Consider the following 141,538-nt stretch of genomic DNA (forward strand, 5'->3'; position numbering starts at 1 on the left):
GTATAGATACTCAAAAGAACTACATGCAGTCCCTGAGAGTTTAATTGATGTGTGTGTGTGTGTGTGTGTATGGGTAGACAACAACTCTACACTATACTTCTGTCAATAGAAGCAATTTCTGCTAATGGAATGGAAGAAGGTGGATTCACTTTCCTTATCCATAAGGCCCAGCTGCATTTTTAAAAGCCTTTGGAACTTAAAAAGTTCTAAGTTCCAAAGTGGATTTTGAGGTCAGACAAAAGTCAGAGGTCAACTAAAAGAGTGAGAGTAAAAAGTACCATTATGGTAGTATATTTAAGGGTTTTTTATTCAATGTAGAAAAGGAAAAGTGCAGCACAATTACTATCTAAAGCAAATGATGAACAAATTTACAAACGAGATACTGTTATGATAGCTCCACTAGTAATGGTTAGTGGTAGAAGTAATTATTCAAACAGTGCTGTTAAAAAAGAAATAAAATATTTAGAATGGCAAAGAATTGTAAAATGTATTCCAATGGCAGATAAAATTCCAATTATATATAATAAACTAGAAAAATGCTATGCAATTTTGAGGGATGTGTAAATCAGTTTTATGGATTAACCAAATCTATGGTTAGTGGGTTTTTTTTTAATGTTATCTGAAAACTGAAAAAATAAGTTTCCCAAACTGCAAGAAAAAATACCTTAGTTAAGTACAAATTTCAAATATTAATGCTTAATGAGCTGTGAGAGGACAATGGCCTTAAAGAATAATGCAGACTTTGTATAAGTAAGCTGTTTAAATTGTTTGTGTTCTGTTTCCACAATAATTATAACTGGTTAAGAAACCAGACTAGAAATCTGGAGACCGTGAGTTCTGCTCCCACCACAGGCATGAAAGCCTGGGTGACTTTGGGCCAGTCACTTTCAGTCCAACTCTTCTTGGGGGGTGATTGTTGTGGGGAAAATGGGAGGAAGAGGGAGGAGTATTGGGTATGATCACCACCTTGTTTGTGTATAGATACCCGGTACCAAGAAATATCAGACTCATCATATTGGTAGTATGGAGTATAACCGATAATTAAGTACATGCCCTTCATATGTAAAAGTCTGATGCTGTCCCATAGCAGCCAATTCCAGATGTCCTCAGTATACAATCACAGCCTTATTAGATCAATCTCAAACCATCCTATAAATTCTACAATAAATCTACAACACAGTCAAGCCACTATTTAAAAAACTGATCAAAACAAGCTGCTAGTAACAAATGACATTGCCTTGCCTGGGTTCACATAATTATGTGCTATAAATTTATAAAACTCATTATTTATAAAATTCATTATTGTATCTGAAATCAGTCTTGGAAATGTAACATACAACTGATTAATCAAAAGCGCAGTTAAGTTTTATAACAATATGAATATAGGCATGGTTTCTAATTAACATGAGGCCATTATGTCAATATGAATGGAGAACAAGACTAAATTATAGCCAATTATTTCATTATTCTGTCATGTGTATCAATATCAAATCTTGAGATGTATAGTTTTAGGCTAATAATTAAATAAATTTAATTAAATAATTAAACAATTTAATTATTGTTACTGAACAAGTTGTTGGATTCATTTTTGAAGGTATCAGTCATTATAATGCCTTGTTATCATAATGGGGGCACGGCCGACTACAAATTCAAAATTCCACAAGTTGCAAGCAAGGCTAGCATCCACTACACTAAATTGGTTACCCACATGACCAACCTGATCTTATCTTTTTTGCAGCTGTCATTAAGAAAATGTTGCGGTTGCTAAGTCAACCAAAGGTTTGCTATGGACTGGTTTTGCTGAAAACTGGAAGTAAATGTCAGTTTTCAGCAAAACTGTTGTAAAACACAATCATGTGACCACAAGATTCTGCAAAGTGCATAAACATAGTTTGGTTCCCATAAAGAAACCAAAATATGCTTATGGACTTCACTCAATAAATAAGGAGCAGGTTCTCCAACTATACTTGCGAATAGTTCATGGGGAACTTTTCAAATTTTTCCCTCAGCATACTTTTATATTGCCAGTTGTATGAAAATACTGTAACCGTCTTCCTTACTCATTTGTATTGAAAAGGCCAGAGATTGGAATAACAATCAATAGATGAGACAGCCAGTTGTCCCAATTTCTTTCAAGATTGAATCAAACACTGCCCGTTCAAGTCTCAACATCCTTGGCCAAACACATTAAAGCTGCACCCATGCAAGTCAATTTGTGAAAAATGCCTTACTTTGATTTTCTATCTGCAATAATGGCCACTACCAAAATCTTCTGACTTAAGCTATTTGCTCTATGATGCATACACCAGCAATTATCTCAGTGTGGATTCAGTCAACTTTCGATGGCCTATACTTTGTGTGCCCACAGTTTTATGAAGGGTTGAATTAAGCCAAACCTTATTAGGGTGCAATTATAACTATGCTGTCTGAAATAATGATTCAAATTCATTTGTTGCTGCTATGAATGTCTTGTTGCTGCTATGACCCAGCAAAATAACTTGGTTTCCCCTTGGCTAAGTTTAATTTAAAACTGCAGACTTTTCATGAAATATCTGGTTTCAGTTGGCTACAAAAAAAATTCAGATTAAAAAAAAACAATTTTTGATCCAGACTTGAAAAAGGATGTAGGCTTTATTAAAAATATCCTGTAACTCAGACATACTAGGGAGACTGTTTTCTGTGATTAAATGCCTTATTGTTTTACAACCAGCACACAAATGAATCTTTACAGTGAGATTCAGGATCTTACTTTCAATTCTTTGATGAGGAAGATTCAATGGCACATCACCTACAGTAACTCCATATCCTTTGCAGGAAAGAACACACAACTTTCTTAATTGCTCCCTTTATTCAAATTTGCATAAAAACTTAATAACCAATCATAGCAGAGCAGCTGCCAATCTTATCTTCCACTACCCATCTTTGAGACACTTCAGTAATGACTTTGAGGAAGTGGCCATTCTGTTCAATCACCAGTGCTATTTGTCAAGAGTAGTTTTGTTTTATCTACAGAATTTCAGGAGACAATTTGAAAACAGCTGTCATCTAACAAGATTAAGTTACAATAATTGATATTTGTATTATATTTATTCATTTATGTAATATATTTATTACACTTCCATTTAATTAAAAATTAAATATTCCAGTATTTGATAATTTAATAGTTCAAGTAATGTGGAAAGTAGCTGTATATTTTAGAGATATTTTAAACTTTTTTGAAAAAATAATCTCTTTATTTTTATTTGCTAATGGGTCCTGCTGTACTTCATTATCCAAATTATTAATTTATCTTTAATTAATTTTGGTCATCTTTTGTCAAACAAAAAAAGGAAAGGAATTGGTGGTGCATGTGAACATTTGGAATCATAGTTCAATTTACATTTTTGTGATGCATTGGTTATTTCATTAATCAGAGAAATGACTGGTTGGAGGAAATGGAAACTGAACTCTAAGCACCTGGAGGGCTGGCATAAGGTTGCCTATTGCTGTATTAGATTTTATCTTAAGAGGAGCACTGTAAAAATCTTAGAAGATTGATGTCATGCTATGGATGTGATAACAAGAAAAGAATGAACAACATACACATGATCCTTGTGTGATCCATTATTAAATTATATGCTTTCTCTGATCTGTGACTTGCACACTTCCATCCAACAAATTCTTGGGATAGCAAGCTTCAGGGCTCTTTTCTCCCCTGTACCACTCTGTAAACATAGCAGAATTATGTAATTTTTTTAAAAAATGACATTTCATACATTACCTAATATTATGCAAGATATTATCACAGGGCATAAAATATATATTGTAGTCTGTATTTTCCTAGAACTGTGATGGCGAACCTATGGCATGTGTGCCACAGGTGGCACGTGGAGCCATTTCTGCGGGCATGCAAGCTGTTGCCCTAGGTTAGTTCCACTGTGCATGTGCGCGCCTCCCACCGGCCAGCTGATTTTCGGGTCTCTGCCGCGCATGCGGGAGACGCGTGCGCATGCGGGAGACGCGTGCGCATGCCCATGCCACCCCTCCCCTCCCAGGAGTCTCCACGCGGCCTGTTTTGGATGCCAGGTAAGTAGAGGGCTCGCATGGAACGCTCTGGGATGGCAAAAAACGGGCCTACTGGAAGTCCGGAAATGGGCTGTTTCCAGACTCCGGAGGGCCTGGGGAGGCCATTTTTGCCCTCCTGGAGACTCCAGAAAAACCTCCGGAGCCTGTGGAGGGCATCCGGAAACAGGCCGTTTCTGGACCCCAGAGGCTTCAGGGAGGTCTACTAGGCCCAAAATGGGGCACGGGTGGGTGGGTGGGTGGGTGTCGTGTGCGCATGTGTGGTGGTAGGGGAGCATGGGGGGTCACATGCATCTGTGCAGGGGGGCATGGCAGCGCAGGGGGATTGTGCACACATGTGCAGGGGGTGGGCCATGCTGTCCAAAACATTGAAAATAGTGAAAATTTTCTTAATTGCAATTCTTTTAAATTGTAATAAATCACTAAAATTTCATCTAGAGAGCAGCAATTGTTCACCTTACCTTCAAGAGTTTTCTTGCAGTGTTCGAATGTGAAATGAAGTGCCCAGGGCTTGTCTTGATCACTGACAGGCATGCCAAAGTATGTTTTTTAGACATCTTAATTGATGCTTTCAGAGTACTTTTCGTTCTTTGTCTTGATAATTGTCGACACACATAGCAAAACACACCTGCTGGATGCAAGCAACTTCTTGATGCCATCTCAATCAAATATTGCTATTCATTATTCTCTTACTCAGCAATTAGACAAACTAAAATGTTGGCTTAAGGCAGTGGCCTCCAACCTTTTGGGCCCCAGGGACATGTTCAATGGAAAGACACTTTTCTGTGAACCAGAGGGGGTGTGGTTTCATCTGCTACCTGCATCCCACGGATGGGGCTTCAGTTCTTTGCGTGGCCGTTTCTGGCATTCTGCGGCCGGGGCTGGTCCATGGACTGGGGATTGCGGACCCCTGGTGTAAGGCACTTGTACTTTTATACTTCTATGGATATTATTGGAGTCCAGAAAGTGCTAGAAAGTTCTAAGATTCCAGAAAATTCTAGAAACTTCTGACCAATTCTAGAAACTTCCGGAGAGTTCTCAGAGTTCCAGAATATTCTGGAAGTCTGCTCAGCATTGAATGTTAATAAAGGATGTCCTTGAAAACAGATAAATTTCAAAATATTATCATCTTGACGACAGAATCAAAGTTTTGTGGAACAATAGCTATTTTCTATTTATTTTAGGCATAAGGGATTAGGAAAACACACTTTATAGCCAGGAATAAAAACTAAATTGAAATTTGTTACGTGTCGTTATAGGTCATCTTAGATGTCTCTATTTAAAAAACATGGGCACCTATGAGTCGCTCATGCCTTGACAATTAACAGAATAGAGATTTACATATTTGTGGCATTACAACTGTCAAGGCATGAGCGACCCATAGGTGCCCATGTTTTTTAAATAGAGACATCTAAGATGATCTATAACAACACGTAACAACTTTAGCTTAATTACCATATTTATACAAGCAGTCCTCAACTTACAACGAGTCCAAACTTTGTTGCTAAGCGAAAGTTGTTAAATGAGTTTTGCCCCATTTTACGAACTTTCTTGCCAGTTGTTAAGTGAATCACTGCGGTTGTTAAATTAGCAACCATGCTTGTTAAGTCAATCTGGCTTCCAAGCCATTGCGGGGCTGACATGATCCCAGGACACAGCAACGGTCATAAATATGAGTCAGTTGCTAAGCCTCTGAATTTGATCACATGACCATGGGCAATGATGCAAAAGTCGTTAAGCGTGAAAAACGGTCGTAAATCACTTAATTCTCAGTGCTGTTAACTTTGAACGGCCACTAAGCTAACTGTTGCAAGTCGAAAACTACCTGTAAATATCACCCTCGACACACTAGATCGCCTTATCCTCTCTTCTAAAAGAAACCTATCACAGTACGGCTTTTGCCGCGCAGTCCGTTCGTTGGCTCCTTTAAGAACCACACAGAGGTAACAAAATACCCACGCCTCACACACGCGCTCTCCCGCCTTCCTGTCAAGGCCCACTACTCAAGAGTCGGCCGCCGGAGCCGCTCCAACGTCTACTTCCCTCACGCGCCCCTCCCAAATGCCCTATGGAGGCAAAACCGTCGACGAAAGCGATTGGTTCTCCCTGAGAGCCACACGTGGGCGGGGCCTCTCGTGTCACGTGCAACACTCCTGAACCAATCGGCCGATCGCGTGATACGAACCCAGGCCGCCGCCGCCGCTGCTGGCGCCGCCGCCAGAGCAAGCGGGGTTGTTGTTCTTTCCCACCCCCCTCCCTTCCTTCCTCCCTCCCTCCCTCCCTCTTCTCCCCAAGATGGCGGCACCGGCGGGCGACTGAGGGGAGCTGTTGGCCGAAAGCTGGAAAAGACAATTCTGGCTGCCGCCGGGAAAGAAAAAGACGACGTTCCCGCCTCGGTTGTTTGTTTCTCTTGCCGCTTCGCCCTCTTCCCCTTCGGCCCTCTAGGAGGATGGTAAAATGACACAAGTGGGGAAGAAAAAGAAAAGGGCCGCCAACCGCAGCATCTTGCTGGCTAAAAAGATCATCATTAAGGACGGCGGCACGGTGAGGAAACGGCTCGTGTGGCGGTGGGGGGGGGGAGGAGGAAGAGAGAGGTTGGCGAGCTCGAAGCCCGTGTGGAGAAAGGGAGGCTGCTGGCGGGCCGAGCGGACGGGGCCGCCGGGCTTGCTTTGTGAGGCCTGCGTTACGGGGCAGGCGGGCGGGTGAGTGGCAGCGGACCTGTCAGCGTGGACCATCCCGGTGCCGCCTCGGTTTCCCCCGCGTCGACCACTCGTATCGTATATCCTGATGGTAACGGGTTCACGCCAGAGGGAGGAGGGAAGAGAGAGAGTCTCCCCCACCCCAATATACTTGGTGAGATTGAGAGCGCTTTAAACTCGGGCATGAGGAACATGTGCCCTTTAAAAAGGCGAATCGTCCAACTTTCTTTCTTTTTTTTTTTTTGGACTTTGTTTTCTATCCCCGTTTTATCGATATTCTTATTTGGCTTTATTTGGCTTCATTGAGGGGAGATTCAGAGGTTTCGAAACTACGAAAATGAGAATAGGGCATGCTTTCTCTTTGCCCTCTTCCTCTCTCTCAGCTTTTACTCTGTATATGTGTGTGTGTGTACACATATATATACATATATATATACATACACACACACACACACATACTGGGTCCTAACTTTTGAGCATTATGTTAATCTATGGAATCCTTCAGTGGTTGAGAATCGCTGGTTTTCATTAATTTGATATTTTTATAAATGGTCAGTCACTTGGTCTCCTGCTTTTAAAAACTGATTGGAATAGCAGCATCAAAATGTTTAACCTCTAACTGTTTTTTCTTAAGCACTTCGTTGGGTAATTTTGTTGAAGTAAACTGTTCAGATGGGATCATTTGTTACAAAATAATGTGAAGTACAGGTAGGTAGTCCTCGACTTATGACCACAATTGAGCCCAAAATTTATGTTGTTGAGTGAGAATTTGTTAAGTGAGTTTTGTCCCATTTTACGACATTTCTTGCCACAATTGATAAGTTAGTAACCTGATTGTTAAATGAATCTGGCTTCCTCTATTGATTTTGCTTATCAGAAGGTCGGAAAAGGGGATCTATAATGGTCATAAGTATGAACCAGTTGCCAAGCATCTGAATTTTGATCATATAATTATGGAGATGCTGCAAAGGATGTAACTGTGAAAAACATCATAAGTCAGTTTTTTCAATGCCATTGTTACTTTATAAACGGTTACTAAATGAACTGTTGTAAATTGAGGACTACCTGTATACAAGTTTCAGTTATGTAAACTTTACCTGAGGATATCTTATGGAAAAGGTCTTTAGTTGGGGAACTTGCCCATTATTTCTTTGTTTTATCTGTTTTGTAATAATCATGTTGTGGTCACATGTAGACATAATTGAACTGAAGAATAAAACATTTGATGTGATTTTTAGTGATGTGTAGAAACACTAATTATCAAATCTGTAGGTATTCCTATGTATTGTAAGGTGTGTCTCGCCAATGTAGTGCTAGGAACTTCATACTTTTGTGTTTCAAACCAGACCATATACTATAGTTTCCCCTTTTGAAATAGGAAGAAGATGTGGGTTTTTTCCTGGCGAGTATTTTTCGGTCATGGTAGTAGCACAGATAGCGAACCTATCTTACAGATCATCCTAAAGACACCTTTAGTAGAGTACACATAGGAAAGTTGCTGTAGTGGCAAGCTAATCTAGAGAGCCACATGCCTAAGAGACATTGAAGTGATTGCTCTGGGCAACTATCAGAGCAGTAAGGGAAGTTTGGCTCAGTTGCCATATAGCACTGCTTTATTCTGTTGAATGGTAAAAGTAGTTCTGCTTTTGTAGTGATCTGAAACCAGTTGTACCTGATTGTTATGTGTTTAAATATTTGAATAAAGTTGATGTCTGTGACATAAGATCTATTGGGTTTAATTTGAGACATGGTTGTATAAAAAGTGCTTTACATTTTTAACATATGCTGTGATGGTACCAGTCCATGGTTAACATGCCAGACATGAACAATATATATCAACTGTATGCTTAGGGGTACTGTAAACAGGCAACTGCAGTCAATTAAAGTGCCCTAAGGTGTGTGTCCCTGAGTCTTTAGGGACGGATCACCTATTTACACTTTGCTATCTGAACTCTGAGCAGCTATTATGTTTGCAGTCTGATCCTCAGCTGATTCTGCTGTTGCCTTTTGCAGGTGTATTTCCATTTCAGCAAAAAATAATAATAATTATGCCCTTGAAAATCCTGTGTGCAAATTAGTAACATATCAAAGTTCTGAATTTTTAAGTTTAACAGTCAAAGCCAGGTGATACCAAATTATGCCGTGCAGTATGATCCTTGTTATTTAAGGATGTGAATGTTTCTCTATGCAGTAACAAATGATGTAACATTAATAAGGCCTCTACTATATTATTATTCTTTAAAAGGGAAATAATAGCCACACAAAACATAAGCTTGCTGAGAAAATGTGACAAATCTGTATAATGCCATGACTTTGAATGAGCTGTAAAGTTTGCTGTGCTATAATGGTAATTTTAATACTGTTAATTGGGGAAAGCTTTGTTGATAATAGTTCTTTAAAATATGTAGGACCTTTGTCTATGGAGATTCTCAGTCATCCAGGTCATGGTTGTTCCAAAAGTGCTTTTTCAAGAGGCAGCTGGACTTTCTGGTACCAGAAAGTCCAGCTGCCTCTTGGAAAAAGCACCTTTGAAACATGTAGGACCGTCATTGTGATCCCATTAACTTGTAAACTCTTGAACATATTTCTGTTAAAAGAATCCTCTCCAAAGTATATTATTTTGGTATTAAAGAAACAACCTTGTGGTATTTGAAACGATGTTCGGTTACTTCTGTTAAGTTGGGTTGTATGCTACCATCTAGGGATATGTGAAATGTTACACAAAAAATTTGGTGCATGGAACAATTGGTCTCTTGAGAGAAACTCCTGGAAGGAAGGCTCTGGGAAGATTGGCATGTGAACTGACATACAGACAATGTAGGGTTGCCCTGTAACACCCCTCTGAATTTTATTTTGGTCATTACCTAAAACAACTAGGAGGCTCTGTGTGTTAGTTTAAGACAAATCACAACCTTCCCAGAACAGTTTGACTAGATTCCTGAGCAACAGTGTGTTTGTTTCATACATGAACAATACATTTTCCATTTTATGAGCACTCCTATTTATTACCCAATACTAGTAATACTTTGAAAGCTTATTTTTGCTATGTTTTAGAGTATGCTTCATCTTTTAAGGTGCCTCTTTTTTAGTTCATGTGAAACAGTACTTAATGATACCTCTAATGCACAGGTTCTTCAGAACTGTATGCTGTTCTTTAAAGTAGTACAAAATGCTCTTTTCATTTCTGATGAATATAATATCGAGAAAAGAGCTACAGACAAGCATTTTATACTTAATATTCATACTGTACGGAAATATTCTGTCCTCCTGCCACCTATTATTATTTTGCTAAAGAACGAAGCTGACTTGATAAATTCAAGTACATGAATTCAGAACAATAAAACTGGCACTTTGAAGGGTCCTGCATTTTCAAAAACATTTCACATCTTGTTATTGTATAAAATAGTGTAGAGAACGAATATACTGTAGATTTAAGAATCAATTTTAAGGTCGTCTTTTGTATTTCCATACTTCCCATTTATTCTTTTTTGAATTGGTGAAAGTGATCTTATTTTTTTAAAGAAACTCTTATTCCATTTTCAGTGTTATTCATTCATATTGTAGCTTCTGAAAAGTCATATTTTAGATTTTAGAGACACCACATTCAACTTTTGGGATCCAAAGTCTTATTTGTAGGAATTAAGCGAGACGTCAAATGTAGAACATCAAAACTACTAGAATTCCTTGATTTTTTTTCAATAATTAATTATTGAATTTTTGAAATTTTAACGGTCACATATCCTGATTCTTGATGACTTGTAGGCGCTGCTTTAAAAATATCTTTGAACTTTTATTCTAGTACTGCCAGTGTCAATTGTGGCCTAGTACTGTTGTGCAGCTGGATAAATGGAGAATGAATATATTGTTGATAATTAAGCTACCTCTCCCATCCTTGAAGAAAATAGAGAGTTGCAGTACTCCCTCTTACATTTCATAATCTCTTATGCTTCTTAAGTGTATGGTACTGTACAAGACAAGGTTATTATAGCTGCTCATGCAATGATTCAGTGATACAGTTGGTCCTTGACTTAACCATTCATTCAGCAACTGTTCGAAGTTATACCCATGCTGAACAAAGGGACTTAGCACTGGTCTCTAAGTTATGGCTATGTAGCAACCCATAGTCACATGATCAAAATTTCAGAGTGTGACAGATTGCCTTTCTGATTGCAGTGTTTCAGCTTTCCCGCCTGCCATTCTCACTTCATCTATGCCCGTTGGGCCCCTGGACTCTGCTGCCAAAGCCATTCTAGCTTATTCTTATTTTCTTACCCCCACTGCTGACCAAACATATCTGGCCAGCCCATATGCAAAGCAATTATTGGTTGCACAACACTTTCTTCCCAAGGTCGCCCATGGTGATTTCCTTGTGAGAGCTGGGAAAGATGTGGCCAAGCAGCTATTTTGCTCCAACATAAGGGGTATGCTACAGACCAGTGGTGGGTTGCTACCGGTTTGCTCCAGATCGGGCGAACCGGCGGTGGTGGGAGGCTCCGCCCACCTGGACATCTCTGTGCATACGCAAAAGCTGTGCATGTGCAGAAGTGTCATGCGCGTGAGCGCGTGCGCATCCACGAGCAAACCAGTAGCGACGGAATTTGAAACCCACTACTGCTACAGACCCAGTCAAGGAATTTCAGGTGATGGGGCCTAGGAGAAGAACCTTTTCTGCTATAGCCCCGCTCTTTGAAACATCTTGCTGCTGGAGTGAGATCCTCCCCCACTTTCTTGGGGCAACCCCAAAACCTGGCTCTGCTGATTGGTTAAGGTCCTGATGGGGGCACTTGATGCTAGAGGTAGTTGGTGGAATAAGAGAGAAGATCTCATTTTCATTCCGCTAATTTACAGGTAGCCCTCAACTTACAACCACAGTTGAGTCAGAATTTGTTGCTAAGTGAGAAATTCATTAAGTGACTTTTGCCCCATTTTACGACTTTTCTTTTCACATTTGTTAAGTGAATCACTGCAGTTGTTAAATTAGTAACAGGGTTGTTAAGCAAATCTGGCTTTCCTGTTGACTTTGCTTGTCAGAAGGTCACAAAAGCTGATCACATGATCCTGGGACACTGGCAACCGTCATAAATATGAACCAGTTGTCAAGCATTTCTTTGTAAGTCACGTGACCATGGGGATGGTGCAAAGGTTGTAAGTGTAAAAAATGGTCATGTCACCTTTTTCACATTGCTAAATGAACTATTGTAAGTCAACCACTACCTGTACTTGGGTCCTAGTTTTGTCTAATTCTTGTTAATTTTAATCTTTTTATACATGTGCTTTTATTGTACTGTACGACATGGACACATTTATTAAATAGTATGGAGCCTCAACCACTTATATTTTCTTTTCTAATAATGCCTTTGGAGTCAGTATGAAATCCATGGGCATTTTGAGAAATAAGGTTGAGATTGGCATTTTGTGTTGCAGTATGCCATCTTTATTTTGATCTCATTTCTTTGAAACCATGAAAGATTGGTTTCATTTCTTTAACTAAAGGTTATATGTTAGCATTCTGAAAGAATCCTGCTAAAGAAAGAGGAAATGACCATTTATCATTTATAGCAGTATTGGCAAACCTTTTCAGCACCGAGTGCTGAAATGAGAGCGTGCGTGCATGCCGGAAACCGGAAGAGCAGATGCCCAGAGCACATGTGCGCCCTGGGCGGCTGCTCTTCTGGTTTCTGGTGTATGCATGCATTCCCATTTCAGCACTTGGTGCCAAAATGTGCATGCACACAGGGCAGCTGCTCTTCCGGTTTCCGGCACATGCATGCGCACCAGCCAGCTGGTCTTTGCGCATGCATGCACACCAGAAGCCGGAAGAACAGCCGCCGGTGCTCATGCACCTTTTTGGCACTTTGTGCTGCAATGGGAGTGCATGTGCGTGTGTGTGCACCAGAAATCAGAAGAGCAGCTGCCTGGTGCACATGCACGCACCAGGCAGCTGCTCTTCTGGCTTCTGGCATGCATACGTGTGCAAAGACCAGCTGGCTGGTGCGCCAGAACCCGGAAGAGCAACAGATGATGGCTCGCATGCATGGAGAGATGGCTCTGCGTGCTACTTCCAGCACACATGCCATAGGTTTATCATCACGGATTTATAGTGTTCAACATATTGCATGAATCCCTAAGTTCTTCGTTCACAATGTTATTTAAGGAACTATGCTATTTGGTGTGACAGGATGCAATGTGGCTTTAGATTGTATTCTAATGCTCTAGAAGTCAGAGTAGTGGAAGAAAATCATTAGACAAAATTGTTTCTGTTTTAGTGTTTGCGTAGTGTTTACTACTAGTGTCCTTGTATAGAATCCCTTACAACTGCCTTGGATTAGCTACTAATTCTCTTTCCCCCTCCCCCACTCTTTTTTCAGCATTGTAAGAGAAGGAAGTAAGTACTGAGGGAAGCAGCAACTGTAGTGATTCACTGTATTTGCTTAGCAAAAGAAGGGTATTGGTACACAAGGCTACAGTACTAACCATATACTGGTGTTGTGTACAGGAGCTGCTTTATTTATATATGAGAAAAGAGGAAGTGGGATGTAACAGTCATTGTTGCATACTTATTTATTAATCTATCAAATCGCACATAAAATATTTTGATTAGATGTTATGTATACTCAAACAAATTATGGGGAGTTTTGTATAGCCACCCATCTCACCAAAAGCAACTCTGGGCAACACACAACAATCAGATAAAAACCATATATATATATATATAAAGTCTACATTAACAAATAGGTGAAGAAAGATTAGAAATAACCACCTCAACAATGGTGCCATCTAAACATATCTCTAGTTCCCTGGGAGTCCCAGGCCTAATAACATAACCAGGTCTTGAGGGCCTTTTGGAATGTCAAAAGGGATGTAGCTAATTTAATTCTGGTGAGAAAAATGTTCCGCCAGGTGGATACCACAGCAAAGGAGGCACGTCTCCTGAGAGCCACCAAATGTAGATCTCTAGTTGATGGTTACCTGCAGCGTGCTTTCTTTGCCAGATCTAATATGCGTACAGTACATAGGTTTCAACAAATTCTCAGTGGCCATAGTAACAAGCCCATAAATACATTTTCTAAGGCCTCCCATGAGGCAGGTTGTTGTCTCTAATCTTATGCTGCAGCTTTAAAATTAATCAGGATCTCGGGAATAAATGCAAGTCTCTCACTATTCCTTTCTGCCTAGCAAAAGGCAGCAAAAGAATCTGAGCTATTGGACCATCTATTGGACGGTTGAAGCTCCAGTTGTTTGTTACGAACCAAAACAAGGGATTGGGCAAGATTATTCCCTTTCCTCTGTTGCTCCAATGTTGTAGGGAAGGCAAAGACTCCATTCATTTTAAAAACTAGGTCTCCCACCACCACACTATTGTTAAACACTGTTGGTATTTATTGTCAGACAAAAATCGTTTTGCAATTACAGATAAAAGTAGTGCTAAGATTCCTTCAGCAAAAGTTTTCAATGCTGACAGCTGGATCTTTATATTTCCCACTATGGGGAAAAAGAGTTTATGGAACAGTGAAGGAGCTGTTCTTTACTGCTTTTTGGAACCCTGATGCAGAATACAGTTGAGACTGATGATGATGATGATGATATCCATTCAATTGTTTACGACTTGGTGATTCTATGGGCAGTCTCTCCACATCTTCCAACCTTGCACAACTTCTTTGAGTTGTTCTATGCTCTGGCTGATGTCAGCTTTGATGGCATCCAGCCACCGCATTCTTTGGTGGCCTGGTTTCCTTTTACCGCTAACTCTTCCAAACATAATTGCTTTCTCCATTGAATTCTCCCGCATGACATGGCCAAAATAAGTGAGACGTACTTTTGTGATTTTATCTTCCAGTGACATGCCTGGTATTATGTGCTCCAGTACTTGCTTGTGAGTACTTCCCTGTTTCCCCCAAAATCAGACATCCCCTGATAATAAGCCCAATTGGGCTTTTGAGCGCCTGGCAATAAGGCCAAGCGCTTATTTCAGGGTTCAAAAAAATATAAGACAGGGTCTTATTTTCGGGGAAACACGGTTGTTAGTTACTTGTTAGTACAGTTCAAACTATGGCCTTGATTATTCAATCTGATTTCCCATGGGGAGGGAGGGGTGTTCCACCAAAATATTTCTTTTGCTAGGGCACACAAAATGTAAAAGATTGTATGAAATATGTAATAAAGTTATGTGTTCATAATTCTTGTTCTATTGTATAAGAAATTGGAGTCCCATTGCAGTTAATTTTTATAGTAGAACTACATGCTGAATATTTTTACTCCAAAAGCATTTTATTAAAATAAATTTAATAAAAATAAAAAAAAATCTGATCTAAATTTTAAAAATCCTTTTTTTTTTTTAAACCATTGTTTTTTATCCACCCTGTTGGAGAGACAACCACCCCCTTTTGGCTTTTGTCCTCCACACCTTATTTAAATTATAGCATTTTCAGTGGCTGAAAAATTATTTATTTGTTTGTCAAACATGTACAAGATAACAAGTATAGGTACCCAAGAAATAATTCGTCACATTTATCTGCAGAGAAAAACAATGCATTGTTGGAATGTCTCAAGGGGAAGAAAGAACAAATGGAATCTATTTTTTGCTTATATAGACATAAACATTAAATTATAGTTTTGCATGTACCTTTGGCTGTGTCATTCATTTTCTGATATTTTTTCCATAGCTACTGTTTTTATTATTATAAGTCAAGTAACAATCCTATTTTTTTCCTCTTAGCCTCAAGGGATAGGTTCTCCTAGTGTCTACCATGCTGTCATTGTTATATTTTTGGAATTTTTTGCTTGGGGACTTCTAACAGCACCTACATTAGTGGTAAGTGATAACATTTTTTAAAATCCAGTATTCAAGTTTAGATATGGTTTTCTGATTTAATTAAAAGTTGAATTTGAGTTGTTCAGATCTACTGTTTCTATCTTTTGAAAATAATTTTTCTTCTTAATTTTAATTTTAAGATTTAGGTTGATAAATGTCAAGTATAATTTGTTATTTTGGCAGCAAAATACAGTTAAATCAGAATGTAAATTCTGTTCAAGAAAGATGAAATTGGATTTCCATATTCCTAGTTACTATGCTACAGTTACATGTCCAAATTAGAGTTTTTGCAGTTTTGCTGTAAAATAATTTGAAAGGATGCTTCATTTACCAATTCCTTTTTGTTTTAAAGCAGTGTTTCTTAAACTTTGTTCCTTCAGGATTCTCTTTCACTTTTAAAAATTATGGAGACCCCAAAATGCTTTTCTTTGTATAGGTTATATTTATTGATATTTACTGTATTTACTGTATTGAAATGGATGCTTTTTCTGCCATTTCATCATCTCACGTAATATTGTATTATTTTTCAACATATGGTAGCACATAATTTTGATTTTGTGGGCCTCTGCGGTAGCTTTGGGGGGATCCCAGAGTTCCTATGATCACACTTTAAGAAACACTGCTTTGGGCAACAAATTTTGTTGAAATTATTTATTCAGTTAAATCTAGACATGATTTAGGAGAGGAGTGCAACTGAAAGAGTTGTGATTTTTTTTACATAAAATTGTACAGAATAAAAAGAACAATATATGAACATCTATTCATTTGTTTTTCGAATTCTTGTGGTGTAGTGCACTCCCTGTAAACAGCAGAATGTTTTATTAAAGCCAGTGTGTAACAGATTAAAGTGGGCTGAAGTATTTGCAAAGAGTTATAGATTATTTGTTCTCAAATAAACATTCTGTTCCAAATTAAAAATTAATATCGAAAGCTGGTTTGACTGGTATTGATAATGAGTGAGGGAACAATACTTTCCTGATTATAGTTGAATTGTTTATAGAGGATGGGAGACATTTCAAAAAAAATCCATTAGAAACTAGTTTTTATTAATAGGGTGAATTGCTGCTCAAGGAGTTGCAGAATGTATAATAAATACAATTACATTTGAATACAGTTATTGTAGATAAAATAACAGCTCTGCCTGCTGTTTTTCCTGCATGCCTGTTTCACAATTGAATAATGTTTATCACTTTTGAGTAGAGCCCAAGTGGATGGCAGCATCTTGGAAAATATTAAGCAAGGTTGGTCCTGGTAATGCTAGGATGGGAGACCACTAGAAAATATCAGAACTATCTATTAGCCTGGGAAATCAGAAGAAAATAAATACATTATTGAAGAAGGCATGGCAAACCACTTCTGTATTGTTATTTTAAAAAGTATATGGATCTACCCATTAGATCTTTAGCAGTTAACCTCAGGTCAAAGAGAGTTAACTTGATTTTTAAAATAGCTTTCAAATCAATATAAAAGAATTGTGTAAATCTCAAGCATTTATGCATTGAGATGTAAATCTCAGGCAATAAAATGTATAGAAACATGCTAATGTTTTGGTATTTCAGTATCCTAAATACACAAAAGAGTCCAAAGTGATTTCTAATCCCTCAGAACAGGGTGGATTTGATTTAAATCGAGTTGATTTAAATCACAATTTAAATCATGATTTAAATCACTAGTAAAAAGGCTAGATTTAAATCAACTCAATTTAAATCATAATTTTTAAAGAGCAACTGTCATCTCTGCTACTCCTTTGACCCACTGTTGACTCACTGATAATCCCAGTGTTGCAGAATATACAGCCTCATGCTACATAACTAAGCTCCATTTCATGCTGAATAAACTAAATTATTTATGTATCTTAAATAGAAAACTATCTTACGATAGATTTTTACCCCAAAAGTTTTTTATTAAAATAAATTCGATAAAAATAAAAAAAATCCGATTTAAATAAAAAAATCCGATTTAAATTAAAAAAATCTGATTTTTTGATTTTTTTAAAAAAAATCATTGATTTTTATCCACCCTGCCTCAGAACACAAGATAAAAAAGACATTTATGCTTACATTTTCTTTTCTTATTCAACTCTCCTCTGAGGAGGAGGAAGAGTCAGTCCTTTGCATTTATTTCTTGAAATCTTAACGACCACACAATCACAACTTTTATAATAAATAATCTGAAGTTTCATGTAATTAGGCAAAGTTTATGCATAAGGGAGATTTATTTCCTTTGATCTTTATTTGGACATTTTAACAATGTCCTTGCATCAGTCTCTTCATTCTTGTCATGTGCATAATTATTTTACAGGTTTTGCATGAAACCTTCCCAAAGCATACGTTTTTAATGAATGGCTTGATCCAAGGAGTAAAGGTAAGATCTGATTGACTACTGAATACCTCATGTTGGTATGGTTAGAATCATACATTTTAAAGATGCTTTAAGACAATCCAGTCTCTAAACTTAGCTCATAAAAAAAATAAAAGCATGTTCAAGAAGATCATGTGGTAGGACTAGTGATTGGTGCCTAAAAATACCTGTCTTTTCCCATTCCTGCTGTGCTACTCTTCCATACATATCCAGGAACAAGCTATCTTCAACCACACCTAAGCTTTCCCACGCTAGTAAGAATGCTTTTCATCTATCATTGTTTATGCTCCTAATGTCTGGTACAAGCCAAAAAAGCTTTCTTGCCAGATTTGTCTGCTTGATCATTCTTCTTTCATAATCCTTTTTTGTGGAAAAGTCCCCCCCCCAGCAGTCACATTCTACTTTCTGCTCCAAAAACATGTCTTTGATGCTGTGTGGTATATTTAAAGGAAATAATATGAAGGCATGCACATACATTAAATTGAATTAATGTTTATGTTCTTACTGCAATAACCTTGTAAAGTAATGACCATGTGGTTCAATTACAAGTACCTTTCAGGATTTCAAAGGAATCTCATATATACACTATAGATTACATATGGCAGCCCTGGAGTGTTTGGCAATATACCACCTTCCACTTCTAACTCCCAATAAATTGATCGATTGATTTTTTTTCCTGCATTTTTTTTGGCCAACTCAAGGCATCTTACATTCCTAATGCTCCTGCTTCCTCTTTTCTCCACAGCAGCAACCTTATGAGGTGGGTTGGTTTGAAAGGGAGAGACTGTGCTTAAGGAAAGACCAGAGCTCACAGTCTCCTGGTTTCAAGCGATAGCCATTACATTAAACTGGAAATAGGTCTCACTTTCCCCTTGTTCTGCCTAAATGTATTGAAATGTACCATGCAGTAGATAAAGGAAAGTGCACTGTAGAGCTCCATAAAGCCATTAGCCCATGTATTATATACAATTTGTACTCTAGACTAAAATAAAATTTCTTTCCTGGTCATTTGGTGGGTATTCATGCTTATGATAATGCATATATATTTTAGTGAAAGAACTGCTTATTGGCCTGCTTTATAGTACTGGGGAAGGCTGTCACAACACTGGACTGAAAAGCTGGAAGCAGTTTGGTAGAATTTGTTTTTTTAATGGGAAACTCAATGTCCATTTCACTCCTCTTGTGCCATTTCTTTGTGTGTGACAAATTTGTGTTTAATTCACAGGGTTTATTGTCTTTTCTGAGTGCTCCTCTGATTGGAGCTCTGTCTGATGTTTGGGGCCGAAAATCATTCCTGCTGCTAACAGTATTTTTTACCTGTGCTCCGATTCCATTAATGAAGATCAGTCCATGGTTAGTGTCTAAAGTTTTCTTTTATATGTTGGTCAAGTAAATCCCGTAGAATGAGCTTCATCATTTGTCTATTTTAATATACAGTAAATCCTGTATACATATATACAACAATCTAGCAGACTTTGAATTTAGTGGACAAAAATCTTGTCAATATTTTGTCTGTTTTTGCACAAGCAAAATCCCATTCTTCATTTTGTGCATACATTAAATACGTACACAAAATTTCATTTGGATTTAACAGATATTCTGCTTTAGTGGGCACCATTTCTCCCATTAGTGTATTAAATGGAGAGATTAGTACAGACACTCCGCATTTAATCCTAATTGAGACTGAAATTTCCATCACTAAGCAAAACCTCACATGACCACATCATTTAGCAATGGCAGCTCCAATAGCAGTTTCTAAGAGTGTTTTGTCATTAGATTAGGTCCTCATGCTTCTCCTACCCTGTCATACTCACTTCCACTTCATCTCCTCCCCTCCCCAGCTTCTTCTCCTCTCCCTTCTGCTTGATCTTGATCAAGCCTTCCTCCCTGCAAAGTGTGGCCCTGGAGAACTAGTCTGTTAAATTTGTAGGAGGAAAGCTAGGCAAGCAGAGGACATGCGGGTAGGCTCTGTCAGCACTGGGCTTGCCTCCAGGTCTTGCTGAAGCCTGCAGGCCTGGTCTCCTGTAGTGCTTCCACAGTGAGTTACAGAGTACATGCTGCACCTTCGGGAAGCCCTTGTCCCTCAGCCTCTGCTGCCACTTTGAACAGGTGCCCTCCAGCACAGTCTCCACCTTCCCCTGGGCAACCAATCCCTGCCTCTCCTACCTCCTTAGCAACAGAGAGCACCACACCTTGCCACCCGCTTTCTCCTCCCTAGCTAGGCCTGGCAAGCACCCTTTAGCAGATGAGACTCTGCAGCCCTGCCACATTCACCATATGCAACCCAGGGCTGCACTCTCATCCAGTGCCTGGATCCCAGGCGAACAGCAGGAAGAAGAAGACAGCGAAGGTCAGCTGGAAGTGGGGGTGGAAAAGGGAAAGCAGGGCTTTGCAGTGGAGTGTAGATGGCCAAAAGAGAAGAAATGGGAGAAGATAGATGAATAGGGGATAGCTAAAGTGCCCCTAAGGTCAGGTATGGGTCAGCTGCTCAGCACCCAAATTTTGATCATTTGATCATGGGGGCACTACAAGGGCTGGAACTTCGAGAACTGGTCCTAACCTACCATTCATTTAGCACTGCCATAATTTGAACAGTCACTGAATTAGTGGTTGTTAAACAAGGATTACCCATATTTAACCTCATTCAAACTAATTTGAGATTTCTTTGTGCGACTATTGATTGAATCTTTTGGCAGAGTGCCAGATCACTTACCAATGAATGCATTTTCTATGGTGCAAAAATTTGGTTTTTCTATTTCTTTTGCTCTTGGACAATAGTAAATGGTCACAGAATGACATGGCTATTTTTGGCATCCTTCAGACATTCTTATAATCGCTAGACTTGAAGATAATTTCTGCCTTTTTTGGGGGGGGGACAAGATTGATCTCAATATAGGTTTATCAAAGGGGCAGCTTTGGATAGGAAGTAACTACGCCTTCTGTCATTTTCCCTTTCAGATAGCTAGCTTGGTGTTATTTATTTGTTTCTTTGCTAAAAGAAATTTTCTTTTAAAAATTCTAAGGAGTAAAGCATGCTGAAACTTTGTGAACATTATCAAAGATAAATGTATTACCAGTGGTTAGATTTGTGGTAGCTGCTCAGAATCTTAGATTTGAATAACAATTATAAAGTTCTTATTTATTTAAAGGGAAAGCGTTTCATATTCAACTTCTGTGGATGCTATCTACCATATTTAGAAATCTATGTTAATGTATTATAATAATAGTGACAATATTGTGCATGCCTATTGGACAAGCAGACTTACAGAGTTATTTATTAAGATGTTTTTAACAGTTTCTTCTTCTTTCTAATCTTATGGTATCCTTTATTTTAGGTGGTACTTTGCAGTTATTTCTGTCTCTGGAGTCTTTGCAGTGACTTTTTCAGTGGTATTTGCTTACGTAGCTGATATAACCCAAGAACATGAAAGAAGCATGGCCTATGGCTTGGTATATGCAGTATTTCTATATATTCAGATATTGTGCATGTTGATCCTCAGATCTCTTTTCCATATTTATGCAATTGGAAGACCATCCCCACCCCACCAAGAAGGAATAAGAGAAAAAACAGTTATAAAAGCAGACAAAGCACCTGTGCTTCACCCTGCTTCCCTATTCTCACAACCTAGATTTGCTACTGATCCCAGAATTCTGTCCATATACTTACTGTCTATAGTTGCTTCTCTGGGATGGGAAGGGAAAGGGAAAGGGAGAATAACTGGATAAACTGGAAGGGTGACCAATCAGCAGCCAAGGGAACAAAAGGAAGAGGAAAGAAGGTCTACTTAGGTAAAAGAATTAAATTGTGCAAACATGCATACATACAGCTAGGAACAAGCTAATCTTCAAGCAGTCATCACGAAATTCTGCTGTAATTTGTACTTTCTGTTCGTTTGTTTTCATCAGCATCTAATTTTATCCACAAATGCCATTTATAACCCCCTCAATTCACAGGTATGGGGGAAGGGGAGAAGAGAGAGAAATCTCATCTTGCTATAAATAATGGTAATATGATTAAAGTAATCGTCAGAGGATATGCAGCTTATTTTAGTTCTCTTCCACTAGCATTTTGAAATACAACTTTTCCATTTGTTAGAACAAATCCATTTTTACCTTTGCTGAATTGCCACATATATTTTTAGGAACTCTGTAGCCAGCTATTATTACCACTATTATGGTTATCTTACATGTCTTATCCCCTGAGATGTGTTGAAAGCTGAAAGATAATGTAAATGTATTTTTGATGCATGCCTCTTCTTGTCAAGAAATTAAGAATGAAAATATTTAGGATTCTCAGTAAGTGGTGTGGTTACCTACTAAACTCCATCTCACTAATTATTATCATTCACAGGTTTCAGCAACATTTGCTGCCAGTTTAGTTACCAGTCCTGCCATTGGTGCCTATCTTGGTCGAGTGTACGGGGATAGTCTGGTGGTCGTCTTAGCTACAGCGATTGCATTGTTGGACATTTGTTTTATTCTTGTTGCTGTCCCTGAATCACTTCCCGAAAAAATGAGACCTGCATCATGGGGAGCACCTATTTCTTGGGAACAAGCTGACCCTTTTGCGGTAATATATTTAACCCTTTCAGATGGGGGATACTAAGGGGTCGCTTAAAATGGGATTTGCATTATTCAGATTTTTTTTAAAAAAATTGAACATATATCCATCCTGTGGGTATGTATGGGAGATCTCTTACATACATCTGGTTGGGTTTCAAATCTGCAGAGAAATCTACAAGAGAGAGTTGAGGGGAATCCAAGGCAAAAGAAGATAGGCATCTAGATTTTGCCTATATAGACTGGGAAGGCCTGTGGAATAAGGATAGAATGTCTAGTTCTGGGTTTCTTTATTCTTAAATTCCAAAATGGAGGTTAAATCACTTATATTCTATTCTGTCATTCAAGTGCTCACACGACAATAAATTCCAACCTAGAGCAAGATGACCCTTGTGATAGTTAGCATTTTATATTGTGATAAACAGGCTGTTGGAGAGAGAACTAGTCAAGGGGAGTTTACTTAAGAAAAGAATCAGTCTATTATTATCATTACTATATTGCCCATTTCAGTTTCTGTTGATATTTCTTGGAGAGTTAGTAGTATTGGATTGTTAGTCTGTTTTTTGTATTTAATTTTAATTTTCACAGATATAATGATCTGAAAGGAAAAGAGTTTAGCAGTTGATTTTTAGTTCATTTTTAAATAGGCATCAAAGGACATAGTCTTAGTTTCCTCCTTCAAGAAAATAGGAAATAAGGGTTATATTAAAAAAGGCTAAATTTGAGCTATATAAGGTTTGAAATGTTTCTTTTTTAACATTGAATTAAGTAAAATAGAATAAAATAGCAAGCTCCTATAAACATGTTAAGGTAGTTTTGTATGTATAATTTTATTCACACAGTAGAACCTCTGGTGACGACCATAATTCATTCCATAACGTTGGTCACAACCTGATTTGGTCGTGACCCAAACCTAATTTTGGAAATTTGGCGCTTACAAAAAAAAGGGAAATCGGCCGCAAAAAAAATTGTGAATTTTTTGGTCGGAACCCAATTTGGTCATGGTCAGAAGCATTCGTGACCAGAGGTTCTACTGTACTTTGGTTTTCTACAATATTAAAAGTAAAAAAATATTTCCGTTATCCATGTGTTTCCCCTCTTCCAAAGTAAATGTGTGACTGCTGAGTTGAGCTCTAGGGTTAGATGGGTAGTTTCCATAACTGGCTAGAGTAGTCTAGCAGTGTATGTACCAGTAGAAGAGAATACCCTGTGGGGTCCTTGGTGCTCTCTGAGCTTGGTTGTTTTCTTGCTATTACTGATGACTAGTTGATGATTACTAGTTGGGTAATGAAATGTCTACAAGAAAACAACCAAGGTCAGAGAGCACTAAGGGCCTCACAGTATTGTATGTAAAAGTCTTATAGTGCTGATTGCCCTAGGTTTTGGAGAAAATTGGTCATCGGGGCCTTACAGTGTGCTGGGAAGATGCTATCATTATCTCACCCCATTTTTCTTAAAAAAGTACTGTCTGTAGTTCGACTGATTTCCAAAAGCTTACCGTGTCCCAGTTGAGAAAAAGTAATTGCATCTCATAGGCTGTAAAGGGTTCCAGCAGGCCAGCTCTCTTTCCATGACTATTTCTAAACCATATTCGATGGAATTTACATGTATTCCATAGATTCTGGAAATCAGATAGTAGTTAATGTATCTTTGGACTATTTTTGTTTTTACAATGTATTGATTTATTTTCTATATGTGGAGAATTCACCAATTGGCAGCTTTCTTTGTTTCTTTCGCCAGCTGTTCTCTACCCATGATTGATAAAAAAAAATTAGGAAACCCAGATCCTTGACAGTCTTACTAATAAAGTTAATTGGTTTACGTTTCTCTTCATTTCTAGTCATTGAAGAAAGTTGGTCAGGATTCTATAGTGCTGCTAATCTGCATCACGGTCTTTCTCTCCTATCTCCCTGAGGCAGGCCAGTATTCCAGCTTCTTCTTGTACCTCAGACAGGTAAGCATTTGCCTAATTCTTTTAATTGCACACATTTGATTTGCAAAAATGAAAGTGAATATAGCCATGTCTTACTAATAGATTTAAGTCTTAATTTTTGGTATGTGTTTCAATAGAATAAAATGTTTCCATTTTAATGCAATTTGGAATTGCTATCCTTAAGAGCAGATTTCTTTCATTAGAAAGGGACTACTGTTCAGCCTCTTATTCCCATAGAATAAGCTCTATACTGTAACATTGTTGTTCTTAAATAGGGGAATGGGTTATCTTGATTTCTTAAACATTTTATGAAACAATTTTTTTTAATCTGCATTTGCGTGTGAGTTATTCATAATTCATAATCCTCTACCATGGAATTTCTCCTTTTAAAAAAATTAGATAATGAGATTTTCATCAGAAAGTGTCGCAGCATTTATCGCCGTCCTTGGGATTCTCTCCATTGTGGCACAGGTAATTATAACTGAGAAAATACACTTGCTGAGTTTCTGCCAGTACTGTTTGTTCAAATCGGTTGATAGCCCAGGTTTGTGGAATGGATTCATTTTGATAACTTTCTGGAATGATACGGTACCTAGGAGGTTGCCAGGTCTTGGGAACATGGAAGAGGGAAATAAAGAAACATTGTCACCAAATGCCTCTGCCCCAACCTCACATACATGGGCAGCCCTTAGCTTCCCTGATGTGGACAAGCATGCAAGACCAGCCGGTTCCACCTGAAGGAGGGAGGTGAAGGTCAAGCTTTGCATTGATGTAGTGATCAAATCTCTGAAAAGTCTTGAATTTTTTCTTTGTGGCCTTTTTCTTTCCTCAGACGATAGTTCTGAGTTTACTTATGAGATCGATTGGCAACAAAAACACCATCTTACTTGGTCTTGGATTTCAAATATTGCAGCTTGCATGGTACGGTTTTGGCTCCGAACCTTGGTAAGCAATTTTTCATTATGTTGCTGTTTTATTATTGCTACACCTATGGTACAGTCTTTTGTTAATTTAGCAGAGGTTTTTAAAAACATCCATCGATAGTAGGCCTCTCATTAATGTTTTAATGCAAGCTACAGGTAGTTCTTGACTTACAACAGTTCATTTAGTGACCATTGAAAGTTACAATGGCACTGAAAAAAGTGCCTTATGACCATTTTTCATACTTATGACCATTGCAATACCCCCATGGTCACATGATTTACATTTGGATGCTTGACAGCTGGTTCACATTTATGACGATTGCAGTGTCCTGGGGTCACGTGATCCCCTTTTGCATCCTTCTCACAAGCAACGTCAATGGGGAAGCCAGATTCATTTAACAACTGGGTTACTAATTTAACAACTGCAGTGATTCACTTGACAAATGTGGCAAGAAAGGTTATAAAATGGGGCAAAATTCACTTTAAACTTTTCTCCCTTAGCAACAGAAAGTTTGGGCTCAATTGTGGTTGTAAGTCAAGGACTACCTGCATTAACTTTGTTTTGGAGTTGTATGTTTTTCTTAGTATCTGACTTACTTAATTGATTTTAAAATTTGTTGAAATCATTGTGAATACACGCCTGATTCATTTATCAGTCTCTATATCCTCTTTCTAGGATGATGTGGGCAGCAGGGGCTGTTGCAGCCATGTCAAGCATCACATTTCCAGCAGTGAGTGCCCTTGTTTCACGAACTGCCGATGCTGATCAACAGGGTAAGTGCTTCTTAAGATTAACACGAGATAGAAACTCCTTAATAATGGAAATATTGCCTTACTGAAAACGGACAAATCCTCCTTTTCAAACAATGCCACCATATTATTTTGATTAATAGTCACAAATGGTATTGTGCACATATCCTAACTACTTGTAAAAAACAATCAGAACATTTGTTTATACTGCAAATTGTATTTCTGTGCAAAGCATATAAATATTGTTGAACATGCATATTTTTATCTAATAATAACTAATAGTAATTAATATATTTTTATCAATTGCTTATAGATGTTTATTTGAATATGCATTATTTTATAGGAGTTGTCCAAGGAATGATTACAGGAATTAGAGGACTCTGTAATGGTTTGGGACCAGCACTTTATGGTTTTATATTCTACATCTTCCATGTAGAATTGAATGAAAATCCAATGACTGAAAATGAAGTCAATGTGGCCCCCCAACACCATTCACAGCAAGTAAGTATGTTTAAGGCACAGCAAGTATTTTTTTTAATGTATAAGTTGTGATAAGAAAAAAAGGAACCATAGTTTTAAATGTATCACTGTAACTCCAATATCTTCATCAGCCACCAGCCCCAAAGAAAAGAGGGGAACCACTGTAAAACAGAGCTTCCTATCCCCCAATTCCTGAAACTAGTTCCACTAGATACTGTGGATGACAATATCAAAAGCCACCAAGAGTTCAAGGGGCACAATTCACTGCCATCCCTCTACTAAACCCTGGCCTGAGGCCTGACTGAAATGCATCTGTTTCCTCCAGGGTCCTGTGGACCTGAAGCCTCACTATACCTTTCTCCATTACTATCTTCTGGGACAGTAATTATCTAAGACTGTTGGATCCAGTGATGTCTTCTTGAGGAGAGGGTGCACCACAGCCTTTTCACTCAAAGACCTGGCACCACAGCTTAATTAATGATTAATCTTCCCTCACTCCCAGAGTGGTAATTTGTTCCTGATCAAATCACAGAGATTTGTTGCTTGCAAAAGGAAAAAAAGTGACTAACATAGAATTATTATTTGGATATTTTTTAATTTTTTTTAAGCAACAGATTGCTTCTGAACATCACTCTTTTGGAATAGGAAACATTCCTTGTTGACACAAGAACATTTTATTTTGCTTAGCCTTAAGTTACTCTCATTCATGTGCTAGGCTGGTTGATACATGTATTGGCCTGGTTCACAAAAGGTAGTATCTGGAAATGGTATCAATTTCTCTATATATACAATTGTGGGTACAGATTCTATAAGCTAAGAGTTATTGAGCAAACAAATAAAAGCAACTGAATTCCTGTAGGAATCTTTTACAGTTTGCCTACCATGTAAAGTTGGGAGTATAGCTGCCCTTTTGTTGTAATTTATGTGTAGGAGATAACCAGGCTAAGCCCCAGGGTGGGGTCAAATACTAAGTCCATCCCCCTTGAAGTCTCTTGACTCTTTATCTGGTGCCTAAATCTTGATTGTTGGTAGTTCAGATTCTTGTGTATAGATAATGTGAAAGAAACTTGTACTTTTGAATTTTATCTTGGTTCCTGACTTCATGCACTTGACACAATAACAAAAAAACAAGAGTTAGAAGGGACCTTGGAGGTCTTCTAGTCCAACCTCCTGCTCAGGCAGGAAGCCCTATACCATTTCAGACAAATGGTTATCCAATCTCTTCTTAAAAACTTCTGGTGGTGGAGCATGCACAACTTCTGGAGGCAAGTCATTCCACTGATTAATTGTTCTGTCAAGAAATTTCTCCTTAATTCTAGGTTGCTTCTCTCCTTGATTAGTTTCCATCCATTGCTTCCTGTCCTGCCTTCAGGTGCTTTGGAGAATATGTTGTCCCCCTCTTCTTTGTGACAACCCCCTTAGATATTGGAACACTGCTATCATGTCAGCCCAGTCCTATTTTCATTAAATTAGATATACCTAATTAAACCTAAATTCAGGCCAGGATAGAGTAACAGCTTTGGTTTTCAATTCAACATGCTGTTTATTGCCTAAAGCCCAATGTGCATAGGACTAGGGCAGAGATGGGTAACCTTTTTGCCGTCGCGTGCCAAAGGCGGGGGGAGTGCGGGGGGGGTCATGAATGCATGTGCCCACACCCATAATTCAATGTGCCCCCCGCACGCATGCATGCGTGACACCCCCCCCCCCACGACTCCTGCTTTTGGCACACAATGGCCCGGTGGGCCCGGTAGGCCCGTTTTTCACCCTCCCCAGGCTCCAGAGGCATTCTTGGAGCCTGGGGAGGGTAAAAACGGCCTTCCCCACCCCCCTTCCGGAGGCCAGAAACAGCCCATTTCCTGACTTCCGGTGTGGGAGCGGAAAGCCAGTTTTCTGCCCTGCCCAGGCTCCAGAGGTTCTTTCCCCCCCCTCCCCGCTGAGGCCCTTCAGAGGCAGGAAATGACCCGTTTCCTGACTTCTGGTGGGCCCGGAAGCTGAGCTAGGGAAATGCTTATGCGCCCACAGATATGGCTCCGTGTGCCACCTGTGGCACACATGCCATAGGTTCGCCATCATGGGACTAGGGTATTTATTTATTCAAATTTGAGGCCTCGGACATTTCAAAAATTCTAGGTGGCTTACAAATTCTTATAATTGTTTAATTGTTGGTATTTTAACATGTATAAAAAATACAGGTTATTTGAGGGCCTGCCTTTCCCTAATGGTGTTCCTGTATTCCAGACATTGGGTGAAAACACTTCCTTGAAATAGTGCCATCTAATGGAATTTAGGTGGCACACCAAATTAACCATGCAACCTGAAGACAAGCAGCTTACCTATAGAAAAGAAATAATAGAGGATCATTATATAATTGTACAAACTCTATGCATGAAATGAACAGCGATACAACTCATCTTTGCAAAATATATGCAGCTTTGGATTTAGATGGTGCTCTCTAAACATAAAGTGTTTAGGAGATGTAAAAAACTTAAGACATACAGCCAAAGGAGAGTTGAGCAGGATTATTATCTAATTTTACCAGATCACAGTTCAGTGCTTTGAAATCTCTGAAGTAATGAGGGGAGCAGTGAGAGAGAAACAGCTAGTTCATGATACTGAGGCGCAAAATCAGATTGTTCACACTCCACTCTTGCGTACGATAATCTAACCATAACTTCACTAAATAAACTAAAGTGCTGACTTTTAACTCTTCCTCTGCTTGTTTTTCTTTCAGAATTCCATCATTCCTGGGCCCCCGTTCTTATTTGGTGCATGTTCAGTGCTGCTGGCTCTACTTGTTGCCTTGTTTATTCCTGAACATACCAATTTAAATGTTCGCTCTAGCAGCTGGAAAAAACACTGTGGTGGACATGGACATCCACACAGTCCACAGGCCCCTGGAGAGGCCAAAGAACCTTTATTACAGGACACAAATGTATGATGACAAAACCCAAGGACTCATAGAGCAAGTTTTATTTTTTCACCTGCAGTTCTGGATACACATTCCATTTCCATTGAAATTGTCATTTCTTAAGGTGTTCTTAAGAAATGGATCTCTTGCATGAAAACTGTTAAGAACCACAAACAGGAAGTGGAAAATCATCCAAAGAAGTTACAACTTAAATTACTTTGGTTTTTAAAAAGAAGTTAGGATTTTTGTCAAAGTCCTAAATATATTAAATCTCTTTAATTTTGAACAAAAATTATATATATACCTCGTGTATATATATACACACAAGGTATCAGCATGTGTTCCTGCATCAGTTTCTTGAAGGTGTTAAGCTTCGTTCTCTTCATGCTGGTCTCAGTGAGACATACAAGCAGGATTTGGGTATCTTTTCTCTGTAAAATCGTTGGTCAGATGGATTCAAAGCCTTAACATAGATGCACTTGGCCAGGAAGGTGAATTTGGTTGATATTGGACTTTCAAATCAGTGTCTGACAGGTTTTTTTCCCCTTTTTTTACTAACACAAATCATGTGTTGAATACACATCCTGAACAGTACACTTTAAGTGCATTATTCTAATTCTGTGTAGTGTGAGCCTAGATTTTACTATTGGCTCCAACACTCTACCTTCATAAATACAATTTGATACCACTATGCTTTGGATGTTTTGCATAAGGACCTCAACACTTGAACGTACAAACTCAACTCTTAAACTGATAGCCTTGATGATGTCAATGTGCTCTATACATGATTGTCACTTCTATTACTTGACAGGATGAATAGCTGTTCAGTTTCGAACCAAGGACAGATGAGTTAATCAGCTTTTCCTACTATTTTATTTGTAAATTACATATGTAGGGGGCATGACAGGCTAGTGAATGCTCTTGTCTAGTAATTCAAGTGGCAATTCTTGCTCTATAGTGGCCTTTTAGGATTGTCACAAATAACACTTCAGAGCCAAGGGGTTAGTCCTGCATTTTCAGGACCACAGTACAAGGAGAGAGCTTTATACAATTACTGATGTGAATTTCTCTAAAAGTGTATATTTTTGTGTCCAGTTGTATTATTTAAGTGTTCCTTTGTATAAAATGTGTATAAAGTATTGTATAGTTCAAAATGTTTTCATCTTGTGCTGTGGTTATTGCTTAAGTTTTTTTAAAACTTTCACCACGGTTGAATAGAAGCTGAAAAATTGTAAATACTGTTAATAAAAGTTGAATATTTTAGTGATTTTTTAAAAATTGATATACTTGGTATAATATACTGTCAATATAGTTGATTGTACATCTTTCATATCACATATTTTATATCTGTTCTAGATATACATATATTTTCTATCATAAGAATTTATGTACCTAGAAAAATGTTTCTGAAATTTAGCACTTGTAAAGGAGCAAAAAGTGCCAGATGAAAGGTGGAAAGCAGTAATTGTGTGATTACTGAATGATTTTTTTTAGACAGTACATATATTTATTCCAATTGCATAGTGCTAGCATAGTTTCTCTGGGTAACGTTACAGCAAAGATATCTCACTTTTGAGTAATAAGAAAACAAAGTACTGTAGTTTACTCTGTAGGGAGGCATCTTTCTCCAGTGTTAAATAACTGATTCTTTAGATGATTCTCATTAATCCCATTTCACTGTGATTTTATTGCATTAACAAAGATACTATGGCTGCTTATATTAGATCCAAATTTATTAAACTTCATTTTTGTATTGATGTAGAAACATAAGGGGACGGTGGATTGTCTTAATTTTGTTTTCTTTCTACTCTCCTGAGAGCTTTAAAAAAGGCTGGATTGATATATATGACAAATGAACTCATAGCAAATGTATAAACTAAATTATTGTTAATAGAAATATGGGGCATAGGTGGAAAAAGATTTGCATGAGCTAGTATTAGCATATTAAGGTCTTGATGTTAATTCTTAGTCACTATAATTCAGGTAATACTGGGTAAGGTAGTACTTATTATATGGTCTGCTCTGGACTTTTATTTTAATCTTCACTTACACTTGAGAAATCTGGTTAAAATATCTTGCCAGTTACTTTGCAGCTTTGTAGAAAAGCACTACTATTATTTCTTTACCAACAAAAACGTTAACATGTACCCTACTTGGATCTATTAAATTTTAAGAGTGTTCTTTGATAGAAAATTAATCATTAAATTGGAGCATTCATTCATTTAGTGAGTACCCAGTCTTCTAGAAGTGTTTGGACAAGGCTTTTAAATTAGGATTTTATGTGGGCAAAGTTAACCTCTCCATTTATTGAGGACAGAGTTTTCTCTGCGTGTGCACACAATGGGATTTTTCTGGTCAATCAGAAATGAATAAAAAAACTTGGTATGTGTTGAACACAACTCATTTGATGCTAGACTATTCTCTTGGTCATGCTTTAAATGCTTGATAGCCTCTGGAAACAAGACAGTAGTAGGAAACGACATTTTAAGGTCAGATCTATAATTTGAGCAGCTGGGTATTTAGGTTTATTAAATCATGACGTCTACCACAAATTACAGGCCTATTTCTGCTTAAGTTGGATCTGGTAACAATTATATATTGCTTAGTCACATTCCACTTAACTGGTGGTGTGCTTTTTATGAAACTGACGTTCTTAAATTGAAAAATATTGTCTATAGAAAATTACTGATATGAATCAGGTGCAGTACTTGTTTAAACCAATCCACTGACTTAATTTTTGCCTATGCCAATAAAGTGCTGGTTATAAATTAGCCCTATGTGGCTTGGTATTAGATGTTTGAAACACTATTCTAACAGGACACCTGAACTAAAATTTTGAATTATTTTGTGCTTGCCATCATTACTGGCAATTTGAGGAAAACATGTTAAATAGCTCTCAAAAATGCCAAAGGTAGCTTGCTGGGTCATTTACATTGTAAGTGGTACTAAAGCTTATCCACCAGCCAGATACCTATTATAAAGAACAAAAATAGGTATCTGGATGGTGGATAAGCTTTAGTACCACTTACAATGTAAATGACCCAGCAAGCTACCTGGTAAAGTGATGTTCCAAAAACCTAGTAACAAGTAAGTACTATAAATAAGTATACTTCGTTGTTACTAGGTTTTTGGAACATCACTTTATGATAGGGGAAGGAAAATGATTCTATAATTCTGATTGATGAACATAAAAATTCTAATTTGCCTGCATATGACTATGTCACTGGAGGCACTTTTTGGAAAAACAGGTCCTTCAATTCTAACTACATGAATATTTATATATCCCCTTTTATATGCTATTTCACATCCAAAAACAAGTGCTTTAAGTGGTGCCTCCAACACAAATGGGAACCAAGAAAGGAACATTACTTCCTAATATGAAAGTCGTAAGCATACAAGACCTGTCCATTTTTCTGTAATAACAAAAAAAGTAAGAGCTTTAATCTAGAAATTAGGACTAAGTTCTAATAGCTATCATGGTGATTCCTCTCAAACTTTTATATGAAACAAAAGAACTTAAGGGAGTGAAATAAAGACTGTCCTCGTCTTCACTTTCTAAAACCTTAATTGTACCATAACATGTTTATACTCTGGACAGAAACTAAACCTTTGTGTAAAAGTTTTATTAAAATGAACAGATTTATATATATATATATATGAACACTACATTGATTATAGACAAATATACACATTTTACACTGCAGAGAACGATTGTGCAATAACACATTTAAATGATTTATTTTTCACTCAATATACAGAATTACAAATATATGTATATACCAAAAAGCCACTAAATCCAAACCACAATCCTTAAAATATCTTGAATCTTTTAAACCCAAGCAATAGAAGGGATTTCAGTTCACATTTTAAGTTACCAAGTTTACGTGTTAGATTTATCTAAATGTATATTTGACAAAAATTACAAGATACGCAGAGCAGTTCTGTTTGAAAAAAAGTATGTAATAAAATCCCATTAAAGGAGATTATATGGGACTATCTTTAGATATTTTCCAGCTACAATTATGATGAGGTTCTTAAAGCATGCTAAAACTTTTCTCCTGCATTTCATAAAACTTAAAATTGGCTGGACTATGCCAATTTTTGCTGATTTGATTCAATTAGAGGCCCCGTTGTCCTATTGTGAAATGAAATGGCTCCTCTGGCTAGAAAGATTTGTGATTTTTATCTTTCCATGCAGCACTAGTATATTACATCTTTTTCACGGGAACCCCTATGGTCAAAAACAGCAAGAAGTTGTGAACCTTATCACCCTTTACAGTAAATAAAACTGGGCAGCAGAGGTCTATATATAAGACACTGTACAGACATTGTTCCCCACATTCAATAGACTGATATGTAACATTGAAACAATTTCCAGGCAAATAGAAAACCAAATATTTTACAATTGTGAGCAGACCATCTAGAATTGAAAACATTTGAATAGAATAAGTTCAAAACATTTTACATTCAAAACAGTTCTCAAGTAACTGTTTTAAAGCAAAATGGTTTGCACGTTTCTATTGAACAGCAGCAAAAATAACATCCTGTTAATTTTTCTGATATTAGATCACAGCTTAATGTATTAGGTGCCAGTATGTGAATATGATGCAACAGACCAGTTCCAGACATAACATTTCAATTTAAATATACGTTGCAAAATCAAATGCTTAAAAAAAGGCATTCATTATGTTCAGACAGCAAACTAAACTCAGTGACAAAAGTATGTTACAATGGAGGGAAAAATTGCCAAAAATATACCAACATCCAGCAATGGTTTTAAGTACTGTTTTCTAAACCCTGGAGAAAATGTGCCAATATTGTTAACTAACAGCACAGGAATTCTAAATTTCTGTAAACCCAAAACCAAATGTTTATTATAGATTTGTGGGCACTAGTACTGCATTCCTAATTTACATTTAATACTGGTAGATCCATTAAAATTACTAAAATCAATTTGCAAAGCTGGGTTCAAATGCATTCCAAAGGTAATATAAAGAACTTGACTGAGCCAGTTTATATTTTTCTACCAGCATGGTTAGAAACCATTGTGTTTAAAAATGGTTTCATTACTTCAGACATGGTCATATAATAATTTTTATTTATGGCCAAGACACCCCTATGATTTGCTATTCAAGCTGGAAATGTGTAGTTTGGCCATGTAGAAGCATCATTACATAATCTTTACATCTATAAATAATTGGAAAAAAATCCACTTAGACACAATTTTAACATCTGTACATTCTTTTTGATATAATAATCAAAAACTGCTAAATGAAAGATAGCATGAAAGTTTATGCTGACATACATAGTAGATTCAGGAGTCTCGCACCTTATCCCATCTGCCATAACCCTCCCTGAGATTGCAGTATTATATAGTTAGAACAATAAGGAAGATTTATTTGCATTACATTGAATTTAAGCAGAACTCAAAAAAATTAAGCTCCAAAATTCTGCAGACAATTCTGTTTGTGTCAGGTAAATTCCTCCTTAAGCCTTCCACAATTTCTTCATTTTTGAGCCCCACATTCCATAAACTTCTGGCATAGAAACAACAAATCATTCTTATCAGGTAGTGCATTTTTGATACCTGAAACTGAAATATGCAAAAATACAAACGAACTATTAGGGAACAACCAAATATAATCTAGACATCTATCCATTAGATAAAGAAATACCCATTTTATTTTGTAGAAAAACATAAGTTTAAGCATCCTAGAACTGGTTCACTTTAGTACCCAGAAATCTATTTAGTAAAAATGTAATGTTGATACTTCAAAAAGGAAACAAATGCATGTAACTGATAAATCATTTAAAAAATCAAAATTGTTGTAAACCTTTCATTACAACATGCTATCCAGGAAAGTAGGCAGAGGTTTTAGAAGGTGCTGCAGGCTTGCATGGAATCTGCACTTTTTTTGGTGCAGAGGCCTTCATATATCCTGCAATGATAAAAATCGATCTTGAAATATCTTACATTTTCAGAGATTATGAACAAATTTTTATTTTAATTAAATATATGTATATATTTATATATATATATATATATACATGTTTACCTGTGTTTTGAGTTGTGTTTTGATTGAGTCCTCTTAAAGGTATGCTATCATCCCTTTTCTTTAAATACTTTGTTTCCAATCCCAAGTTTTCACCACTAAGTCAAAAGAAAATAGAACTGCTGTAAGCACTCATCTATTTAGGAGTTTCCTAAGGAAAATCTGTAAGAATTCCAAATACAATTCCAGATCTCCTATGAATTACTGTGTTTAAAAGACAGCAAGCCCATGAATGCTGATCTCAAAATCATATCCTGAGGACAGAAATTCCTACATTCAAGGCTTAATTCCTTAAATTTAAAATGGTTATATTAATTCCTCAAAAGTGTTTGTCTCTGGAAACCTGCTTTTTCTGCTAACAGACTATCTCACCTTCGTAAAGCCTATATCATACCTAAGCAATATCTTTTTCGAGCATCATACAAAGTAGGTAGAGAGTGGGACATGACTTGTCAGATTGATCACAGCACTGATATACAGTGCACTGACAAAATTTAAGAGAGCCAGTCAGGCAGATGAAAGTTCTTAGGCATACCTTATAATTGTTCCTATGGCATTTTTGTTATTAGGAGCTATGTTCCTTGAAGTGATGACATTCTGCTTAGACTCTGGGGAAATGAAAACGGATCTAGTCCCTGGAAAAATTCAGTTTTTTGCTTTTAGATGCTTCTCCATTGATCTATTTTCCTCTAAAATTTATTACTGTGGGTACTATATAACCTGAATCACTGTTAAAATTCACCAAGATATATTCTGTTTGCCTGAAGGCATCCTAATATCCACCCCACTCCACCTCAGCTATAAAAGAAAAAAAAAGACTAAGTTTTTTTTTCTATACTATGGGAGGGGGGAATATCTTCTCAATTTAAAGTTAATTTTCTTTCAGATATACAGGATATAACTTCATAGTTCACTCCTTATTAGAGGAGTAACTAAATACTTAAAAATTATGTCTGGAGGGGGATGGTGGAAAGAACATATGTTAAAGCAATGTTCCTTCCAAAAGGTAATGAGAAAACCTATTTTTGCACAAGTCATAGGAGGAAGTAACTGTTTTCTTGCATTTAGAACACTGATTACTTCTAGAAGTGACACTGGTTGCTTTCACTTTGCACATTTCTTCAACCCTTTGGTCTCTACCCTAGATGGTTCTGTTTCCTCCCAATTCCCAAGTTTGCCTTCCTATTCAAGTCCAATGTTTCCCATTTTCTCCTCAGATCCACTCGTCTCCTGCTCAACCACTTACTTTTCTTTATTTGCTGAATGACTTATCAGCCCAGGAATCCCTGGCTGGGCATCTAAACATCTGTTCGTTTCTGAGAGCTGCACATTGAAGTGAACCTGCTGGAAAAATAATTTTTTCAATATTATATTTTTGCCATTTTATGTATCAAAGCCTTAGTCATACAATATTACATGTAAGAAAAATTATACATGTTGTTACAGAAATGTTTAATGATTGAACAGTATAGATTGTCAATATATTTATTTAAAGCAGAATTAAATTAGCTTTCTCAAAGAGTAGTAATAAATTGTCTGCCATTACCACTGACATCTAATTTACAATAAATCACAGCCATAATACTATCCGTATGGTTCACTCATAGAACTTGCCTGTCTTTTGCATGACAATATTAGCTGTTACAAAAATGGATGGCTTTGTTTTAGCATCTATGTACTTGCACAATCACTTTGTCAATAATGTTTTAAGGAGTTGGAATAATATTCTACATTAAATACAGATGGCCCCATTCTTCCTACTTTTTCTAAAGTCTTAAGCTCTTGGCTTTTTCTTCAAGCACTTGGTAGAATTTGTTTTATCTATTTTATTGTTGACTTTTGTAGGTTCCTTTTTTCTGTATGCTGGCCTGAATTATTTTGAGAGGTTGGCTATATGCATATCGACTGGGGGATTATTCTGGCCATTCAGGTCTATACATAAGGAACTGGATGACAAACATATGGAGTATTTAGGATTTCTTTTCATCTCTCATCCCTTATGCTTTTCCCCACAGATGGTAGTCACCCAGAGTACCAGAAGAGAAGGATTTTGTTTTGGGCATATATCAATAAAATGGAAATGACATGACTTGATACAACGTAATAGAACTTTATTAAAAATAAACATCTTAAATTCCTTGCCTTTGTTCCTGATATTTGTTGGTTGGTATTTTTTACAGCAGTTGCTTCTGGGAAGCTTTGGAAAGCTAGCAAGGGGGAGATGGGATAGTTCAGTCCTGAGTTTAAAGACGTAATCCTATTATCAGCCTGTTAAAAAACAAAAAACAAAAACAAATTGATTCATACTTGTCTTTGTTTAAAGCAAACATAGTCAAAGTTCATACATATTACTATTTATATCCCACTTCATATTTTGCCTAGGTCTAAACTTAATTTGCTTGAAGCTAAGATCTCTGCTTTTGCCAAGACTTGGTTTGAATCCCAGTCTGAAACATTTGCTCTCCTCTCTGACCCTACATAGAAGTTTACCATCCTACCATTGATAGGATAGCAAAAGAAGCAAATGGAGGGAAATATGCTAATCTCAAGTCTCCTATTTTTATCAGGAGGAAGGGAAATTGCTCAATTCCAACTAGGCCCCACGAGCCATCCATTTTTGAAGAATTTATGCGAAGTATGCACTCCCACTAAATTTCGTTTTTTTAAAAATTAAACTATGAAAGATAGCAATGTGGTATCAAAGATGAATACACAAGATTTTTACTATTACCATACTATGAGGAGAGCTGCCAGTTCTTGAAACAGTGTTGCTAGAAGTAGATGTTCCTAGCATTTCTTGCTTCCTTGTCAGCTGAATTTCATTTAATTGTTTATTCAGCCATGTGATGACTGCAAAGAAACAACACATTTCACTTTTCATTCCAATTATTTTTAATTTTAAAACAAAATCATAATTAAATTATGAATGTGTCTGGATAGACTACGATTTCAAAGTTAAATTTATATTCAGAATAGAGTTAAAGGAGTTCTCTTCCAAGCAAAGATTTACAGAATTGCAGTCTTAGTTTTAATATGATTAGGAACAGATAAATCCTATGTGACAAGATGGAACTTCTATGTATCATTGTAAGTTATTCATTGCAAGGGAAACAAAATAAATGCATGGGTTGCATTAATTCAGAAAAAGGAAATGAATATTAAATGCCAGGAGGGAAAATAAAATGGCATTCCTCAGAATCATTCTTCAATATCCCTACCCTCAAAAAACCTCCAAATATTTAAAAAAGAATGTCACCTTTATCTTAAATCCAACATTCACAATTATTGCCTAGCCCCGTGATGGCGAACCTATGGCACGCGGAGCCATATTGGTGGGCACGCGAGCGTTGCCCTAGCTCAGCTCCAGCACACATGCATGCGCTGGCCAGTTCATTTTCGGGCCTTCTGGGCCCACTGGAAGTCAGCAAATGGGCTGTTTCTGGCCTCCAGAGGGCCTCCGGGGGGTGGGGAAGACTGTTTTCACCCTCCCCAAGCTCCTAGAAAACCTCTGGAGCAGGGGAGGGCGAAAAACAGGCCTGCTGGGTCCACCATGCCATCACATGCCAAAAGCGGGGGGAGCATGGGGGGTCGCGGGCATAGAATTATCGGTATGGGCACGCAAGCACGTGACCATCCCACACTCACCCACTTTTGGCACGTGATGGCGAAAAGGTTAGCCATCACTGGCCTAGCCCAAACCTAAGATAATATCTCCTAATAAATTCTATATATTAAAATATATTAAAATATACACTGTTGAAAGAATTAGATAGTAGTTAATGCAAGAAAATCACATACCATTTTCATTTGTTTTGAGAAGATGTTTGCTTTCTTCCAGCTTTTGTACTGTAGCTTCTAATTGTTCCTGCAATTTGCATATCTGAAATATTTTCATATTATTAGTTATCTGCAATATTTTTATCGATATCAACAAAACAATATTTCAAAATTAATGTCAAAAGAAACTTTTCCTAAATAATAAACATCATTGTATAAGTCGTTCTTGAAATTTAAATAAATAAATAAATAGGTAAATATATAGGCAAGTTTGTTTTAAAGGCCATAAAACAAAAATACCTCAGAGTATTTCAAAGCAGCTAGAAGCTTCTAATTAACATTATCTGACCCTTAAAAAAGGAAAACAAGGTTCAAGTCTTGTTTATTCTTGGATATCACTAGAAAAATCCAGGACAGTAAATAAGGTTGGAAAATAGGAAAAAAGAATTCCTTAATAATAGTAAATCATTTTGCTAAGAAACCATTTTTCTCAAAGAAACTTACAAGGACGTAATGTGACCAAGAAATGAGTTAAAACTGAGGAAATATTTACTTCATTCCAGAGAAGAGTGGATTTATAGGAAAAAAGAAAATATTTCTGATGAATGGAAACCTTGTTTAAGCATTTATTATATAGAAGCAAGACTCTTCAGTTACCTCTTGTTCTTTCTCTCGAAGAGAACTTTCCACTTCCTGTAATTCCTTTTGTTCTTTCTGTAGTTTTTCTTCCTTTTCAGCCAAGAGCTTTTCTTGCTGAACTGTTACTGTGTTTTTCAATTTCAACTTATTCATTAACGTTTTTACATCTCCTTGCAGTTTCTTTATTATCTCATTGGCCTGGAAACAATATTACAATATACTAAATGATGATCAGTTGAAATCAAACCATAAACATAAACAAGAATACTATGCTTAAGCAAACCTTAAGGAACTCAGTTGACAGAGCTTTCAGTGAGGTTTCCAGTTTTCCTATCTGAAGTTGTTTCTTTTCTGCATTTTCTTCCAGGTTTGCCTTTTAAAGAATATATAATGTTAGGAAGATTATGTAACAAATAAAAAAGTGAAAATCTGCATGGATTGGTTTCCAAATATACAAGGAACTGGTAGTTCTGCAAATCCTATAATGTGGTCTGTAAAACCAGCAGCACTTTGAAAGTTTAATGTGTTATTAAACAGCAATATGTTCTACAATCTATAATTTGGGGGTGGGGGAGGAAGATGGTGTATGCAATGTGTTTGAACTTCTAAACACTGCCAAGTTCTAGTGAAGAATATTACTAGGTTGGCAAAGCAGTTTCAGATTGTCAAAAATTATGTTCTATGTTAACAATAAAATAAGCTACTTTCAATTAAAAAAAATAAATAACAGACTACGATGCCACAAAGGTTCTACTTTTCATATAATGTAAACCTTATAGGTAATACACAGACATGCTCTATATTCCAAAGCTGAAATCAAAAAGATGCCTCCTTAAATAAGCTATGTTTTTCCCTTGGCTTGCAAGGTAGCCATACAACCTCAGGAAAATAAGTTTGAGTTGAGGAGGCAGAGTATGATAAACTGCTTTAAAATGGCTATGACTACTCAGTTTCCTCCTCCTGGAATCATGAAGCTATCTAGCTTTTTAAAACAGGTACTGACAGGTATAACTTAAGTGTTCATGTCTCCGCCAATGGAGCTTTTTATTGTCAGATCAGACAGCACATGCCTAGTCACATGCACTTAGCCAAACACATAATGTATCATTTTAGATCATAATGAACTTTAATGACTACATTTGTTATAATAGTACAATAGAAAAAATTCTAGGAACCTTTTGCTCTTGTGTGGCTTCTAATACTTCTTTTGTTCTGGCAACAAGCTGGTCCTTATCTTTGATCTCTTGTTCCAAAACAGCAACTCTCATTTGCAGTTGATTAACTTGCTTCTCCTTTTCATGGCATTCAGCATCTAAGGTAGTATTCTCCCGACGTAAGGATAGAACTTCTTGCTTTATTCTTTGGCATTCCTTATCAAATGGAAAAATAAAGCATTCTAAAGTATTTTAAAGATTTGAACTTGATTTAAAAAGTAGGTATACACTGCAACAATTGTTTAGATCACACACCTATTATAATGTGGAATATTTGCTGTATTTTCAGTTGCTTCTAAACTATACAATTAGAAATTGTAAGTCATGAAAATCAGATCTTTAAATAGACACAAACTGGCAAATGTTACATACATCTTCTGCACTTGATAATTTTGCTTTAAGTTCCCTGACAGTTGAATCGCCTTTGTATCTCCTTTCCATTAAGTCTTTGTTAGCAAGTTCCAGCTCCTTCAGCCTGTTCTGTAGTTGCTGGACAGTTTTCTGATGCAGGTTTTCCAATTCTCTTTTCTGTTGATCATTCTGTTGCTGATAATGTGCTTGTGCCTATGAAAAATAGAAAATGTTTTAATATTTCCTAATTTTAAATTTTTAAAAGGAAGCATTTGTTTTATACACTGTATTATTTACATACCTGCAGAGTTTTTTCTTTCTCGTTTGACAATTCCTGAGTATGTTTACTATTCAGTGATGCTATCTTGGAGGCCCATTCGCTTCTTAAATTATCTAGTTCTCTGCTCTTTTCAGACAAGGTCTAAGAGAAAAAAGCATAATCACTAGGCTTTCATATAATGCTAGAATTTAACTCTAAGTGTTTTATTAAAGGATGACACTCATAATGTCTTATTTGTCTATTTTAAAAATATAGCAATATAAACATTGTATGCCTTCACAATTCTATATTAATCTAAATTGTTTTCTTTTTTAAACAGGGTTGTAGCACATTAAGACATATGTTTCCTCTAATGAATTAGGCTTTCACCTACTTAGGCTTATGATACAGCTAATTTGTTATTCTTCAAGGTATAGTAACACTTTGCTAACTTTGCTACAAATGTGCTATTCTGATAAAATTTTCTTTATTTCTATATATTTCAATAATACATGTTCCATTAGCTTTATAGTTAGATATTCTTGATAAAACATAGTTAAAATAGCTACATATATTTATTTTGGTTTTCTGTAAATTGGGGCATACTGAAGCTTTCTCTTACCTGCTGTGTATAATTCAGTTGTCTTGTAAGGTCCTCCTCTGTTCTGCTAAGTTTCTGTTCCAGAAATAACTTTTCTTCCTATAAACAATTGAAAGTTTCTCAGTCAATATATTTTCAGTCTACAAAATGATTAGTTGCAATTAGTAGTAGATATACTCTCCTGGACATTGGAGGACTTTTTCATCAGTCAATGTACATTGGCTTATACTATAAGACTGCCTTATTTAGCACATCATTTACAAGCATATTTATACTACAGGAGTTACACAGACTGTTTTTCTAAATATTTTAGAATATTCATTCTAAACTAGATAAGGGTGAAATCTCAATTTAGACTTCAGTAACAAAGGACCTTGGATTCAATGGATCATTTGCCTCTCACATGATCTATTAAACTAAGATTTCATTGCATTGCTATCAATCAATTCTAAAAATATAAAGAATGTTAAAGCTAGGATATTAGTGAGTCTTAAATTTAATACCATGTACCATTTAACTTCATCTTTTACTTCTCTTAATGACCAAAAATAATTGCCAAAAAAGGCAACACTTAACTGTATGTACCCTGTTTCCCCCAAAATAAGACATCCCCTGATAATAAGCCCAATTGGGCTTTTGAGTGCATGGCAATAAGGCCAAGCACTTATTTCAGGGTTCAAAAAGATATAAGACAGGATCTTATTTTCGGGGAAACACAGTATGTATGTACGTACATATGTATGTACGTAACTGAAACTATCATTTTACCTTAGTAGATTTGAGGCAGGATGCCAAAAATTTCTTGATTTCAGCATCATTTCCTGGTAAGAATTTTAGTGATAAATGGGTAAGATGTTTAAATGGATTTGTCTCAACCACATTTAGAAATGAAGGCGTGTGATCTAAACTAGATCCTGAAGAAACCAGCTGTAGCAAAAACCTAAAAAGAAGAAAATATCACATATAACAAAATACAAGTTACCCTCTCAAAACCCTGCCTTCTCAAAAAAGGCAAAGCTACTTATAATCCCTAAGTAACAATGGGAAATCTTTGCTGATGGAACATTTTAGTAGTCTAAAATCCCTTTCAGTGCACTGCTAAAACTCAACACTGTGTTTTTTTGTGATTTTTAGAATACAACAGCTATCCCCAGGCCTCTTCAACCAGCTCCACCATTACCAATTAATGTCACCTCAAGCCCCATGCCATGACCACCTGTCCCAGCATCATACCACAAACCCCCAGCTGCTGTTGCCCCAACATCACAAGCTGAAGCTGCCCTTTGGCACAAACCCTCAGCTATCATTTTTGGCTGCCCTGCATAGTGGCATTCCTCAGAGTCAATAGCAGTGACACCTGGGCTAAGGTAGAGGCTTGGGACCTTCAGCAGACTTGCCCTGCCTCTGCTGCCCTACTTCAGTCCTAGAGCAATTGGCAAAGCTCCTGCCACCAAGGAATACTGCCTCAATCTCCATACTATGGCCAGCCAACCCAACACTGTGGTGCAAAGCCTCAGCCACTGCCACAAAGTTCCATCTACCTAGCTACAGCCGCCCCAGCTCTGCAGTGTGAAGCCCCAGTGATAACCACCTCCTCTGCCCTGTGCTCTGCTGTACCCAGCTGACCTTCACTGCCTTCTTCCTATCAACAAGGTGTGCCAGCCTGGCCCTTTATGAGGCAGCTGCAGCCTTGGGGATGCCTCGCAAGACCTCAGAAAGGAGGCATGCAGCTTCAGGAAGAAGTCCACATGCAGCCAGCAGCTGCCTTGTGAAGAACCAGGCCACGTGCAACTTATCCACAGTGGGAGGAAGATGTCGAAAGTGGATGACGGGGCAGCGGAGTGTCGGGAAGAGTGCAGGGCAGTAAAGCACAGGACAGCCAAAGGGCAGAGTGGGGGGAGATAGGCAGGTGGGGGTAAGTTGAAACACACCCTGTAATAGTAAATGCCAAGTGCCTGAATTCAGACCATGTGATTACAGGAGGCTACAAATAGTTGTAACTTTGAGGACCAGGCATAAGTATGATATGATATGCCATCATAACTTTGAACAGTTGCTGAACAAACTGTTAAGTGAGGACTACCTGTAAAATAGAGATATTACTTCTGTTTGTGTTTTCTGCCTGAACTACCCCATAGCGCTAATACCCAGCCCCTAAAGAAATAACAAATAAGGGCAGCTCTGAGCCATCAAAAGGTTTTAGAAGCAAACAAATGAAAATGATCCTATTATCTCTCCTTTTTAAATTTTAGTCTTATTTTCTTGAATTGATATTCTAAATAAATAATAGATTGATTTACAAATGCTATTTATATTCTTTGATTTGAAAATGATATAAAGTACAGTTTATGTATTTCTAACCTTGGGATTTCTTTATCTTGTTCTTGGATACAGTGCTGAAGAAGATCTATAAATCTCTGAGGAAAAGCAGAAAAATCTACCAGAAGACTTTGCTGAAGTTTCAAACTACAAATAAAAAAATTAAAAAAAAAATTACACTTATCAATGTAATGTGTGCTAAGGGCAGATAATTTTCAAGACATTTCTTTCAAAAGCTAAGAATTATAAAGTGTTCGCCTCAAAAAAAAATACAAAACAATTTTCTTACAACCTTTTGGAATGCTACCACAATTTACCTGTCACTTCAATTAATCACTTATTACTGCAGTAATCCTCATTTCCCTTTCTAAAAAAAATATTTATTTTTTAGCCCAGTAGTTTTCATGTAACTAGTAGAATATGATCCTGAAATAAGGGTGCCTCTCTCCTCAAAATGTTGAAAGTCTAAATCAGTGTTTGTCAGTGAAACTTGGCAATATTTAAAATGCATGGACTTCAATTCCCAGAATTCCCCAGTCACTATGATGGGAAAATTCTGGGAATTGAAATCCACACATTTTAAAGTTACTGAGTTTGAAAAATATTGGCCCAAATAGACCCATGGTCTAAGATTAGCATTCAGAATTCATGCAAAAAAAAAGAACAAAACTAAATATATCAAACATCAGTGATAATGTTTCCATATAAGTACTGAGTTATATACTTTACATAATCCTAACAATATAGAGATTAATTTGGTTATTTTTGTAGCAAGACTATTACACCAATATCTTTTATTATTAATGCTGGATAGTGTACTTACAAGTAAATCTATAAAAATCAGAACATTCATGAAAACCTACCTCTGAAAATCTTCCTCAGAAATAACAAGATTATACAGGAAAAAGGGATCTGAATCCTCAGTTAGCCGAACAACTAAATCCTGAAGGAAGAGTGTGAATTTCAAAAATTAAATGAATTTCTCTAGAATAATTATTTCAATTGTACCAAATTGTACTAAATCATATGATTCATAAAATGCTGAAAGCTTCTATTCAACATACAAATCTTGAGCATCACAAAACAATAGCAGAAGTATGAAGTCTAAGAGCAAATCATCACTCCTAAATATTTCAAAAGAGAAGTCTGACTGCAGGATTTATCCAAATCTGTCTTTAAAGTGATGGAAGCCTCCTATCTGATCCATCAACTTTTTTCCCAAGGCCCAGCCCATTTTTCTTGGCCTTTTCCGTTCTACAACTGAAAACAGGCTTATCAATACTATAACTTTGATTCTTAGTCAGCAAATAACATGCTATGTTTACAAGTTCCAATTTTATGGATCTTTTAATTGAATTGTTTTAATAAAGTTTATGGTAGGATACTGGTGTAGAATGAGGTTTCGGAGTTTTTGATCCAGATTCCACTCTTTTACCAACTACGGTATTTAAAAAAGCCATTTTTGAGATATCATGCTTTGGGAATGGAAGCTACATCAGTGTGTTATTGTGAAAGTCAAGTGAAAAGTGGTATGGCCTAGGACTGAAGGGCAACCAACAACATTGATGAACTTCAGGGTGCTATTTGAAGGAGAAGGGCTCCACAAGATCCTGGCAAAGAGCAGTGAAGAAACTATAAATGCCAAGAAACAATTTGCCATCAGCATCCTTGAAGAGGAATAGCATTAGAGGGAGATGGTTAAATGGTGTTAGTAGCCTTGAGAGCCACACCAGTAGTGGGGGCCTGGAGAAGCCTAGCTGCAACATCAGTCCAACAACTATATTCACCTTATTGAGACTGGAAGTTCCCGCAGCATAGCTGTAGCTAGTTTCAATAAAGAAGAATATTTGTAGCTCAGGGTTGAAATGAGGGATCCTTGGTGTTCTCTGAGCTTGATTGTTTTGTTGCATCTGATGATATTACCTAGTTTGGGTAATGAAACGTCTGCAAGAAAACAACCAAGTTCAGTGTAGCTAGTTTTCCAGTGAAAGATCCAGCAAGGGTCAAAAACAGTAGTGCTCTAAGGACATCACAGAGTCTAGGTTAAAACATTTGCTGTTTGAAAAGGAGGAGGGAGAGTTGGCAGAGAAAGATAATATTTTATGTGTGCCTTTGAATCAATGTTCACTCCTGGCAACTGCCTAGACAACTCCCTGCAATTTTCTTGGCAAGATTTCGGAAGTAGTTTGCAGGAAACAAGAGATATATAGCAGAACAAATAAGGTGTTCAAACAGAAATAAAACACAGATGTAATTATAAGAAATAAAGCATAGATACAGAAACATAGGAATAAGGTATCTAGAAATCTAAGCATAACAATAAAAATAAGTACAACACACACCCCCAGTAGCAAATATTTTTGTGTACTAAATCCTCCTCTGTAATAAAGGAAAATAAAATTCACCTCTACTTTGTGATCTGCACCATTCCTCAAAACAACCTATGGTTGTGGAACTGCTATCAATAAATACTTATTCCAATTAGCTAAAGAACCCATAGAGGAAACTTACGTGGTAGTTAACATAAATTCTTTGAAGTCCTCTCTTATTATGCTGCTTATCACTTTTTCTATTGTACATTTACCCCATTTATGCCTCGCCTATTTTCTAAGAGTTCATGGATGAATAAATGGGGATTTAATTTTATAACCAGAACTAGCATTTGAATGACTGGCCTATATTAACCAGTAAATCCTTGGTGGAGTGGAAACTTAAACCTATATCTCACAAAAGCCCAAGCCTTAGCTACTATATTCTGCTAGCTATCAGCTTGTTATGTATCCACAAAAAATCACAATGAAGTGTAAAAACTGTCACTGGAAACAGAACATTCTGGAAAAGTCTGGAACATTGCTTCCCTCAGGACCAAGAGGACTTCTTTCCAGACTGTTATTCTCATGGAGGCTCAGCAATTTCTGAAAGTAAATCCTACAAATTAGAATGTCAGGGTTTTGGCAATTGCCTCAAAGTATTTATTTCAAGCAAGTTTCCCTTTTAACAAGGGTTATTAAAATGAGTTTAAAGAATTTCAGCAATTGAACTATTTTCCTTTTAGAACCACTTCACTCTATCATTACTTTATAGTAAAGTACTCCACTACTTTATAGTGGAGACTTTCTCTGTTTCTTTCTGATGATCTTTCTGTGAGCCAGTGAGATTTATTTTTTTTCCTAATAATAGAGAAACTGTAGCTGGCTGCTTAAAGACTGAAACTTTATCAGTCTGTGAAACAAATTACACAAAAGCAATCTGAGGTGTTCCAAAGGGGAGGGTGTAACCCCCAAAACAGGCTTTGTTCATCCAGGGTACCGTAACTTGAACATCTTGAATTGTTTCTTAGAATAGCATGATCCAGATGATTTCAGCAATAATAGGGACTGGAGGCTAAAACATATGAAGAGTGGTTGCAGGAATTGGGTATGTCTAGTTTAATGAAAAGAAGGATTAGGTATGACGATAGCAGTGTTCTAATATCTCTGTAGGCGGCCACAAAGAAAAAGGGTCAACCTATTGTCCAAAGCACCTGAAGACAGGACAAGAAGCAATGAATGAAAACTAACCAAGGAGAGAACTAACCTAGAACTGAGGAGAAATTTCCTAACAGTTAGAACAATTAATCAGTGGAATGACTTGCCTTCAAAAGTTGTAGGTGCTTCAATACTGGAGGTTTTTAAGAAGAGATTCAACAATTTGTTTGAAATGGTATACAGTTTCCTGTTTGATCAGGGACTAAAAGACCTCCAAGTTCCCTTCCAGCTCCATTATTCTGTTATAATATTCCAGAGTTTTCTGGAGTGTTCTGTTCACAGTTCAACATATTTTGTATATTTTTATTAGATAAGAAAAGAAATATAACATTTCCCCCAAAATAAGATATCCCCTGATAATAAGCCCAATCGAACTTTTGAGCGCATAGCAATAAGGCCAAGTGCTTATTTCAGGGTTCAAAAAAATATGAGACAGGGTCTTATTTTCGGGGAAATATGGTAGCTTTCTCAGCAGACAATTACAAAGTACAAAACTACTAAATAAATGGGAAGGGAAGATATATGAAAATTAGTCATAATGATGTACAGGCTAAGTGAAAGGATGGAGGATAAAGTAACATGGAAATCTGTACAAGAGTATTGAATGAAGGGTAGAAAAGAGACTGAATGAATACAATGATATTTGAAAATATATTATTTGATTAGGTTGTCCTCACTTTGGTCTCAACTTTGCCAATATACAGTTATCATGGAATATTACTTCTAGGTTTATAAGTTCCTTGCTCTGTTCTGTAGTGATGAAATATTATTATTCTTCACAATATTTATTCTGATAAATAATCAGTAAAGTCTATTGTTCACGAAGGCATATGCTTGGCTACAGTTAGCAAATAAAATTTTAAGCAGGATAATTTATTGTAACAACTGAAAACAAAAAGCACAATGAAGGAAATACAACCTTTCTATGAATGGGATTTGTTGTTGATTGCATTTCAACACTCACTCGGACCTTTATTCGTCTGCAAAATACATGAAAGTGCATTCAATATATTGATGTAAATAACAGCAATTTATTCTTCAATTGATAAATGTTGTATTTTAATTCAAGTAAAGGTGATCCATTAAGAGAGTCTGCACAGAATTATATCTATCATAAAAGTCAATATACCATAATTGTCATAAAGTCAATCTTTCCTGCTAGCTTTCCGGAAAGCCCTGAAAATGTGGCTCTACAAGATGCCTGCATTGTTTAGATCAGTTGTCACCAACTTGTGGTCCGTGGACCATTGGTGGTCTGTGAGAAAATTTTGGTGGTCCGCAAAAAAATTATTTGCATTTGTTGTATTGCACTAAATCAGGGGTCCTCAAACTACAGCCCTTGGGACAGATACATGCAATGAACGTTTGTGTTGCTGCAGAGTCTCCCCCTTCGGGGTCTTTTTGTGTGGGTTGGAGGGGGACAGAAATTTCAACTTGGGGTCTGCTTCAGCCTCCTGGTGCAGGGCTTTGGGCGAAGGCTGGAGGGAAGTGCCGCTGGTGTTGAAGAGCCGGAGGACCTTGTTCCAGTGGGACTGCATCATGGCCTGGAACTGGCTGACCATCTCAGCCTGCTGAGCCTCCATGCACCAGGACATGGCTTTGCACTCCCACAGGTCTTCCCTCTGCTTGGAAAGCCTATGCTTGTGGTCCTCAGTGAGGTACTTCTACCAAGCCTCCTTCTCGGTCAGATCCAATTTGAACTGAGCTGCCAACTCTTTCTCGTGGTAGCTGCTTAGCTCCAACAACTGCTTCCTGTTGGGGCCCTAAGGAGCCCGGGCAGAGAGGCGAGGAGTTGCTGGGAGGGGAGGGGTGAGTAGAGGCTGGTGAGGCGCTTCTCGACGTGAGTGACATCAAGTTGGCCACGCCCATCCAGTCATATGACCACCTAGCCATGCTCACCTAGCTGGTCATTAGGCAGATCATATTAGTGGTCCACAGGATTTAAAATTATGAATTTAGTGGTTCCTGAGGTCCGAAAGGTTGCGGCCCCTGGTTTAGATGATTGTAATCACCTGCAGTTTTCTTTTCTATGTTTATTTCTATTTTTTTTATTATTATTATTCTATCATAGTTTTATTGTTATATTATTTCAATTGCTGTTGGTTCAACATATTTTGTATATTTTTACTAGAAAGGAAAAAGATTCACCTAGAATCACGTTCAATAAGATGGATAATTACATAATTCACTAAATAATCAGTTATGATTCTAAATATCACTATATTAATCACCACTCATACCAGTCATTTTTATTAATGCAGCTTAATAACTAGACATTACTTTGCATGAATAACAATATTCAGACAAATATTATGACATGAAAATAGTACCATTCATGTACAAGAAGACAAAGAACCAACAGGTTTGCAAGAAGTGGGGAAATAATTTTTCCTCAGAGAAAAAAATCAAAAGCCTAAAGAGAGTTGAGAATGGAGAATTGGGGTCAGAATATTCCAAGCAACAATCTTGCACTTTTTACCATGGTTTCCGTGGGGTTGTAGTTAGTTCTGAATAGAATATATAAGAAGACTGCACAGTCCTACACAATCTGAGATTACAATTTATAATAATAAATTCCTCCCAAATTCAAGATGGGGATGCCTGGATTTGCCATTTTTAATTGCCATTAATTTTATGAAAAGGTAGGAAAAATTTATTCATGATAAATAATCAGAGCCCTTCAAAGATGAGTATATAGCACATAGCATCAGGTGAGAAATACACTTTCCAAACTATTTTTGGACATTTTAAGATGGTTGCAGGATTCTACTCTCTCTTCTTTCCTTTTTAACCACTGAGTGAGGTCATCTGCCAGTTTGGGATACAGCATCCTCTGTATGCTGATAATACTCAATTATAATATTTTGACTCCAGGGCAACCTAGTAAGACTGTCAAGGTTCTGTCCCAATGCCTGAAGGCAATATAGGTCTGGATGGAGAGGAACTGCTTCTGACTTAAGAATATGAAGATTGAGTAGCTGTGGATATTTGTTTGTCCAGATCTAGGGATATTCCACCCTTGACCTTGAAAAGGTAGCCTTCCCACTTCAATGGTGATAAATAATCTGGGGTTTTGCTGGACTTGCAGCTCCTGCTTCAAGAGCAGGTGTCTGCTACATCCAGCTGGTACCTATTAAACTCTTTCCTATATCGGGGCCTACACTTCCGACAGTCACTCATACCTTAGTTACCTCGCAGCTTGACTACTAAATACTCTACATGGGGCTGCCCTTGAAGACCACCCAGAATCTTCAACTAGTCCAGAATATATCAGTATGCCTATGTAAAACCTGTTTGACAAGCTGCACTAGTTGCCAGTTTGCTTCTAGGTGTGATTCAAGGGGCTACCCTTGTTACCTATGAAGTCCTACATAGTATAATGCCTAATTACCTCAGGGATCACCTGTCTCCCATAACATTTGCCCAGCTAACTCAATCCTTCAGGGTTGGCACTCTCTGGTTTCCTTTATTTATTTATTTATTTATTAAATGTATTTATATGCCGCCATTCTCCCAAAGGACTCAGGGCGGCGAACACAAGTTAAGAAACAAGTACAATAAAATCATAATTTAATCCAAATAATTAATTAGTAGTAAATAATAAAGCCCGGAATCAGTCTTAGCCTATTTGTTTGAAAAGCCAAGTCTTCAAGTCCCGACGGAAGGAGCGGAGATCAGGAGCCGTCCGGAGCTCAGTAGGTAACTTTAATTGAACAATGTCATATCTCAGGATCACTTACGGGGTCCTGAGAGATGAGATTGTTCAAAGAAACCCAGAGTGTACCAACCATGCAGGATTGTTGTCCTCCCCAACAGTCAGATGGTTCTGGTTCTTCATCCAAGTTTTCAGCAAAAGACATTGAGACCCTTCTTTTCATTGTGCCTGCTATCTTTTTAAAATTTTGTGTGTTTTACTATAATTCAGGGTTGAAATCCAGCTGGTTCTGACAGGTTCTAGACAACTGGTAGCAGAAATTTTGAGCAGTTCAGAGAACCGGTAACAGAAATTTTGAGTAGTTCAGAGAACTGGCAAATGCCACCTCTGGCTGGCCCCAGAGCGGGGTGGGAATGGAGATTTTGCAGTATCCTTCCCCTGGAGTGGGGTGGGAATGGAGATTTTGCAGTATCCTTCCCCTGCCATGCCCACCAAGTCACGCCCACAGAACTGGTAATAAAAAAAAATGGATTTCACCACTGCTATAATTTCTTTCTTTGATTTTTGAGAGCTGCACACTTTTGAGGCTTAGACAGCATATAGGTTTAATAAATTATTATTAATTGCTAATATCTCTGATTCCAAAAGTTATTCTCATAACCGCATTAAAATGTGGGAAAGTACCACTTATTATTCTTTAAACATTATAAGGAAAACTTGCTAAATTAAAGCTACTAGAATCTGGGCTGCAAATAACCATACAACCGCAGATGACAGCAATATAAACTACTGGTTGTCCGGATTTTTGCAATTCAGATCTAGTGGTAAACAATCCACACTACGAAATCCGGAGCAGATGTTAAAAGAGTGTTTCCTCCCCCCCACCCCCTTTTTTTTTCTTCCTTACATCCTTCCAAAAGCTTAACAACCAACCAAGGGACAGATATTGACCGATGACAATTGACTCTAAGAGTCCCTCTGCTCAATATCTGGCTGTCACATTCAACTGTTAAAAGCTTGGAAGAAAAATGGGGGGGAGGGAGTCTAAGATACGTTTAAAATACCTGAACTTATCTAGCTGCTGCTGCTGCTGCATAGAGACAGACACATAGGTAGCCGTTTATCATCTATAATACCGTGCATTATAAAACATTAGCATTAATCCTAGGCAAGTGGAGCCTGTGTTAGAAAAGCAGCAGCCACGGTATCCATCAACGTAACACAGTTGAAGAGAACAATTGTGTACACTTCAAGAATCGCCTCCTCAAAGCCTATTGAATCCGGCAAAAACCACGCTATACACACCCTCCTCAAGCTTGCAACAGTTGTTTAAAAAGCCTGACTAGGGTCATCGATCCCTCCCAGCGGCCGCAGCCTGAGAGGAAAAAAAATCTGCGAGGCTTTTTTTCATTCATGAACGTTGTTGTTGGCTCTTGTTTTTTTTCCCCCTTTCTTTCTTTTCAAAATTGTGAGGGGTTTATAGAAACGCACCTGGTTCCAAAATCCTATAGCTTTCTGTCGCTTTTATTTTGAAAGGTTTGGGGCAAAAATAAAAAAAAAAAAAAAAAAGTGGGGCCCGGGTGTGGGGTGTGAAATGAAAGAGACGGAGGCCACTCCCGATGTTGAAGTTCCGCCCCGCTTTCTTTCACCGGGCTGGTCGGGGAAAAGCCAACGGTCCGAGTCCCGTCCTGAAGTAAGGACGAGGGTTGGGGGGGGGCACTCCAAGGCAGGAAAAAAAGAAAAAGGACTCTTCCCTCACCCCCCGCCACCCCCCCTCAGTCTTTAGCCGACTGCGAAGACCGCAGACCCCAGTTTCACCCGAGGGAAGAAAAGCCGCGCCGGCGCCTCACCTCTCCTCGCAGCCTTGGCATTTCACCTGCACGGGCACCAACTGACTGAAGAGGCTCTCCGACGCCATCTTGCGCTTTGAGTTTGGCGCCCTGCTCCCGCGGGGGGGTGGGGTGGGGAGGAGCCAGGATAGAGCGAGGCAGGATGGGCGGGGAACGAGCCACGCGCCGCCCGGGAGAGGCGGGGCGGGGCGGGGCAAGGGTGGGAGGGAGGGAGGAGGAGGAGGAGGAACCGGAGGAGAAAGGGGGAGGAGCCACGACACCTGTAGGCAAGATGGCGGGGGCTGCTGCCGCCGAGGTGGCATCTCTTCCTCAGCCAGGGCGATGCGCCTATTTCGTGGAGCGGAAGAAGCGCTTTTGCAAGATGGTCCCGGCCCAAGGCAGGCGCTTCTGTGGCGAGCACAGCGCTGAAGAGGTAGTAGGGGAGAGCTAGGCAAGCCCGCTGGACCGAACGAGCCGTTTTGTTTGTAAAATAAGGCTCCGCTGGGTTTTGTTTCAAGGAGCCTCCAGTTTTATCTTTTATGACACAGGCGGAGGGAGGGAGGGAGGAAGCGCACCTTGATAAGGTCGTTGGCATTTCATATATGTAGAGTGTACGCACACACAGACAAACGCGGGCACACGCGCACACACACGTCGGGAGAAGATGTCATTTATTTATTTATTTATTGGTTCGATTTATATGCCGCCCTTTTCCGGAGACTCAGAGAGGCTTACAATGTGTTAAGCAACAGCCTTCATACTTTTGTATATACCTGCTTAGTAGGACTTTCGGGCCCCCCCTAAGCGGTGTTCTTTTTTTATACAAAGTCAGCTTATTGCCCCCACAATCCGGGTCCTCATTTTACCTACCTGGAAAGGATGGAAGGCTGAGTCAACCTTGAGCCTGGTGAGATTTGAACTTGCAGTAATTGCAGGCAGCTGGTGTTACTTAATGCTTTAGTCTGCTGCGCCACCAAGGCTCTTCATTAGATTTTCTGGTTCATCCCATTTCATCTCATACTTCCCATCCGGGTGTAAAAGTTGTCAGGATTGTGAATGTCATTACAGGTAGTCCTCCACTTACGACCATGATTGGGCCCCCAAATTTAGGTTGCCGAGTGAGAAAATTCGTTAAGTGACTCTTGCCCCATTTTACAACTTTTCTTGCTGCATCTGTTGAGTGAATCACTGCAGTCGTTAAATTAGTAACACGGGTTGTTAAGTGAGTCGGGCTTCCCCATTGGCTTTGCTGGTCAGAAGGTCGCAAAAGGTGATCAGGTGAGCCTTGGACACTGCGACTGTCATAAAAATATGAACCAGTTGTCGAGCGTCCGAATGTAAATCATGTGACCACGGGGATGCTGCAATGCACATAAGTGTGAAAAATGGTCATAAGTCACTTTTTTCAGTGCCCTTGTAACTTCAGTCACTTAATCACTAAATGAACTGTTATAAGTCGAAGACTACCTGTACATATCAGGGCAAGTTATGCTGGGTTGGGGGAGGCTGGCTTAATTTCCCTAGAGCAGGGATGGGAAACTATGGCCCTTTCATGACATATGGACTTCAACTCCCAGAATTCCTGAAACCAGCTATGCTGGCTGAGGAATTCTGGGAGTTGTAGTCCATATGTCATAAAAGGGCCATAGTTTCCCTATCTCTGCCCTAGAGCATATCGTGCGTAGGGAAAATGTTGTGATCAACCTAGGAAACAAATACAAGTGGAAATGGGCAGTGGCAGAATACAAACAGTTTTTAAAAAACAAGCGCCTCATAATTTTTTCAAGGAAGGTTTCTCTTTCACACCACCCTTGGATAAGGCACCTTTGAGGCAATGTATTGTTAATTCCAATGTAAATCAATTCCATTATATTTGGGGTTTTTTCCTATTCCATTATGTTCTATTCCATTATCTATGTTATTTGGGACTCACTTTTATTTTTGTGTGGAGCTGAAAAGGAGTATGATTTTAAGTTTTAATAAATTGTTTATTTTTTTTAACTAGGAAGAACATAAAAGGAAAAGAATCCCTTGTCCTTTGGATCCAAAACAGTAAGCAAAGCAAGAGTAGTGTGTGTGTGTGGTGTTTCTTAAAAAAGAACAATGAATAGCATTGCTAGTTTGTTCATTTTTAATTTTAGCACTGTGTATGAAGACCAGCTACAAAAACATTTGAAAAAGTGTAATTCAAGAGAGAAGCCAAAGCCTGTAAGTGTCACTGAAACTGCTTGAAGTAAAATTAAGGGGGACTTTCTAGGGGTATACTAGCAGAACTGCCTCGTGCAGTGATGCTTCTTTTCATTAATATCCTGATGAAAGTAAGGATATTTCCAATGGAAGCATCACAGAACCACCAATAAATATATTGTAGTGTTTGTGCTTTATTGTATCAGTATTCTACTTTCTCATACTTAACTGATTTTCAGAGATAAGAAAGCCTGGAAAGTTTGTAAAGAAACATGAGAAGGTTGCAAATAGAAGGCAGTTTATCTGAATCCTTCCTTTATAGAATTCAGTGGATTTAGCCAGACAATTGCATAATGGAAACATGATCTGGAAGCACCCAGAATCTGTGTGCAACGTAAATGGGTCTTGGATATTATAGCAGAACAAAAATTGTTTACAGTGGCCTGCCTTAAAGCCAAGAATCTCAAAAGGCAAATCCTTTCAGTAGGTAGCAGTAAAAGTAATTTGTTAAGATTTTACAAGGATGTGGTTGAAGAAGAATGAAACAAGAAATAAAGTAGAAAATATTTTTGACTAAAATTTTGTTTTATTTACTCAAAACGTATATAAAATAAAAATCATTCATAGGTTTATTACATGTCTTACTGTGCCAATAGAAAAAATAGCCCTTGGTTCACCTATCTGTTACACTTGTCTAAATATTACTAAATTATAACTTTGATTGTTTTGTGTTATAGATACAATCAAACTCCAGAGTGATTTTGTTTTTTCTTAAACTGTTTAAATATTAATGTGTGTAAATACTGGAAAAGAGCTATAATTAGTTTAACATTTTTTCATATTTCATTTAAGGTCTACTTTGCTAAAGATATTAATGCAGGGCTGAAAAATGAAACAGAACTGCCTGAAGAACAGGTGAATAAATGTCTTAAATATATTTTGAACTGCTACAAGGGGGAAACTCTGCTTTTTAGAAATCAAAATATTTATTATGTTTATTTGTTTGTTTATTAAATTTATATGCTATCTCTATAGCCTGCTTGATACTGTGATTAAGGCGTTAGCCTAGAAACCGGGAGACTGTGAGTTCTAGTCCTCTCTTAGGCATGAAAACTGGCTGGGCCACTCTCTTTTAGCCCAACCCACCTCACAGAATGGTGTGAAAATTTGAAGCAGGAATATTAGGTATGTTTGCTTCATTGGCCCAAAGGTGCTTTCTCAAGAGTCAAGTGGACTTTTGAGGTTGGAAGGGGGTGTTTTGACACTGGCGAGGGCTGCAGATACCTTCATCCTTAATTGTTCTGCTTCTGGTTCTGCCAGTTTATTGTTCCTGTTGGCTGACTCTGTGGCTGTGAGGAGATTTACAACTGGTAGCTGTTCTGGTGTTACTGCAAAATTCAGTCCTTTGGCCAAAACATTATTTTCTGTTTAGGTAAGCTCTCTGTCAGACAGATTTCTCACCATCCCATCGGTCAGTTTTCTGAGACATGTCACTGTCCATCTGTGTTGGTTTTTCTGTTTTATGTGTTTTTTCCTGTCTATGCTGTAGGGTAGAAAATTTTGCCGTTCTTTGCTCTTGTTGTGTTGTGTTAGTTGTGCCTTCTTTATAAATTCTGTGACCTGTTCCAATACATCTGTTGGTCCAGTTGCCTCTTGAAAAAGCACCTTTGGGACAACCATGACCTGGATGACTGAGAATCTCCATAGACAATTGCTGAATTGGGTTGACCAAAAAGATGTGTAGACAGAGAGACAGATGGGATTAAAATATATTATTGTTATTGTTACTATTGTTATTATATACTAATATATTACCCCACAGCTGGATTAACACCTGTCTGGAAAACTTTGGAATCAGCAAAAATATTTGAACATTTTTTTAAAGCAAATATGCAAAAATGGAAAACAGTTCTAACAGCAAATGGGGAGAACATTGGCGAATGAGGAATTTTCCAAGGGGACTCACTTTTGCCACTACTGTTCAACATCGCATTAATTCTACTGACAATAATCCTACAAAACACAAAACTGGGCTACCAAATCTCAAGCCAACATGGCAAGATAAACCATCTACTATACATGGATGACTTAAAACTGTATGTGAAAAGCCCCACTGAACTTGAATCAATACTCAATGTAGTTCAACTATTCAGCAGCGACATCAGAATGAACTTTGGACTTGAAAAATGTGCTATATTATCCATGCAGCAAGGAAAAATGGAAAAAATAGAAGGAATAGAACTGGAAAATGGAAGCATCGTGAAAGCATTAGCAAAAGAGGATGGTTACAAATACCTGGGCATATTGGAAGTAGATAACATTTTTTTAAAAAAATTGATTTATATGCCGCCCTTCTCCGGAGACTCAGGGCGGCTTACAATGTGTTAAGCAATAGCCTTCATACTTTTGTATATTTATACAAAGTCAGCTTATTGCCTCCACAAACTGGGTCCTCAATTTACCTACCTTAGAAAGGATGGAAGGCTGAGTCAACCTTGAGCCTGGGGAGATTCGAACTAGCAGTGATTGCAGGCAGCTGAATGATAATAACAGGCTATTAGTCTGCTGCGCCACCAGGCTCTTGAATAGAAAAGTCATCTTGAATAGAAAAGTCAAAGAGTCAACACAAAAGGAATCAGGAGGGTCCGCAAAATATTAAAATCAGAACTGAATGCTGGAAACATAATTAAAGCCATTAATACATGGGCAGTTCCAGGGATACACTACCCAGCTGGAATCATCAACTGGACTGTGACTGAACTGGAAAACCTGGACCGGAAAATGAATAAACTTTTGAATATGTACCATGCTTTACATCCATGAAGTAACACCGACAGGTTGTACCTGCCAAGAACAATAGGGGGCACAGGACTATTGCAAATCCATCAAACTATAGAAGAAGAAAAACGAAGTTTGAATGATTATGTGAACCAAAGCACAGAAAGATTGCTGCAGGCTGTGAAAATGGAGAACATTATAAAAACAACAGAAACAAAGGCAGAATATAAGGAAAAACAGTTGAATGACAGAATAAATGGAAAACCAAAGCTCTACATGGACAGCACTTGAAAAACATTGAAGGAAAGTGTTATAACAACTTGACATGGGCATAAACGGAAGGTATAATAATTGCTGCTCAAGAACAAGCACTACAAACTAATGCCATGAAAGTAAAGATACAAAAATCCACTGACAATCCAAACTGCCGACTTTGCAATGACAGAGTTGAAACTGAATAGTTCTTGAATACAAATGTTGTGTAGCATGCTAAAATACTCAAAATTCGAAAATGGTATCAAGAGTTCTAAAAAAAGAGAACAGTATATAGGATACAAACATCCATCCCCCAATAACCTGAAGGTTTGATATGGTTACCCTTATTGGCACCGAGTGATTGAAAACAAAACAAAAAGAGAAGCTATTCCTGTAAATTGTACTACTCTGTTTCCCCCAAAATAAGACATCCCCTGATAATAAACCCAATCGGGCTTTTGAGCACATGGCAATAAGGCCAAGCGCTTATTTCAGGGTTCAAAAAAATATAAGACGGTCTTATTTTCAGGGAAACACAGTATTTATTTATTACTATTCTGGCCCTTCATCTAAATATATTTTCTACTCAAGGTGAATTGGATATTGTTTAGATCAGAACAGATGAAGTACATTTTTTTGGCCTTATTTTTGCTTTGTATTGATGGTTTTCTATAAACAAAGTAAGAAATATTCTTGTTCATTCCAGCAGGCACCAATTTCTGCACTTTCTAAACAAGAACTAGAGAATTTAATTAAGAAGCTTAAAAAAGCAAGTAACAGTAAGTGTTTTATTTTTATGTGGGTAATCACAATATAAATGATGAAATAATTTGAAATAACTTGTAATTTTACGGTTTTTGATGTGTATGAGAATTACATTGTAAAGTTTTTTTTACAATGTAAATATTGTAAACATTACATTGTAAGTTGTTTATATTTAATTTTTTTGCAGAGTTGGATGTTAGTTTTCTCATACAATAGCAACTAGACATTTGAGAGAAAATTTACATTGTCAATTCAATTCAAACTCAAACACGAAATTTTACATTCTATTCTCAGCTATAAATTATAAAGTTAAGGACCAAATTCTTTCTCATCAAGCCTTACAAGAAGCCCTAAATGATCCTCAAAATGGAGATGCAGCTTTTAAACATTTGAAGCAACAGGTACCTGTTTTGCAAAAAACATAATATATTTAGTACAAGTTCTTGTTCTAAATAAATTGCTTCCTAGTCGGGGAACAACTTATTGTTCCCTTTAAAACACTGATAATTTTATACATGATCTTTAATCTCGGTTTAATCCACAACCCTTTAGATTTCCCTAAAATTTCATAAGAATATTGATGAATCTGATTTTTTTATGTATACTGTAAAGTCATTCAAGGTTTTTGTTGTTGTTCTAGGCTTTGCATAAAGAAATTGATTTTTGTAGTAAATATTAAAAATAAATGTCAGCATGAAATAATTAGTTTTCTAAATCTACTGAAAATAATATAATTTGGATTTAGAGTAATAAGTCATTCAAACCTTAAGGAAGATAGTATAGGACTAAATCACAAAGCCCATGCATATTGAAAGAATTACAATTAATAATACAATAGACTTACAAATACCTGTTGCCGATTTTAGGATTAATTAATGCTTAATTCAAATAGTACAATGAATATCTTTGCTGGTTCATAAATAAACTTGATGTCTATAGGCTTCTATATTAGGTAACATGAAAAGATTGCATTTGCTTGGACAAGGGAACTGTTTTGTGGAATTTGGAGCCGGACGGGGAAAACTGTCCCACTGGTTGGATATAGCTTTACAGGACGCCCAAGATGTTCATTTTCTTCTTGTTGAAAGGGCATCTACTAGGTTCAAGGTAAGGCAATTATTGCTATAATTAATATTAACATTTTATAATGCTGTATGTCCAAAAAAAATGTTTAAACAAAGGTTTAAAATTATTGGATTTGGAATCTTGCCAGCGCTAAACATTTTTGTCTGGATTGTAAAATACAACCAGTGTATATACACCCAACATGTCATAATAATTAGTTTTGACCCTGCAGGTGGATGGCAAACACAGAAAACGTTACTTTGAGAGGCTTCAAGTTGATATCCAGCATTTATGTTTAAGTAAGTTGCTTAAAGGTCTCTCTATGAACTTTCTGAAAAACAGTGCAAATGATCATGGTTGGGTTTTTTAAAAAAAATAATACTGCAGGTAGTGTTCACTGTAGTTATGGTAGAAATGCAGTTGCTGCAGAGTTGGTTTTGGATGCCAAGATTCTTGCTCAAATATAAGGTCTGTTGGATTACGTTAAAAATAAAAGCATTATGGTATCTCAATAGCCCCGCCCCCTCTCCAATTTTTCCTGCATTTTTCTTCCCTCTGTTCCTAGCTGTCACTAGTGATGTCCTAGAATGGCCCCCAGCTCCTCCAGTCTCCTAATGGCTGTTTTTTTTTAAACAGCCCTCTTCTTAGTGACTGCTGTCTTGTTTTTTTCTGCTATTTACCCCTCTCTAAACCCCTTCTACTTAGGATAACTGTATTATTGTTATTGTATGGGCTTTCCGTATTCTGCTAGAAAAGCACTTGTGGAAACACCATGCTGATACACACACACACACACACAGAGAGAGAGAGAGAGAGATTAGATGAGATGAGATGAGATTAGATTAGATTAGACTAATATACATTACATTTAATACTGCTTCCCTTCTGTGACTTGTTATTACAACAAGTCGATCAAAACAAATCCACATTAGTATTAATATCCTGTAATTAACCTTTAAATTAAATCTGTGTTTTCCTTTGTTAGTTTATTACATATTAATGTAGCAGCATGCCTTACTTTAAATCCCCCAAATGTTTTGACTTACGTGTCCCATCAGCACTAACAGAGATAATGTTCAGGGATCATGAGCGTTATTGGCCAAGAATTAAGTTGAGGAAGGATGAAGTGTATTGTTCATAAACATGATAGTAGAATGTCATAATCGTTTGGATTTTTTTTTTGACAGGTAAAGTTCCTCTTCTTGTGGAAGAGAACCTATCTCTAATAGGAATTGGAAAACATCTGTGTGGTGCTGCAACAGGTAAAATTGTATAGCTTGCTCATGTATTGAAAATAGTGTAATAGAGTCATTTAAAAGATATTGAAGAAAGCTTGTCAACAACTTTTATTCATGTACACATGCTTGCTAACATACATTGATTACCGTTGACTCTTATTCAAGGCTTATTGAAGTCAATAAACATGCTTATTTAAACAGTAATACTAAAGAGCTAGCTTAAAATGAATGCTTCATAATACATTTGTGGCAAAAGTAAAAAAGTGATTTAAACTGCTTGATAATATGGTCCAAGTATAAGTTATATAGAATTTTCACAGTTACATTAATGTGTGTACGTGTATGCTGATGCTGCATGTAGCAATTAAATATAAAAATAATCTATTCACAGATCTTGCTCTGAGGTGCTTAGTTGACACCTATGTGAATTCACGTGCTGAAGAAAAGGAAGGCCCAGTCACTAAACGCCTCAAGACTGATTGTCCTGGCCAAATACATAGCAAGTGTGCAGCTGAAAACTGGAGCCCTGTAGCTGGAATTGTTATTGCACTTTGTTGTCATCACAGATGTGAGTGGAGGCATTATGTTGGCCAAGATTTCTTTACAAGAGTAGGACTTGGCCCCATAGAATTTAATTTTTTCAAAAGAATGACCAGCTGGGCTACCTGTGGCATGAGAGAAAGAAGAACAGAGACCAGCAGAAGTGGCATACAAAATAAAGGACAAAGAAACGTAGATGAACATGATCAGGATAATATAAATACTGACTGCAGTTTGGATAGTCTTCAAGGGTATGTGGTCACTTTGAGTACAATTATCAGCCCCACTGCATAAACCAGACTAGGAAATTAACTCCACAGGAAGACTAAAACTATTTTTATTGAGATTTACTGTAATAATACAATATTTCAAGGCTGATTGTACTATACCTCCTCCTTCTGATATTCCAGTGAATTAGGTAGCATCTGCCTGAGTCACTATCAAATATTATCTCATTGTTCTGGACATAAAAATGTTTTTGCTTCTTTTGCCCAAGTGACTGTTCTTGCATACTTCCAGCAAGGTGATCATCCTTATACTCTAACAACAATAGTTTTCAGAAAAAATACGTTGTTTTAAATATTTTCACTGCCAAAATGTATTTTGTCATTTCTGCAGCTAGAAAGTCTAAAATTGAAGTAGTGTCTATTCAGTTAACATTTATGTCACAACAGATTAGTAGGATACTAATCAATGAGTCCTTGATTTAAATTGGAGGGGGAAAAAACAAGTTTGCAATGAATTGCTTGAAATGGAGCATCCAAAAGTTAGTCACTTTAGTTTCTAAAGGTTTCCCCCCCCCCCTTTTTTTTTTTTTTTTTGTTCTAGGTTGCTGACCGCTGATGAACGAAAACAGATAGGGCACCTTTGCAAACTGTTGATTGATCATGGTCGGATCGAGTACTTACAGCAGAGAGGATATGAAGCTGTGTTGCAGCGCTATACAGACTCAAGTGTGTCATTAGAAAATGTTCTTCTGACAGCTGTTCCATCTCAGTCTTCATTATCTTCCACAACTACTTAAAAGCTTCAAGAGGTCTTTCAGGAGTTTCACTGCTTCCGTGATTTTTGCAAGTTTGTAACATCCAGGATTGTGTTTAACAAACTAGGGATAGTTTACAACATCCTTTAGATCAGAAAAAAAATACTAATAAGTAGACAGCTCAAAATATTTGTTACAACAGATCTGTTGCTCCAAAAAATTATAATACCATATCATCTTAAGTGTTATTTTTCGTCTTCAGTCAGTGGTGTCAGCAGCATCTGGAATATCACTTTCCATATTTTCTGAAAGAAAAATGTAATGTTTGCCAAGAAATGTACATTTTTCAGAAATATACCAATTTTTTAAAAGTGTTTTTCCCCAGTATATCTGTATGAGGTTTTCAAAAGTATTTTAATCTATATTTTTACAACAGATTAAGGTATCTATCTAAACTGTCCTATGAACCCACTGTGGGCCAGCATGTTGTTTTTCACAGTACTTAATGGTTATGCACCAGCAAGTGGAATTTCCTGTGCTCTTTTTGCAGTGTTCACTCTGCCCCTGCAGTTCTCTTGAAGAGAGGTTTTTCTCTAGTTCCATAGCACAACAGGAAAGGATTAATCCCTCGAGAATTCTGTGATCTCATATAAACCAGGATGTTTCAAAGATCTGTTCATTGGACCATTGCAGCGTGGTTCATATAACATTAAAATCATGCATTTTAGTGCTAAAGCGAGCAGTATTAGGGCTCTGCTTCATGTATCAGAATTATTTAATGTTCAAGGTAGGATTGGGTACATTTAATATTTTGGATCTCAACTTTTAAACACTATAAAATGCCACAATATGTCAAGGAAATTCTAGTATCACAAATTTTTCCTTTAACAATGCTTAAATACATTGTAGGCCACATTTGTCTGATTCAATCCTTTTAAAAGAGATAATGTTTGTTGTTATTGTTTACTATGAAGCTATTTTGGCTTCATGCTTTCTATCCTCAAGGCCACTATTGCTTGTCTAACAAACCGTCATTAAAACTGGTTTAATGTTATGTGCAAACTCAGCTCTTGAAAAATAGGGCACTCTCCTCACTGAGTATATTTATTTTTAATCATAAACAAATGGTACCTTCACCATTGAGCAACTTCTGAATATATAAATGCATAAATTGAATTCCATAGAGTTCTTGTTCCTCCTCTTCTTCGGGATTCTGGCAAGGAGGAAGTGTAACTTGCAGCTTTAATGGATTATCTCTGAAGTTGACAAATCTATTATATATGATATAATGGAGTTAATGACCTGGTATTCCATAAACTGGAAACACTTTCAAATTTAATAATTTGTTTTTTAGGTAAAAATATTGGTAATACAATCGTTATGAATCCTCAGTGAAGGCAGTGTTAATATGTCGTGTTCTTTGGAATCTTAAGTCTCATTTCACATGGAATACTGAATAATGGTTTAGTATTTAGATCTGCATTCAACTAACACCCCCCCCCTTCTCATTCTACAGAGAAATGTGAGAATCTGATTTATGTTAGCCATGTTGACTTTTAAACCTCATTGGATTTTTTTAAATAAGCATTCGTTTTAAATTAAAATTTAGATAAAAATTGTATGGTAGAGGTGTAGACTCCAGATTGTCACAGCTTGTTTTAACAAAAATGACCACAATATATCAAATTCAAGTGAGATTGTAAACTCTGAATACACTAAACAAAACCATCTGATCTCATGGTTATACCTATGAGGAGAAAATGTGGTTCAGTCATGATCATTATTTTCACGTTAACTAAAATTCTGTACCATATGAAATTCGAATAATTGTATCTTTAGCCCAAACACCAGTTTGATATAGGGGTTAAGGCAGCAGGCTAGAAACCGGGAGACCATGAGTTCCTATCCTGTCTTAAGCACAAAGCCAACTTGTTAACCTTGAGCCAGTCACTTTCTCTCAGCCCTAGGAAAAGGAGGCAGTAGCAAATCACTTCTGAAAAACTTTGCCAAGAAAGGCACAAGGTAATTTAAAATGTCATATGCTATTACAGTTCTAGATTTCTTTCATCTCAGCTATTCTCTAATAGATGCTGATGAATCTGTATATTGTCATTGCTCCCTAGGACAGGACAGTATGTCAGTTCTCAGATATTGTGGAGAGAATAGAGCTGAGATTAATGATGCATTCAGCATGGCGCAGTTACCATTATGGGGGACGAATCTGACTACTGTTTTGAAAAGACAACTAAAAATATCAGCCGTGGGCAATAAAGCTGGTTACATTTATCTAGAGCACTTAATTTTCCAACTGCAGCTAAGAGGGGTTTTTTCCCCCTTACCTTAGATTTAGCATGTCCTTCAGACAAACAGGAATATCTTGCAGTTTGTTGCTGGTGAGAACAAGGGTAGTCATATTCTTAAGATTAGAAATGGATTCAGGCAAACAGGTTATTTCATTCCTTTGGAGCCACAAAGTATGTAAGTTTTCTGCTCTGTAAAGTCAAACAGGTCTATTAATTAGTCAGAAAAACAACTGAAGATTATATACATTAGTTTGTCTTACTGTGGAAATTTCTCATTTTGGCAGTAAACCTGGAGTGAAAAAGTAAAATGTGATAACCTTAAGCAATTTGGAGTCTTAAAAGTCCTACTCCCTGCTAGAGAATCATACTTTTCTGCTTGCTATTTATATTGGGTGAAGTTGACAATACTTCATAACCATTCCAACTCAATAAAAAATATTAATACATCTGATATACTGCAGATTTCCATGGGAAAAAATATGAACAGCAGTCTTCAGCAATTATTGTTTATCTGTTTATCCTTCTCCAAATGCATTTTCTGTAATTTCAACAGCAATGAATCATATATTATTAAAATTGTAAATGCTATCAAATAAAGATCTGAACTTAGAATGGCTGATTTTAAATTGACCACTGTCTAAATTTTGGTAACCATTATATTTTTCAATCTAACTTTCCCCATCTGCAAAACAAATAACTATTTACCTGATTTTTTTTTTTTTGACAAAAAATGCTCAAAACTATGATATAAATTAAAATGCTATGGAAATTATTCAAATCAGTCAATTTCCATGATAATTTTTGTATATGTTTGAAATCAGTTAAAACAATGGGATCCAAATGGTCTACATTTCAGTTTATCTACTTAGATTTTTAGATCATGTTTTTAAAAGCCTTTATATCTTATGACTGTTACAGGATACATATAATTCAACTGCTTGCCTGAATTCTATTGTATTTGTTTCATTAGGTAAGTAACAACCCTAACCTTTTGCTTTTGTCTATGAAATTAAAACTACAAGATCTTTGATAATTAAATCACAATGACATGAATCACTGCATTTACTTGTCAATATTGCCAGGGATTTCTTTCAGCCGGTTGCTCGCCATATCTAGCCACTCCAAGTTAGGCATATCTAGGATAACTAGTGGCAAAGTAGTGAAGCGATTCATGCTCAGGTCTAGGTGAGAAAGCTTCTTCAAGTTGCTCAGCTAAAAAAAGAAATAAAGAATCTTAGCGATTATTCATTTTGATAAACCACATTTCCTTATGTTTTAAATTTTTGGGGTTTTAAAATTAAGCCAAATTTATTTAATATTTTTAAATTATTTTAAATTGATGTCTATTCTGTTTTTAAATAGGCTGTACACCACCCTGAGTCCTTCGGGAGAAGGGCGGTATAGAAATAAAATTATTATTACTATTATTACTATTACTATTATTATTATTATTATTATTATTATTATTATTATTATTATCATCAAATTATAGGTATAGTGGAACAGTGGGAAATTCTGTGTTCTGTCTTCTGGCAAAATGTCTATCATGCTTTGCTCAGGGATTGAGGGAAGCGAACAAGAAAAAAAAAATTAAAAAGGCCTTTTAATCACGCTCAACCAAGGTCTGGGTGAAAAAATTCAAAACACCAGCAGGGTGGGAGCCATTAAATTTAATTTATTGTATGAAACTTCAGCGAGACACTTGATTTGAGTACACAAGTGATGTCATTTATCAGCACTGACATCTCCCATTGTGTGGCTATACATGCAGCTGCTATAAATTACAGGGAAGAAAAATCACCATTTGATGCCTCCATGTCAGTGATATATTTTGCATGATTGATGAGGCAAACTAGTATGTTCACACAGGGGAACAAAAACATGAATGTTCATTAGCTGGTCATTTATTGATTTATTACAAGTCATTTTAAACATTTAAACAACATCTTGTTATTATGAACATAGAGAGAAGACTATGTTATTTCCTAACCTGATGGGGAAGATCACAGATGTCTCTATTTACTGCCAGTTCCAATCTTTCTAAGCCAGCGCAGTTGCCTAATTCTTTAGGAACCAATTTAATTTTATTATAACTGAGGATCAACTCCTGAAGATTTGACAATTGACCTATAGGAGTAAGACAGATTAAAGAAAGCCTTGGTTTAATATTCACTTGCAAAAAGCTTCCCTTTAAACAAAAAGCAAGCTGTTAAAATTGGAGGGAAAGGAAAAACATCAAGAATATTAGTGTTAAGAGAAAGCTACTACAGATTTTTTAAGTCTCATTTTAGCAGTCTAACATTACTTTACAACCACTCATAGAAATGTCAGATTGCCAAAGAACCACTATTAGAAACTAATTTCACTTCTTAGTTACATAATGATTGATCCAGCCCACGACAAATATTCAATAATCTGTATAATTTACTGGGAGCTCAACATTTTCTTCAGATACCCATCCCATCAGAAGTTTTCATTTTCTCAACTCTGGTGTCCCTTAAATAAGTCTTAAAGACCTGTTCTTCCTCCATTCTTGGATGGGGCTTATCTTCACTGGATGTTTTGCATAATTAGGTTTTGTTCTTTTGGTTTCCATTATTTTTATCCTTTTTTTTAAAAAAAATTGGTTTTACTCTAAGCCACTCTTAAGTTGATGAAGTTGGTGGGTCTATAAATTTTATACAATAAGTAACTCAGCTGTCCTCAATTGGTGTCCTTCAGATGCATCAGAGTTACAGCACAGAATTTCCAAACTCAGACCATGAGATAAGAAATTCTGCAAGCTGTAGTCTCATTACACATAAGGAAGGTTACTTAGGACAGTGGTCCCCAAGCTTGGCAGCTTGGCAGCCTGGCTGAGGGGAGGGGGGAACAAAGAGAACTGGGCCGTGCAAATGGCAAGCTGGTGCATGTATACGTGCACAGCTCAACTTGCTTGAGTGTAAGCACATGCCGCACAGTTCGTCTTACGCACCTTGAGTTGCATGTGCATGCATGCTGGCCTGCTGCTTGCACAGGTTGAGCTGTGCATGCACGCATGTGCCAGCCTGCTGCTCACACAGCCTGGTTACGAATGGTTCAGTAGAGGGCCGCAGCCCAGGGGTTGGGACCCCTGACTTAGGACACTGAAGAAATCAGGAGTCTAGAACAATATAAAAATTTAAGGGAAAAAATACTCCTTTGTTACAGAAGCAACTGCTTCTTTCAGATTGCCAAATGCCAGAAATCTTTATCCTATGTTGAACAAACCCATCAATTCACCCCAATGTCTCTTCTTTAAAGCATCTGAACACAACACACTTCTTGAAAGATAAAACTGAAAGTCAATTGAGGACAAGGGAAGTTAAAAAAAACAAAACAGGAAATTCTGCTCAATAAAAGATGGACCAGAAAATAGCTCCTATGCTAGCAACCCTCATGCTCCAGAACATGCTCCTGTGGAGGTACTTTCACTACGATTTTCTTAACATTGCAAAAGACTCAGACAATTCTGTTTTAACATCCTTTTGAGGTTTAATGATAGTTGCAGTCATGTATATGATATTATATACTTTTATGTGTCATTTATTCAGAGTAGTCTTTTGTTCTCCTTTCTTGACTCATTGATATGCACCACCAAGAGAATAATGGTTGCTAATTGCTAATAAATAATGCAGCTATTGCTAATAAATAATCTTGTCAATATCTGATGAAAGTGGACTGTTACAAAAAGCACGTCAAAATAAATTTATAATATTTATAATGTTTCAAGATTCACTGTTTTACTGTTGCATTAATTTTATAAGATAATCATGGGAACCTTCTGGAATAGAGTGAAAACATCTCTTAATGCTATAAAGCACAATATACATTTTGAAGGAACCCAAAAAGCAAAGTTAAACAACAAAATAGCGAAGGAATTTTTCAAATTGTTTCCAAAATATGATTTTTTAAAATTAAGTACTTCCATAATTTTAAGGAACTCTCTAATTCAGAACCCAACCTGAAGAGGCAATTGCCTCTGAAGGAGGAATGTTGACATGACACTCACCAATCTCCCTAGGAATTTCTGCAATGGAATTTCGAGATAGATCTAGCACAATGAGGTTTTGAAAGCGACCAATGTAGTGAGGGATTTTGATCAAATTAGTTCTGTGAAGTTGCCATTCCTGCAGGTAATTCAGTTTCAATAAGCAAGAAGGTAGAGTCTAAATTTGAATGAGAGAAAACAAAAAGTGGTAGAGTCTCTAAGTACCCCAAATCAATAATATTACCGGCAGTCCTCAACTTATAACCACAATTGGGGACCAGAATTCCTGTTGCTAAGTGAGGTGATTATTAAATGAATTGTACACAATTTTACAACCATTTTGCCATGGTTGTTAAGTGAATCACAGCAGTTAAGTGAAGCATATGGTTGTTGGGCCAGAGTTCGGAGGGGGGAAGGGGAAAGAAGGGGAGGGGCATGTGCATGTGCGTGCATGAGCATCCATTGCTCACATGAGAGGAGCACAAGTTAGGCCCTGAGCACTTGCACAAGTGGGACTGCGAGCGCCCATGATGCGAGTGGGGCCCTGAGTGCCTGCAACGCTCATGCAAGTGGGGCTACAAGCCCCTACATGAGTTAGGCACTGAGTGCTCACACAACTGGTGCCACAAGTACCCATGACGTTCGTACGAGTGGGGCCCCAAGTTCCCGTATGAGTGAGGTCCTGAGCACCCGCAATGCTCGTGCAAGTGGGGTCACGAGCTCCTGCGCACTCGTGCTCGCACTAGCCAGCCACTCACGTGGCCCAGTTGTCAATAGGCTGCAGACCAGTGGTAGGCCACGACTCACGGGTTGGGCACCCCTGTGTTAGACATGTCTGGTTTCTCTCATTGTCTTTGTTTGTTGGAAGCTGACTGAGAAGGTTGCAAATGGTGATCATATGACCCAGGACACTGCAGCCATTGTAAATACATGCCAGCTGCTAAGTGCCTGAATTTTGATCTCATGAACCTGGGGAATGCTGTGATAGTCTGAAGTGTGAGTACCAGTTAAAAAATAGTTTTTTCCGTGCCACTGGAAATTCAAATATTCAATAAAAGAAAGTTTGCAAGTTAAGGACCACCTGTATATAAAAAGGTTGCAATAATCAGTTTCAGGAACTAAAGAGAATGACACCAAGTACAGTGTACCTAACGTGGACTGCAAAAATACAGATAGCCTCTTATAAAAAAAACCCTCTAAGATAATGTTGCCATACATTACATACAAAACTCAGGTTTTTTTTAAAAAAATAGATATTTAAGAAACACAATCAAGCAAAAAGAGAGATAAAAAAAAATAAAGGAACAGAAAATAAACTTATAAACCAATTAGGAATTTTCAAAGTAACACTGGATTAGTATTGCGTATAAAAATGAATTGATTTTATATCAATTCAGCAGTTTAAAACTATTGCCAAAATCAAATCCTTAATCAAAACAGCTAGATCTTGATTTATGCACAATGAATCTCACATTATTTGAATATTGCACTATTTATGCACAGTGAATTTGCACTATTTATGCACAGTGAAATGGCACATTATTTGAATTTGCACTATTGAACTGGTGTTTCTATGGAAAATATGGCAATTGGTTCTAGCTTGACAGAAATAGGCAATGAATAATTTCAAAGATAAATTATTAGATATATATATATATATATATATTTGTTTTTCTTCTAGCCAGGTTTTCCCTACGTAACCAAGGTTTTTTGTAGCTCCAGCTCAGTAGAATCACATCTACTCGGGTTCTGGGCTTTTTTCCTTTCTAACAGCTAGCAAGCTCTAACTGCTAGGTGGGAGACCTAAATAGATCCATTTCTAGCTCGTTTGCTATCATCAGTAGGCCACACCCATATCTTATGTATCCTCCCTGTAAAGGTACAGTATCAATTTTCTTACTTCTTCGTAGGGTTTGTGTGTGTTTTTCTTCTAGCCAGGTTTTCCCTACATAACCAAGGTTTTTTGTTTTTTACAAAAAACCTTGGTTACGTAGGGAAAACCTGGCTAGAAGAAAAACACACATAAACCCTACGAAGAAGTAAGAAAATTTATATATATATATATATATATATATATATATATATATATATATATATATATATATATATACATACATATATATTTATTTATTTATTTTAAGGGAAAGGCAAAAGGGAGCAGAATGCCCCCTCCCACATGTTGGGGTAGACCAGGTGTCTCGGTAAACACTATATATAAAATCACCACTTTCTCATACGTCTCATAAGACAGAAATAGTACTATCCCAGTCTCCCTTAAGTCTCACAATAGACAACACAAAATGTCTGACAAAGCCTGAAAGTGGTGATTTGAGATATCACCCCACTATGGCTATACAAACATCTTGAGCTACGTAGGAAAAAACCCTGACTAGAAAAGTATTATACATATGAACCTACGAATTAAAAGAACAAAATAATATATATATGTTTACAGTAAAAAATAAAAAAGACTATCGTATAGCTACAATTTAAATTTATTAACAAAGTTATAGTGGCTTTAGAAACTATCTAAAAACAAAATTTTTTGATTATTATTCCTAAAGGTAATCTTATAGTTATTAAAACATTATCTCTCAACCTCCTAGTAGATGTTTACAAACAACAAAAAGGTAATGCCACTTGGCCCTTTTTAAAATTTCCCATGCCTGTTTTATTATAATGTGCACTGTAGATTTAGGCATTCCAATATCTTGTCCTATTTTGGTGTTGCTATGACATTTATGTAATTCAACGACATCAAATTTTTGCTTTAAGAAGCCTCTTCTTTTTTTTTGAACTTGTTCTCTTTTCCTCTGGCTGAATAATTCTTTTTTTCCATTTTACACATACAAAGATGAACATTTCTGCATGTACTAGCCTTAACTGCTCACAATCTAGTCCAGTGATTGTTAACCTTTTTGGCACCAAGTGCCAAAACTAGAGCACACGTGTGCATGTGCGCCGGAACCCGGCCAGCTTCTCTTCCCAGTTCTGTTGTGCGCATGCGCGCTGGACAGCTGTTCCGGCGCGCATACGCACTGGCCAGCTGCTCTCTTCTGGGTTCCGGTGCACGCATGGCCTGCACGCACCAGAACCCAGAAGACAGCAGCTGGCAGGTGTGCATGCACACACTGGAACCTGAAAGAGCAGCTGGTCACTGTGTGTGCTCACAGAGAGGGCTCTGCGTGCCAACTCTGGCATGGTTCGCCATCATGGATCTAGTCTCTCCTGAACTGACTTTTGGGTGTCATTAAACCCAACCGGATATCAATTTACAATTCACACTAAATCAAATATTTCATTGTTTGAATTCGCATAAATCGCATCCTTACTATACTTAGTAAAAATGATGTTCTTTTCACATGTTTTCAAGAGCTCTCATCCAAAACAAATGGCTCTTGTAGTTCTCCGGGAAATGGGGAGCTGCTGACCATTAAACAGATGAATCAAAATACTGAAGCAGTGAAGAATGAAAAATCAACTCTTAGTAGCTTTTGAACAAATACCTGCCATTCTTCCTGCTCAATCCTTAAAACAGCCCTTCCATCTTCGTTGATTACTTTGCCTTTCAGCTTGGCCAAACTGGCCCTCTCTTCCCAAATAATTGTCAGTCTAGAAATAAAAATTGTAAAGCTTTAAAGATGCATTTTCCTTATTGCTGCAACTTCCATCAGGCTTTAAAACATTTGGAGTCTGGAACTGATCAGGCAGCAAAATCAACAATTGTGCTATCCAAACAGTGATGCAGGTTAGCATCAGTTTCTCAGAAACCAAAAGCTCCGAAATCATCATATTGCACTGCATTTACTACTGAGTTATCATCTTGGGACTGGTACCTTGACATAAAGAGACTTTAATAGCAGAATACTGGAATATACTACTATTGCTACTTGCAGAACAGAGTGGCAGTATTTTGGAACATTTAAATTTTTTTACCACCTCTATTCGCTGTTTTTCACACTATTGGAGAACTCCCAAAAAATCATAGGGAGATCCCAATTGAAATGTGATCATACTTCTCGTCCAAACGATCCCCAATTCTGAGTACCTACCTCCCCGCAGCCTTCTGACTGAATTCTTTTTGCTTCCGAAGCTCTTCGGTAATTTTCTGGATTCTGACTTCCCACAGGTCTTTAATAGCCACAAATGAGCCAACACAAACAGTGTTTTCAGTCATAGCTCTTCCGCATTCAAACTCAGCACCCACTTTTCACTTTTTGGCATGGTATCCAGAAGTGTTGTGAGCAAAAGAGGAAACTCACGTTAGATTGACAAATGCCTTCAATTTCTGGATTTTTAATTGACATCCAGGAGAAACTTCTATAGGAAGGACAAACCATTAATTCACCATTAACAACAGAGCCTATTCTTAGAGTCTTACATGCAGACCCTGTTGTCTGTCAGAAGCTTTGGGACAAAGCCTGTCTGACAACTGTGCAAAAGATTGGCAATTGGGAACTACCAGCCATTTGAAAAGCACGCTCCCAATTTTAGCTGCGAAGCGACAACTTGCCAATTCACTACCCCCTCCAGGAGTGAATTAAAGGATTTTATCAACCACTTACTTGAAACCACAGATGGTTTTCCATGACCCAGAGATTTCTGTACAGTAAGAATTCCGTCATGAATCTTGATCGCTTTGTTAAAGCCATTAAACCCTTTCTGTCAGTTATGACAGAGCAAAATGTCACGGCAGTGAGATTCTAATTTTAACCCATGACATTGGCAGGAACAAGTTCAAGTAGTAACAACCTTCACAAAGACAGTGACCGCAGCCATAAAATAAAGTTCTGCCTGAGGGAAAAATACAATAGATCTTGATTCTAGACAAACTAGAATAGATACATTATACTAATGACAGAGATTATTAAAGACAAGACCACGGTGTCCCTCTGTTGTAACAGAGATTTGTAAACCCTGGACCATCAGGAAGGCTGAATGAAGCAAAATTAAAGCTTTCTTGGAGATCATGGAATTCTCAGTTTTTTTCAGATGCTGGAGAAAACTGCTGGTTTTGGTCCACAAGAACAAATAACTGAAAACTAGATGAAGTGAAGCACGCTAGTCATTGGTGGCATTGTGAAACTACAGTTTAGATATTTTGGACGTGTGTGAAGGGATAAATCACTGGAAAAGGCTCTGATAGTGATAGAAGACATGTGAAGGAATCACAAGAACACAAGGTACCATTACTGATTGCATAAGCGCGACTTACAAATCAAAGAAACAGTTACTGACAATCCTGGCAAAATGATGCATTGGTCCAGCAACCAGCTGGAAATGCTTCAACTACCACCACAAATATTTGTGCTGGGGGAAATTTTAAAATTACAGTTGATAACAATGACTAAAATGATCATAATCCAGGCCACAGCCCTGTAAAACAGTAAATACCAAGAATCCCTTTCTGAGATTTTAGTTAAGCTCCGATTCAAGGAGGAATGATTTTTTTTTATAACTTCCAAAGACTTCAGTTTTTAATAGAAGCCTGAAGTACAAAGGAAGATTGAAACGTGAGGGCTAAGGAAGTTTTGCCAATGATGCTTTCTCATGAGGACAATGAGGGAAACTCTAGCTCTTACATGGATGTGCGCACTTAGAACAGGGGTCCACAAATTCTTCAGCTCATTGACCCCATCAAGAAGTTCATATAAACATTTATATAAAAATAATTTAATAAATAATACTTTTAGAATAATAACATCAACTCCTTGGATAATCCCATTGATTCTTGGGGTAAATATTGACCATTTTGGAAAACCCCGGTTTAGAGGATGCAGAGTCACATAGTAGCACCCCAGATAAAGCTACAAAGGTTGTAAAAAGTGGGATTTATTAAAATATGCTTTATTAAACAAAAACAACAAAGAAATGTTCAATGTATATGTGTTTATGTGTTATATAAAATTCCTTAGAGATCTACTGATTTATCAGTTTTACATTTCTTCTGCTTGTTCCTCAAAATAATGAATATAGAGAAACACCCAGATCTAGATATGTTCCCCTTTCACAGATTATATATTACAAGGATCCTTAAATAAACATATATATGTATATATTTACACATTTACAATAAGTTTCCTTAAATTGACATTAACCACAAACTTTCATTCTGAAATTTTTAATATTCTGCTAAAAGCATGTGGTCATTTTTTAAGGCCCCCTAATAATCATATCCACTTTTGGAGTATATAGATTTTAATCCTATTTCAGTTTTTACAGCATGTTTTACATCTGAACAAGCTATTCATCTATGGCTCCATAGCAAGACTTTGTCTATGAAAATGGTGGGTTTACAACAGTGTTATTCAAATTTGGCAACTTTAAGATGTGTGAACTTCAAGAACTGAAATCCACACATCTTATAGTTGCCAAGTTTGAAAAACAATAGTTTACAAACTACTATTAGACATTTCAAAGATCTCCACATTAACTTTTAGCAGCTTCATACATTACAGAAATGCTTAATGCAGCCTTGGATCTTATGTATGCCTGGCGTTACTTCTATGCTGTAAAAGCCAGCTCCAAATTGGGGTGGGGGTGGGGGGGAAATATCCATGGTCCAGGGTTTGCCATTCTTCTAGTGTACATATTCATTTCAGTAACGAAGAATGTCTGCTACAAAACTTGGATATTTGAAAAGAATATTTTAAAAAGAGAAGAGTTAGCACTATATGTCAAAAAATTGAACTTTTGCATCTTTAATAAAATAATCACTAAAAACATTTTATTTGAATATCATCTGTAGTGAATTAATTTCATAAGAAATAGTTAATGTTCGGTTAATGTTTTCATCCAGGGACTTTCATTTCTAATCAGGTCGCAGGTTGTGCATGGTGCACAACATTTTAGACTCCCATAAGTATTATTAGCGGCCTCCATCTGATAATACCGTAAAAGTGGAATATAGCATTATTTTGTCACCATAGGTTTCCGCCACCTTGTGAAGGAGTCATACCATGACCTATCACAACTTCTAGGCAAATAATTTACCACTAAGCAATTCAACTAGACAAAAACGTAACAGATAATCAAACACAGAGCCAGGATCTGAAAGATCTAGCAAATGCTACGCAGTTCTGAAGTATGAAGTCAGTTTTAATGGCACTTGCTAGCTTAAGTAGCCTGATTGCACTTTTGGAATTAAAGTAAGCCATCCAGATGTTTGTCTTCTTTACTTAAGATCCATCAGCATGAAAGCAGGATTCTCCAAGTAAGATTTCCACAAGTTAGAAAAACGAGACATGGTTGCACCGTCAATGATTCTGTGATCCGCTGACCAGCTCACATTCATTATTTGTACTTTAAATACCTCACCTTTACTGTTAAATCGAGGAAGGGCCTAGAAATTAAAAAAAAACAAAACGCTGTAAGAAAAGCAATAGATTAATTCATGAGAATTTCCCACACCCGAGCAACCTTATTGATAAGATAATTACAAGGTATTTACTCAAGATTTCAAACTATATGAACAAGCATTACCATATTTTCCAGCGTATAAGACAACTTTTTAACACATGAAAATCTTCTCAAAAGTCGGGGGTCGTCTTTTATGCCGGGTGTCGTTCTCCTGTAACCAGGCAGATCAGCCCGAAAGGCTCTGGCGAGCCTTAAATGGCTCTGGCGAGCCTTAAATGGCTCTGGCGATCCAAGCTCTGACGATCTGCTAATCAGGCGACTCAGCTGGGATCGCCAGAGCCATGGAGAAGGAAAAAAGTTTCCCCCTCCAGCTTGCTTACCTTAGCTGGTAGTCGCAACGCTTGCCTTGCTTCGCTTGCCTGAATCCATTCCATCAGCAAGCAACTCCCTGCCTGCAATCAAGCAGGCAGGGAGTTGTGGACTTCAACTCCCAGAATTCCTCAGCCAGCAAAACAAAGCTGGCTGAGGAATTCTGGGAGTTGAAGTCTACAAGTCTTAAAGTTACCAAGGTTGGAGACCCCTGTTCTATTGGGTAAGTTTTTTTCCCCTTTGGGAGCTTTAAAAAAAATAGTTAATTGGGTTTTTTTTTAGTTGTTCTTTTTTAGACCTAGCCATTTAAAGTTTAGGAAGTTTTAAATTTAGCTTTCATATAAAAATAAAAATAAAATAAAATAATATTTGTGCAGCTTTCTGAGATTTAGTGTGTTTTTGTAGTGTTTCACTCTAACTACACAAACACACAAAATCTTACAAAGCTGTATGTGGAATTTTGTGTGTGTAAAGTGTGAAAGTTGGATTTTGGGGCTTTTTGTGGCTGTGTGAGGTTCCTGCTTGTTGCAAGGGCCATTTTGGGTCTAGCACAGCTGCTTTTACATTGTGGGTGAGCCAGTTGTGTTGTGTTGTGTTGTGTGTGTGTAAAGTGTGAAAGTTGGGGTTTTTTTGGGCTTTTTGTGGTTGTGTGAGGTTCCTGCTTGTTTCAGGGGCCATTTTGGGTCTAGCACAGCTGCTTTTACATTGTGGGTGAGCCAGTTGATGTTTTTTAATTTTTATTTGGTGTGCGTTGGAAGAGGGGTAGTCTTATACGGCGAGTATAGCCCAAACCCTATATTTTAACAGGAAAATTCGGGGGTCATCTTATACGCCCAGTCGTCTTATACGCTGGAAAATACGGTAATAGCAGTTAAATTTACAGGTCCTTTTGACAGCATAATAGGCATAATAGATCTTACAACACAATATATGTGAAAATAATTTAGGGGTCCAGCCTTGGTCAACTGAAAGTAATTAGTAATGGTGGGTTCTTAAAGTATAACGATCCAAGATATCACCCCCTATTGCAGTGATGGCTAACCTTTTTGCCATCGCGTGCCAAAAGCGTGGGGGAGCGTGGGGGGGGTTTGCGTGCGTACGTGCCCGCACCCATAATTCAATGCACCCCGCCCCCCCATGAATGTGCGCATGACCCCGTCGCGCTCCACCCGCTTTTGGCATGTGATGGCACAGTGGGCCCGTTTTTCGCACTCCTCAGGCTCCAGAGGCTTTCTTGGAGCCTGGGGAGGGCAAAAATGCCCCTCCCCGAGGCCCTCCGGAGGCCGGAAACAGAGTGTTTCCCAACTTCTGGTGGGACTGGAAATTATTTGGCGGGCGGGCGCATGCGCATTGGAACTGATCTAGGACAACACTTGCATGCCTACAGATATGGCTCAGCGTGACACTTGTGGCATGTGTGCCATAGGTTCGCCATCACGGCCCTATTGCATTCAAAATAATAGATTTTATATTAATATGAGCAATATTTCTGGGATTTGACATCCTCACAAATTAAGAATACACATTAAAAAAATGCAAAATTCAAATTAGGCTATAAGTCTAATTTGATTAGGTCCCTAATTTGATTAGGTCCTTAAGTCTCAAATCTGTATTCTGTGAAGACATTTAGATCTTTTCTCAAATATAAGACATCAAAAGAAAAGGCTATTGTATCACTTGTTAGGTTATCTATAGCGAAGAAGAACTTTAAACTACATGTGAAGTATTAATAAACATGATTTAAGATATACACTGTATAAAAGTACGATAAAGTTAGAAAACCAACACAAACATTTATTAGGGAGTATTTCAAACTGATCTTTCATAATTCACAGTGAAAATACCTGTATTTTTCCCAGAGCACCAATAGCTACTTCAGGGGGAAGGATCACGGGTTTTGCATAAGTGCCACCAATCTAGGAAGCAAAAAGGGAGGTTAACACTTTTGAAAATCAGTACACTTTTAGTGATGTCTCTTTTAGGCAGATTTTAAAGCAGCTTTTTTCAATCTGGAACATTCCAGACAAATTATAATTCCCAGAAGTTCTAGCCAATATAGCTAATGTTCATTCTAGGTGGAAATGCATTTTGTTTAAATATAATTGGGGAAATAAGTGACAAGACACTTGGGGTACAATAGACCCCACTTCTTGTCCTTGAATCCATTCTATAGACACCCAACCATTAAAGGAAGCCCGGTAGATACTTTCTCCTAGAAGCAATGACTTTATCCTTTGACTCTCCTAAATTACTTCAATTCCCACCCCCTTTGATACAGTTTAAGCCCCCATGATATTCCAAACATTTTATCAGTTTAATGTTACATGCTGTTTAACTTACTGTGCCAATGTTGGAAAGTGTGAATGTTCCTCCTGTGAGGTCATTTGTTCCCAGCTGGTTAGCTGAACCCAATTTTTGAAGGCGATTTAATTCTGAAGCAACTTCAAACACACTACAAGCCTGGACATTTTTCACATTAGGGACAAGCAAGCCTTGTACTGTGTCCATGGCAATTCCAATATTGTGAGAAGCCTAGAAATGCATGGGAATGTATTGCATTGGTTTGTATAGAAGGAGCTCTCTTCTTGGCAAAATAAAGTATTTCTCATTTAATCACTCTTCCATTATTCTTTTGTAAGTTATAAAACCTGTACCTAACATATGTCGTGATGGTCGTAAAACAGGCCATCAGAAAAAAACCTTTTTTGCAGTGGTCATTAAGCGAATGCTGCAGTTGTTAAATGAACCAATTGTTTGTTATGGGTGTGGTATTGCTGAAAATGCCAAATTATAGCAACTGTAGTTGTAAAATGCACTCTTGAGATTATAGGAACCTGCAAACAACTGTAAATGCGACTATATTACGACTGCCTGGAATTGGCATGTGACCATGGAGGTGGGGGATGGGCAATCATCCAAACTTTGAATCCAGGTCATAAGTAGCCCGAAGATAGATCCGACATAACTTTGAATGATTGCTAAGTTACCTTTCATAAATCAAGGACTATCTGTGAGACAATCCAGATTTTAATGAAAAATAGTGATTTGGAAAATATTGCCGTGCTCACAGAGCACCTGTCAGCAACTCGATCAAGAAGCTGTGATTTTTTTCCCCTCAAGATTAACCTGCTTCCTTCTGCATCTGCAATGTGACCCCAAGGAAAAATATGTTTGATTTTAAAAAGGGGCCACCGGGGGTTACACACATGCCCACATGGGCTCCCAAATCAGCTTTTTCCCTTCAGACCTCCACCATCCTGCTAATTATACCGAAGCTTATTACTAGATATAACATGCACAATACAAAGGTCACATTTCCATTATGAGTAATTCCTTGTAAGAGGAATTATTTTAGTCAATTTTTCCCCATGTCCTCCTGAACCAGAGGCTCCACGGGGCTTTCAAATGCCCCCCCCCCCGGAGGGCTACATTCCTAAAAGGAAATAAGGCCAAAACAATTAAGTGGCAAACTCCTGCAAAGAACTGTTCAAATATTGAATCCACGCAGTGCCACGTCTCTTTCTGAAAATCCTACAAGTAGGATAAACTTTCGGTGAGTATTAAAATAGAGACATACTGCTAGCAATTAGGTTGCAGAAAAAAGACCTAACATCTTTCAGTGTTTTATTTTCTACCTGCAGGATACATCTAAATGTACCTTTACTGAAAATTAAGCAAAGCTGGACCAATTGAGGATGTATTAAGAAACTACTTTTTAAATCATATACAAACCTTGTATGTGATGTTTTGGCAGGTTTCATCCACGGAAGCATTAAGAACGGGATAATGTAATAAGCCTAGAGAAGCAGCCTGTTAAACATATAAAAAGAACACATTACACTATAATTTACACAATTTTGAAGTCCGTATGTATATGAGAGAGGGAAAAAAAAGAAATAAGAGAAAAGCAAAGATACAACATTAGCTCCTTGATTGCTAACTTTTAGTATGAGAAGGGTATTTTCCAGGTGGATCTACCATGGAAATGTTGCAGATGGTAAAGTTCTCTTAAACATATGTTCTAGTTTACAGCAAACAAGATTTCTTTTGTCCTTCTGGGTTAGTAACTTGGGAGATATTGTGTCTTTGAATCACTCTTGACTCTTGGTAATTACACACACAAGTCCATGCAGTTTTCTTGGCAATCTTTTTAGAAATGATATAACATTGCCTCCTTCCTAAGGCTGACAGAGAATGACTACCACAGAACTCTCAGGTAGCTTTATGCCTAATGCAGAACTAGAACTCACAATCACCCATTTTCTAATCCAATACTTTTAATCACCATACCAAACTGGCTCTCAGAAATTTTGATTAGTTTTATGTTTACTGTTGTGGTTATTAGACTAGTTTACATGAAGCCAACAGCCACAAAGGCCATAACCCTCTAATTTTTCTGGGCTGGGATTCCTAATTATTCTATAAAACTGAAAGCTCATGAAGATTGATGGATTTCATTATATGCCCTATCTACTGTCCCATCCCATAAAACAAACATTTCAAAGAAGTTTGGGTGATTCATCCCTTTTTACCTTGCAAGACTCCTGTCCTTCCATAGTAAAATTCCAGATATGTGCAAAAAGTTGTATTATCTAGATCAAGGTCCCCAATCCCAGGGCCACAGACCGGTACTGGTGCATGGCCTGTTAGAAACCGGGCCACATAAGTGGCAGGCAAGCAAGTGAAGCTTCATCTGTGCATGCACAGAATCTAAGTTGCATGTGAAACCATTCTACCCCTAACCTAACCTACCCCACCCCACCCCCACCCCCAGTCTGTGGAAAAATTATCTTCCACAAAACTGGTCCCTGGTGCCAGAAAGGTTGAGGACCCCTGATCTAGATCATTCTAGTTTTCTGGAGTAGGCTCCACTGAAATCAAGTGATCTTTCTATGAAAATCTGTCTAGAATAATAGAGTTGGTTTGAAAAGTATCTTATCATGGTACTTAGAATCAATGCTAATTGGACTGTGTGAATATGGTCATTACAATTATATTTTAGTACCATCCTGCAAAGTATCTTGAAAGAATATGTTTGAAATGCCTATGAAGAACAGACATCAAACCAGTGATGCAGAATATAAGCGGATTTGGCAATTTTCTTCCAAGGCTGTTTCCACTGTAAAACAGTTAAGACAACCTTTGTACCTTGAGATGTTCATCCAACTCATGTTAGTCAACCTCATGAAAAATCAAGGGACTAGAATGTTTCCTGACAAATTTGATAATCCTGTGCCACAAAATATGGCTAGTAGAAGCAACCTCTAACTCACCTTTAAAAAGAAGGGCATAAAAGTGAGTTTAATTCCTCGCTCTTTTGCTAAAGGTTTCAAGTCTTCCCTCAGCTGGATGAGCCGAGTGAGGTCAACCTCATCACAATAACCGAAGTGAGGAATTTTCAAAGCAGCATTCATAGTTTTCACCATTGCCTTCTGAAATCCTAAAAAACAGAGAATGGAAACCATTAGTGATGCTCTTGTTGTTTTGCTATTGCAACTTTTTTGGGGAAAAAATGTTAATTTTATTTTTTCAAAAGTTTCCTTTCAATAACAAAACCATTGATTACAGAAAATATGCAATATATGCAGTATTATAATTATCCAGTCAGATGTATGAGAAACTCTAGGGAAAAACTGTATAATTAAGGAAAAGTCAGTTATCTAAAAGGAATGCTGTAGAATCATCTTTGCTAAAGATGGTTTTATCCACTGCATTCAACGGAGACAGTCAATAGCTATGAAAAGTAATCAAGATTTGGGTGGGATATTTTTAGGACCTCTGTGTGTCACTGCATTTTATACTTCTCATGACTGTATGATAGCTTTCACGGCCTGAAATTATAGTTGGGTCCTTCAGAGTCCACAACACCACCAGTGAGTTATGCAGTAGGAACAGTTAAAATGAATAATATAATACCCAGTCTTGTTGCAACAGAAGGTTGTTCTCTAACAAAATTAGAATGTAGAACACTAAAATATTATTACTGCAATCCAGGAATCCCCAGAAGTTACTCATATTAATTTTCTAAGAATCGGGAAATTAATCCAACTAATTCTGTAAAATTAGGTAGAAAAATGTAGGCTTCTAATTTGATAAATAAATAATTCAGAAAAAACAATCTAAGAGATAAAAAACATGGGGCTAGCTACCAATCTTCAGGTTACATTCATTTTCCTAAAACAATGATCTGCTTTGCTATCTGTAAATTAATCAGGACCCAGATTCAATTTATTAGGTTGAACTACCACATGCACCTAGTAAATACATACACTCACATGCATCAAAAATTATCAATTTCTTTTCACAGGAGCCTTGATGAGCTCTTTAATCTAAATCTGCAATGGCTGCATGTGTAAAAACTTCCTTCCCAGATCAGCATTTCCGTATTTATTGTGGGGAGAACATAAACTTATGTTGATGTAATTATATAATTACAGGCTTACTTTTAGCACTGTAGTATAGATACTATGTATCTATAGATATCTATATGTCTATTTCTATATTTCTCATATAATACTTTTTAAGAATGGAAACTTCTTTACTGTGCCACTTTGTGCCTATAAGTGTATAATGGATTCTATAGTTAGAACGATAATTAGTATCTTGGAACAAGCCATATATCACAGCTACTATGATACCTTCCAAAGTCTGTGTCTGTAATATTGCTGCAGTGAAGAATGCCCAGGTTTACCTTGGTAGCTACCTTGTTTGCTTATTGGTTGTAAAGAAGTACTTTCAATTGAGGTGGCTTATTAACATATGTTCAAACTGCCTTCAATCAACGTTCTGTATAAGACCTATGTAAGATTATACTTCTTGTTTTTGGCTCATTTGGGTGCAAGAGACCAATGGCTCATTGTAATCTACTAATTTTGGAACTAATAAACATTGTTTGGATTCCCTCTAATTGTTGGTGTATATCAGTGAAGTTTCACTACATTTCTGAAAATAATACTGATTATCAGGAAAACTCAACCAATCAATACCAACAGCTAGAGAGGATACAAACATCTATTTTAGTGGGTCTACCACAATAACAATATAAATATATAAATATTATATATATAATAACAATATATAAATGACAATAACATCTCAACATATAAAGACAGGTGTGGAATGTCCCACAGTACTCTTCTAAGATCACAAATGCAGTAACAGCATTTTGTAGTTGTTATTTATAAGTGTTTCACACCCACTATTAAAATCACTTTTTTTTCCTCTTTACCAGATAAGGCCATTGTTTGATCTTTCGCTGAAATTACAGGTTTAGAAAGTGGTGTTACAATTCTTGCAGCTTTCTCTTTGGACCTGTCTTCAGCAAGATCTGGTTTTGAGGAAGGTGCAATGATCTCAGGCTTTGGTGACAGAGGTAAAATTGCTCCAGTCTGCTTGGCTAAGTAGTTAAGAATGTCCTCTTTGAGAATACGGTTGTCTTTCCCTGTTCCAACAACTTCACTCAGCTTTATCTGAAAGACACAGGACAACCAACAATTCATAGTGATGCAGCCATCCCAGTTGAACTAAATAAGCAATGTTACCAACACATTTGCAGATTACAATGTGTTTCCTCAGATCCATGAAAACCTATATATGAATTCCAGAAATTGAGCACAACATGAAAACACATACTTCTTGCAAACTAAGGAAGAATGGAAAGGAAATGGCAGATCTGTAACTCAGCTGAAGAATCCATGTGTTTGATTTCAGTTAACTTTTCCATGGTGGGTCAAGTTTTGGAAGCATTTGACACTTGAAAAAACAGTGAGATGCATCTGCCCTTTCTCAGATTTATATGCAATTAAATAAGTTATTAAAATCCTGTATCACTTGTTCCTAATCATTTGTTCAAGCCCACATAAAAGAACCCACATGTATAATTCTTGTTAGATTTTGAAGCTGATTTGCTGACAAACCAAGCAGATAAAAGAGCTCCTATGCTTTCTAAGATAAGTTTTTGATAGGCTAGTCCACCTTTCCCTCCTTAGCAGATTTTCTGTAATATGACTGAAAATGAATAAGGAAATATAGGAAGAATTTTCAAGTGGAAGATCACAGTATGAGGACCTTTTAGATTCCAGAGATGAAGGGGACACTACATTATGAAACTGCTGCCTAGAAATGCTCTTTATATCTGCAAGAGACTGTTTGATGCAACTGGCATTGCTAGGGCGAGTGCAGATGCCACAATGGAGGGAAGTTGCTTTCCAAGTTCTTCTTTCTTCAGACACAGCTCACCTAGTATATGAAAGAGATTCTCTTTCCATCTCACTAACTATTCTGTTCTCTTTGCTTTCACCATTATGCTTTGTGCATCTGCGGAAATGCACAAAGTTTTCCGCAATGATGCATTTAGTTTCCTTTATTTGACAGAAAACTTTTGCTCTATTCCCTGGACAAACAAGGCTCTTAAATAAACGCAAAATATTTAACACGTAGCCATTCATAGCCTAACTCCAATGTTTAAATTATCCTATACTGTCAATACTTCATTGAAGCTGAAATATTCTCACAGGAAGTTCAAAGAGTTTTCAACTCCTTTTAAGCTAGGTAAAGAGGGAGAGAGTTACCAAGAGCTCATTCCAAACTTCCTTTGGGAAGTAGATTTCTTGGAAATTATGCATTCACATTAATGCTCAGCAACCTGCTGAGTTCAAATCTCACCAGGCTCAAGGTTGACTCAGCCTTCCATCCTTTCGAGGTAGGTAAATTGAGGACCCAGATTGTGGGGGCAATAAGCCAACTTTGTATAGAACAACACCACTTTGGGGGGTGGGGACACGAAAGCCCTAATAAGCAGGTATATACAAAAAAGTATGCAGGCTATTGCTATAATGCATTGTAAACTGCCCTGAGTGTACGGAGAAGGGTGGCATATAAATTGGACTAATAAATAAATAAAATAAATAAATAAAACCTCTCCTCAATGTTTGATACCATATTCAGCGTAGTGAATAGTTCCTACTCCAACCGTAGATCAAGGGATGGAATGCATATTATTTACATACAGTAGACCAGGGCTTTTAAAGAGGCAAGCATATTATTGGATCACTTATGGAGCATAACATCTCTCTTTCATTTATAAAGTAGTTACCAAATCTTAAAATTTATAATTAGTTTCTCCGATCAGTGATGATTTTGGCATGTAGGCATATGTATACATGCTACATATTTACAATACAAATGGTACATCAACTGTAAGAACCCTTGTTTCAATAATTAAAAAAACGTACATTGTTTTCCATAGCAAGGCGGCGAACAGCAGGGGTTACTAAAGTCTTATGGCCTTTGATTTGCTGGTGGATCTGTTCTTCACTGAACACAGCTGGTGTTTCAACCACATCTTCTTCAGGAGTTACAGCTGCAGATTGGACCCAAAATAAACAATGTGGATTAAGTGAAGTGGAACCAGTTTTGTATAGTGATAAAGGTGCCAGGTGCCAGGAGTTCTAGTCCAACCTTAGGCATGAAAGCTAGTTGGATAACTTTGGGCCAGTCATTCCCTCTCAGCCCAACTCACCTCCCAGGATTGTTCTAGAGAAAATAGGAAGAGTAAATAATATTAAGTACAAATAATCCTCAAGTTGCAACTACTCATTTAGTTGCCGTTCGAAGTTACAACAGCACCGAAAAGTGACTTTCACACTTACGACTGCTGTAGCATCTCCTTGGTCATATGATCAAAATTCAGATGCTTGGCAACTGGTTCATATTTATGACAGTTGCAGTGTCTTGGGGTCATGTGATCACCTTTTGCGACCTTCTGACAAGCAAAATCAATAGGGACGCCAGATTCACTTACTAACTTTAACAACCGTGTGGTTTCAACAGGTGACATTAAATTGTTATAATAATATAAGAAAGCAGTAATTTCTAGCCTTTGGCACACTTCCCAAAAAGAAGAAAGGAAAGAAAGTAAGGACTCGGCTGTATGAAGAAAAAGGAAGCCCCTATTCATATTTGATCAAAATAGTAATATAAGATTTGCTATTCTTATTCTATATGATGGCTCTAAGTACTACAGTTCCATTGATTGTCAACATTTCTGACAAGCTACTCTCTGCTTGGAACTCTTTTGATGCCTTCTAGTACTCTTCCACTTGAGTAGCAGCAACTCAACTACTTCACAAAGAACCGCCTTCTGTTCTGATAACCATTTCATGTCTTCAGAGCCCTCCGTTGTTGTGACAGGCTTCATTTTGGTATTTTTCCAAAAGTCATATGAATTAAAATCTTCTAGAAGAAACTCTCCAGAGCCTTCTTGAAGGTCTCGTATTTTTTAAACATATGCATTCCCATCTTCACATAAACACATGGCTTAAAGGAGGGGTCTCCAACCTTGGCAACTTTTAGTTTTGTGGACTTCAACTCCTAGAATTCCTCTAGAATTCTGAGAGTTGAAGTCCACAAGTCTAAAAGTTGCCAAGGTTGGAGACCCCTGGCTTAAAGTACATTGCAAATATAGGAACCAAATAATTACAAATCAATATTCAACGCTGTTGATTATATGGGGAGATCCTGACTCAGCAAGGAAAAGAAACAAATATTACCTTTTAAAGTAGCGGTTTCTATATCCACCAGCGGTTTCCCTACACGGGCAATTTCATCCAACCCATAATGGAGTTTTCTAATGATGCCATCATAACGGCTGGTGATTGTGACCGAGGCTTTATCACTTTGTACTTCACAGATGCTATCAAACTGTGACACAACATCACCTTCTTTTACATACCTGAAAAAAAAAGGAAAGAAGTCGCACAATATACACAAGGATAAAGCTGATCTCCAAAAATAGCTTCCATAAGATCTCAGCAGGTAGTCAACATGTTCTGGAAGATAACCAGGTTCATCTGGTACTTAAATGGGAGACCACAAGCAACTGCCTGGCTCTAGCCTAGAGTAGCATCTAAGAAGTCAACAACCTACTATTTCCTTATGGCTGTTAAGAAAACTGCATGAGCCCTGGTGGTGCAGTGGTTAGAATGCAGCATTGCAGGCTAGTTTTGCCCACAGTCTGGAGTTCGATCCTGACAGGCTCAAGGTTGACTCAACCTTTCATCCATCCTTCTGAGGTCGGTAAAATGAGGACCCTGATTGTTGGGGGCAATATGCCAACACTGTAAAATGTTTGGGGAGTGCTGTATGGAGCGGTATATAAGTCTAAGTGTTATTGCTATTAACATAGCGTCCAGAAGTCAAGCTCAACTTGAGGGCAGCTTCAATAAGAGTGGTGTGTGCAAAAACAAGGAGAAACATGGAAAATGCTGTTACTGTAGATCTGCAAAATGGTTCTTGAAAGCTGGACTTTTTAACAACCTAGAGTGATTAAAGGCTTTGAACAAGGGGGAAGTTGTGTCTATCCGCTATCCTTCTAGGATAGTTTGAGCAAACTGTGATCAACTATCAACACTTTCTTCCACAGATATTGGGTTAATTAAAGCATTTCAGACATATTAAGCCCAAATGTATGAGAAAGTGTTCTTATTCAGTTGCCCAGAATCTTAAGCAATCCTATTTTAGGGTTACTTTTAATGATAAACAAGAGAGTAAGTAATTTATAAACTGAATAATTGCAACAGAGATGTTAAAGCTATTATATTCTTAGTGCAGGCATTAACTGGGACTGATAGTGGTGTTAACAAGAACCTTTATTATGAGCCAACAGGCTGGAAAACACAACAGGGCTAACTCTGAGGTAACATGACAGCTCTTAAAAATACCAACTAACTGTCAGAGCACAACCAATAGCAAACACAGATACTGCCGCGTTTACGAGGCCACGCCTCTTAGCCAATCCCCGGGCAGCGTCCCTTGTTGCCGGGAGCTGCCGAACACAACAAAAGCATGGAAATAAACTCTTTGAGAAATATGAGTACGTTTCTTCACACATCAGCCCTTAAGTCAGAAAAATGAAGCCCAGTTCTCAATGCCTTGATTAAGCCATTTATAAAAAGTTTGTTTTTAAAAAACAAACTTTTTATTTTAGTTAGGAAACTGGTCTGAAGAGAGACACAGTTTAAACTCACCACTCTTTCACTGTCACTTCTGTGATCCCTTCTCCAATATCAGAGAGCTTGAACTGAACAATTTGGCCATGTGGAGCTTGAAGAGAAAGGAGGAAAATGTTAAAACAAAGGAAAATATCTAAAAAAAAGGAATACTAAATAATATTTGGAAGAGATGATGTAGTTTAAGCTACCGGCAGACAAATCAAAATCCTTAAAAACTAAACGGCAGAGGAAAAGAGCCTTGGGAAAATTTCAATGTGCCAACAGATGCAGAAGTTCAATGCCTGCATGAATTTTTGACTTTGAAGTCCTGCAGCTGAAGCTACCGTACTTTTCAGAGTATAAGATGCACCCCCCTCCCAAAAGAGGGTGCAAATGTCTGTGCATTTTATAGACCAAATGCGACCATTTTTGGCCTCCTAAAACCCCACCCTGCGTGTCCCGTTTTTGCCAAAAATGGGCCCATTTTCCACAAAAACGGGATGCACAGAGGGTTTGGGAGGCCTGCAGAGTGCTCCTGGGGGCTGGGGAGGGCAAAAACAGGACACATGGGGGTTCAGGGGGCCAGAAACGGGCCCGTTTTTCACAAAAATGGGATGCACAGAGGGTTTGGGAGACCTGCAGAATGCTCCTGGGGGCCAGGAGGGCAAAAACTGGATGTGCGGAGGCTAAAAACTTGCCCCTTGTTTTCCTCTTCAAAATCTTGCCGTGTCTTATAGTCCAAAAAATACGGTAACTAGTCAGCAGATGTGAATATAATGCAGGCTCAACTTCAAAAATCAGGAAATGTTAATATTTAGGCTGTCTGTAGACAAAGGATTGGTAAAAGCAACGTTTTATGGGTAAATGATCTTGGTTTGTTGACCCAGCACTGTCATAAAAATAGAGTTTGCAATCTTTATATCTTTCTTCTGACACATTATGGGAAGATCCAGCTCTCTGGAGAAGGCTCCAATGCTGGGAAGGGTGGAAGGAAAAAAGAAGACGAGAATAACCAGCAGCAAGACGAATGAACTCAGTTATAGTAGTGATAGGCGCACCATTGGAAGAGACCAGGTTAGGGACAGATAACATGAAGAAAATCTATCTATATGGTCACTAAGAGTTGAATGCACTTTGATGTATATAATCAATCGATTAACTGGCATTTTAAGCAAGAATTGTGTAGATGATAAGTGAAGCTAACTCTGCAAATGCAAGAGTGGCATATAAATCGAACCAATAAATAAATAAATAAAATAAATAAATACTAGACTACTCTCCCTGCACCTAAAAAGCAAAACCTATAAAGTTTAAATTCTCTCTTGTTAAATGTGACATTCCTTTGACAAATTATCTAAGACTTTACCCCAACGAAGGCAGGGCTATATTCATTCATATACCCTGTTTCCCCAAAAATAAGATCCAACTGGAAAATAAGTCCTAGCATGATTTTTCAGGATGCTTGTAAAATAAGCCCTACCCTCAAAATAAGCCCATTAAGATTGTCAGCCAGATGGATGCATGTAGTACCGTATTTTCCCCAAAATAAGACCTAACCAGAAAATAAGCCCTAATGCATCTTTTGGAGCAAAAATTAATATAAAACCAGGTCTTATTTTTGGGGAAACACTGTATTAGCTTTATAAACTGGGCTTATGAACATGGGCTTGGCGATTTTTATATCCTTTTACATGAAAGAAGCCAGAGTCCTCAATTCAGTAGTTTCTAATTTTACTCCAAATCAGGGAATAATAGCTCATGAGCTCTGAACTCTCCAATTTCTACACTGTTTGGGAATAGAAAACTATTATCAATGGCTTGGATGTCATGCATATAATGAACTGCATGATCAATTAAAAGGATAATTTTTAAACAATTGTCTGAATGCATTCACAGGGTCTTATATCTCCCGAACAGTAGATAGTACTGCTGTACAGGTAGTCTTCAAGTTACGACCACAGTTGAGCGCAAAATTTATGCTGCTAAGTGAAACATTTGTTAAGTGAGTTTTGCCCCATTTTATGACTCTTCTTGCCACAGTTGTTAAACGAATCATTGCATTTGTTGAGTTAATAACATGGTAGCTGTTGTGGCCCGTCAGTGGCCTGTGCAGATTGTAGCTGATTCCGACAATGAGGAGGTTGGTGTGGTGCTGCGCCAGCAGCCTGTGCAGCTGGCGCTCGAGTCGGACAGTGAGGAGGCTGGAGAAGATGTAGTGCCAGAGGCAGGGATTCAGCCAGGGCCTTCAGAACCTCCAGAAGCTCCTTTAAGTGAAGAGGACGAAGAGGAGGAGCCTTTTCTCAATGCACGGGCGCGCAGAGCTGCCAAAAGGCAGGAGTGGCTCCTCAGGAGGAGGTCTCCTTGAGAGTAAGAGTTCCGGCTAATTGGCCACTCCCTTAGCCTATTTAAGGAGGAACACCACTTGCAGCAAATAGTAGAGAACAACTTAGTTCAATCTCCTCTGCAAAATTGCTTCTGGGCTTTCTGCCAACTCTAGTAAGACTATGACTACCTTATCTTAGAATTCTGGTAGGCTGTTAAGACAGTTTATTAATAGCCTTTGGTTGATAAAGACTAAGTTATTTGAGTAAAATAAGCTTTGTATAGAGTTTGTGTGTGCTGCGTTCTTTGGGGTCCGTAGCTGAGGCAGAACAGTAGTTAAGTGATCTTGGATTCCCCATTGACCTTACTTGTCAGAAGGTCACAAAAGCGGATCACATGACCCTGGGACACTGCAACTGTCATAAATAAGAACCATTTGCCAAGCATCTGAATGTTGATAATGTGGCCATGGGGATGATACAATGGTCGTAATTGTCTAAAATGGTCATAAGTCACTTTTTTCATTACCGTTATAACTTTTAATGGTCACTAAATGAACTGTCGTAAATTGAGGACTGCCTGTATTTGAGAGCTTGGAAAACATGCAGATTTCAAAAGCCTGAATCTTTCATTCTTTCCCTGCCTTTCTCTGGAATTGATAGAACAAATGACATGTAAGAAAGAAAAATAATTTGAACATGCAGGAATCTTACCAGCGGTTGTTCTAAAAAATCGATGCTGATGTTGATACCTCCATAAAGTCTTCTCAAACTTAGAAATGTATTTTTGCTTTAGCAAACAAAAGTTACTATGTAGTCTTATCTGATGAACACAGAGCTGACCAAGGGGGAAAATAAAAATAAAAATAAAAATGTAAGAGCATGAAGTATTTTTTTAATTCTCCACATACTCCTTTTAATTTGCAAGAAGTACAAAGCTTTTTTTTAATTGAGACCCAAATTAGTATGTTTTTTTTTATCTCTCTCACCATTAATGACCATTCACTTTGAGAGAAAGGGAGTTACTGCCGTATCAAGGGCTTGTGAGAAGTTATAAAATAAATTATTTTTCTTATTTATTTATTTATTTTGTATTTTATTATCAAAGGAAAAAAGTGCAGCCACAAGTATACTATTTTTAAGTTTTCAAATGGCATACATTTGTATCACAAGAATTATGTGCCTACTATCCTATTCCACTGCTCTAACACAAAGTCCAGCATCTTGTAGAAACACAAAAGTAAATTCCTGTTCTTCAAAATTGGTATACCTTAGGATGTATTCATATATAAGGCTCCAGTGCAGTGGTAGGTTGTCCCCGGTTCGCACCGGTTCTATAGAACCGGTAATAAAACCGGCGGGAGGCTCCGCCCACCGACCCCGATGTCACCAAAACGCTTCTGCGCATGCGCAGAAGAGTGCGCACGCCCACATCCCCCACTGCGAACCGGTAGTAAAGGTAAGTAGAACCCACCCCTGCTCCAGTGCTGAAAGGACAGCAACCTTATAATCAAAGTTCATCAGAGATACGGTATTAATGCCACCCACATCTCACACAGCAAGATTTGCAGACACCAGGGTCAACTGAAAACCTTTGTTTCATTCCATTAAAGAAATCCCAATGTACTTAACATGGCAGCTATTCTTTATGAACCTTTAATTAACGTGTTTAAGGGGATACATATCTAGTGTATTGGCGATGCAACACCTGCAGGTATCTTTATGGCAGTAAATGCTTCTTTTGACACCTGAAAAGCTCCTTGCCCCAACCAACTTTAATTCTTAATTATTTTTTTTAAAAAAAGGAAAGTTGCAAGCTACAAAGCAAAAGCCTTCAACAGCTATATTATTTTTATTTTATTGAATATGTCTAGACCAGTGGTTCTCAACTTTTCTTCATCACAGATTTAAATATCTTTTGTGGCCACGGACTATGGCCACAGACCATCAAGATTTAAGATTTAAATCATAACATTTCTTCCAGCCTTCGGGGGAGGGGGCTGTGATGACATCACGCCCCCTACCCCCCAGGGTTCTGTGGATTACAGGTTGAGAACCACTGATCTAGACCACACAATTATTCTTACTCATTAAAAAAGGAAGGAGGGGTTGCAATCCATTAGTTGGTTTGGAAATATGATCACTCTCCAGATAAAGGTAGACTTAAGTTTGGATGACAATAGCATTTGGGGGATGGGGGGCTAGCAGGGTGGATTTGATTTAAATCGAGTTGGTTTAAATCACAATTTAAATCATGATTTAAATCACTAGTAAAAAGGCTTGATTTAAATCAACTCGATTTAAATCATAATTTTTAAAGAGCAACTGTCATCTCTGCTACTCCTTTGACCCACTGTTGACTTACCAATAGTCCCAGTGTTGCAGAATATACAGCCTCATGCTACATAACTAAGCTCCATTTCATGCTGAATAAACTAAATCATTTATGTATCATAAATAGAAAACTATATTACGATAGATTTTTACCCCAAGTTTTTTATTAAAATAAATTCGATAAAAATCAAAAAAAATCCAATTTAAATAAAAAAAAACCCAATTTAAATAAAAAAAATCCATTTTTTTTGATTTTTTTAAAAAAAATCATTGATTTTTATCCACCCTGGGGGCTAGGCAGACTGGCAAAGATACAACTTCACTAGAGAACACCTTCTCCTGAATGCAGTTCTCTACTAGTTCTATGTGCCATTTTATAAGTAAGTAGATTCAATCAGCTTTGATGGACTCTCCCCAAAATGTTCTCAAAATAATAAGTATTCTTGAATAACACAAGCTTCTTGGGATTAATTTCATTCAATGTATTTTATTTAGGTGCTGCCTGACTCCAGAATTACTCTAGGTGACTCACAATATCACAGACAAAAATATAAGACAAAACTGTATGAATAGAAAAAGACAATTTTTAAAAATAAAATGTTTTATTAAACAAATGCGCCATTTTAAAAGAAACTTTTTATTTTTTCTCACTATTCTGTATACGTATTTCCATTTTAAAAATAACAACAGGGCACTATAGATAACATTTATATCTGTAGGAAGATAACTTCTCCATAAATATTTTATGCAATCCATGGCCAAACTATAGCATGTGAAGATTTAAGTTCTTCACATATTTTGAATCAAAATATATACTGCATTTTTGTACACGTGTGGATTTATACAGCAAGATTATGTTTACTGCTAATCCTTTTGTTGAGGTTAGCTGCTCTGGCATTTTATATAAGTCCTATTTCATAGTGGAATTCAGTGGATTTATTACAGATGTTTATAAAGTGACTTCCCAAATTCATTGGTTGTCAGCCATATTTCAAATAAACTTCATTTATGTATGTAGAAAACATCAAACGCAGGTAGAACAGCTAGGTAAACTTGAAAAATGTCACTACTTAAAAAACCATAAGAAAACTTAAAAGGTGTTAAATTTCACAGGGAGATTTGAAAAGAAAGCCTACAAAAAGGATGAAAAGTTACTTCCATACGGTTGCCAGAAAAACTACACAAAGTTCTTGGGAACTGAGAAAACCTTTTGAGTCTTTATTTTTTTTTTAAAAAAAAAAAATGAATCAGTAAAAGAAAAAGCAGTTTGTAACTGCAGACAGTTTAGTGCATTTAGTGGTTTAAATGGGAGGCAAAGTTACTCGCGTCCGTGACAACCCTTAAGCCACATGTGCCTCCTGGGTGGTGCTAAATGAGTAACAGATGGACTGGTAGCCAGACATCCACGAGGCTCTCCTGGTTTCACACACAATCCCACGGTCCTTTTAAGGACCTTTTAAGTACCAAAAAAATAGTGGTTTAAATGCTGAAGTATTCCTTTTATCTGAGAAGAATTTGAGCCCAAGGAAGTAGACAGATTTCTTGAGTTGGACCAGCTATATATTAGAGTCATGTTCTTCCTTGTCAGTTAAGATCTTCCAGGAGACATGTAATTGGATCCAGATGATTATGGCTGGATGAAAGAATGAATGACAAGAGGAGATGGTTCTACCAGGTCTCAAAGAGGTAAAGAAAAGATGGATCATCACCTTTTTGAGAACTGGTGGAACCAGTGTTGGACAGCTTTCATCCCTCTTTCCAATCTTCCATTCTGCAGAGCAGGAGGGTCCTAGTATAGGAGCAGCTTTGATTCAAAGCCTGGTACTGAACATTGTTTAGCTAGGATGTTGCTCTGAAACAGTGGTGGGTTCCTCCTGGTTCCACCTAGCTGGTAGCGGTGACGATATCACGTCACCGAACCAGTTCTGCCCCCCCGCCCCTCCCCCCTCGTTATTCTTACCTTTTATTTGGCCCCACCCCCAATCTATTGCTGCCTCCTGAGTCCCAGATGATCGGCTAGAAGGAAAAAAACTGTTTAAACTCTTGCCCTGGGGCTTCAAAGGGCCACCCTACAGCTGATCAGTGTTAAAAGACAGTGTGGTGGTAGACCAGTGCCTCCAAAAACAAATGAGTAAACCAGTGCCTGCAAAAATAAATGGGTAGACCGGTGCCTCCAAAAACAAATGGGTAGACCGGTACAGCTCTGCAAGCAGTTAAAAGCCTGGTAGACCAGTACCTCTGCTAAATCCTAAAGAATTTTCACATGACCATCAAGCCACGCCCACAGAACCGGTAGTAAAAAAATTTAGAACCCACCCCTGCTCTGAAACTTATGTAAACTCCTGCAGATGTTTAGAGTATCAAATGTATACTGCCACAATTTCACATATTTTAAGCATCATTTTGATTCATGCAAAAAAGAGGAGATTGGGGGTTTTTTGTCCTTGAACATGGCTTGCTGAATATAGGATTGATCCAAGTTCTATATGCAACCTGAATTTATGGATAATGCCACAGAATAAGTAATTGCGAATTGACTAATTCTTAACGAGAGTTCATATTTTCACAGAATCTGTGAAAAAGTAAGCAAGGAAGGGAGAAAGAAATTTGCTTGCTGCTTGGTTTAAAATAGAACAAAATTTAAAGTGCTAACATGTTATATATGCTTAATGAAATGAGAGTTTCAGATAAATATAGTGCTCAAAATAAATAGAGATATCTTCCCAAATCAGATGATAAAGTATCAGGAGGAGAATTATATGAGGATTCTGGTTAGATATGACCTCTAATGTCTGCTTTGTAAGTCTCTTTGAACTGTTTATTGAATGTTCTGATATGCAATTAATGTTCTGATATGAAGTTTAAGGTTACCTTCTACCTAAAAAGATTACTGTAGTCAGCCAGGGTGACTAGAAGAATTTCAATGTCATTTGGGCAGGTAATCTACATCTAGTGAAAAGCAAATATAAAAGTCAAAATCGGTATAAAGAAACTCACAATTATATATAAAAAGAAGCCTTGTAAAGATGTTACTCAAGGATAGAAGTTGATATCAAGAATGTTTTCTCAAAAGCAGAGAACTAATAATCCAAGATTGTGCATCTGGCAATTCAAGACATAATACAGCAAGTAATCACAACTCCATAACTTCTGTTCATTAACACGAAAGGACTACCAGACCTTGGATCCTTTTCAGATCTGTAAAAGCACCATTATAATGCTTAAACCTCATCTATATACTACTAAAACTCTTGTGTCTGTTTGTAACTATAATTTAGACAAAATTGGAAGGTATAAGCAACAATTTGTAAACCACCTGAAGGCCAGACAAGGAATAATGGATGGAAATTGATCAAGGAGAGATTCAACCTAGAAATAAGCAGCATTTTTCTGACAGTGAGAACAATCAACCATGAAACAGCTTGCCTTCAGAAGTTGTGGGAACTACATTACTAGAATTGGGGGTTGGACTAGATCAGTGGTTCTCAACCTTCCTAATGCCGCGACCCTTTAATACAGTTCCCCATGTTGTGGTGACCCCCAACCATAAAATTATTCCTAAAATCATTGAAAATATGTGTTTTCCTATGGTCTTAGGCGACCCCTGTGAAAGGGTCATTCGACCCCCAAAGGGGTCCCGACCCACAGGTTGAGAACCACTGGACTAGATGATCATGAGTTTTGCTCATGATCCATTGTTACTTTTATTTCCCCTCCCCTCTACAAAATAGCAGGCAGTTCATCTGAGAAGGGATTTCCAACATTCCCTACCAGTTTTCCACAAGCAACATCAATGGGGAAGCTAGCAGGAAGTTGGAAGTCACTCCCACTCCCATTATTTTTGCCCAACGATGATCATTCTGTTTTTCTGTTTTGGTAAGGAAATATCTCTGAAAGAATGACCTAGCAGGTTGTCTAATTTTATTTATAAGTAGACTTCTGAAAGGTAGAAGTATACAACTGATACTGCAAATCAGAGAAACTGAGCCATAACTACAGCTATAATAGGCAATTCTATATGCTTACATTTGAAGTAGAAACACTCAGTTTTTAGATAACACAGAAAACCATCTAGCAGAATACACTTTCAGCAAAAAGAAACCTGGAAGCTTATAGGCAACATTGGTTATGCAGCCTGAAAAGGCCTGAAACCCCTGATCTAGAACAACACAACTATGTTGGTTGGAAATTTGGGCAACTGGAGAGCTTTCCAACATTCTTTTTCTACTGTTTAGCCCAGGGGTCTCCAATAGGGGTGAAATCCAGGTTCTAACAGGTTCTGGAGAACCGGTAGCGGAAATTTTGAGTAGTTTGGAGAACCGGCAAATACCACCTCTGGCTGGCCCCAGAGCGGGGTGGGAATGGAGAATATCCTTCCCCTGCCATGCCCACAGAACTGGTAGGGAAAAATTTTGAATTTTACCCCTGGTCTCCAACCTTGGCAAGTTTAAGACTTGTAGACTTCAACTTCCAGAATTCCTCAGCCAGCAAAGCTGGGAGCCCATCAAAAGTAGGTAAAAAATGATCAATGTGGTCTGTTCTTCCACGAATCTAAACATGCTGAGAATATACATATAGATGTCAGTCTGGAGATGTCAGCCTTCTCCCAAGTTACTCTCTCCTGATGTGAGGCTGATTGCTCAAAACACAAATAAAAACCCTGAACAATTGCTTATAAAGGAGTTGCAAAGCCAGTTTCATCCCTGAAAGACCTGTGCATTAACAACCTGTGAGTTATGATCAGAAAATGAGGCCAAAGTAAGCTTTTCACCTGCTCAAGAACAAGTTTTCTTAAAACTCAGCACAACTGCATGTTGCAAAAAGAAAACCAGATTTGCTTTAGTTTCAAAGATCAAAAAAGAACTCTTCGCTCTCAAAAATGCTAACATGGGAAATGCACAGACCCAGGGCTGCTTCTAAACGGTTTCAAAAGCTCTGAGAAAGTGTCTTAAATTAACACATCTGTGACATGGGAGGAAAGTCTGCATTATTCCAGGCAAACAGCTGTTGGGAAACATTTCAGCCATGAATTAAAACCGTATAACTTTCAAAACTGCATGAATAAGATAGAATATAGAAATGTTTTTACAGGTTTGGTAGCACTAAAACCATAGAAATTAGCAAGATAGAATATCAAATCACAAAGATGCTTATATTTATGCAATGCATCGAAGCTTATTTCTGGAATACGGTAAAGAAGCCACAAACCGTGGATGGTTTGCAGCCCTTTCATTGTGCTGACTGAGTCGCTAATTCTTAATAAATACCCATAAATTAATCTCAAATTGAAAAGAGCAGGGCTAACGATTCATGCACTTGCTAAACAGGCAGAGGATCAAATACACACTGTACTTTGTTTTGTTTTCTCTAGAGAAAAATGGAAACAAGCAGGACCTACGAAGCATCTACTGCACCCCCTTCTCACGTTTTTCAGCTCTCCCACCGCTCACTGCTCCTTACCAAACGCCCGGCTGTTCTGCAGCTGCTCCTCAATGCAATCGTTGCCGCCATCTTATTCCGGAAAGATAGTTTCCCCACGCCTTTCCCACTCCTCCCCTTTATCAGCCAACCGAATCGTGCCTTTTCCTCCCGCTGGCCAATTAGAACGCGAAAAGCTGCCTTCTTCGGTGAAATGAATGACTGTGGCGCTTTGCTTTATAAAACAAATCAACCCTCAAAAACGAGATATTGTTAAAAAAAAATAATACAAGCATGGAACATCAGGGTTTACAGTCAACGGAGTCATCTCATTATCTCATCATTCTCTTGATTCTCCCAAGCCTGATGATATAACCAAGTCTTGAGGGACTTAAGAGAAACTAACAGGGATGGGTTCAACTTCACCTGATGGGAGATAATGTTTCACCGGGCTGGACATCACCCTCACCCTAGAAAGATGTCTATTTCTATGTATGTACATACATACGCCGTCTTTCTCTCCGCATGTGTTTTATATTTCATATATATATATATGTGTGTGTGTGTATATGTGTATGTGTATATATGTATATGTATATGTATATGTATATATATATATATATATATATATATATATGTATATATATATGTGTGTGTGTGTATATATATGTATATATCTATATATATGTATATATCTATATATGTATATATGTATATATCTATATATATGTATATATCTATATCTATATCTATCTATCATCTATCTATCTATCTATCTATCTATCTATCTATCTATCTATCTATCTATATATCTATATATATATATATATGTAGGTCTTTGGTTATATATATATATATATGTATAAAACGGACCCAAGCCTTCAGGCTATACAGGTTTCTTAGTCCATATCCTTAGAGGCAGTATCTCTCTCTCTACCTACCTATCTTTATCTACTTACCTATCATCTCTCCCTCTCTCTCTGTATATCTGTCTACCTGTCTATCAATCAATGTCTATCAATGTCTGTCTGTCTATCGGGGTCTGCTACAGTGTTGTCACGCCCAATTTCCTGATTTGTGCAGTCATTCCAGCAGACCTCATTAGGGATTGACAAGCAAACGCTATGCGTAATGATTCAGTCGAGCTGCGGTTGAAGAGAAACTTAAATACATTTAGGAAGGAAGGAAAAAAAAATAACAGTGTTTCCAAAAGTTGTACATGGAAATAACTTTGCAGCCGGAGCTCTCTTTATTTTTAAAGTCGCTAGAGTAAACGAATTCCCGAGTGATGCAGAAGCAGTAGCAGAGTCCGGTCTGTTCTGCGCCTGCTCCCCTCCCGCTTTCTCAGTAGAGGCCGAAAGCCGGAGGAGGTGGCTGCGGCAGTGGCTGGATTGCTCGCTTTCCGTGCTCGTCTTGGGTCGGGTTCCGGTCCCTCGGCTTTTCTGCTCCTGCGAGCGAGGGGGTTGATCTCTCGGAAGGGCCTCTTCACTGACAGGGCGCGGGACGCGGCTTCTCAGCGGCGGCCCACCATGGGCGACGAAGGCCGGGTGGAGATAGATGGCAGCGTTATGGAAGGGGTGAGTTAGCGGGAAAGAGAATCGTGGATAGCCAGATCCCGTGGCTCTGGCTCGGGACGGGGGCGCAAGTGCAACCCAACGTTCTCGAAGAATGAATGAACGAACGAACAGTTCGATTGGTGTCGGAGAGCAAGCAAGAAGGTTGCAATTCTCATAATTTCTGGCAGGAAGAAGTGAACCCCGTTTTCTTCCCCGAACCAGAAATGGGGTTAAACCCCCCCCTTCGAAGATCGATTCTGCCGTAGATCTTTTTATATTTGACAAAAAGGAATACAATATCGAGCCTTGGTGGCGCAGCAGACTAAAGTGCTGTTAAACAGCACCAGCTGCCTGCAATTACTGCAAGTTCAAATCTCACCAGGCTCAAGGTTGACTCAGCCTTCCATCCTTTCGAGGTAGGTAAAATGAGGACCCGGATTGTGGGGGCAATAAGATGATTTTGTATAAAAAAGAACACCACTTAGGGGGCCCCCCGAAAGCCTTACTAAGCAGGTATATACAAAAGTATGAAGGCTATTGCTTAACACACTGTAAGCCGCCCTGAGTCTCCGGAGAAGGGCGGCATATAAAATCTAATCAATCAATCAATCAATAATAAATAATCTTTGGATTCCTCCTTTCCCAGCGGGTATCCACAGGAATAGCTTATGCACGCCTCCCATTGAGTTCATTAGAATTCAAATCTTAGTAGCTCGCCTGTCTAAATGTATTAGGACATCTGTGCTTACCAGCCCTAACACTCCCCCCCCAAACCCCTGTCCTTTTTTGAAAATGGGCTTTACAGACCTGTGAACTTGGCCTAGTCCTTGGGTAGGTAGGCTATCCAATCTTTCACAACAGCTCCGGTTTTATGAGGTTTGACGATCTGCTTTCCTTGCAGGGTGGCCAAATCTTGAGGGTTTCTACAGCTCTGAGTTGCTTGCTCAATAAACCTTTGCAGGTGAAAAATATCCGAGCTGGCAGGAGTCAGCCTGGTCTAAGGTAAATCCTGGTGAACTGTTGGGAAAACTAATTTCTCTCCTGCTAATCTTGGGGGGGGGGGAACCTATCAGATCATTGTGATTAATGTTTATGCCAGGTATGTGGAGAACTTCAGAAAATTTACTAGTCTGCAAAATCTTTTAATTTTAATGGTGGCTACAAAGATGCACCCATTTGCTGATTGTTATCAAGGATAAAGACTCCCTTAAATCAAGGAAGTGGATGGTTATGCATTGCCTTTGACATTCTTGTCTAGCATCCAGCCCTGGAATTCCCTTTATTTATTTACAGATATACCTGTGGATAAATAAAAGTGTAGCAGCTTGCTTACGTCCTATTATGATGGCATTGTGGCATTTAATTACAGCATGGTTTAATACAGCATGGTATAATACAGCATATTATATTGTTCTTATGTTTTATTTTTACTATTATTTGTATCTTGCCTTTTAAGTCACAGACCCCATCAAAGTAACTTATAAGCCATTTCAACCATAAATTATTTTTTATTTCTCAGGTTTATATGCTGTTTCCATCATAAAACTGACTCCAAGTAGCAATCCAATAGCATCATATTGGATGATATATATATGTAGGTCTTTGGTTATTCGGGTTTTCTCCTGCGTAAAATTGAAAGTGTCTTGGCGACGTTTCGATGAGGTCTCATTTGTCATCTTCAGGCTGGTGTTTTCGGCTTCGTGCTCCTAGAAGCCGAAAACACCAGCCTGAAGATGACGAATGAGACTTTATCGAAACGTCGCCAAGACACTTCCAATTTTACGTGGGAGAAAACCCGAATAACCAAAGACCTACATACAAATACCCGCAAAAACCTCAGAAAATATATATATATATTCTGCAAAAGACCCCTCACATAAGCCTGATGATGGCAGATGAGATTCTGTCGAAACGTCGCTTCTACCCTTTTAGGGATATGTTCACAATTACACGGGAAGAAACCCGAAATATTAACTGTACACACAGACACACACACACACAGACACACACACACACACATATATACATACATACATACATATATATATACACACATATATATATATATATATATATATATATATATATATATATATATATATAAGATTCTGTCGAAACGTTGCCAAAGTGCTCTCAATCTTACATGGGAGAAGACCTGAATACACCAAGACTTGCATACCTGTACCCGTGAAAATCTACGAATATATATATATATATATATATATATATATATATATATATATATATATATATATATATATATTAGATGCTATTATGTATATATAATGAATAAATAATATAATGTCTAACAAAAATATAAATCTATCATATCAGTATTGTTATATAACATATATCAAATGACTTAAACAAATGTCTCTGCAATTGATGGTTCTATCCTTGTTGGTATAATTTGGAATAATTTTGGCCTGCCATCGGCCTCCCTTTCTCTTTCAAGCTCAAAAACCTGGGAGACAGAATTCCTGGAATATTTTTTTCCTGGAAGTTGCTACAGGGACATAAGTAGCTATACTATAATGAATCATACTAATTTTAGTTCACATAGCACCATATTTCCTACATTGACTGGAAGGTACATCCCATGTGGTGGGTGGGATTGAAACAAATGGTAGGTGGAGCCAGAACCAAAAATAAGTAGAACCATGTATCTGTCTATCATCCCCCTCCCTTTCTCATTTTGACATCCTTCTGTGTAACTTATTGCTATCAAATGAATATATATATATATATATATCACACTTGTCAGAAGTCTGAATTGATTGCTTAGAGAAGGATTTTGAAATCAAAGGCTATGTGAAATTAGATAAAATGCACCCATTTCCCAATCTTGAAGAAATGTTCTTTCTAAACAAGGGAAGCAGTAATTGAGAATAATGGCCATTTGCTTGTCCAAGGGTTATTGCTATTTTTCCTGGACAAGTAAGAGAGAAGTGATTAGTTAACCTGTGATGGAGGAAGACATCACCTCACGGCAGGGGTGGGTTCTACTTACCTTTACTACTGGTTTGCAACAGGAGCGTGCATGCTTTGCTTGCACACACACTTGTGCTTCTGTGCATGCGCAATTGCCAAATATGATGTCAGGTTGGGTGGGCGGAGCCTCCCGCCGCTTTTACTACCAGTTCTCAAGAACCAGACAGAACCTGGAACAACTCACCACTGCCTTAAGGTGAGAATCCTTTGTATCCTGTATGCATGCCCAGGCTCTCTTTATGTTCTAATCCAGTGTACTTGATTTGAAGGCCTCAGCACCTGTCTGGATTGGAAATGGTTCGAGCTCTATGTGATGGACAGATGGAAGGTGGAGACATCGGGTCAACAGAGATCACTTTCACACCTGGGAAGATCAAGGGTGGAACTCACATAGCGGACACTAAAACAGCAGGGTATTATTTTCTGCATTTGTATTAATTAGCACTCAGTTTTGAAGATAACCTATACATTAAAGCTATAGAATTGTGTCTTTCCAAATGTATTTCATACAATTCTACCATCCCCAATCAGTAAAGGGATGGCTCAGTATGATATGGGAATTGTAGTCCAATGCACCTAGTCGACAATGCACCTAAGTATGATATAGGAATTATAGTCCAATGCACCTAAAAGACACCAGACTAAGAAAGATATTGCTGCAAAATGAAAGAAAAGGTATAAATACATATACATACATATACACTGATATTTTTTTATTATGTCCTGATTTTTTGGGGTAGATTTTTCTGCTGTTTTCTAAGAAAAAATCTTTTGTAAAGAGCATTTTTTTCTATGGATTTTTCCCTTTTGTGAATCCTGGAGCCTTTGATTGAAGTCCAGTTTCTGCAATTGCAAAATTCTAACAGCAAATTACAAGTGCAGAGTGGCTCAGAATTTCAATGTTTAGATTGACCAGTTGTTGAATTAATAGTGGAAATTTCGGCTTAGTTCCAATCCTTGTTTAGCTATGAAGCTGACTGAGTTGGAGCCAATTGCTTTCTCTCTAAATTTAATTAGTGTTTCTTAAAGTGTGGACTTAGGACTTCTGGGAGTCCTGCAAGTCTCTCTCAGGAGTCCATGAAATCAAAATTATTTGCCAGCCTTTGTTGAAATACAATATTAAAATCTCATCAGTTAATGAGAAGCAGTAGTGGCAGCAAATGCAGCAATTTTAATTTTTAATGCACTGAATATTGGTAAATGTAATCTTTAAAAACAAAAGTTCTTTGGGCTCCTCCATAACTTTTAAAAGTGAAAATGGTCCTGAAAAAAAAAGTTTAAGAACTACTGCTCTAAAGCTTACGGAGAATAAAATGGAAGGTGGGTAGGAAAGAAAACCATAGATGTATTTCCCCTAGACAGCTCAAGAAGGGAGGGTGTAAAATCAGCTAAAAAATCATAGAGTTGAATGGACTATTTAAGCACTTGAGTCCCACTCCTTGCTGGGAACATAATGAGAGCATAAACCTATTTTGTCTATGCATTTTTTTTTAATCATAGGAGTGTTTGCTTGCTAATGCAAGTGGCCATGCCCTGTGTCCTTTTTGCGGCCTCTCCTTCTGAACTTCGTTTGAAAGGTGGCACCAATGCAGAGATGGCTCCTCAGATTGACTATACGTTGATGGTAAGTAGAAGTTCATGTGCTTAAGGTTGGCCCTTGGATCTTGTAGATCAAGTTAGCCTTCATTTGGGGTTGTTTCATAGTGGACTTGTCCAATTAGTTTTATCAGTGCAGATACTGAGAATATGTTCACCATATTTGCTGGTCCTCAAGCATTTTTAATCATGCGTCTGCCTGAAAGTATGGCAGAAAAGAAAAGAAAAATCAGCTTTTAAAAGCTGATGTCATAAATTAAATTAAATCAAGCACAGGAGGTTCAAAATACTCATGAGCCAAGACTCGCCCCCTTTTTATGTGTTCTGATGTGCTGCCTTGTTAAGTTTTTAAAGCTTGTGCAACATCTCTGGTGAAGCCAGTGATCAAGCTTTTTAGAACAATGTTAAAACAAGTTAAAACTGCTTTAATCAATTTATTCAGATTATAATAAATGCCTTCATATCTATTCATTTGTACTTGTCACAATCAAGTGAACGGTTATTTCCGAACTTCGTTTGCTGCTTGTAATTACTCAGTTGGATGCTAAATATTTTTATTACTGAAAATAATGGGATTCTGTGGATAACATGGCACATCTGCCCACATTGCAAAGAGGGTGATTATAATATAATCGATTGTTTTATTTTTATTGATTAGGTATTTCTTAGTCAAAGCTGTGTGTCAAGTGAAAAACAGACGGGGGTAATTAGTTCTCACGGAATTTGGTGCGGGGGGTTGCAAACGTTTCAATAACAAACTAGGTAACTTCATCATTATTATCAAACTTGGTAACCAGCACTGATGATACTACCTAGTTTGGTGATGAAATGTCTGCAGGAAAACAACCAAACAAACAAAAACCAGAGACCTCAAGGATTACACAGTTCAATCCTGAGCTACAAATATTCTTTTCTATTGGAAACACAGAGAATGAGAATGATTTTGTCTGCCTGAAAAGAAATGAAACGGCATATTATCCCTCCTCCTAATTCTTTCTCTAGGACAGGGGTGTCAAGCTCACGTCATCACAGCGGCGTCATGTGATGTATCGGGACTTTTTCCCCCTTGGTTAAACCGGGCATCGGTGTGGCCAGCGTGTGATGCATCTGGCCCACGGGCCGGGAGTTTGACAGCCCTGCTCTAGGATATCTCCTACATTGCCTCATGTCACATAAAATGATAGTCATCGTGGGCCTTGAAAACACTTGGCTCCGTTCCTTTTGTTTTATGCCCAAAGGATTATCTATGAGATTCTACTTCTAATTTGTGGCAGATTAGAATATGTCCCAGGCACATAGAAGTGATTTGCACAAATCATAGTTTGTCCTTAAAACATGAAGAAATTGCAGCTTTTGACAGCAAACAATTGTCAATAGAAATTGCAGTTTTCCATATTCGGATAAAATAGGAGTGAGGCCTTCAGGCAGATAGATTTGCTGTTTTTGCATCAACCTGGCAACATGACTAAAGGGTTCTTTGTTCATTAAAAGGGTGTACCTGCGTTTTTCATAAATGTATTTACTCTCCAGATCTTCAAGCCAATAGCTGAGAAGTTTGGTTTGATTGTAGACTGTGACATAAAAAGGAGGTGAGTTCCAGCTGTATGTTGAGTTGTGTCTTGTCTCTATGATTACAAATTTCCATCTCCAATAACTTACTTGCATTTTGCCAACAAAAGATATTCCCTTCCTTTAGCTTATGACCAGCTTTATTGGCCTTCTAAAGCAGAGTCCATTAAAAGTAAGTGCAGCTTCTGAAAATTAGAATATAGCTTCCTTTGAACTCTTTCATAACTTGTCCAAGTTGTTAAATAATATGGAACATATACACTGTATTTGTTAAATTATGACAATTATGACAATTATCTTTTTATTTTCTCCTTTGTTTCTTTGTCCTGGTTCCATCTTCTTTTTGGAACTTGCACATCACTCAAAGCCAGATGATTTTAGACCAAGAGGACTAGATATGCTTTGGGATTAAAGGGTGAGGTGATAGCTCCTTCTGCTCTTGAGCTGCCTCCTCTATGAACACTTACTTGCTGGGCCCCTGATATTCATAACCTGTTTGTGGGCTTATCAAAGATGCTCTAATGGGATGGTGTAGGAAATAGAACACTAGATTAAATGAGTCTTTTGCAAGATTACTGTTTATGTTTAAGAAGGTTTATTTTTAATGGCAGAAAAAAACATACCAACTCATTATTTTGATCTCTGCTTGTGTGTCATTATTTTTTAACAGGGGCTACTATCCTAAAGGGGGTGGTGAAGTGGTTGTCCGAATGTCCCCGGTTAAGCAGCTAAACCCAATCAATTTAATTGACCGTGGTACAGTGACCAAGATACATGGAAGAGCCTTTGTAGCTGGAGCTTTGCCAATCAAAGTAAGTATGTCTGATAGATTTAGGTGAGGAAAAGAGCTTATCCTGTAAGATTTGGATCCAAAGCTGGATTGAATTCACACTGCTTTAAGTTATAGTTTGGTTTAGTTAACATGTTAGAATTTGTAAATAGTAGTTTATGATTTCCTAGATGGAATGCACCAGTCCTCTGGTTATTGGCAAGCAATTGTTATGCTAACTATGGCTCTTAGAAAGATGCCATGTTACCTTGAAAAATAATATGGGCAATTTAGTTATGATAACAGCATAGTAGAGTGTTCATTTTATATTCCTCCAATTGTTGCCATATTAAGAAAATTGTTATGCAGTCATGAGGTTAAAAATAAATAGTGCCATTGTAAAGTACATTCTTTTCCTGAAGAAGATCCCAGATCCAGTCCTTTAATTCAGAGGTCCCCAACCCCCAGTTCATAGACCGGCACCGGTCCACAGCATGCCAGAAACTAGGCCGTGCAACCAAGCGAAGCCCCATCTGCAGGATGCAGGTAGCATACGAAAACACGCCCCCTCTGGTTCATGGAAAAACCTCTCCACAGAACTGGTCCCTGGAGCCCAAAAGGTTGGGGGCCACTGCTTTAATTGACATCTTCAGTTACAACAGGATACCAAAGCCAATAAGAAGGACATTTGTCTCTAAGATGTGGCAAAGCTGGTTCGGGTCAGAGATGACAATAGTGAACAAGATGAACAAATAGCCAATTGTTACAATGTAGTTTCTTCATTTTTGAAAGATGGTGATTATGAATGTTCCCTAAATGTGCCCATGACTTGATTATAAGAGCACCACTGAATAGGCCATTACAAAAGATTAATTAGTAATCCCCCTGAGCAGGGGTGGTATTCACTTACTTTCCCTACACTTCCCTACACATTTGCAAATGTGAGAGCGTGCGCGAGCCCGCTCGCATGTGCCCCGTCCCTGCATGCACCCGGCCTTCTGTGCATGTGTTTTGATTGTGTGCGTGCCTTCCGCGCATATGCCCGGCCTCAAAAATGTGCCTAAATAGGATGGCATAGAGCCTGGCCAGGTGGGCAAGCCCACCTGTGATTTCTGCTACTGATTCAGCCGAACTGGTCCGAACCACCTGAATACCACCTCTGCCCCTGAGTCTCTTTGCCAAATATGTTATGTGAAAAAGCTGGTGTATAATATAACTTCTGAGAGTTCTACTCTATCCTTGTCCGGAAGGTTATTTGATAGCCTTTGAAAAAATCCCTTTTTTGTTTTTACATCAGTCTCCCATCTGCTGAATGAGTCAAATAAGCCAGGTCACCTTATAAAGCTGCTCTGATTTAGATAAAATCATGGCTGAAATTTGTTCTGAGAGAAGGTTTTCCAATGAGACCTCCTTTCTGTAGCAGGGTTATCTAACCTGAGATCCTAAGACTTCTTGACACCATTCAGAGTCTGACATGGTCTCCAGAACCTCTCCAGAAGTTGTTTTATAGGGTTTTTTTGTGTAGTTAGTAATCTTGTAGTTTTTTTAATCACCAAAAAAACCTCAATAAACCCGAGGGCAGTAGACCTATTCCTGGGTTTGATTCAATTTAAAGACTTTCATGTTTATTTCTTTTTCCTACATACTTGAGTTCAGCCCCTGACTTGCCATTCAAACACCAAGTAGAACCTTCAACCTGAAATGGGTTCAGGTTGTACTATACAAATGGCAGGGATCATCAGGCAAGATACTCTAAGATAGTGATGGCTAACCTTTTTGTTGTTGCATACCGAAACTGCCCCCCCCTGCTCCCCCACCCCCGCGCATGTGCACGCGATCTCCCTGCTCCGTTTTGGGCCTAGTAGGCCGCCCTGCAGCCTCCTGGGACCAAAAATGGGCTGCACCCCCCTGCTCCCCCCCGCGCCCGGGCATGCGTATGCGATCCCCCAGATATGCGCACGTGTCTCCCACATGCACCCCCCCCCCCACGCATGCGTAGCAGAGACCCGAAAATCAGGTGGCCGGCGGGAGGCACACACGCATGAGGGGTACAGCTGAGCTGGGCAACGGCTCGCGTGCCCACAGAGAGGGGTCCAGGTGGCACGCGTGCCATAGGTTCACCATCACGGCTTTAAGCAAACAGTCTCTAGATCAACTTTTCAGGAGACATCATTTGCAAATTTCTGCAAAATTGCAGTCTTTCCCTCCCTCTTTCCATGTAAAATACATATACGAAGGAAAGCTCTTGCATTGGGAATTCCATATATTCCTTTCATTTTGCTACTTTAGGTGGCCAAAGAGATGGCTTCTGCTGCAGTGAAATGCATCAGGAAAGAGATCCGGGATCTTTATGTCAATATTCAGACTGTTAGAGAGTCGGATAATGAGGCCTTTGGAACAGGATCTGGAATTATGTGAGTGAGTTTGGTTGTCATTTGAGAGTCCAGTTTATTGCCATAGGAAGCCAACTGGCTTCTTGTGTGCTGTTTTTGGGGAGGGAAAAGGAGGGGTGAGCTTCAATGGTTTCATATAATTCTATAAGTTTTTACTTTATTTAGAATTGTTGCAGAGACATCCACTGGCTGCTTGCTGGCAGGATCATCCCTTGGTAAAAGAGGTGAGAGCTTTACATTGCTTCATGTGACTTAGCCTCCTCGGTAGCCATTTTGTAAAAGGCTCAAACCAAAAACATGGCAGTGTTTTCCCTAGCATCACATCTCCAGCTCCCTTTTCAGGATTAAATCCAATTTATGTTGTTATCTGATGACAGCTTCATTATGACATATTTATTTATTTATTTCAATTGTATGCCACCCATCTGCCTGATAAGGCAGCTCTGAGTGGCATATAAATTTAATAAATAAATAATACCTCCAATAAGGTAACATGGGTCTTCAAGTCCAAAAGATCTCTTATTACAAATAGAGAGCTTGCCCTGGCTGAATCTGTAAGGCCAGATCTGAAGAGAAAGAGTACACACACATATACTTCAGTGGTGGGTTTCAAAATTTTTTACTACCGGTTCTGTGGATGTGGCTTGGTGGGCATGGCATAGGAAGGATACTGTAAAATCTCCATTCCCTCCTCAATCCAGGGGAAGGTTACTGCAAAATCCTCATTTCCTCCTGATCAGCTGGGACTTGGGAGGCAGGGAATAGATGGGAGCGGGGCCAGTCGGAATTTTTACTACCGGTTCTCCAAACTACTCAAATTTCCGCTACCGGTTCTCCAGAACTGGTCAGAACCTGCTGAAACCCACCTCTGATATACATATACATAAATTTATTGGCCTCCCATTTTACCACATGTATGAGAGGAGAGTGAGATAGAATTTGCTTTCTCTGCCCTTTGAATCTATATCTTTCTTCTAAATCATCTGGAAAAAGAGGCTGTGATGACAGGGAGCATTGTTGTTTAACATAAAGTAAGTAAAGGATTATTTGGAGACTTCCTTATAAGAAAGTTGGGACAGAAGGCTAAGAGAACTTGGAGAGAAAAAAGAGGAGAGGTGAGAGAGATGATTAAATAAATACTTTATTACGGTCATAGACCAGCAATAGGCATACAATAAATTAAAAATAATATTGACATTAATTGTGAATAATAACATCCCTGTTATGAAAATACATGATCTCAAACCGTTAAGGTCACTCCCTAATTTATATGAGTGGAGGAGAGAGAGATGATTAACAAAAAAAGAGAGGGAAGGAAAAGCAAAGGGAAAACCGAAGATAAGAGACACCTTAGCGGCATAATGAAACAGTATACTACCTTAGCTGTGAAAGCCAAATCTGCATTGAGTTAGTGATTCGTTCATAACACCAGGGACATCATTTGCATCCATATACTTCATTTGCATCATTATGTCAACATGTTTCAATGCCTGTGGCTTTGGGTCCATTGCACGCAAAATTCATTGTATCAAGGTTCACTAAATTGAGCTCTTACCATAGCACATATTTGGGAGAAACCATAATAGACATACTAAATCAAATATAACTTCAATTTATTCTAAATCAAATATAACTTTATGAATATCTGACATCAAATTTCATCACAGAGCAAAATTTTGTAACTCTCCCTGACTACCTCGTGAAGGTGAATGAATGCCTTTTATAATTAAACCATCCAAAGATAGAAATCTATTCTGAACATATTTTCATTTTTTTTGAAGATGCAATCCTGTTAGATTATTTACATCACATCCCTATTTAATTTTTCTTGCAGGTAAAAATGCAGACAAAGTTGGAATCGAAGCAGCAGAGATGTTGCTGGGAAACCTTCGGCATGGAGGTGCTGTGGATGATTATCTGCAGGACCAAGTAAGAGCAGCATGTGGGAAGTCTCTCACAAAAAAGTACAAACTGAGATGTCATAATTACACCTTCTCATACATGTGGATTAGGGTTCCAAGAAGTTAATTGATTCAGTATCCAGGTTTTCTCAATCTGTCACCCACAAGCTACCGTGGCCTGTGAAGTGCTATCATCTTCAATTGCTGGTGCAGGGGTGAGATGCTCCCGGTTCGGACCGGATCACCTGATCTGGTAGCGATGGAAGTGGGTAGTTCAGAGAAAACTGGTAGCAAAAATCCCTGCCCCCCCCCCCATTGCCAGCTGAGCCACGCAATCATCAGAGGCTTTTTTTTAATTTTTAAAAGCATTTTTTCTACAACCTCTTCAGCTGAAGAGGTTATAGAAAAAATGCTTTTAAAAGTAAAAACAAAGCCTCTGCCGATCAGGCAAGTCAGCTGGGATCGTCAGATTTTAAAGCATTTTTTTAACAATCTCTTCAGCCGAATATTACCCCCCCCCAAGCCACACCCACAGAACCGGTAGTAACAACATTTACATTTCACCACTGTGCTGGTGGGTTTGAGTTGTAAACCAACACAGCTGGAAAGTGAAGTGGAAAGAAAGCTGTTTTTAATACCGTATTTTCTGGCGTATAAGACGACTTTTTAACACATGAAAATCTTCTCAAAAGTCGGGGATCGTCTTATATGCCGGGTGTCATTCTCCTGTAACCAGGCAGACCAGCCCGAAAGGCTCTGACGAGCCTTAAATGGCTCTGGCGATCCAAGCTTTGCCTGCTAATCAGGCAACGCAGCTGGGATCGCCAGAGCCATGTAAAAGAAAAAAACTTTTTTCCTTTTACATGGCTCTGGCGATCCAAACTCTGACGACCCAGCTGCGTTCTCCAGAGCCATGTAAAAGGAAAAAAGTTTTCTCCCTCCAGCTTGCTTACCTTAGCTGCTAGTCGCAATGCTTGCCTTGCTTCGCTTGCCTGAATCCATTCCATCAGCAAGCCACTCCCTGCCTGCAGTCAAGCAGCCAGGGAGTTGTGGATTTCAACTCCCAGAATTCCTCAGCCAGCAAAACAAAGCTGGCTGAGGAATTCTGGGAGTTGAAGTCTACAAGTCTTAAAGTTGCCAAGGTTGGAGACCCCTGTTCTATTGGGTAAGTTTTTTTCCCCTTTGGGAGCTTTAAAAAAAATAGTTAATTGGGGTTTTTTTTAGTTGTTCTTTTTTAGACCTAGCCATTTAAAGTTTAGGAAGTTTTAAATTTAGTTTTCATATAAAAATAAAAATAAAATAAAATAAAATAATATTTGTGCAGCTTTGTGAGATTTAGTGTGTTTCTGTAGTGTTTCACTCTTAACTACACAAACACACAAAATCTCACAAAGCTGTATGTGGAATTTTATGTGTGTAAAGTGTGAAAGTTGTTTTTTTGGGCTTTTTGTGGCTGTGTGAGGTTCCTGCTTGTTGTAGGGGCCATTTTGGGTCTAGCACAGCTGTTTTTACATTGTGGGTGAGCCAGTTGTGTTGTGTGTGTTTAAAGTGTGAAAGTTGTTTTTTTGGGCTTTTTGTGGCTGTGTGAGGTTCCTGCTTGTTGCAGGGGCCATTTTGGGTCTAGCACAGCTGCTTTTACATTGTGGGTGAGCCAGTTGATGTTTTTTAATTTTTATTTGGTGTGCGTTGGAAGAGGGGTAGTCTTATACGGCAAGTATAGCCCAAACCCTAAATTTTAACAGGAAAAGCCGGGGGTCGTCTTATACGCCCAGTCGTCTTATACGCCGGAAAATACGGTAACTCCTGAGCTTTATTAGGAGCATACTAATAAGGAAATAGTCTGACATTTCCAGCATTTCAGACCAACCTCACCTCACTGGAAAACAAATAGAAACATTCTCTCTCTTTTTTCTTTGTTTTTAACACCATTTCCATTGTATGCCATGAGGGAAAAAAAACTTAGCTAAACTCTTCAGAGGTTTAACTTTCTACTATATTGGGGAGCCTGACTAGGTGGCTCAGTGGCTAAGATGCTGAGCTTGTCGATCAGAAAGGTCGGCAGTTTGGCGGTTCAAATCTCTTGTACAGGTCTCCTGTGTGAGCAGGGGGTTGGACTACATGACCTCCAAGATCCTTTCCAACACTGTTACTGTTATATGGTATGACTGTTGTCCTGGGGAGAATTTTGAGCCACATGGATTCCTTTGTTTCTTCTCTTCTTGCATACATCAATTGGAAAAGAGGAACCCCAACTCTCTGGAGTTGGGATTTTCTGGCATTGGAAATCCCAGCCATTGTGGCTGTTAGTGAAAATGGAAAGGCAGATCTGACAAAAGAAAACAATTTAATTCAGCAGATCATTCACAGATCATTCACTATGAAAGGTTCTCTTTCAATTCCACCTGCAGTTCTCAAAAGCCACCTCTATAACTTTGCAAATTTTGACAGATATTTACAAAAAATTGGGCTTACTTTTCTATAGCCTTATTTTTCTGTAAACCTGCCTTTTGAAAAAAGAAAAGAAAAGGAAGTGATGTTTTCATGACACTGAATACTTTCATTATTACAAAATAGCTTGAAATAAAAATTTAATAAAGTGATACCCATCTTCGAGCCATAACACCAAACTGGCCTTCGAATGAATTCTGTTTAACTAGCAACAATAATAAATCAGCAAGCTAAAAAAATAGCCTGGAGATCCAGAATCTTGCCAGAGCAATAGAACCTTGCAGGGTGGATTTGAATCATGATTTAAATCACTAGTAAAAAAGCTTGATTTAAATCAACTCGATTTAAATCATAATTTTTAAAGAGCAACTGTCATCTCTGCTACTCCTTTGACCCACTGTTGACTCACCGATAGTCCCAGTGTTGCAGAATATACAGCCTCATGCTACATAACTAAGCTCCATTTCATGCTGAATAAACTAAATTATTTATGTATCTTAAATAGAAAACTATTTTACAATAGATTTTTACCCCAAAAGTGTTTTATTAAAATAAATTCGATAAAAATCAAAAAAATCAAATTTAAATTTTAAAAATCTGATTTTTTTTATTTTAAAAAAAAAATCATTGATTTTTATCCACCCTGGAACCTTGTGTGAAACTGGAAAAGGTGGTAGATTTAGTGTATTTTACAACAGGGATGGTAAAAATACGTTGTAGGAGGACAGTCATGTTAAAAAAAAATCAAAAGGAGTCCCCAGGCCACAGTCCACTACTGGGCTATGGCCTATTTGGAACTGGGCCACACTCTGCGACCGCATGCATGCCAACCATCGACCCCCAGCCAGGCTACCAAGCCACATAGGTTGGGAACCACTGTGGTAGAACCTTTTCTGATGAATACATTTTATTAAGTAATAATAAAAAGTAAGATTATTTTATAAATATCTTTAAGTATAGTGGCACTTACTCCCTAATTATGCATTCAGGATTGCATCTGTACATTTTTCAGTGAATTGACTAGTTGTAATCAACTCAGATCATTCAGAATGGTGCAAGCAAAAACATCTGGAAAGAAAGGCATCCCATAAAAGGATGCTCCGGTCAGATAGTGAAATAACGTGTCTTCTTTCTTCTTTTATAACAGGGTGTATTGCATCCTTTTAGGCATTCGTAATGCTGGTTTGTTTTTGATTCCCTCCAGCTGATCGTTTTCATGGCTTTAGCAAATGGGAAATCGAGAATAAAAACTGGACCAATTACACTGCACACAGAAACGGCTATACATTTTGCTGAACTGCTGACAAAAGTAAGTACCAGTTTTCTTTACAGATCAGCTGATTTTCCAAAGCTGTCAATCTGGCCAGCATTAGTATCATATGAGCTCTAGTGAAAAAAAGGGCTGGCAGAGGATGGTTTACTGGGAAGCAAAGGATACAGTGATGCCCTCCACAATTCAGTCTCTACAGGAAACAATGGCAATTACTTTTGATATATTGAGCCTAAGATAAGATGCATAACAATTGTAGCTTTTATCCTCCAAATCCTTACTGCTATCCAGCACCTACTTCGTGAGGTAGCTGCCTTGCCTTGTCTACTGACTGGATTATGGAGTAATCTGCCTGAAGATACTTTTAACCATCCACATTTTATCAGTGGGTGCATGCCAGCAGGCCACCAACTTGAAATTTCATAATGACTATCATAATGAGTAGCACATATCAGATATATAAAGTCTTTTTGGGGATGGCACTTGACTTCAGAATGTTCTTTTTGGGGAATTCAACTGATGCTGACATTTCAGTAATTATAAATATGACCTTATAAGTCAGTGATGGCTAACCTTTTTTTCCTTAGGTGCCAAAAGCTTGTGATAGCGCATGCGTGCGTGCCCACACCCATAATGCAATGCCCCTCAGGCACGCCCTGCCCCCTGAGCATGCACGCGCGACCCCCCTGCACCCCATTTTGGTCCTAGCAGGCCTCCCTGAAGCCTCTGCAGGCCAGAAACGGCCTGTTTCCGGACTTCTGGTAGGCCCATTTTTCATCCTCCCAGAGCTGCCGCGTGAGCCCTGTACTTACCTGGCATCCAAAACGGGCCGTATGGAGACTCCTGGGAGGGGCGGGGCAGCATGGGCATGCGTGCATGTCTCTCACATGTGTGGGAGAGACCTGAAAATCAGCTGGCCGGCGGGAGGCGTCTGCGCATGCGCAGTGGAGCTGATCTAAGGCGATGGCTCGCGTGCCCACAGAAATGGCTCCGTGTGCCACCTGTGGCACCCGTGCTATAGTTCGCCATCACAGTTATAGGTAACCCTCCCTTACTGCCTCATTCAGCAACTGTTTAAATTTATGGTAATACTGAAAAGTTTTTAGATCAGTCCTCGAACCTATGGCCATCACAGCGTTCTTGCAATCATATGATTATGATTTGGCACTTCACAACCAGTGTGCATTTATGACCGCATCCATAGATGCATGATCAGCATTTCTGACCTCCAAAGCTGGCTTCTCACAAGAGGAATCAATGGGGAAGCTGGCAGGAAGTCATAAGTCTTGGTTGCATGATATTGCCCTTAATGACCAATGATTTGCTCAATGACTGTAGCAAAACTGAAGTCCGGTGCAGTCACATGACTTTTTGCTTAATGACATTGCCAGTCCTAATTGCACTGAGGATTTATCTGTATTTATAATTTTTGAATTTTTGTGTGTGTTGTACTTTGCCTAGAATCCAGTTTATGCGAACAACAATTTTAAGAAAGCATGCTTTTTTTGTTTATTATTTGCAGGCTAAGTTTACAGTGACAAAATCAGAAGACGACTCTTCCAAGGATGCCCATATTATTGAGTGCCAAGGAATCGGATTGCTAAATACAAATCTCTAGTTATTGCTCTGGGTGGGATGGTGTTATGTTTATTTTGGTTTGTTTTTCTTGAAATATCTGCATAAATGTATTGCACTTCATTCACTGGAATGTTTGAATAAAGTGCTTCCTTAAATTCCCTTTATTATTGAATTAATAATAAATTTACTTATTTATTGGGCTTATATCTTGCCTCAGCCCAAAGACTATTAGTGGCTTATGTGATAGGAATGGGTTGATTGAAACAATGGCATCTAAAACTCAACATTTTAATTTGGACTTCATCCCTTCCCCTCCCAACAATGGACAAAATATGTTGTTTCTGAAGCTGTCCAGATAACTGATAGTATTTGCATCACAAGGACACTGATGGTTTTTCACCATTTGTATCCTCTTTGATAAAATGGCCTTTCAACTATATAAATAAGGTCAGTTAGAATTTAAGGGAAATCCCCTTTTCACCACATGGCCCTAAACGAAATTGTAGTTTAAACTGAACAAATAAGGCTTATTAGATCTGGGTTTCAAAATGTCAGATCCCTCAGTTTTAACAATTTCCCATCTTCTTATTAGGGCAGAAAACAATTCTGACAACTTAATTGCAATGTTCTTTGCTTTAAATTAAATTCAATATAACTTAGCTTTGTGAGGGGAGAAAAGGAAGGAAGGAAATTTCTATTATTTTCCACTCCATTTTGTCTAGTGGTTAATCACCAGGCTAAAAAGTAGAAGACTATGAGTTCTAGTCCCACCTTAGCCATGAAAGCCAGCTGGATGATCTTGGGCCAGCCCCTCTCTCTCAGCCTATTTATCAATTTAGGGTAATTATTGTGAGGAAAAGAGAAGGAGGAAGTTGTGTTGGATATGTTTGCTGTCTTGAGTTATTTGTAGAAACAAAGGTGACAAAGAAAGAAAGGAAAGGAGAAAGAAGAAGACAGGCTATTGATTTCGAAGTCCCAACGCTCCACTGATCTGAAGGACAATATTAAAGTTAAAAGCATAAAGTTCTTTGCAGTTCTTCTATGACTTGGAAATGAGAAACCCAAAGGAGCTGGTTCTCCAACTTTAGCGAATGGCATCAACTTTTCAATGGTCAGCCTCTTTAGCATCTTCCAACAAGTATCAAAGTCATGTTAACGAATTGCTAATCTTAATAATGCCTCTATCAAGAAAAAGCATAGACCAAGTGATTTAGATGGACCAGCTCGAGTTGAAGCTAATTCATGGCTCACTTGCAAAAGTCCCTTAATAGATTGCTAATCAATTAACAGACCAGGTCTTCATTTAAAAGCAACCAATTTATTATTATTTTTCAAATCTCAGATCCGGGCCACATCAAAGTCATTATATTGTTGTTGACATTGCTCCTAAACTCATTGGTTGATGGTTGCCATGGCAATTGTCAACACTTCCGACAGCTCATTATTCTAGACTGCAGTGCTAGGAAATTGTGTTCAAAATAACTGGAGAACAACTCGGTTTGATTCAGGAGCCAAAATGTGGGCTTTGGGATGTCTCTTGTGATGACAGAGATGAAAATTAACCTGGCTTAATGATTTGTGGAATTTAACCTAAAAAGTGACTCCATTGGCCAGTTACACTTCCAATGCCATTGCCTGTTTGTTGAAACTATTATCCAATGCATGTCAAGTCCTGCTTTTAAGCTGCTGACAGCTCATTTTGATGGCAATTTTTGTCAAAAGTGACTGCCATAAATAGATCAAACCTAGAAATTGTACTGTCCTATCAGTCAGTGGCTATTTCCCAAAAACACTTGGCCTATTGACTGAAATATTTTAGTAGCTTTTTATTAGTTTTTTAAATCTTTCCTTTATTGTTTTTAGAAATAACTCAAGGCAGTGAATATGGCTAAGATTCCTTCTTCCTCTTTATTTTCGGAACTTCTGAACCAGGCTGTCAGTATATTTTGAGGGGCTGGTCATGACTTTGGATAAGCACTTTTTATTGTTATCAGGAGTTCTATAGAAATGCCGGAGATGGAAAAATTAATACATACCTGATACCAAAAAGTTTGGAGGGATTTTATAGCTAAAAATATTCTGAATTGGATTCAGAATAAAATGGGAAATCAGTACAATTTGAAGAGAGATCAGAATGGATTATGTCACTGTTTCTCAAACCTGACCCCTTTAAGACATGTGTGGACTTGTTCCCAGATTTCCTCAGCCAGCATGCTGAATTCTGGGAGTTGAAGTCCACAAGTGCCTTAAAGTGGTTAAGATTGAAAAATACTGGTCTAAGCTGTTTGGGTTCAACATCTGGCCGGATCTCTGCATCACAGCTGGAATCTGCAACTTACATTGACCAAAGGAACACCAAAACGGCTTAATTTTCTATCATGAAATGAAAATAGTTGATGGGGCCAGCATGACTATCTAACCTCAAGTGGAAAGATCTGGCTAGCCTGAATTTGCAACCACTAGCAACCAAATGGAGATCAGCCTGGTCTGAGTCTGCAATGTTTACTGAAGAAAAGGAGACCAGCCCACACTGAGTTTCCAGCCTCAAGAAAGGGAGACTAGGCTGGCCTGAGTTTGCAACCTCCACTGACAAAAGAACAATGAGGCCAGCCTCAGATTTCAACCTCCAATGAGCAAAGAGAGGTGAGGCTGGTCTCATTTTACAACCTCCAATGAAGTACGAGAGATCACTCCAGCTGGACTCTGCAACTTCCACTGACAAAAGGGGCCTCAGGCCGGCCTGATTTTCCATCCTGAAATGAAAAGAGATGATGAGGCCAGCCTGACATCCCAACCTCCAGTGACAGGGAGATGTAGCTCACCTGAGATTATAACCACTAGCAACCAAGTAGAGGTCAGACCAGTCTGATTCTGCAACATTTTGTTGAAGAAGGGGAGATCAGACCGGCCTCAGTTTGCAACCTCCACCAATGAAAGAAAAATGAGGCCGGCCTCAGATTTCAACCTCCAATGAGCAAAGAGAGGTGAGGCCAGCCTCATTTTACAACATCCAGTGAAGAACCTGAGATTATAACCACCAGCAATCAAATGGAGATCAGGCCTGTCTTGTCTGCAATGTTTACTGAAGAAAAGGAGACCAGACCGGCCTGAGTTTGCAACCTCCATCAAGAAAGAAAAATGAGGCCGGCTTAAGATTTCAACCTCCAATGAGCAAAGCGAGGTGAGGCCAGCCTCATTTTACAATCTCAAACAATGAGTGGGACATCTCTCTGGCCTGAGTCTGCAACATCCATCAAACAAAGGGAGATCAGGCTGGCCTGATTTTGCAATCTGAAGTGAAGAAGAGCAGATCAGGCCGGCCTGATTTTCCAGCCTAGAGTGACCAACGAGATCAGGACAGCCTGAGTATGCAACCACCATCAACAAAGTGGAGATCAGCCTGTTGGGAATCTGCAACCTCCTGTGAAGAACAGGAAATCAGGTTTCAATCCTGACCATTGAAAGGAGGTGAGACTGGCCTCAGAGTGCAACCTCCAGCATGCAAAGAGAAACAAGGCCAGCCTCCCCCCCCCCCAAAAAAGGAGGGGGAGATCAGGCCAGCTTGAGTTGCTATCTCCACCGACTGAGGGAGATCAGTCTACCCTAGAGTTGTGACCTCCAGCGACCAAATGGAGTTCAGGCCAGTTATAATCTGCAACCTCCAGTGAAGAAGGGGAGCCCAGAGTTTACAATCTCCACCAACGAAAGGGAGGTGAGGCTGGCCTCAGATTCCAACCTCCACTGAGCAAAGAGAGACAAGGCCAGCTTCATTTTACAACATCCAACAAGGAATAGGACATCAGGCCAGCCTGAGGCTGCTACTTCCACCAACAAAAGAGAAATGAGGTTGGCCTCAGATTCCAACCTCCATTGAGCAAAAAGAGGTGAGGCCGGTCTCATTTTACAACCTCCAAGGAAGAATGAGACATCACTGCAGCCAGAGTCTGCAACTTCCAACGACCAAGGAGAGATCAGGCTGGCTTGAGTTTTCAACAACCTAGTGGAGATCAGGCCATGAGTCTGCAATGCTTACTGAATAAAAGGAGACCAGACTGGCCTGAGTTTGCAATCTCCACTCACGAAAGAGAAATGAGGCCAGCCTCAGATTTTAATCCCCAGTGGGCAAAGAGAGGTGAGGCTGGCCTCATTTTACAACCTCCAGCCAAGAATGGGAGATCAAGTTGGCCTGAGTCTGCTACCTTCACCTACTAAAGGGAGATTAGGGCAGTCTGATTTGCCAATCTGCAGTGACCAATGAGAGATCAGGAGAAAAGGAGACCAGACAGGCTTGAGTTTGCAACCTCAACCAATGAAAGAAAAATGAGGCTAGCCTCAGATTCCAACCTCCAATGAGCAAAAAGAGGTGAGGCCGGTCTCATTTTACAACCTGCAATGAAGAATCATGCCACAATTTCCATCAACAAAAAGGGCCTCAGGCCATCCTGATTTTCCATCCTGAAATGAAAAGAGATGATCAGGCCGGCCTGACTTCCCAACCTCCAGTGACCAGGAGAAGTAGCCAACCTGAGATTATAATCACCAGCAACCAAGTGGAGATCAGGCCGGTCTGAATCTGCAACTTTTATTGAAGAAGGGGAGATCAGACCAGCCTGAGTTTGCAGCCTCCATCGATGACAGAAAAATGAGACTGGCCTCAGATTTCAACCTCCAGTGAGCAAAGAGAGGTGACGCTGGTCTCACTTTACAACCTCCAACGAAGAACAAGCAATCATTGCAGCCATGGTCTGCAACTTCCAACGACGAAAGGAAGATCTGGCCAGCCTGACTCTCTAACCTCCAGTGACCAAGAAATGTAACCAGGCTGAGTCCGCAATCTCCAGTGAGCAAAGAAAGATTGGCCAGTCTGAGTTTGCAATCTCTTATTGACAAAGTGGAGGTAAGACTGGCCTGAATTTGCAACCGCCTAGAAAGTGGAGAAAGAGAGAGATACGTCCTGCCAGAGTTTGCAACCACTAGAGAGAAAAGAAGGATGAGCCTGGCCTGAGTTTGCAACCTCTATCAATCATGGGGAATCAAACCAGCCTCAGTTTGCAACCTCCAGCGAGTAAAGAGAGAGAAGGCTGGCCAGCGTTTGCAACCTTTAGAAACCAAAGAGAGATGAAGCCAGCCTGTGTTTCCAATTTCCATTGGCGACGGCGATGTAAGACTGGCCTGAGTTTACAATTGTGCAGCTGCAGAGCTGGCAGCAGATTCGGACAGTGAGGAGGTTGGGGAGGAACATGGGTCAGTCCTGCAGTCTGGGGAAGACTCTGCATCGGAGGCAGAGATTGGGCCAGGGCAGTCTGACAGTTATCAGTTGCCTTTGGAGTCAGACATCAGTGAGGCAGACAAACAGCTGGAGCCTATTCCCAGTGTGCGCATGCACAGAGTTTCCAGATGAAGGGAACAGCTGAGGAATAAGAGTTGACTTGGGAGTAAGACCACAGGTGGACGATGAATGGCCCCTCCCATAGGTATTAAAAGAGGAGCGAATAGGGAGGGGAGTTTGCAGGAGACAATTAGTTCGCTTAATTGGTTCGTGACTCTCAGAGAATCCTTGGCAAGTTTTGAAGATATCGGCCTGGTTGGTCTCCAAGTTAGATAAGGTCTGTGACTGTAAATGCTCTCTTGAAAGACTTCATTGGATGTGAATGTGGCCAGAAAGATTGGCCAGTCTGAGTTTGCAATCTCTATTGACAAAGGGGAGGTAAGCCTGGCCTGAGTTTGCAACCGCCCAGGAAGTAGAGAGAGAGATATGTCCTGCCAGAGTTTGCATCCTCTAGAGAGAAAAGAGGGATGAATCTGGCCTGAGTTTGAAACCTCTATCAACCATGGGGTATTGAAACCAGCCTCAATTTGCAACCTCCAGCAAGCAAAGAGAGAGGAGGCTGGCCCGCATTTGCAACCTTTAGCAACCAAAGAGAGATGAAGCCAGCCTGAGTTCCCAATTTCCATTAGTGAGGGCGATTTAAGACTGGCCTGAGTTTGCAACCACCCAGGATGTAGAGAGAGAGAGATACGTACTGCCAGAGTTTGCATCCTCTAGAGAGAAAAGAGATATGAACCTGGCCTCAGTTTGCAACCTCCAGCAAGCAAAGAGAGAGGAGGCTGGCCCACATTTGCAACCTTTAGCAACCAAAGAGAGATGAAGCCAGCCTGAGTTCCCAATTTCCATTGGTGAGAGCGATGTAAGACTGGCCTGAGTTTACAACCGTGCAATGAGCAGAGAAAGATGGACCTCACCAGAGTTTGCAATCTCTAGCACGCAAAGAGAGATAAACCCTGCTTGAGTTTGCAACGTCCAGGAACCAAAGAGAGATGAGGCCAGCCTAAGTTTGTAACCTTCCTTGACCAGGTCTTACCATTCTGAGTTTGCAACTCTAGTGAGCAAAGAAAGATTGGCCAGTCTGAGTTTGCAATCTCTATTGACAAAGGGGAGGTAAGCCTGGCCTGAGTTTGCAACCACCCAGGATGTAGAGAGAGATGTCCTGCCAGAGTTTGCATCCTCTAGAGAGAAAAGAGATATGAACCTGGCCTGAGTTTGAAACCTCTATCAACCAAGGGGAATCAAACCAGCCTCAGTTTGCAACCTCCAGCAAGCAAAGAGAGAGGATGCTGGCCAGCGTTTGCAACCTTTAGCAACCAAAGAGAGATGAAGCCAGCCTGTGTTTCCAATTTCCATTGGCGAGAGCGATGTAAGACTGGCCTGAGTTTACAACCACAGAGAGAGCAGAGAGAGATGAACCTGGCCAGAGTTTGCAATCTCTAACATGCAAAGAGAGAGAAACCCTGCTTGAGTTTGCAACCTCCAGGAACCAAAGAGAGATGAGACCAGCCTAAGTTTGCAACCTTCCTTGACCAGGTCTCACCATTGTGAGTCTGCAACCTCTAATGAGCAAAGAAAGATTGGCCAATCTGAGTTTGCAACCAAATACGAGCAAGGGGAGGTCATCTGGTTTTTTGAAAGCACCTGGCTGCCTTCACATCCAGTAACCTAGCCAAGGTCAGCCTTGTTGGAGTTTGCAAGCTCCAGCAAGGAAACGGCTTATCAGCTCTTCAGCTTCTTTCTGCAATTTCTCAGAGCTCTGAGGCCTTGAAACTCTAGGGACATAAGGCTTCCTCCTCAACGTTCAGTCTCACCACTGGTGCGATTTTCCTGGTAAGGGTTGTGTTTGCCTGATTCGCCTGGCACACTAGGTAAGAAGTCCCCTCCTTCTCTCGGTCTCTTTCTCACTCCTCAGTCCTTTTGTGACAAGGTGCCTTGCACTGAACATCTGCTCCTGCCCATGATCTTGATCCCTGTCCCTTTAGGGAGGTTAACTGAGGGTCAGAGGGGACCACCTCCTTGCTGCAAGAAGCCCCAATCATAGGACAGCAGTTGGGCAGATGCTACCATCCTGCTGGAAAGCAGGACCATCATGGCTGCCAGAGGGACAGTGCATGGCTAATGGTCTGGCATCAGAGCAGACACCTCACTTTCACAGGTGCTCCAGGTTCAGCTCAGTACTGACCCGCATTGACTGGGTTGTCAGGAGAAAGAGGGGAGGGGAAAGCTCTGATGATCCCTCTCTTGCCCTTTGCAACTGTTTGCATCCTGAGGGAACCAAGACAGGAAGGACTGGCTTGGACAGTTACCCTGTAAGTACCCTGGGACTTGACTTTCACGTCCACCTCGTGTACGCCCTAAAAATAAACTTTTCTGTTCCAGACACAAATGTTGCTCCATTGATGCTCACTCTGGTTAGGTTCCCTCCAGTGTCTACAGACCATCAAGTTTCTCCCTTCCCACAAAAGGCTAATTTTGGTAGGTAGAACCTGGTTATTTCTTCTTGGCCCTTTGGCTATTATTATGGAACTCCAGAATACGGGCTAACTCAGTAACCAGGATAAGCAGGATGTACAAATATGGCCACACAGAGAGGACTAAGCCATACTTGGGTTTGTCTGGTTTTGTTTAGGTGCCTGAACTGAACCACGGTGATTTAAAGAGAAGTGTTTGACCCCCCCACCCCCACTAACTCACATTGATTGTGGCTTTCAAATGTAAAGTGTAACCTGATTCAGTCTGCTCAAATCCACCTAGAATAAACCTTTTTGTCCACATTGTCTGTCAGACATCCTGTTTATGGATGCCAGTGGATGAGTTCACACAATATTTTTGTCTTGAATGTGTTTTGATCGGGCCCTTGTACACTGTGGGAACCCAGTTCTTGTAGTCCGGTTTTGAGGATTTGTATCTTCACATGTTCTATCAAGTCACTACTTTTGCTGTTGTCAATAAAACATTTTTTTATTCAAAAAATCTCCCGACATGCCATCAAGAGCAGAGGTGGCGCAGTGGTTAGAGTGCAGTACTGCAGGATACTTCAACTGACTGCTAGCTGCAGTTCAGCAGATCAAATTTCACCAGCTTAAGGTTGACTCAGCCTTCCATCCTTCCAAGGTCAGTAAAATGAGGACCCAGATTGTTGGGGGCAATATGCTGACTCTAAACCGCTTAGAGAGGGCTGTAAAAGCACTATGAAGTCTAAGTCTAAGTGCTGTTGCTATTGCTATCAACCCCCATTTGCTGCTGTGTAACCAACTGGGCAGAATTCGCCTGAAGAAAAGAGCTCTCATATCCGCATATAGTAGTTACTGTTTGAGTGCCCCAAACATTTTTAATTTATTAATTAATATAATTTAAATTTTGCTATATTGTAAATGATAATCCTCAGCAGCTTTTTCATAAAAGCCAAAATCAAAAAGCCTGTTCCTGGTTGTTTTCGGGTACCTCATTTCAGCAGTCTGACTATGGAGAGGGAGAAGATTTCCTTTGGTTCAGGGCAGGAATGAGAAATCTCTGTTAGTTGTAAGAGTTCAGCCTTGTGGCCTCCACAGCTTGGAGGAGGCCAGTGGTGGGTTGCTCCCGGTTTGTACTGGTTCGCAAGAACCGGTAGTAAAAATTTGTAGTAGTTTGGAGAACCGGTAATAACATTGGCTGGCCACACCCCTAAACCGGTCCCTGGCTGGGTCGCTGCTCACTTACCCCGCCCACCTCATCAGAGGCTTTTTTTTTTCCCCCAGCCAAAGAGGTTGTAGAAAAAAAAAACTTCTTTAAAAGCCTCTGGCAATCCCAGCTGAGTTGCCTGATCGTCAGAGGCTTTTGAAAGCATTTTTTTCTGCAACCTCTTAAAGTTGTAGAAAAAATGCTTTTAAAAGTAAAAAAAAGAAAAATATTGGCTACGCCCACCCAGTCACATTACCCCCCCACCAAGCCACACCCACAAAATAAGCCACGCCCACAGAACCGGTAGTAAAAAAAATTAGAACCCACCCCTGGAGGAGGCCCCTTTAAAAAGACCCCAATCCCCTAATCCAGTGGCCCCGGATCTTTTGGGCACCAGGGACTGGTTCTGTGAAGAAAGATTTTTCTGCAGACCAGAGGGGGCGTGGTTTTGCATGCTGCCTGCATCCCGCGGATGAGGTTTTGTTTGTTTGCACAGATCGGTTGCTTGAATGCCATGGACCGGTGCTGGTTCATGGACCAGAGGTTGGGGACCCCTGCCTTAATCAGTCTGCAAAACTCTCCAGGTCCATGGAGATACCTCGTCTTGTATTATTGTGCCTCTCAGATGTTAATGTTAATTCAGTGCTATCCAGTAATTATTAATTGTTGTTAAAGTTGTTAAGGAATTAGAAGAGCTTGCCGCATCTGTTGACTTTCAGATATTAATTAATGGTTGTTCATTATAAATTGTTAGTAATAAATAAAGCTAGCTTCCTTTGAGAAGAAGGACTCCATGTGTTTGCCAAGAATGGTGCTGGTCTATTCGTAGCCTAGGGGCTGAACCTTTTATGTTGTGTCTGTCTCTAAAATAATGGGGGTGGGGCATGAATATTGTAGCCCATAGTCTTGGACTATCACTTAAACCATTGTGGAATGTGGTTTTCCTGGAGCAGGCTGGCTAGAGGATTCTGGGAATTGTTTTCCCAATAGATCTGGGGTTAGTGGTCAGGTTGTGGAGGGGGATCATAAGAATGGAAGAATGCATTCACCAGTGGAGATGCTCAAGAAGGCTTGACCCAAAGCAGAGGGCTTTGCGACCTCTGTTGCAGAAGCCAAACTGGCCACTTCATGGTGCTGTTGTCTCATGAATGAAAGCAGTGAAGGCTTTCCCTCTGTCTCTTATCTGTCTAGCATCGTGTTTCTCAACCTTGCTAATTTTAAGATGTATGGATTTCAACTCTCAGAATTCTCCAGCCAACAGGGAGACTTCAACACCCAGAAGTTTGAGAAACACTCAAGAGGCCTCTGAGTTTTAGGGCCTGAAGAAAAGTTAAGGGGAACCCACAATCTTTCTTAGTCTCTGATTTCACTATCAATCTGCTCTTACACTTAATAGGTTTTTCCTAATATTGCATCAGAAGCTGCCTTCCTATTACTTAAATCCATTAGTCCACGACCTGCACTCTGAAATGAAAAAGAAAAACTTTTGGTCATCTTCTGCATGACCACCTTTCTGTTCCATCTTCAAATAAGATGGATCTTCTGTTTTGAAAGCTAAGCATGGTCCCAAGCCATGGAGGCTTGTTAAATAGGGTCCAATGTTCAAGTTGTCAAGATCCTTCTGAATCTTGAGCCTATCTTCTGGAATTTTGGCTATTCCTGTCAGCTTGATGTCATCTGCAAATTTGATGAGTTCCCCTATCTAGCCCCTCATCTAAATCATTAATGAAGATATTGAAGAGCACTGAGCCTAAGCCTTGGGGTAGTTCACTGCATACATATCCAGTAGATTCTTAGGGATTATTTGTAGTTTTTAGGGATTATTAATAGATTCTAAGGGATTATTAACAGATTCTTGGGGATTATTAACAGATTTTTAGAGATTCTTAGTATATTCTTAGGGATTACCATGATGATAAAATGCACTTACTCACTTTTATTGCACCTATAGACTGAAGCCCCATTTCAAGTTACTCAGTGTCTCTGGAAAAGTCTCTACAAGATCATTGTGAGGACTATTTTCAACATGTGTCGGATGATGCTTGGATTCACTCAGAATTGGATTCTGGCTAGGTAGGTCCTATGGAATTGACTGAGGTAGATTCTTGCTTGATTATCTGAGGAGAGTTTCATCCAGTGGTGAAATCCAATTTTTTTTTTACTACCGATTCAGTGGGCGTGGCTTGGTGGATGTGGTTTGGTGGGCATGGCTGGGTGGGCATGACAGGGGAAGGATACTGCAAAATCTCCATTCCCACCCCACTCTGGGGCCAGCCAGAGGTGGTATTTGCCGGTTCTCTGAACTACTCAAAATTTCTGCTACCGGTTCTCCGAACTGCTCAAAATTTCCGCTACCAGTTCTCCAGAACCTGTCAGAACCTGGTTCATCTTTCCTCAAGAGGTGAATCCCTGGATCCAGCATTTCTGAACAATTTTCAGGCAGTTTACAATCTTCCCATTGAAGGTGTTGAAAAGGTGATAGACTCACAGTCTCAAAAGACACAGGAGCGAATGGATCATCAGGACCTTTTTCAGTCTGGGTCCAGTTTGGCATTTAGTACTAAGACAGCATTTGTTGTTTCTAGATGACCTCTGGCTGGCCAGGGATTAGAGTGGTGCCTCCCTCTCGGCCCTTCTTGATTTCCTGTTAGTTTTCAATACCACTGATTGAATCAGCTTGCGGGTAGAAAGTGCAGGGGATTCAAATACGTAAATAAATAAATAAATAGCAAGGAATTCAATAAGCGCATGAATATATAGTTCTGTAACATTGGTATAACGATAGCATTTCTCCACTTATTCTGATACTGTCTTAAATAGTCTCAAGGAATGTAGATACATCCCTTCATCCTTGTAGCTTCAAATCTCATCAAGCCTGTACTTGGATGACTTGAATATGGTTAAAGGAGCAATATAATATTTCACATTTAAAAAACTTGTTATATAATATCTGATAGAAATTGCTCTGCACGTAAAGCAAAGAACCTGGCCACTTAAAATTGTTGGGTTTTTTTTAAAAAATGAAGCTGAATAACAAATAGGATTCATTATATTTAGCACATTTTCTGCAGTGAGGCAAGTATGAACATGTTTGCCTTGCAGTAACAGCAGTCAGACATCAGAATCGCTTCACTACATGTGTTAAAACAAAAACTGGACAACCAGTCAGGGATGCTTTAATGTTGATTTTATCTATAGCAGGGAATTGGATTTAAAGGCCTGGAGGGTCCTTTCTGACTCCATAGGTCTGTGCTTCAGGTTCTATTGGTCAAAATTAGAATTTTCCTTTTTTAAAGATTAGATGGTTATAAAACAATTTAATAGCAATTGGATTGGATTCCATAGTTGAGACCATTTGTGTCTAGTTGAGCTTTCTCCACTCAGATACTGTCAGATATTGCCTGCATATGATGCACCAGAGACTAGAAGGGGTTAAGTCTTTACAGATATCACATGTGACTATATCAGCCAATGAATTCACTTATTGGACTCTTACCTAGAAACCACTTGGATATCTTCCCCTTTTTTTCTCTCTCTCTCATCTATCTCTCAGCGAGACAACATGTGAACTTCTCTCTCCTCTCAACATTTGAGTCATACAGTTAGGGTAAAAATGTAACAGGATACCCTGTTCATTATCATATTATATGTATATATTTGTAAATAATAAAAACAACCTTTTGAACCTGAAGCTGTATTGACCAAATAACTTCCTCATAGAACCAAATGAGCACGACCATCAATATATATCTGATAGATACTGTAATATTATGGGATATTTAGTATCCACCTGTACTCCTCTTTACCATGCTACCTGTCTCCTAAGTATCAGATCTTCCGAGGAAGAAGGTGACTTGACAGCTTTACCTCAAGCAAATGACACAAAAGAGAAAACCAAATCAGAATGTTTTGGCAAATTATGGATTAGGGAAAGGACCATATTTATCAAAATTTTTACTGATTTACAGTTTGTCAGCAGATCCCAGGGAGAATATTAGGGGACATTAATCTTCACAGTGACTGAAATCATTGCCTATAGTTGGCAGAGTGAGTCCTTCCTGATACCTTTCTCTTCTAATGAGCATAGTATGCTGTCTATGTCTGACCCACAGGTAGTCCTCAATTTATGGCCACAATTGGGACTGGCATTTCAATCACTAACCCAGGGGATTGTTAGGTGAATCATGCCCTATTTTATGACCTTCCTTGTTGTGATCTTTAAGCAAATCATGAAGTTGTTAAGCAAATCTGGCTTCTCCTGTTTGCTTGTGAGAAGCCACCTGGGAAGGTTGCAAACAGTCGTCACCCAACCCACCCAACCCATCGTAAATACATACTGGGGGCCAAATGCCTGAATTTTGATCACAGGACCATGGGGATGCTGTGGGACCACAGGGACACTGCAATGACCATAAGCGTGAGGACTGGTTATAAGTCACTTTTTTCTGTACTATCATAACTTTGAACTTTGTGAAATAAATTGTTGTAAGGTAAGGACTATCTGTAATAGCTGCATTTTGAAATTTCACATCAGAGCGCAAGAACCCACTAAAGCAGGATCACAGCCACAGAAGATCAAGGAGCCTGAGTGGCACAGCAGACTAATGCTACTGTTAAAGGTAGTATTTAGCTTCCAGCTGCTTGCAATTACTGCAAGTTCAATTCTCACCAGGCTCAAGGTTGACTCAGCCTTCCATCCTTTCTAAGGTAGGTAAAATGAGGACCCGGTTTGTGGGGGCAATAAGCTGACTTTGTATAAAATATACAATAGTATGAAGGCTATTGCTTAACGCATTGTAAGCCGCCCTGAGTCTCCGGAGAAGGGCGGCATATAAATCAAAAATTTTTTTAAAAACGTTTGGTATAGAAGCACTATCAGATTTAAATACAATAAAGCCCTTATAGTTCTTGTTCCCTGAGATTACTTCTTTACTAATATGGTTCTTGTAGCAATATAAGGGCCTGATGCATAGGCAAAATAATGACTCTTTCTGTGTCGGCCATTGTGCTAGTGAAGATCAAGAAAACACAATATATTTTTGCTTCTTGGAACTGAAATATGTCAGCTGCCAATCACACAAACACTATTGTGGAATGTCCTGATAAGATACTGTAAGATGCTTGCCCATCTTTAATGTCAGCCTTTTCACAGACACTCTCTTATGCCGAGACATCATTGAAGACAACCCGTCTGTGTGAATTTTCATGCAGAACGTGACTTGCATGAGAAGAAATGAGCATTCCTTATTGGAAGTAAAATCATTCCACTTCCATTGGTGTACTGATTCTCAGCATAGGTTTAAATTGTGCCCAATAAATTTTTTTATTTTCAGACACATTTTACGGTCCAATCAAAACACTGGGAAAATTATAAGATATATTTGATAATATTAATCTGATGGATATTAGAAATTCCTTTCCTGATGGAGTTAGTCTTTGGCATACACTATATTGGGGTCTCCACCCATCAGGCTGCAGAGAGGCACCGGTCCACGATCTGCCAGGAACTGGGCCATGGAAGCGAGCAAAGCCCCAACTGTGCACACACAGGATCCAGGCATGCGAAAACATGTCCCCCCAGTCCATGGAAAAACTGCCCTCTATGGAACTCATTCCTGGTGCCCAAAAAACTCATCCCTGGAACTCGTCTCTGGTGTCCAAAAAATTGAAATAACCTTTTTTTAAAGCAAAGCAATACAATGTTTAAAATAGGAATGGACTGGCCAAGTGGACTTTTGTAAGTACACAATGCCTGTTTCAGATTAATTGACCCTATGACACAAAACACTAATTAATTCATATTTATAGGGTATAATTTTGTATTTTTACTGAAGCATTGTTATATTAATGACTCAAGTAGCAATGGGGGGGTGGAGGGAATCAGACAATTCCATCTAGTCTGCCACAATGAAATTTCCTGTTAGGAACTTGAAAACAATTAACTTCTTTCAGAATATTATTTTAAAGATTGATACTGGCCCTGTTTCTTCCAGTATTTGTTCCCCTGAGTGCTGTCAATAGTTTAAGCTGTACAATTATTCCTGAAGGTGCTATACAATTTTCACTTGAAAACTCATCTGAAATAAAATCAAATAATAATCAAACTACTTTTCAGAGAACTGGGCAGGGGTTTCTTCTGTGGCCTGAGATATCCTTTATCTGACCCTCATCTAGGCTGCAAATCTTCCTCCTGTTTTTTAAGGTCATATTCAGAATTCAGATGATAAACCCTCCAGCTGTAAAGCTTAATGCGATAGAAGTGGGAAGGCAAAGGCATAGGAAGTAATCAGATCATTGCATTAAACTGAATCACATATTAATTAAATTAAGTTTGGTTTTGACATTGCTTAGGCTTTTCCTTTTGGCAGTATGGTCCTAGGCTGTCACTCAGGGACATAGGGCAGACCTCAGGGTGAAAGAAGACATGGGCTACTGTCTTACAAGGTAGGGCAGAGCCATTACCGTATTTTTCGGAGTATACAACTCACTGGAGTATAAGACGCAGCTTAGTTTTTTGGGAGGAAAATAGGGGGAAAAAAATCTGCCTACAGATACTCATCTGGCTAGCGTCCTTAGTCTGGTCGCCTCAGCACATTAGTTTGCTGGTTTTATATCCCTTGCTTGGGGATAAAAAAGCAGCTTCTAAAGCACAGTTGAGAGGAAGCAGCAATGAGAAAAGCAGGCAAAGCACTGGGGAGATCGCTTTACTCGGCTAGTGCCTAGTTAGGGCTGAAAAAAAGCTAAAGAACAGCTGAGAGTCGGAGCAAAGCATGGCGATCGCTTAGTTAAAGCACAGCGGAGAGTCGAGGGAGCAGGCAAAGCTGGGAAGATCGCTGGCTAGTGCCTCATTAGCCCCTCGTTAGGGCTGAAAAAAAGCTTTGGAATATAAGACACACCCACATTTTCAGCCTCTTTTAGGGGGGAAAAGGGTGCATCTTATACTCTGAAAAATACGGTAATTATGTCTTCTTCCCAAACACATTAAAAAATTGAGAACAAATATTTACTATAAATCACAGTCCAGCTATCCAGTGTAGAGCACCACTGTGGACAACTTCCCTTACATATTTCAAACTTTCCTCATGGTGACTTTCAATCTGATAGCGCTTGACTGATAGTGTGCAGAGAGGCAGAACAGCTTTCTCCACAATGCATTCTCTTCATTCAACGGGTTATCTGGAAAATCCAGCCCATCAGCCCAGTGTTGAAAAGTTGCTCAAATTCCCATCTTCTGGTTTTCTTCACTTCAGGAACCAAGGCTTTCACTCAAGAGCTGGGAGGCCAGTTTCAAGTTTGTAAGTAGGACAAAGAAGGGAAAACCTGAAGGCCGAAAAATAGCAGTGTAAGTAATTATCCAAAGAGAACTTATGCAGTTCTCTAAATATTACTTTTGATCTTTGATCTAGGGAAGCAGAGCAGTGATATTCTTCAAAGTTGATATGAAGTTGATATTATTTAATTAAAATATTAAGGCACTAACAGATTCCCAAAGACCAGTAAGTGATCAGTAAAGTAAATTCTTGAAATTAGCTGATCAAGCTATAAGAACATACTGTATTTCAAGGTATCTGTAAGTGGGCAGTCTATCTGCTCTGTACAAAGGATTGAAATTGATTGTGTAATTGAACCTCATAGAATAGGAAAGGATTTTAAAGTTTAGTTCAGAGGTCAGCAACCTGTGGCTCTGGAGCCGCATGTGGCTCTTTCACCCCTCTACTGCGGCTCCCTGTCACTCAAAATATGTGTTGCAACCACCAATGTGCGACACCCACTGGCATGTGATTTATTGAGCTTTTCAACCCCTGGTAGGCCAACCATGGATAAATCCAAGAAAAGGAATGTTTCAGAAGAAAACAGAACATTTAATTCAACTACATATGTTAGTTTTGTGGCCACTCAAGAAATAGTCAGGTACGGGAAGGGTTTTGTGGCTCCCGGTGTTTTCTTTTCTATGGGAAATGGGTCCAAATGGCTCTTTGAGTGTTTAAGGTTGCAGACCCCTGGTCAACTCCTAATAATAAAAGTAATTTTCTGACAGATAACTGACCAGCCATTGTTTAACATCTTTTAGCAAAGGGCAGCTCATCACTGAGGACAGGTCACACTATCAGAGAGTTCTCCCTAATTTTAAATTGAACTAGACAACTCATGATCCATTGAGTCATGCTTCTTTCCACATAAAATATAGATGGGGGCCATTTTCCCTCGCATCATGACTCTCAGCTGAGCCCCAGTGAAGCTTCCTCCTCCTCCTCCTCCTCCTCCTCCTCCTCCTCCTCCTATCCAATTTGCTTTACCATCTCTGTGGCAGCCCTTTACATATTTCAAGCTGGTTCAGAAATTCTAGAATTCACTCAATAGTAGATAGACTATAATTTCAGTAAGGCAAAGGAAGTAAAATATTAGAAAAATATTTTCTTTTTAATCATATATGAAGTCTACAGCCTTAGCAATAAAATGAAAAGCGAGCTAAGAGAAAAAATATGTCAACAATTGAATTAAACCAAAGCCTCAACGCTCTAATTTCTTACAGTTTCAAGATGAACCTATGGATCTTCTCCAGTGGATAAGGATGCAAAGCTTCTTGCATGCTATGGCCGTGATGTTGAATACTTTGCAGCTTCTGATATACAAGTAGTCCTCAATTTACGACCACAATCAGGACCAGAATTTCCATTGCTATGCAAGGAGTATGTTAAACGAGTCATGCCAATTTTATGACTTTTTTTTGCCAGTTGTTAAGTGAATCATGATGTTGTTAAACAAATCCAGCTTCCCCTGTTAACTTATCAGAAGCCAATTGGGAAGGTCTCAAATGGCAATCGTGTAATCCTGAGATACCGCAACAGTCATAAATACATACCATTTCCCAAGTGCTTGAATTTTGATCACGTGACTGTGGGGATGCTGTGATGGTTATAAGTGCAGGGACCAATTGTCAGTCCCTTTTTTCAGTGCTGCTGTAACTTCAAAATGTCATGAAATGAATGGATGTAAATCGAGGATGTTCTGTATTCTATACTCACATTAAATAATTTGTTATTTGGAACTTCTTGGACTGTAATCTTGTCTTTTACTGGGAATTGGAGGATTAGGGAATTAGGAATTAACAGCTGTGGTGGCGCAGTGGTTAGATTGGGGTATTGCAGGGTAATTCTGCTGACTGCCGACTGCCAGCAGTTCGGCAGTTCAAGTCTCACCAAGCTCAAGGTTGACTGAGCCTTCCATCCTTCTGAGGTGGGTAAAATGAGGACCCAATATGCTGACTCTGTAAACCGCTTAGAGAAGACTGTAAAGCACTGTGAAGCAGTATATAAGTCTAAGTGCTATTGCTATTATAGAATTGATATGTTGTTATTTCCTCACTCCTGATGCCATATCATCAGGAACAAAGGATGAGCAAAACAGGGACTGTTTTATCACCTGTACAGATCTGACTTATAACAACTGGTGTGAAGGTATGTCTCGTCTTCCAAAAGATACAAGAAGGACGCTCATAATGACTTCTCCTTTGTGGCAAAGCAGGGCATTGACAACCCTGAAGATTTGTTCCATCCACTCCTCCATCTAAAGTTGCACCTTAACCAGCTAGATCTTACCCTTAATCAGAATGTATCTCAATAAAGCAGAAGAGACTTCTATCAACCAGCTACTAACTTTATACCATTTGTGACAGGGATGGAGTAATCCAAACATGTTGTGTGTCACTATTTATGGCTTCTTGCATATTGCACTGAAAAAGTGACAGGTTTCAAATTATGGTGGACTCAATCATTCAAATCAGTGTTTCTCAACCTTGGCAACTTTAAGATGTGTGGACATGGGTATTCTGGGAATTGAAGTCCACACATCTTAAAGTCGCCAAGGTTGACAAATGCTGTCTTAGACCACTAGAGTCTAAATGGTCTAAATCAGTGATGGCTAACCTTTTTGCTGTTGTATGCCAAAAATGGGGGAGCACGGAGGGGTCATGCACAAGCGTGCCCACACCCATAATTCAATGTGCCCCGCCCTCCCCCCGTGTATGCACGTGCGACCCACCTACGCTCCCCCCACTTTTGGCACGCGATGGCACGGTCGGCCCAGTAGGCCCGTTTTTCACCCTCCCCAGGCTCCAGAGGCTTTCTTGGAGCCTGGGGAGGGCGAAAATGGCCTCCCTCCCCCCAGAAACCCTATGGAGGCCAGAAACAGCTCGTTTCTGGATTTCCGGTGAGCCCAGAAGGCCCGAAAATCAGCTGGCCAGCACGCACGTGCACACTGGAGCTGAGCTAGGGCAACACAGCTCACAGTGTGCCACAGATATGGCTCCGTGCGCCACATGTGGCACGTATGTCATAGATTTGCCATCATGGGTCCCATTTAAACTAAATGAGTTTAAATTCTCTTGTTGACAGAATCTATTTCTCAGTGGAAGAATCCAAATTGAAGCTTATTTAATTGAAGGCTGTCCATACATTCTTTGAATGCATTCAGAGAAGGAAACTGCCGCCTCTTGGTTAATTAGTTCCACTGTCAAATTGTTTGTTGGCTTAGGAAGATATCTTTTAACATCTAACCAGAACCTTCCTTCCAGTAACTGCCTCCTAAATGTTCTGCAAAAGAACATCTCACAATGACCCCAAAAATAGCTTTCCTGGATGCATCAATAAATCTACTGAGGTTTATAGAAGGCTTTAGGAAAACTACTGGAAAGCAAAGGATCGAGGATAGAGAATAAATATATTATCACTGACTCTTCACATTTTTCCTCCTAGACTCTTCACATTTTTCCTCCTCCCATTTTTCCTCTTTACATTTTATTGATACCTTTTTATTTGCATAGCTCATAGAAGAACACATATTCTGTAAATGTTGGCAAGTATTTGATACTTAGCATCAACATATAGGAGATATTAAATCCTTACTCATAGGCAGCAAAACGATTGTCCCGGGCATGGTGGAAGCTGCAAGAGTAGAAAACCTAGCTACATTTATTTATTTATTTATTAGATTTTTATCCTGCCTTTATTGGTTTATATGTAATTTAAAGTGGGAACATTCAACATACTCCTTCCTTCTCCTCTTTTCCTCACAACAACAACGCTGTGACAGGTTGAGCTGAGAAAGGCTGACTGGCTCAAGGTCACCCAGCTTGGACTAGAACTCGCAAGCTTCTTGTTTCTAGGCCAGCACCTTAACCACTAGACCAAAGTGGTTCCAGTGAAGTTCTCATTGGAAAAACACTCAATTTGCTGACTAGGGACAGTCAAGTTTGAAGTGCAGGACAATTGTCCAAATGATTCCCTCCTTCTCTTCATTTCATTCTGTACTGATGCAATCTTTTCCCAATTGCTTTTGGTGTTGATCTCAATAGCTTAATAAGCCAGAGTACATGAGAAACTAGGATCAAACTTCAATTAGTTTAAAGGCTTGACTGACATGTCAAGTACCCAAACAGTATGTCTATGGAGATTCTCAGTCATCCAGGTCATGGTTGGCCCAAAGGAGTTTTTTCAAGAGGCAACTGGACTTTCTCCAGAAAGTCCAATTATCTCTTGAAAAAGCACCTTTGGGATACCCAGATTGTACTTTGGAGGGTCCCTTTTGGTGCATCCCCTTGCACATTTAAAAAGCACTGTACTCTGAGTGACTCTGTCTCTCTCCCACTGATAGAACAATTCTGTAATATTTTCCACACTAATCAAGGACTGTGTCTGTACAACATGCTCATTCAATTTATCTCATTTCAGGGATCAAATGACATATGAAAGTTTGATGTAATGATTAAGGCACCGGGCTAGAAACCAGGAGACTGTGAGTTCCAATCCAGCCTTAGGTACAAAGCTAGCTCGATGAACTTGGGCCACTCATGTTCTCTCAGACTAACTCACCTCACATGATTGTTGTTATAGGGAAAATAGGAGGAGAAAAGAGCATTAGATATGTTAGCTGCCATGAGTTACTTATAAAGTAATAAAAGGTGGTATAAAAAATCTAATAAATTACTACGTAACTAAATATATATTGAACCATGCAGTGATTACATGAGCTAAAGAGGGGAGAAAGAAGGACATCTCATAGCAGGACTCTTAAATTTACTTCATATAAAACATGCTCACCTTTTAGTTATGCTAGGATGCTTTCAGAAAGATACCTATTGACACTATAGTTGTTCATTCTTCCTTTTTTATTTAACTGATTTTTGTTTGATTTAAAAAATGGAAAAAATAGTAGAAGTCACAAGAGACTTGCAAATGAATACAATAGCAAGACTCTGTCAAATTCTGCCAGAGATTGAAGAGTTGTACATGAAAAGCTCCATAAACAATTGGGCCACATGTGGCTTTCCAGATGTTATTGGCCACCAACCCCTAATTAACATACTAATGGCAAAAGAAGAGGGAAGATACAATGCAATATTGGAAGTTTCCTACATTTCCACTGCCCAAGAAGGTTCCCCAGTGTTAATTTTCTATTTACCATAGAGAAATGTAGCTCAGAACCAAATGAAGAGAGATATTAATATTGCATTTTTCAATATGTATTTCCTCGGTAGGAGTAGCCATAAAAATTGATAGCAAAACATAATGTACTTAACTATACATGTACCTGAATACCTTTGTAATTTCTGAAAGGATTTGTGTGAAACAATAAGAGTTGCTCTTTTTTACATGCTCTTTTTTAAAACTATCTCTTATATTTGGACTGGTAGTAATCAGTTCAAAATGTGACATTGCAACAGATCAGCCTGTCATGAGAAAAATTTCCTATTCTTTTTGGAACAGAATGTTTACTATTGGCCTAACATAACATCTTTATATCTAAGAGAAACAATCCAAATGGATCTTTCCTCTCTACAAATGGTAATGTTACACTGAGATTTAACTGGGCTTGCTAATATTTAATAATGCGCCAATACTGGCTAAATTGACTTTGTTTCTTGAAAAGAAGATTTCCTGATCCTCTGTTGAGTGTGAATCCCCCTTATATTCAGTTTAACTCCACACTGCTATTGCTCAAAGTCTATCCTTGGGTTTAATTTCAGTGACACTGATACGATCACTGAATTGTTAAGCTGTAAGATAATACAGTAGATACTATATGTATTTCATTCAGCATCATCTACAGCAAACCACAAAAATGCCCAAATGATAAAACACACATGGTAACATCCTTATGCAAATGTTATCCTTATGTACTCATGTTTAAACATTTGGTGCAAGTCACATTGGCATAATGATATCATCACCCATTTCATCATTTGACTTCTTTTGTTCTCCCTGAAGATACCCATGGCGACATCTATGTCATTGCCCATTATCTCTTTTTTTTCTAGAGAAAGGATGTTCTATTGAGTTGTAGCTTACTGATGATAACAAGGAAAATCAAGAGTTACCAGCAATGCTTATAAAATCAGAAAAGCACTTTTATTTACAATTCAATTGTACATTGATTAACTATAGCATTTGGGCTATTTTACTCTCTACCCAAACAAGAGAAAATTCATAGATGTCAATATAAACATTCAGTTTCACAGGAGAACATTGCATTGCTAAAAACAAATTTAAATAATACTGTACAAGCTTTGAAAAGTACCAAAACCTGAACCAGGTGGGTGGGAGATATATATATATATTTGTCTATGTAAGTTTTCATGGGTATATATGTGTGTACAGTTAATATAGTATAATATTTAATATATAATATAGTATAATATTTAATATAATATCGTATATATTTATAATAATATAAATATATTAATATTAATATATTAATAATACCGAGATATTAACTGTATGCACACACACACATACACATATATATATATTTAAAAAATCAGCTTATAACCTTGGAATAAAACTTAAAATGCAATTTTGTCAAATTAGTGTACAAATTATTCCTTTCATAATATAGCTAATAACGTCAAAGCTTTGCACCAAGACAAATTCTTAGCGTGTCCAATCACACTTGGCCAATAAAGAATTCTATTCTATTCTAGAGTTTTAGCTCTGCAATGAGATCCACGGCCTACTTTAAATGTACATAAGATTGTATTTTCCATTTTATTCAGATATCTAGAACTAGTTAATGGGACATTTCTATTCTATGAACATCTGTCAGCGTCTTTAAACAGGTCTTTAAAATGCTTAGTTCCACCAGGATTAAGCCCCTTCTGAAAAGAACACCTTTAGAATATCAGGTAATTATCCACAAGTATCAGTGAATAATTTTGCATTTGCTACTTGCAGGTTAAAAGCACTACATACAAAATACATACATCTATTTTAGATTTATCCAATTGTATCCCACCTCTGCATAATACATATGGTCAGAATATGATACATTATTTACAAGAAATATATAATAAATCTTACATCATATTTACATACATTTCTACTGTCCAATCTTTCAAAAACAGTGTGGAAATGACCCATCTTCAAGAACAGAGGGCAAAAATCACTGCTTTGTTGAGAATTGCCTGCAGCCACAGAGTCCCCACACCAAAATACAAGAGCAATAAAGAAAACAAAATTAAATATCTATGTAGCATGTCACTTTGCATGGAAGCAGAGAGGTTTAACTGTTGAAGTAAAATGGTGGCGAAAGCTCATGGATCCAGGAATGGCTGGAAGTGGAGCTTTATGGGAAAGAAATATCTTTCCCAAAGCTGGCAAATAGTCCTTTTTATATTCACAAAGCTGTTCATGTGGGGTCCTTGATGCTCTGTGAGCTTGTTTTGTTGCAGACATTTCATTACCTAACTACGTAGGTAACATAATCAGTGCTACAATATTGTGCAACGCTACTTCTCTTCTATTGATCAACTGTTCATATTGCATGACTTGCATCTACTGTAGAAGGATCTCTGGC

The 141,538-nt window shown here is 38.5% G+C and overlaps 6 protein-coding genes and 2 long non-coding RNA genes across 15 annotated transcripts; 4 read left to right on the top strand and 4 right to left on the bottom strand.

The window, feature by feature from the left end:
* Positions 1 to 2,829: 2,829 nt before the first annotated feature.
* Positions 2,830 to 6,160, bottom strand: LOC117677254 (uncharacterized). The gene is made up of 4 exons (XR_009622163.2): positions 6,022 to 6,160; positions 4,524 to 4,690; positions 3,583 to 3,704; positions 2,830 to 3,006 (listed from the first exon to the last, which is right to left on the bottom strand). It is a non-coding gene; the product is annotated as an uncharacterized LOC117677254 (long non-coding RNA).
* Positions 6,064 to 31,250, top strand: SLC71A1 (solute carrier family 71 member 1). The gene is made up of 12 exons (XM_034437330.3): positions 6,064 to 6,606; positions 15,478 to 15,573; positions 17,875 to 17,937; positions 19,160 to 19,287; positions 21,270 to 21,384; positions 22,286 to 22,504; positions 24,335 to 24,448; positions 24,827 to 24,898; positions 25,260 to 25,372; positions 26,027 to 26,124; positions 26,444 to 26,601; positions 29,315 to 31,250. Exons 1-12 carry the CDS (start codon positions 6,520 to 6,522, stop codon positions 29,519 to 29,521), a joined length of 1,470 nt encoding a protein of 489 aa, XP_034293221.1. The 5' UTR covers positions 6,064 to 6,519; the 3' UTR covers positions 29,522 to 31,250.
* Positions 31,251 to 33,197: 1,947 nt separating this feature from the next.
* SASS6 (SAS-6 centriolar assembly protein) lies at positions 33,198 to 53,923 on the bottom strand. 4 transcript variants are annotated; one of them, XM_087891123.1, is made up of 18 exons: positions 53,737 to 53,880; positions 49,151 to 49,211; positions 46,492 to 46,648; positions 45,568 to 45,647; positions 44,747 to 44,851; positions 43,154 to 43,325; positions 42,407 to 42,484; positions 41,827 to 41,946; positions 41,547 to 41,738; positions 41,136 to 41,330; positions 40,244 to 40,333; positions 39,979 to 40,158; positions 39,343 to 39,424; positions 38,276 to 38,394; positions 37,687 to 37,812; positions 36,791 to 36,888; positions 35,548 to 35,642; positions 33,198 to 35,430 (listed from the first exon to the last, which is right to left on the bottom strand). In XM_087891123.1, exons 3-18 carry the CDS (start codon positions 46,612 to 46,614, stop codon positions 35,342 to 35,344), a joined length of 1,944 nt encoding a protein of 647 aa, XP_087747249.1. In that variant the 5' UTR covers positions 46,615 to 46,648; positions 49,151 to 49,211; positions 53,737 to 53,880; the 3' UTR covers positions 33,198 to 35,341. The 4 variants fall into 4 exon arrangements, with proteins under 4 accessions (XP_087747249.1, XP_034293227.2, XP_034293226.2 ...); XM_034437336.2 differs by lacking the exon at positions 46,492 to 46,648 and having other exon boundaries at positions 36,791 to 36,885; positions 53,737 to 53,923; XM_034437335.2 differs by lacking the exon at positions 46,492 to 46,648 and having other exon boundaries at positions 53,737 to 53,923.
* TRMT13 (tRNA methyltransferase 13) lies at positions 53,466 to 66,454 on the top strand. Of its 3 annotated transcripts, none has more exons than XM_060690055.2 (11): positions 53,466 to 53,579; positions 55,721 to 55,767; positions 55,857 to 55,923; positions 56,755 to 56,817; positions 59,642 to 59,714; positions 59,995 to 60,101; positions 60,640 to 60,807; positions 60,998 to 61,064; positions 61,953 to 62,027; positions 62,395 to 62,794; positions 63,372 to 66,454. In XM_060690055.2, exons 1-11 carry the CDS (start codon positions 53,481 to 53,483, stop codon positions 63,565 to 63,567), a joined length of 1,362 nt encoding a protein of 453 aa, XP_060546038.1. In that variant the 5' UTR covers positions 53,466 to 53,480; the 3' UTR covers positions 63,568 to 66,454. The 3 variants fall into 3 exon arrangements, with proteins under 3 accessions (XP_060546038.1, XP_034293230.1, XP_060546037.1); XM_034437339.3 differs by lacking the exon at positions 53,466 to 53,579 and adding an exon at positions 53,929 to 54,148; XM_060690054.2 differs by lacking the exon at positions 53,466 to 53,579 and adding an exon at positions 53,962 to 54,148 and having other exon boundaries at positions 59,645 to 59,714.
* Positions 62,094 to 74,505, bottom strand: LRRC39 (leucine rich repeat containing 39). 3 transcript variants are annotated; one of them, XM_087891124.1, is made up of 9 exons: positions 74,403 to 74,505; positions 73,890 to 74,157; positions 73,344 to 73,449; positions 69,859 to 70,015; positions 67,819 to 67,955; positions 66,895 to 67,040; positions 65,865 to 66,017; positions 64,657 to 64,796; positions 62,094 to 63,830 (listed from the first exon to the last, which is right to left on the bottom strand). In XM_087891124.1, exons 2-9 carry the CDS (start codon positions 74,012 to 74,014, stop codon positions 63,784 to 63,786), a joined length of 1,011 nt encoding a protein of 336 aa, XP_087747250.1. In that variant the 5' UTR covers positions 74,015 to 74,157; positions 74,403 to 74,505; the 3' UTR covers positions 62,094 to 63,783. The 3 variants fall into 3 exon arrangements, with proteins under 3 accessions (XP_087747250.1, XP_034293232.2, XP_034293233.2); XM_034437341.3 differs by having other exon boundaries at positions 73,890 to 74,050; positions 74,403 to 74,493; XM_034437342.3 differs by lacking the exon at positions 74,403 to 74,505 and having other exon boundaries at positions 63,557 to 63,669; positions 63,755 to 63,830; positions 73,890 to 74,142.
* Positions 74,506 to 75,653: 1,148 nt separating this feature from the next.
* On the bottom strand, positions 75,654 to 99,742 carry DBT (dihydrolipoamide branched chain transacylase E2). Its single transcript, XM_034437338.3, has 11 exons — positions 99,671 to 99,742; positions 92,591 to 92,714; positions 89,592 to 89,667; positions 88,116 to 88,297; positions 86,799 to 86,926; positions 84,794 to 85,034; positions 82,839 to 83,005; positions 81,298 to 81,375; positions 79,906 to 80,097; positions 79,410 to 79,481; positions 75,654 to 77,179 (listed from the first exon to the last, which is right to left on the bottom strand). Exons 1-11 carry the CDS (start codon positions 99,719 to 99,721, stop codon positions 77,012 to 77,014), a joined length of 1,479 nt encoding a protein of 492 aa, XP_034293229.1. The 5' UTR covers positions 99,722 to 99,742; the 3' UTR covers positions 75,654 to 77,011.
* Positions 99,743 to 100,738: 996 nt separating this feature from the next.
* RTCA (RNA 3'-terminal phosphate cyclase) lies at positions 100,739 to 117,854 on the top strand. Its single transcript, XM_034437344.3, has 11 exons — positions 100,739 to 101,205; positions 102,086 to 102,186; positions 104,445 to 104,588; positions 105,676 to 105,799; positions 107,302 to 107,360; positions 108,011 to 108,152; positions 110,399 to 110,523; positions 110,668 to 110,726; positions 112,337 to 112,431; positions 116,056 to 116,160; positions 117,644 to 117,854. The coding sequence occupies exons 1-11, from the start codon at positions 101,158 to 101,160 to the stop codon at positions 117,737 to 117,739; spliced, it is 1,098 nt and encodes a 365-aa protein (XP_034293235.1). The 5' UTR covers positions 100,739 to 101,157; the 3' UTR covers positions 117,740 to 117,854.
* A 3,936-nt stretch (positions 117,855 to 121,790) lies between these two features.
* LOC132711344 (uncharacterized) lies at positions 121,791 to 135,737 on the top strand. Its single transcript, XR_009622165.2, has 4 exons — positions 121,791 to 125,503; positions 128,640 to 128,761; positions 133,939 to 134,030; positions 135,222 to 135,737. It is a non-coding gene; the product is annotated as an uncharacterized LOC132711344 (long non-coding RNA).
* The last annotated feature ends 5,801 nt before the right edge of the window (positions 135,738 to 141,538 follow it).

The sequence above is a fragment of the Pantherophis guttatus genome, chromosome 3 (assembly GCF_059756535.1).
Source record: "Pantherophis guttatus breed Tessera chromosome 3, ASM5975653v1, whole genome shotgun sequence".
Taxonomy (NCBI): domain Eukaryota; kingdom Metazoa; phylum Chordata; class Lepidosauria; order Squamata; family Colubridae; genus Pantherophis; species Pantherophis guttatus.

Coding starts and splice junctions, on each gene's coding strand:
- SLC71A1 (XM_034437330.3), top strand. CDS start 6,520: ATGACACAAGTGGGGAAGAAAAAGAAAAGGGCCGCCAACCGCAGCATC. Junction 17,938..19,159: donor GCTTGATCCAAGGAGTAAAG/GTAAGATCTGAT, acceptor TTTAATTCACAG/GGTTTATTGTCTTTTCTGAG. Junction 21,385..22,285: donor GAAGCATGGCCTATGGCTTG/GTATATGCAGTA, acceptor TATCATTCACAG/GTTTCAGCAACATTTGCTGC.
- SASS6 (XM_034437335.2), bottom strand. CDS start 53,804: ATGGCGTCGGAGAGCCTCTTCAGTCAGTTGGTGCCCGTGCAGGTGAAA. Junction 45,648..49,150: donor CAAATCCCATTCATAGAAAG/GTTGTATTTCCT, acceptor CTCTTCCTTCAG/GATTTAGTTGTTCGGCTAAC. Junction 42,485..43,153: donor CCTGCCTCAAATCTACTAAG/GTAAAATGATAG, acceptor AATTGTTTATAG/GAAGAAAAGTTATTTCTGGA.
- TRMT13 (XM_034437339.3), top strand. CDS start 54,008: ATGGCGGGGGCTGCTGCCGCCGAGGTGGCATCTCTTCCTCAGCCAGGG. Junction 60,102..60,639: donor TTAAACATTTGAAGCAACAG/GTACCTGTTTTG, acceptor TGATGTCTATAG/GCTTCTATATTAGGTAACAT. Junction 60,808..60,997: donor GGGCATCTACTAGGTTCAAG/GTAAGGCAATTA, acceptor TTGACCCTGCAG/GTGGATGGCAAACACAGAAA.
- LRRC39 (XM_087891124.1), bottom strand. CDS start 74,014: ATGACTGAAAACACTGTTTGTGTTGGCTCATTTGTGGCTATTAAAGAC. Junction 73,450..73,889: donor AGTCAGAAGGCTGCGGGGAG/GTAGGTACTCAG, acceptor TTTTATTTCTAG/ACTGACAATTATTTGGGAAG. Junction 67,041..67,818: donor TCTGTGATCTTCCCCATCAG/GTTAGGAAATAA, acceptor TTCTTTTTTTAG/CTGAGCAACTTGAAGAAGCT.
- DBT (XM_034437338.3), bottom strand. CDS start 99,721: ATGGCGGCAACGATTGCATTGAGGAGCAGCTGCAGAACAGCCGGGCGT. Junction 88,298..89,591: donor GAAGTGACAGTGAAAGAGTG/GTGAGTTTAAAC, acceptor TTTTTTTTTCAG/GTATGTAAAAGAAGGTGATG. Junction 77,180..79,409: donor GTGCTCTGGGAAAAATACAG/GTATTTTCACTG, acceptor TTTAATTTCTAG/GCCCTTCCTCGATTTAACAG.
- RTCA (XM_034437344.3), top strand. CDS start 101,158: ATGGGCGACGAAGGCCGGGTGGAGATAGATGGCAGCGTTATGGAAGGG. Junction 104,589..105,675: donor GCGGACACTAAAACAGCAGG/GTATTATTTTCT, acceptor TTTTAATCATAG/GAGTGTTTGCTTGCTAATGC. Junction 105,800..107,301: donor AGATTGACTATACGTTGATG/GTAAGTAGAAGT, acceptor TTTACTCTCCAG/ATCTTCAAGCCAATAGCTGA.